The 134,055-nt window shown below is 43.2% G+C and overlaps 2 protein-coding genes and 1 long non-coding RNA gene across 10 annotated transcripts; 1 reads left to right on the plus strand and 2 right to left on the minus strand.

Moving 5' to 3' along the window:
- Window positions 1-3,273: 3,273 nt before the first annotated feature.
- On the plus strand, window positions 3,274-5,949 carry LOC118391083 (ATP-sensitive inward rectifier potassium channel 15-like). The gene is made up of 2 exons (XM_035782087.2): window positions 3,274-3,710; window positions 4,320-5,949. The coding sequence occupies exon 2, from the start codon at window positions 4,389-4,391 to the stop codon at window positions 5,406-5,408; it is 1,020 nt and encodes a 339-aa protein (XP_035637980.1). The 5' UTR covers window positions 3,274-3,710; window positions 4,320-4,388; the 3' UTR covers window positions 5,409-5,949.
- A 418-nt stretch (window positions 5,950-6,367) lies between these two features.
- LOC118383479 (transcriptional regulator Erg-like) lies at window positions 6,368-112,797 on the minus strand. 7 transcript variants are annotated; one of them, XM_052457818.1, is made up of 13 exons: window positions 112,638-112,795; window positions 100,059-100,207; window positions 71,900-71,986; window positions 35,933-36,150; window positions 19,401-19,555; window positions 13,360-13,563; window positions 10,572-10,652; window positions 10,032-10,106; window positions 9,491-9,553; window positions 9,156-9,212; window positions 9,013-9,060; window positions 8,675-8,737; window positions 6,368-8,508 (listed from the first exon to the last, which is right to left on the minus strand). In XM_052457818.1, exons 3-13 carry the CDS (start codon window positions 71,936-71,938, stop codon window positions 7,988-7,990), a joined length of 1,524 nt encoding a protein of 507 aa, XP_052313778.1. In that variant the 5' UTR covers window positions 71,939-71,986; window positions 100,059-100,207; window positions 112,638-112,795; the 3' UTR covers window positions 6,368-7,987. The 7 variants fall into 7 exon arrangements, with proteins under 7 accessions (XP_052313778.1, XP_052313777.1, XP_052313781.1 ...); XM_052457817.1 differs by lacking the exon at window positions 100,059-100,207 and having other exon boundaries at window positions 112,638-112,797; XM_052457821.1 differs by lacking the exons at window positions 10,572-10,652; window positions 100,059-100,207 and having other exon boundaries at window positions 112,638-112,797.
- A 1,825-nt stretch (window positions 112,798-114,622) lies between these two features.
- On the minus strand, window positions 114,623-119,231 carry LOC118391673 (uncharacterized). Of its 2 annotated transcripts, XR_004827191.2 has the most exons (4): window positions 119,107-119,231; window positions 118,910-119,015; window positions 115,612-115,644; window positions 114,623-115,132 (listed from the first exon to the last, which is right to left on the minus strand). It is a non-coding gene; the product is annotated as an uncharacterized LOC118391673 (long non-coding RNA). The 2 variants fall into 2 exon arrangements; XR_004827190.2 differs by lacking the exon at window positions 118,910-119,015.
- Between the last annotated feature and the right edge of the window lie 14,824 nt (window positions 119,232-134,055).

The raw sequence follows: 134,055 nt of genomic DNA on the forward strand, positions 1-134,055 counted from the left end.
GGTACAGGGACAAGGTGGAGTCATAATTCAGTGGTTCAGACACGAGATGTATATGGCAGGGTCTACAGGAAATCACAGCCTATTAAAACAAAAACAGCCACACCACGGACACCAACGTCATGTTTCCAGACAAACGTAACACTTTCTTTGGCCGCTTGAGGATAATACAGTGCCACCATCGCAGCTTGCTAACAAAGACTGCTCCCCACCTCTCCTTCTCCATGGCTGACTTGAGTAAAACATTTAACTTGTTAACCCCCGCAAGGCTGCTGGCCCGGACGGCATCCCTAGCCGCGTCCTCAGAGCATGTGCAGACCAGCTGGCTGGTGTGTTTGTTTATAGACATATTCAATCGCTACCTATCCCACTCAAGGCTCACTCCAGGGCCCTACCCGTCAGGCAGGAGACGAGGACACTCGCTCTCTCCTCCTCGGAGGGAGCTGGCCGAACGGTGACCAGGTAGAGCTCTAGTTGTACCCTGGAGTGGGCCGTTTCCTGGCTGTGTTCGATCATCCTCCGGAGGGCCGAGCAGCGGGTGAGAGGTTGTTCCATCTCCAGCAGGGGACGAGGAGCGCGCAGTGGCTGCGTCTAGGGAGACCGGAGGAGGAGGCTCCTCCTGTACCCATTGTGGCCTGAGAGGGCACACTTCCGGTCGGTGCTGGAGGAGTCCATCTGGGAGTAGAGAGGGCAGGCAGAACACTACTCGGTCACCCCATGTGAGTCAGCACCACACTCTCCCAGAGCTTCCTGTTGGTCACATGTTTTTGTTAATTTGTTTCCTGAAGTTTTTCCCCTCTCTCCAGCATAAGGCGCTAGTCGATTCAGGCGCAGCGGGGAATTTTATAGATCGCAGGCTCGCCCAGAGGATTCCATTAGTTAAGGTAGACCCCCCCCCCCTTCCCCGTGCACTCCTTAGATAGTCGACCATTAGGGTCAGGGCTGGTCAGGGAGGCCACGATTCCCCTGGAGATGATTACGCAGGGGAATCATAAGGAGCGGATTAGTCTGTTCCTTATCGATTCACCTGCGTTTCCGGTGGTGTTGGGGATTGGCTGGCTATTCACAATCCTAAAATTTCGTGGCGACAGGGAGCTCTCCAGGGGTGGTCTGATGAGTGTTCAGGTAGGTGTTTAGGAGTTTCCATCGGTGCGACAACGGTGGAAAGTCCAGACCAGGTTTCCACCGTGCGCATTCTTGCTGAGTATGCCGATTTGGCTATCGACTTCTGTAAGAAGAAGGCGACCCAGTTACCACCCCATCGACAGGGGGATTGCGTGATAAACCTCCAGGTAAACGCTGCACTACCCAGGAGCCACGTGTCTCCTTTGTCCCAGGAGGAGACGTTGGCTATGGAGACATATGTCACGGAAGCCCTGGGACAGGGGTACATTCGGCCCTCCATGTCACCCGTCTCCTCGAATGTATTTTTCGTGAAGAAAAAGGAGGGTGGTTTGCATCCGTATATTGATTATCGAGGTCTAAATTCCATCACTGTGGGTTTTAGTTACCCACTACCTCTCATCGCTACGGCGGTGGAATCGTACTGTCACGAATACCCCCGAAGGTGGCTCCCCGTCCTGTTCGGGTGGCGCTCGGCGGTCGTCGTCGCCGGTCTACTAGCTGCCACCGATCCCTTTTTCCTTTTCGTTTGTTTTTGTCTAATTGTTTTGGCTGTCCGGGTTTTGTAGGTTTTGGGTTTGTTTGCACCTGTGTTTATGGCTTCACCCCTGTTTGGACCTGTTACTTTGTAGAGGATATTAAAGCGTTTTTTCCCGTTTACTTTTGCTCTTTGCGTCTGACTCCACACCCATCACTCACCCACCATTACAGCAGGTCCTACAGACCATAGTTTTGTTGACTGTTCAGTTGTGTGGTCAGGTGCCACAAAGAGAGATTTTGCAATTGGCTCAGAACAGGGTAGCACGAAAGGCCCTTGGATGTACTTGATGTACATAGACAGCTAACATCAATAATATGCATGTCAATCTCTCCTGGCTCAATGTGGAGGAGAGATTGACTTCATCACTACTTGTATTTGTGAGAGGTATTGACATGTTGAATGCACCAAGCTGTCTGTTTGAACTACTGGCACACAGCTCGGACACCCATGCATACCCCACAAGACATGCCACACACAGACCCCAAGTCCAGAACAGACTATGGGAGGCGCACTGACTACATGGAACTCTATTCGACATCAAGTAACTCATGCAAGCAGTTTAAAAAACAGATACAAAAATGCAACTTATGGAACAGCGGGGACAGTGAAGCAACACAAACATAGGCACAGACACACGATAACATACGCACTACACACACGTACACATGGATTTTGTGCTGTAGATACATGGTAGTAGAGTAGGGTCCTGAGGGCACACACTTAACGTGTTGTGAAATCTGTTGTTAATGTGTTTTAATGATATTAGAATTGTATAACTGCCTTAATTTTGCTGGACCACAGGAAGAGTAGCTGCTGCCTTGGCATAATACATGTATTTATCCATAATAAATACAATTACAAATGGTTGATAAACACAGGAAACTGTTGAGCGTGAAAAACCCAGCAGCGTTGCATTTCTTAAAACAACCCGATGTGCCTAGCACCATCTATCATACTCCATTTAAAGGCACTTAAATATGTTGTCTTGCCCATTCACCCTCACAATGGAACACATACACAATCCATGTTTCAAGGCTTAAAAATCCTTATTTAACCTGTCTCCTCACCTTCATTTACATTGATTGAAGTATATTTAACATCAATAAGGTATTATAGCTTTCAGCTCGATTCACCTGGTCAGCCCATGTCATGGAAAGAGCAGTACACCGAGTGTATATTGTTAGCACCAGCCCTCAGATCAGTTAATGAATAACCCAAGGAGCTATTATCTGCACCTCTTGTATTGTAATCCAAGGTCACAGCGCAATGGTTACACAGAGGATTGCATTAAATCTGGAGAGAGACTTCTTGTGTTTACCGATTATACAGATTCCTTATTGGCTAGATATGGGTCATGGGACCCCACTTTCTAGTTCCCTACATACAGTACATGCACTTTGAAAAACAATCGTTGCATTTTTGATGTGGTGATTTTACATACGGTGTGATTTATGATTTGACTTGCCATTTTATTAATGGTAATACATGTCATTATATTGAACCCAACTTTTCCATTTGTCTTTAGCTTTCAACTGCATCATATCTTCCCTTTAATACAATACCATAGTCAAATAAAAAAGGCTGAGATCAGGGTCATTTCATTTTCTGTTCTGTTCAAGGATTTAGAATATCTGTCAGTACATTATTAAGCCTTGGAGATAGTAAATCAGGGTGTGTGTATAAAGAAACAACAATCATGCATGGAACTACAAAACAAACTATGAGTTCAGAGAATTTTTAAAACGTGTGAAAGGGAGCACTTGTTGCATCCCTGCCCCTGGTAGGGTGGGGTAGATAGGTGGAGTTTGTCCCACACTTGAAATAAAAGCTTACCTACAGGTAGCCAAGAACTCATTGAATAAGCTTTTTTCCTTCTCTCTCCTTTTTGTTCTCACAAACTGTCCTAAATATCATTGTGCCAAAGAGGACAAAGAGGAGAGGACATTGTGGAACTCTCAATAAGTTTTTTTTTTTTACAGCAGGTTCACATTGCAGATTATAACTACTGAGAGCAAATGAAGACACACCTGAGAAGGCATCAACACTGAATGTAAGTATTATACAACTTCCTTGCATTTTAAAAGTAACTTAGAGAAGTTAGGAACTTTGTAAGACGTTCTACAGAAAGTGTTACTGCATGCTACTGAGTTAATTTACAACTTTCCATAATTTCTTATTAACCATAGAAATAATAATCCCGAGCTTTCTGTCATGAGGAGCTCTATTTTTCTAGTTGCCGTGTCAACTGGCAAAATTAAGAATCTAGATTTACATAGATGTCATATATTCTAAAAGAAACCTTGTTTAAATGTAAAAATAGTGTGTTTCAGTGGGGAATACATATAACATAATATTTAGACATTACTTAGAGGAAATGTTTTTGGGTCAGTGATATACTGTACATATTTGAACATCAGAGGGAGGACATACAGTATCTAACAGGTTAAATATATGTGTTGTGAAATTAGGTGTGTGGAAATATCTTATCAATTGCCAAATTTCTGGATGAAACCAACCAGCCACAGTAGCTCTAGTGAGAATGTTTTTGTAACTGACATTTGTCCAAAGGGCTCATTTAATGCTTGAACTATTCCTGAACTGTGTTACCTACTGTGTCCTAGTTTGTTGCCATTGACTAACATTGCTTCTTCTTTTTCAGTCCCACTGCTTGCAATGCAAATAGGGTGACAACAAAGTGGAAACTACAGAGAACACACTTAAGACCAAGATGACCACCAAGAAGGCAGATGTCCAACGGAGGATCATCTCCAAGAATGGGCACAACCAAGTGCACATTGACAATGTGGAGGGCATGGTGAAGATCTACCTCCACGACATCTGGACCACGGTGGTGGACATGAAGTGGCGCTATAAGCTCACCCTCTTCTCCTCCACTTTCATAATGACCTGGTTCCTCTTTGGCGTCATCTTCTACTTTATTGGCATGGGCAACGGTGACTTCGAGGATGAGTTGCTGTCCAACCACACGCCCTGTGTCATGAACGTCGCGACCCTAACCGGTGCCTTCCTCTTTTCCCTGGAGTCGCAGACCACCATTGGCTACGGCTTCCGCTACATCACCGACGAGTGTCCGCTGGCCATCTTCATCCTGCTGGTCCAGCTGGTCACCACGGGCCTGGCTGAGATCTTTGTAACCGGGGCCTTTCTGGCCAAGCTGGCGCGACCCAAAAAGCGGGCCGAGACCATCAAGTTCAGCCAGTTGGCAGTGATCTGCCGCCACAATGGTAAACTATGTCTGATGGTGCGTGTGGCCAACTTGAGGAAGAGCCTGCTGATCCAGATCCAGCTGATGGGCAAGCTGCTCTCACCCAATGTGACTGAGGAGGGCGAAAAGACTCTGATCCGCCAGACGGCTGTGGACTTCTACATAGACTCGTGCGGGGAGTGCCCCTTCCTAATCCTGCCCCTCACATTCTACCACGTGCTGGATGAGAGTAGCCCCCTGGCGGGGCTGACTGCCGAGAGGTTGCGGACGCGTGACTTTGAGCTGCTGGTCACCCTTAATGCCACCATGGAGTCCACGGCAGCCACTTGTCAGAGCCGCACCTCGTACGTTCCCCAGGAGATCCTGTGGGACTACAAGTTCAAGCCTGTGCTCTTCAGCACCCCTGGTGGCCAGTACGTGGCCGACTTTAACTTCTTTGACAAGGTGCAGGTGAGCAGCGACCCGACACTCCCCAGCAACAACAAAGATAAGCTGAAACTAGAGGAGTACAAGAAGGAATAAGAGGTCCCTCAAACATGTTGGACACTGGTAATAAACATGACCCACAGTTACTGTCTGGAAACAATTTGTAAACACGCATTACGGAAATATATCTGTTTTTATTTCATATAACTGCTAAACCCAATACTCATGAGTGAATGATGACACTTTTAGGCAAATTCAAATGTTCAACATGATCAGTATTTATCTGGACAGAGTAAATTCAGGTGCAGTATATAACTAGCACATCGTTTGGATCCACAAGCCATATAATAGGAGAATATGGACATACAGGCAAAATAAGGACTGGGTCTCAGGTGCCAGTGTTTGAGTGGAACTGTAGCAGCAATTATTGCTGTACTAGAAATATTTAACCTGTACATAGGATTCCAGGAAAGAAGATTCAAGATGTTGTTTCTTTGTATCACTCAAGTTGGATATTTTAATATATTATACAAATTTCACACTAAGAGCAGATGGGGATAGAACAAAACTTTTTTAGTGTGTAGCGCTTAAGAGCTGTGTTTTTTCTGTCTATGAATAAACCATTGACTTTGAAGAAGAGATGTTTCATATTCCATTATGAGATTGAAGGGATGTTTTTATCCCCCTTCCCATTACCCCCATCCCACACTGGTCTACTCCCCATCTCTTAGGGTCGCGCCAATTAAGGGCTCTCCTCAATCCGTATCGCAAAAGTTCCAAGTTACAGCGTGATTGAATTTTAAAGGCAATGGAGACTGCATTCACGGCAAACGCTGCATTTGTCGGCTCAATCGGAAATTACCTTTACATTTCTATTGTGCAATCTGCAATGCTTCAGCGATACAGATTGAATCGAACTCGAGGTCTGTCGTTTGGTTTTTGGCACACACTGAACGTTTTGGGTCAAAACAATGGGAGCAACTTCTCTTTACTGTATGCAGACAGAGCACAATAACACACAATCTTTGACCTTCCAAGACAAGAGAGGACAGCACTTTGGTTGAAAATACTTTATTAGAAATTACACTGTAGAAAATCTATCAAAGTATATGATTTTTATCGTCCCTTTAGTCAACAATCTCAGTATCTCAGTCCTGTTTCTCAGTTTACAAGGCTGCCAGTTTATAGGTGTCCTACCCAAGCCTGCATCCCATAAAATAATACTGAACAGGTCTGAAATGCCTTGCCTGGCCAACACAATCCGTTTTAGATTAGTATATATAGTTTGTTGTAAACGGTTTACAGAGATTAAAGTTCAAAGGCAACAATAGTTTAAAAAAAATGTTTTTGTTTACTGCCCGCTTTGGTCCATTTCAATTACTTTTTTTGTCACTATATCTAATTTAAAAACGTTGTATGTGTCTTTGGCTGGCTGAGATCAACTCGTAGTGTATAAATGCATAAGTTATATATTTATCATATAAAAAGAAATATAACACTGACTTGTATACTTCAATCTAACAAACGCACAGCGTTCGTGACTCAGAAAAACAATAATACAAAATTGGCACTTCATAAAATCTCTTCAGCTGAACTGGGAGTTTCTGTGGTAAGGCACTGGTCAAGAAAAACCCTCCTTCCTTCTAAAAAGATTTGAGGTCACACATTACATTTTACGAATCTTATTTCCAGTTTTTCTCAATTTCCAAAACACTGATGAATTGTTTTCAAGAATAACAATCAAGTTTTAAAAAGTTCCTTTACGTTCAATAATGCCATATGGACTACCATATAGTATAATAATACTGATAAGAAATAAGGCTAATAATATCCAAAGGAATAATACTTACTTTTTCACATATTTCATTGTCTTTTGATGATCCGCCATCCTCTCTTGATGTTTCCCCACCCTTGGTCACAAACAGTCTGTGAGTCCATCCATGGTCATATGACATGACCATCTAGCACAAGTCTACCCAAGGTGTTTCCTGCTGGTGCTAATTTCACAGTTTACCACAGCCAAGTTTAGTACTCCTCCCTACTTCCTCTGTGTACTCTAAAGTACACACTCATTTGCAACACCACACCCCTCTCCTCACTTACATCTCACTTACCTTGCCTAATCTGTACAGTCTTTGATATGTTAACTTTTTTAAATAAGGTAGTTTAATAGTTTAAAAAAATAATATATAATAAGCAACTGTTCATGCAGATATGTTATTTTTGGGGTATATTTATCGCCCTTTATAAAAAGGACATGTTCATGTTAAATAGTCCACTGATAACTCCCTTTTACGTCTACTCAAAGACTTGTCTTTCAATGTTCTCAGTAACTACATGTCGCACAATGCCCTTGGTCATAGCAACATCCTCTATTGCCCTTTTTACAGTGTGCCCTCCTATATCGTCTTATAGCGAGCGACATGTCTGTAGTCCTCCTCTCAATCCTTTAAAAAACCTTGAGTTCCCTTACCTGCTCATGCTCTAGAATTACACAAGTAATTATAGGGCATGAAACCCTACCTCTACCTCATACACCCTACCTCTACATTATTCCTTCATTATTGATCCTGCCCGCTTTTCATTTGGTTCCTAAACTGCCCTTTGTGTTTGCCGGTTTATTCCCGTTTCTTCCCCCAGTTTTAGAGTTGTGAGACGACCTCCCCCTGGCAGGTCTAATAGTAAGTCCCCATGTGAGAGGGCATGTGAGTGGCTGGGTGCCGGGTGTTTGGGTAGATACCCCCGGTGGGGGAATTCCAATAGGGGTTGGGGGCAGCAAAGAAGCTGGAGGAGGTGACAGGTAGCGCTTGGGGGTGAGGTGTGACAAAGTTGACCTTCTGCTGGTGTGCATGATAGGTGCTCATGTAGGATAAGTCGGAGGGGTATTTGTACATGGAGGACTCTGGCGGGTGAGGCTGTAGGGCCTGGGCGATGCCGTGGAAGTCAAACTTGTAGGCATAGCGCTTGCCGTGCACCTTGGTCATGATGTTCTTGTCGTAGTAGTAGCGCAGGGCGCGGCTCAGCTTGTCGTAGTTCATGTTGGGCTTGCTCTTCCTCTCGCCCCAGCGCCTCGCCACCTCGTCAGGGTCGGTCATCTTGAACTCACCATTAGTGCCCTCCCAAGTGATGCAGCCAGAGTTGGCGCTGTCTGACAGGAGCTCCAGCAGGAACTGCCACAGCTGGATCTGTCCCGAGCCTGCAGGCAGAAAGGGTGTCAGCACAGTCACAATTACTAATACTGGCTGCGATTCAAACCGCACTACGCCGACATCACACTGCACTTCACTTTCAAAGGCAATTTCCTTGAAGATCACGATCGCATTCAGGGTAACGCTACGGATGTCAGCTCAAACGTAAATTACCTTTAAAGCTCAAGAGTAGTGCGATGTCGGCGGATTGCGGTTTGTTTGAGTCCCGGCCACAGTCTGGACAGAGACAGGAAGTCAACATGTAACAATTACTTATACAGTCTGGACAGAGTCAGGGAGTCAATATCGTAACAATTATAATACAGTCTGGAGATAGAAGAGGTGGTCATCACCATAACAACTACAAAAAGGCGTGCTACAGTCAACACCACAATAACTAATAGCAACAAACAACTATTTATATAAATGGTGATTTGTTGTAATATGAATATCTAAAATCTTTAATCTTGTCTAATGAAGTGATAATCACTTCCACCCACCCTAAAACTCACCGGGGTTTGCCAGCCTGCTGCTTGTAGGCCCCAGGATCTGGTAAGGATCTAAGAAGTGAAAAACATTCACATTAGTAGGATAAATGTATTTTTCCGGCTCAGTCAACATCTATTTCAGAGTACTGTTCAAGCTTATATTTTACCTAGCTGAGGCCTCTGCTCCTCTGTTTTGGTGACAATGGTTGGGGAGGGCTGGGAACCTTGAGGGATAAAGTTCCCAAAATATTAACAGGGGGTTTCCCTGAGTGTAAAGTTCCAAGTGTATACAGTGGAGAAATAGCTTCTTATCTTGAGGTATCCAAATTCCTGTTTTCTGCCTGACCTGTTTTGTTTATGTTTCGTCTACAGGCTTGTAAAGAGCTTTTAAATCTTTTAAATTCACTGTAATGTACTTATACACATTTCCCAATAGATGAAAACCAAAGGGAGTGCCATGTTTTGACAAAGGACCAATGTGCAGCACATTGTGACTCCTTACCTTTGGTGGAAGACACAGCTTGAGGAGCCCAGCCAGATCTTCTGGCTGCTTCATAAGCCAGGTCTGTAAAATATCATAAATGACAAATGAACCTGCTGCCTGCAGCTATGAACCTTAACCCTAGAGGGCGCTATGATAAAACAAAAACATGCTGATGGGTGAGTGCATTTCTGTGGTTCACCTCATCGGTCTGAGGCAAGAGTTGTGGATTGCCAGAAACTTCCCATAATACAAGAGGCCCAAACACAGAGACACAACTACTGCATTCTGGAGTATTATTTTAAGGGCAAGGGATGCTTGAGTTGAAATGTAAATAAAACCTCTAAAACATTTTTCGACAAACTTCTAAATATATCTTTGTTTATGTGTATTTGTACATGGGCATTGGGCAATTTGCAAAATGTAGTACTTTGTCTCCAAGGTAAGTGGTTCCTTGTTTCTCCTCCCTGTACCTTGCTCCTCTACAAGTGTAATTGGATGTGCTTACAGTGTGCTCTTATGCCTCATCTACATAAATTTATAGGAGTGATGAATCACCCACCTGGCCTAGTGGAGACTCTGGGGGAGTTGTCAGTGGGATAAACAGGAGTGTTGGGGAAAATAAAACTCGCACCTCCTGCAGAGAGTGAAAGAGAGGATCATTAATAAATTATGTAAATAATTATGTACCCGTAATGACAACTTCTCATGACACAATTCCTGAATGTTCCAATTTAATTGCTTTGACGAATATCCATATGGGGAGTGATTTTGTGCAGCACAAGGACAATTACAGCAGAATGCATCAATGTTAGACTTTAGCACATGCTGTCCTCTACGCTCTACAGTCACAATGCATTACTGCACCAGCATACAGTAACTTCTGCACCACATAACAAAAATACATTAGAAATAATAACAAAAGATACAATTTGATTACTTGATGCATAATCTGATACTCATATGAATACAAAAACAAATCAGTGTGAATGTATATAAAGAGTACACTGTATATACATAGGTGGGCACTGTGTGAGTGTGCGGATACTGTGGTGGCGGGAGCAAAGCCAGAGGTAGAGAAGGGGGGCAGGGGACTCCTTACCTGAGTTGCGAGCATGCATTAACCGCGGGGAGTTTTGTAAGGCTTTGTCAACATCATCGGAAGTCAAGTGAGGAAGTGGAGCTGAGAAATAAAACATTCTTTTGAAAAAGAGATGAACCAAAAAAATAGAACAGCTCAAACAACCTATGATGTGCAAGGAGTGATGCTTTGGGAGGGAGGGGGAGGGGGCAGCCATAACACAAACACAGACCATTAGAGGCAACATTCAACAGGCAAGGAGCGATACAGGGAGATAGAGTGGTGAGGAGATAGAGAGAGAGAGAGAGAGAGAGAGAGAGAGAGAGAGAGAGAGAGAGAGAGAGAGAGAGAGAGAGAGAGAGAGAGAGAGAGAGAGAGAGAGAGAGAGAGAGAGAGAGAGAGAGAGAGAGAGAGAGAGAGAGAGAGAGAGAGAGAGAGAGAGAGAGAGAGAGAGAACTTGTAAGTAAGACAATGGTAGGGAGGGCCAACCCAAATAAACAGTTAATCACTCGTGCCCACATTCGTCCGTGAGAATCCATCGCTTTCCCTCCTCCAAAGTAAATTCGGTGAGCGTGTGTACACATGAGGGGGAAAGAGAAGCAGCAGCCATTGCCAAAAACAAAAGGAGGAGAGGGGGATGAAAGGAAAGCTTGTGAGGGCTTTCTTCACCCCCATCACTAGTGTATTTTCCACTCAAAGCCAAATCCAGCAACTATTTTTAATATAGGGCCAGCAAAAAACAAGTCTTTGGAGTGACACTAAGTATGCCTATTGGCAATTCTCTCTGATCAATTTCAAACTGCCCACAGTATTTCAATGAGGGTGTGGGAACTGGTGATTACACTAAAAGTAATGTATAAGAAAAGGCCTTTCAAAACATTTTCGTGAGACTCATGCATATCAAGAGCGATTCAAGCACAGGATTGTGGAATAATGCAATGGGGGCGATATTTTGGGTATGTCATATGGTTCTGGCAATATCTACATAGAAACACCATCAGGAGGAAGGATGAGAGTGGCCAGTTTAGGCCCTTGCCTCCTAAAAGACCCTATGATCTGTGAACTGTACATGATACACACCATCTTGGTGTCATTATACTCCTTATAGCGTGCTCTAACATATGGAGTATTTCAAGATTATAAAAGAAAAATGTTAACATTAATTTATTCAACATATTAATATAAAGTGCCCTTTTTGATTTAGTTAATTTTAAGACAATGTTTGCAACAATATACTCTAAAATTACATCAAATTTCCATAGTGGGCTCTCTCCTAGTTTTGAAGTTATGATTAATTTAATGAGCACCACCAACACAGTGAATGGGTTTGATACTGGTGATTTGCTGAATGTGCAACCCTAAAGGTGGGCTGTGATTGGTAAATGACCTATAACGTCAATGTATAAAATTGGTCTTCATATTAATATATTTTATGTTGAATATATGAATGTGTAAATTTCAGAATCTAGACATACTCCATATTTGAGAGCACATTATAAGGAGTACAATGGCAAAAATATGTTATCTGTATCGTACGGTTCATGGATCGTTGGGTCTTACAGGAGCCAGTGGTCTAAAAAGGGCCTAAATCGGACACTTTCATTATACAAATGTAACAAGCATGTCAAACATCCTTCCTCCCAATGAAGTTTCTATGTCAGAATTCACAGAACAATCTGAGATACCCAAAATATTTTCGGGATGTCCTGACATGGAATCCCCCAATGTTATACTGTACCTATATTTAGTCTGAATGGGGACAGTTTTTGGCACATAATGATGACACACAAAAATGAACAACACCCATGTTCAGAAGGTGGTGGTACACATCACTCAACTCTGAACTCCTCAAGCTATCTGGCTTTCTCATTTCTCTGTCTGGCTGGCTCTATCTGTTTGGTTCTCCTCTTTCTCCCATCACTCACCTCCTCTGCACATCTGTGGGTGAACCCTACCGAAACCGACACTGATATCAAACAAACAAACCCACAAGCAGTCACTATGAGAAGAGTAATGGTTCACTGGAAAGTTCTCTGCACAATCAAATGGAACTTGGACTCAGAGAGACCAGAGAGAGAGTGTCAAAGATAAACATAATCTCAAGAGTCTGACAAACCTTCTCCAATGACTATAAACAGATATGCTTCTTACGATGGGTGCCAATGATGGCTTTATTGATGTAGTGTACCTATTCCTCTTTAAAACATATGATTAATTATTTTATTATTGTTACACTACTGCCACCATTACTCCTACTGCTACTACATAGCTACCACTGTAACATCTAATGTTAACAACTTAAAACCAGAATGTGTGTGTATGCATGTGAAGAAGCATGTGGAGGATCATGCACCAATGCATGTGTTGGAGAGAGGAGGTGAGGTGTCAGTGGACAGGAAAGCAGGTCTTGGAGCAGTGAGTCACTCAGCCAAAGCAGCAGAAGCAGTGACAACAGGGACTCCTTCACCAGGTTTCATTCTAATCTGCAGTCAAGCAAAGTAGCTGAGGCCCTCCAGAGAATGTCAGTGAGAGCTCAGTTGGATGCCGGCTATAAAGCCCCTTAAGCCTGCTTAACTTATAACCCACCAGGACAAGTTCTCTAACCTTACCCCTGGTATAGAGGTAGAAAAAGATGGACCACCAGACCACAGCAGCCCTTCAATAGTATCCCTTTGTAGCCTCTTTCTTTACTGCCTGCCATTGCATTGTGTTGGCCAGCTAGGGAAGGGGGGCAGAAGGCGGGAGCATGTAGAGGGAGGAGAGGAGAGAGGGATGATGATGAGGAGGAGAAGGAAGATACTAGACTCACTCTCTCTGAGGTAGTGCAGATGGGAGAGCAGGATGTCTGCGTTGTAGCTGAGCGTGAGCCTCTGGAAGTCCTCCTTGCACATCTTGCACAGGTCTTTGCCGTCCACGTTGTGGAAGAGAGCCATATCCACATCCAGCAGGCCATACTCCTTTACTGCCCACTCCAGCCACTGGCGCACATGCTCCGTGGACCACAGTGTGGGATCTGCCAGGCCATGGACACAACACAGGGAAAACTCTTACCTTCATTCTTACATTCTTACTTATTTTCTTACAGTTCATACTTACTCCCATTCTTTATATGATAACAGGTTTGAGTGTACATTTGTAATGAAATTGGTTTTATTAACCAACATTTTCTAAATTAATTTAACATTTTGAAATTAAAATTGTCCAATTAGATGACTGCTGAGAATGTGTTTAGAACCGTGACACTCTCTTTCCCAGAGATCATGCACCTGGTACCAAACATCCCACTCAGAGAGCAAGGAGCAAGAGGCAACGGTAACTCCGTGAGCATCCATCTCTACAGCACCATGAGGCAAGGGTCGTGGGTCGATCAGTGGGTCTGGCACTCGCAGTGTTTCCCCTTTATTCATTTAGCAACAGCGGGCCACTAATCCTTTTTGTGATGGTAAAACGTTTTCAGTGTAAACCTAAACGACTAACACCAGATATAAAGTATGTAGAGAAAATAATGAACCTATATATTTTTTAATAAGATCATCTTTGAGAACAGAAAAATCACCAGCATATTAACTAGACAGTCAGGGATAATCTAACATTCAAAAAATGTCATGGCATGGGGCCTCCATTGATTTTGTTATAATGTTTGGATCACTCAGATAGCATAAGAACATGGCATAAGCCTTGGCAAAATGTGTAGAATTTTTTGAACATTTGCTATAAAACAGCATTTTTTTCTCTCAGCCCCATGACAAAATATGGTAGAAATGCAGGAAATGTAACTAAAAGTTAAATGTTGTCTCTGCAGCCAAGAGGAGGGCCTCTAAAATGTTTGGTTGGAGACCACACCATTGGCCATATCCATTATAATGCCCCCACCACGCCCACCACCTATTCGCCATTTTGTTCCAGAAAAAAACCCTGGGGTGACATGTTACAACGTACAGTATATTTGTAGCAGCGGAGGCCCCTCAGAGGAGGAAGCGGAGGACCATCCTCTTCAGTGAATTTCATTACATTTTTATAGTAAAACATTTAAAAAGTTATACTTTTAAATAAAACTATACTAAATGTATTCACGTCACCAAACAATTTATTAAAACACACTGTTGCAATGAAGGTCTACAGTAGCCTCAACAGCACTCTGTAGGGTAGCACCATGGTGTAGCCAGAGGACAGCTACCTTCCGTCCTCCTCTGGGTACATTGACTTAATACAAAACCTAGGAGGCTCTTGGTTCTCACCCCGTTCCATAGACTTACACAGTAATTATGAGAACTTCTGGAGGATGTCCTCAAACCTATCAGAGCTCTTGCAGCATGAACATGTTGTCCACCCAGTGAAAGGATCAGAGATTGAATCTAGTACTGAATGCATAAGCTACAGCTAGCTAGCACTGCAGTGCATAAAATGTGGTGAGTAGTTGACTCAAAGAGAGAAAGAGGCAATAGTTAAACAGTTTTGAACAAATAACCCAGATAACACTGGGCCAATTGTGCGCTGCCCTTTGGGACTCCCGGTTACAGCTGGTTGTGATACAGCTTGGGATCGAACCCGGGTCTGTAGTGATGCCTCAGCACTGAGATGCAGTGCCTTAGACCGCTACACCACTCGGGAGGCCAGACTAAGGCGTTAGTTCTATTAGCTATGTTGACTATGACATTGCTTTAGCTAATATGGTGATAACGATGTAGGCTGTGTGTAGCGGCTATAATATGGTTAGGCTTGGAAAGGTTTTTTCACCTGGTCACATCTGATGTGTTGTGCATTGAAGTCCATCAGTGAAGAATCTCAAATATCAAATACATTTGATTGGTTTAAAACCTTTTTGCTTACTACATGATTCCATATGTGTTATTTCATAGTTTTCATGTCTTCACTATTATTCTACAATGTAGAAAATAAACTCAAATAAAGAAACGTCCTCTCACTGTCAACTGTGTTTATTTTCAGCAAACTTAACATGTGTAAATATTTGTATGAACAAAACCAGATTCAACAACTGAGACATAAACTGAACATGTTCCATAGACATGTGACTAACAGAAATGGAGCAATGTGTCCCTGAATAAAGGGGGGGGGGGGTCAAAATCAAAAATAACTGTCAGTATCTGGTGTGGCCACCAGCTGCATTAAGTACTGCAGTGCATCTCCTCCTTATGGACTGCACCAGATTTGCCAGTTCTTGCTGTGAGATGTTACCCCACTCTTCCACCAAGGCACCTGCAAGTTCCCGGACATATCTGGGGGGAATGAACCTAGCCCTCACCCTCCAATCCAACAGGTCCCAGAGGTGCTCAATGGGATTGAGATCCGGGCTCTTCGCTGGCCATGGCAGAACACTGACATTCCTGTCTTGCAGGAAATCACGCACAGAACGAGAGGTATGGCTGGGGACATTGTCATGCTGGAGGGTCATGTCAGGATGAGCCTGCAGGAAGGTTAACACATGAGGGAGGAGGAGGTATTCCCTGTAATGCACAGCATTGAGATTGCCTGCAATGACAACAAGCTCAGTCCGATAATGCTGTGATACACCTCCCCAGACCATTTTTTTATTTTTTATTTCACCTTTATTTAACCAGGTAGGCTAGTTGAGAACAAGTTCTCATTTGCAACTGCGACCTGGCCAAGATAAAGCATAGCAGTGTGAACAGACAACACAGAGTTACACATGGAGTAAACAATTAACAAGTCAATAACACAGTAGAAAAAAAGGGGAGTCTATATACAATGTGTGCAAAAGGCATGAGGAGGTAGGCGAATAATTACAATTTTGCAGATTAACACTGGAGTGATAAATGATCAGATGGTCATGTACAGGTAGAGATATTGGTGTGCAAAAGAGCAGAAAAGTAAATAAATAAAAACAGTGTGGAGGACCCTCCACCTCCAAATCGATCCCGCTCCAGAGTACAGGCCTCAGTGTAACTCTTATTCATTTGAAGATAAACGCGAATCCGACCATCACCCCTGGTGAGATAAAACCGCGACTCGTCAGTGAAGAGCACTTTTTGCCAGTACTGTCTGGTCCAGCAACAGTGGGTTTTTGCCCATAGGCGACGTTGTTGCCGGTGATGTCTGGTGAGGACCTGCCTTACAACAGGCCTACAAGCCCTCAGTCCAGCCTCTCTCAGCCTATTGCAAACAGACTGTGTGTTCCTGGTGTAACTCGGACAGTTGTTGTTGCCATCCTGTACCTGTCCCGCAGGTGTGATGTTCGGATGTACCGATCCTGTGCAGGTGTTGTTACACGTGGTCTGCCATTGCGAGGACGATCAGGTATCCGTCCTGTCTCCCTGTAGTGCTGTCTTAGCCATCTCACAGTACGAACATTGCAATTTATTGCCCTGGCCACATCTGCAGTCCTCATGCCTCCTTGCAGCATGCCTAAGGTAAGTTCACACAGATGAGCAGGGACCCTGGGCATCTTTCTTTTGGTGTTTTTCAGAGTCAGTAGAAAGGCCTCTTTAGTGTCCTGAGTTTTCATAACTGTGATCACAATTGCCTATTGTCTGTAAGCTGTTAGTGTCTTAACAACCGTTCCACAGGTGTATGTTTATTAATTGTTTATGGTTCATTGAACAAGCTTGGAAAACAGTGTTTAAACCCTTTACAATGAAGATCTGTGAAGTTATTTGGATTTTTACGAATTATCTTTGAAAGACAGGGTTTCGTAAAAATAAAGAAAAACCCTTGAAATAGTAGGTGTGTCCAAACTTTTCATTGGTACTGTATATGCAGGCAAGAGTGTGCAAGGCGGTATTGAATGTGTCACTGTCTGTCACCTTACATGTTTCATTGTAAACTTTAATTCATAGGCTAGGTTGTAGCAACTTCATGATGGGTATAGGGAAAATGTAAGTATCATGTAGCAGCCTAAGCCTATCGATGTTGCATTGAACTGGGTGAATGGGACATGAATGACACCCATCCAATAGGCTGTAATAGAAATAAAGCCATGGTCATGAGAATAATAAAAATAGTCCTTCCTGATCTTAAACAGGACTGACTGATTTGTAGCATTTGATGCATTGAGTCTTTTGGGGGTTTTCAATTAGGTAAATGCAGATGGGCAACCCCATGCTTTAGCCTATTATTTATAGCCGATGTGTTGCATCAGATTTGCCTGACAACTCAAACGGAATTCTTCCGCTGCTCTATCTTTTGCAACATACTTCAGTCTGAGACTGCCATCGTTGAAGTTGTTTGTGGTGAGGTCAAAATGTGGGGTATAGTACAAAACAAGTATGAAATCCAATGACAAACTTTCAAATAACCGCTTTACCCACAAGTGTTCTGACTCTGGCACAACACATCCATTTCTGGGACCAATCAGAACGGTTAGAATGTGTTTGCGTCCTAGAAATCGCCGGAGAGGTACTCAGATACAGACTCATTGCGGAGAAGAAACAAACGTACGCGGGCGTTTGGCTGGAGCAAGGAGTGTGGGTAGCAAGGCAAGCATAAGTTGGGCTACAGGTTATAATGTTTTAAAAGGGAAAATTATATTTCAGATGGTGTCAATATCATTTAGTTTTGGAGTATAATGCCTTTATAAAAAGTAACCAGAGTGATCTTCTCACAACACAATATTTTCTTATATGGCAGAGATTGTGGGTCGAGGACGGGGGGGCGGGGGTTGAGGCTTCTTAAAATGCCCTAAGGGATGCATTATGCATCATATAGGAACAGCTCTGTATGTATTTGAAGTTGAGATTATATCCCCAAGTCCCTATACCAAAATATCAGGAATGTGTTTCCTATATGTAGAGCAGAAAAGCCAGTTGAATGATGACCTCCCATTATATTCCATGAAGCAGTGTGTGCCTATTGTCCTCCTCTAACTAAACAGCAAAAACAGGATGTTCTTAACATGCCGTGTCATTGTCCTTGTCAGCTTCAGTTGAAGAGGAAGTTGCGCTACCCCAGAAAAACTGTGATGCACAACCCCCAGATAGAGAATACAGTGCTGCATGCCCTCAATGGACAGGTTTTTCTGTGGGGAAATTACTCTAAAAAAGTTACTCTATGGTGTTTTTCCATTGGAAACATTTCAGTGACAAAGGCTAACATGGAGAATGATCTAGTGTGATCTTTGGTTTGCGCTTCATGTAATTCATAAAAGTGTAGTCCTCAAAACCCTGATGCACATAGGCCAGGAATAGAAAATGTATACATCTAGTGACTATGCATTGTCGATCTTTAAATCAAAGAAAAACCTTAGTATGTCAATTTCATTCTGGAAAATATCTACATTCATCTCATTTCAAAGATTTTGGCTTTATTTGGCTGCTTTACAGTCATATGTGTGTTCCAGTCAGGATTCAGGTATTGTATTCTAGGTGTGTGAATGCGGAAATTATAATAATACCTTTCTCCAGTTTGGCAGGGACTCACAACCCCTCCTTCACCCTGATCCTTACTCCACCCCTTTGGACCAGAACCATAGGAAATGGTCTAGACAATGAACAGCACACTCGGCAACAAAATGCTAGAGCTTCTGTGCTGCAGATCACAGGAAGTCTCTCCTTGTGACAGATGAATGCACTGTACGTGAGAGACATGAGGTCCCCTTATCAAAGGCAGTGAGTGACCACATACTGGACCTGACTGACTGGGACTGGTATTGAAGGCTTCTTTAACCAGAGATGGCAACGTCCTGCTTCTCATTCCAAAGTGGGTCCTCTTAAGCTATGTTTACATGTGCATATTGATTATAATCTCAATTGAAGACAGGTGAGTCAACCCAATGTAATTGAGCAGATCCAACTAAGCGCTTCAGCTGTCTATAGAAAAGTGTTCTGGTGTTCAGATCACTGTGGTGTAATTTGGGGTGTTGACCTGTTCTGTTACCTGCGGGAACGATGACGCGGCGCTCGTTGGTGGTCATGTTGGGGGGAGCGATGAGCTTGTCCTCCAGGTAGCTGCTGTATGTGACGGGGGCAGCGCCCTCACCTCCGCTGGACAATTTTCTGTTCTTCCCCACACTGCAGTCATCAGGAGAGTTCCTGTCGGGACAGAACACAGAGTGATGAGGTCAGTCAAAAAGAGGCGGAGTCACCCATATATGGGCAGAGTCAATCCCAGAGGGGTGAAATCAACCACCCTTGCAATGTTCATCTAGAATTAGAATAACTTTATTTTTCCAGTGAAGGAACTTCTTGTTTGGAGTGGTTCAAAAAGACGAAAGTTACAACAAAAAACACAGACATATCAGGCATCGCAGTAGACCCACTAGGCACAAATCATAGTCTCACCAGACATTCTAGCCTGAGGACAAAGTTACACAAATAACAAACATCTAGGACAGTGCAATACAATATTGTGAACATTCATGCGTATTAGCCAGGTCTTCCGTTGGTTAGCGATCTCAGGCTACCAAAACCAAAGGGTTTTGATTGCTGATATTGTAGCAGTCTCAGATAATCAGACACGCCGTCCATTCATCACACTCACGGCAGCATTCTCTGAGACCTAGGCCCTAACTGATAACACTACATTGGAACATCTGTTTATCAACTGTTTGTTAACCATTAGTAAGTAAACTGTTTGTTGATGATTATTATCTGTTGTTCATGTATTTATAACATGCATTCATGTTTACACAAAAATCTCCCCATAACAATGCTAGCATGTGCCTCAATGCCCAAACAGAGGAGACAGTGTAATTGTGATTTCAACTCTCCTCCCAACACAGACTGCGAAACAAAGCAGTCTCAGATTTTTCATCTATACCAGCTAAGGCTGCAACCTATGCCCCGCAGCTCTCCTGAAGCCACATAAAAAGAGAGGGATCTCCACTAAAATAAAGTAGAGGGGAGGGAGTAGTGCCAGAGGCCCTGGACCCCATTCCAAATTACTCTTCTCCCCTTATTATAGCTGCTGATTCCCCCAGGGCGCAGTCAACAGATGGGACAGATTACCCATGGAATGTCACATAAATTCATATCAACCTCCCTTGGCCAAGATATTAACCATTTTGGGATCATTTATTGGAATCAAAGTCATGTGTCAACCAACTGTTGGCCTCTAACGACCCAGCCTTGATGGAGAGGCTGCCCTGCCACGGGTACAGGCCAGATGCATGTGATTTGGGAATAGCTGTTTCAAAGTTTTGAAAAAACACAAAAGTGATTTGTCAGATCTGTTGTTAGAGGGATTTTTTAATCCAGTCTTATTTCAATAGCGTGAACGCTAATGATTAATGTTAGTCCTAAAATTTACAGTAACTATTCTACGGCACTTTCATTGAGAGAGGTTTTATACTTATTCTCAGGATTTAACTGCCTGTAGTGCTGGTAGTCCCAAAGACTGTCCATTGACAACATGTTGGTGTCCATTTCTTTTGATCCAGTTTCCAGATTGGAATGTTAACATGAGACTTTCAACTGAAATTACCACATTGCTGCTGCAACATAGACCGCCTTAAATACCTTCTGTTTTTTTCACTTGGCAGAAATGCGGCCTCCCAGAGGGGGTCTCTCTTACATATGTCCATAAACGTTAGCAACTAGGCTGCAGACACTAGAGTCAATGGGGTTCAGAGGGTCAACATATAAAAAAATCAGGTGAATGCTTCACTACGAATATTTCAGGTGGAAGAAAATGTCACTTTCAGCCAAATAGCATAACCTGAGTGATTGCCTTCCCAGAATATGGAACTCTCATCATTAGGGAATCCATCATTAAGGCATATGTCACGACTTCCGCCGAGGTTGGCTCTCCTGCCCGTTCGGGCGGTGCTCGGCGGTCGTCGTCACCTTCCTACTAGCCACTACCGATCCCTTTTTGTGTATCTGTTGGTTTTGTCTGATTTGTTTCACCTGTGTGTTGTTTAGTTTATTAGCGTCTGTATATATAGTAGGTTGTCCCGCCCTTGTTTTGTGCGGGATTGTTTATTTTGTCATCTATGTCTGTCGGTGTATCTTGTGTTCTTATTCTCCGGTTCGTCTTTTATCCTGTGTTGGATTGTTCACCCTGTGTGTATTGGGTTGACCGTGTTTCTTGTTCACCGGAGAATAAACTTTCATATCGCTATCTGCTCTCTGCGCCTGATTCCACCCACCTTGATTAGACGTGACACCATAAGGATGTCATATCTGGATCTATGAGTTGAACAAGAGGTGAGAGATGTCCAAGGTGTGACTTGGGACTAAAAATTCCCTCGAAATTCACCTGATTGAAAAACATTTTAACAAAAACAAAATATAATATCATATTTGTTTAACAAAAACAAAATATAATATTGGGGAGTATTAGGAGTGAAGTTTCAAGCTGTTGCAAAAGAATGCCTGATACTAAACTCAGCCATAATAAAACTTCCCATACGAAAATGATGTTGGGGAGAATTCAGATGGCCCAAATTATTATAAAACGTACCCACGAAAAATATATTCTATCGCAGCCATGTTTTCACGATCAAATAAGCCTAAAACAATTTGTTTTATAGAACATTTGCACACAAATCATACTTCACATGCATTCCCAAAATGTAACGCACATAGCCCATACTTCAAGATTTCTAATCATATGTCATATCAGTCAATGCAGCATTTTTTCCAACTGGAGAGGTAGAAAACCAAATTATCTGTCTGTGATCAATTTACACTTGATTGAGTTTAACACTTTGGGCAGAAGATCATACTGCTGCAGCCTTCCCCTAATTCATTGTGAAAGTAGGCCTATCTGCAGTGGCATGTATTCATGAATGCCATGAGAAGCCAGGCTTCACCAAATATTTGACCAATAAAAAATAGAAAATGTCTGTGTTTTCGTCTGTTTTCATAATTTTACTTCAATTTGTAAATCATCCGACTGAGGGAAACAACGCCCTTGTCTCAGTGCGTGTCGCCCAAGTATCTGATGCAGTCTGGAACAAAAGAGTATGGCATGTTGCCGCTGTTAGCATTTGCTTGATTGATGCCAGCAAGTATTTGGCCTCTGGAGCAGCAAAACACCCCCCATGGGAGGCCAGTATGAAAATAGATTCACACCAACCAAATCACATCCTGAGCAAAACGTCATCATTGTCAGAAAAATGTGTTTCTTTCTGGTCTGCCTATGTTGATGATCTGCAGTAGCTAGGGTACTGAATTCTGTAGTATACTGTAAAATACTATACTAAACAATATAGTATCCCTCAATCAGGTGTAGTTCTTACTACAGAATGTTGTAGTATACTGTAGAATACTATGGTCCTTCTGTGGCTCAGTTGGTAGAGCATGGCGCTTGTAACGCCAGGGTAGTGGGTTCGATTCCCAGGACCACCCATACGTAGAATGTATGCACACATGACTGTAAGTCGCTTTGGATAAAAGCGTCAGCTAAATGGCATATATTATTATTTATATTACTATAGTAAATACTGCAGTATTATCCGCAAAAAAACTATGAAGTAAATACTACAGTAATGTCTGCAAAAACACCCTGCCCATTCCCCTCCCCATATCCCAATTTTTGCCACCCATAAGTAAGAAACTTACATTCCAAGTTTAGACCACACATTGTGTTCTGAACTATCCGTTCAGACCCCAGTCCTACCTACCTACAGGTTATGGAACATTTGCTCTTTTAATATTTCTCCAGTAGCTTTCCTCAAGGAGAAGCCTCCAATGCCATGTCAAAGATAATAAAACAAAAAGACTATAGTAAATACGACAAATAATGTTCTCAAAACCACCAGTAAATAGTACAGTATAATACAATCTGAAAAAAACCACTAAATTATAGCTATATAACTATAGTATTAAAATGGCGCTGAAGAGGATGGCTGACATTTTACATGCCCGTAACCAATTGTGCAATTTTTTGTTTTTGCGTTGTTTGTAACTTATTTTTTAAAACTTATTTTGTACATAATGTTGCTGCTACAGTCTCCTATGACCGAAAGTAACTTCTGGACATCAGAACTGGGATTACTCACCACAAACTGGAAGAAGGTTTTTGCTTTAATGATTCCGAAGAGAAAGATATACTGCTCTCCTGGGAACAGGCCCAGATCCCCATCATTTGCGTGAAGAAAAGATGGAGGAAAACAGGACACAGATCGGGCTGCCTTTTGAGAGTCTGTACGCGAGCGAGTAAACTCCCATTGCCATCAATTATACTTGCTAACATGCAATCATTGGAAGATAAAATTGATGACCTACAATTACGATTATCCTACCAACGGGACATGAAGAACTGTAATATATTACGCTTCACGAGTCGTGGCTGCATGACGACACGGACAATATAGAGCTGGAGGGATTTTCAATGCCCCCGGCAGAACAGAAAAGCTATATCTGGTAAGAAAAGGGGTGGGGGTGTGTGTCTTTGTGTAAATATGAGCTGGTGTGCGATGTCTAATATTAAAGAAGTCTCAAGGTATTGCTTGCCTGAGGTAGAGTACCTTATGATAAACTGTAGACCACACTATCTACCAAGAGAGTTCTCATCTATATTATTCGTAGCCATCTATTTATCACCACAGACTGATACTGGCACTAAGACCTCACTCAACCAACTCTATAAGGCCATAAGCAAATAAGAAAATGCTCACCCAGAAGTGGCGCTCCTGTAATGCAGGCACACTTAAATCAGTTTTACCAAATCTTTACCAGCATGTCACATGTGCAACCAGAGGGGAAAACAACTCTAGACCACCTTTACTCCACACACAGATGCATACAAAGCTCTCCCCACCCTCCAAACGACCTGCCCTCCAGGACACCTACACCACCCGATGTCACAGGAAGACCATAAAGATCATCAAGGACAACAACTACCCGAGCCACTGCCTGTTCACTCCGCTATCATCCAGAAGGCGAGGTCAGTACAGGTGCATCAAAGCAGGGACCGAGAGACTGAAAAACAGCTTCTATCTCAAGGCCATCCGACTGTTAAACAGCCACACTAACAGTGAGTGGCTGCTGCCAAACTACAGACTCAACTCCAGCCACTTTAATAATGGAGATTGATGGAAATTGATGTAAAAATGTATCACTAGCCACTTTAAACAATGCCACTTAATATAATGTTTACATACCCTACATTACTCATCTCATATGTATATGTATATACTGTACTCTATTTAGTCTACTGCATCTTGCCATCTTTATGTAATACATGTATCACTAGCCACTTTAAGTTTATATATCCTACATTACTCATCTCATATGTGTATCCTGTACTCTATACCATCTACTGCATCTTGCCTATGCCGTTCTGTACCATCACTCATTCATATATCTTTATGTACATATTCTTTATCCCTTTACACTTGTGTGTATGAGGTAGTAGTTGTGGAATTGTTAGGTTAGATTACTCGTTGGTTATTACTGCATTGTCGGAACTAGAAGCAGAAGCATTTCGCTAGACTCGCATTAACTTCTGCTAACCATGTGTATGTGACAAATACAATTTTATTTTATTTGAAATCTGACCATAATTCTATTCTCCTGATTCCTGCATACAAGTAAAAACTAAAGCAGGAAGTATCAGTGACTCGTTCAATACGGAAGAGGTCAGATGACACGGATGCTACGCTACAGGACTGTTTTGAAGGCACAGACTGGAATATGTTCCGGGATTCATCCAATGGCATTGAGGAGTATACCACCTCAGTCATCGGCTTCATCGATGACTTCATCCCCACAGCGACCGTACCTACATATCCCTACATATCCCAACCAGAAGGCAACATCCACATCGAGCTAAAGGCTCGAGCTGCAGCTTTCAAGGAGCGGGACACTAATCCAGACGCCAATAAGATATCCTGCTATACCCACAGACGAACCATCAAACAAGCAAAGCGTCAATACAGGATTTAATCTTACTACACCGGCTCTGATGCTCGTCAGAAGTGCCATGGTTTGAAAACTATTACGGACTACAAAAGGAAACCCAGACGCGAGCTGCCCAGTGGAGCGAGGCAAGCAACACTGAAGCATGCACAAGAGCACCAGCTGTTCTGGATGACTGTGTGATAACGCTCTCGGTAGCCGATGTGAGCAAGACCTTTAAAGAGGTCAACCTTCACAAAGCCGTGGGGCCAGATGGATGACCAGGATGTGCACACGGAGCAACTGGCAAGTGTCTTCACTGACATTTTCAACCTCTCCCTGACTGAGTCTGAAATACCTACATATTTCAAGCAGACCACCATAGTCCCTGTGCCCAAGGAAGCGAAGGTAACCTGCCTAAATTATTACCGCCCCGTAGCACTCATGTCGGTAGTCATTAAGTGCTTTGAAACGCTAGCCATGGCTCACATCAACATCATACTCTAGACCCACTCCAATTTGCATACCGCCCCACAGATGACGCAATCTCAATCACACTCCACACTGCCCTTTCCCACCTGGACAAAAGGAACATGCTGTTCATTGACGACAGCTCAGCGTTCAACACCATAGAGCCCACGAAGCTCATCACTAAGCTAAGGACCCTAGGACTAAACACCTCCCTCTGCAACTGGATTCTGGACTTCCTGACGGGCTGCCCCCAGGCGGTAAGGAGAGGCAGCAACACATATGCCACGCTGATCCTCAACACTGGGGCCCCTCAGGGGTGTGTACTTGGTCCCCTCCTGTACTCCCTGTTCACCCACGACTGCATGGCCAAACACGACTCCAACACCATCATTAAGTTTGCCGACGACACAACAGTGGTAGGCCTGATCACCGACAAGATGAGACACCCTATAGGGAGGAGGTCAGAGAACTGGCAGTGTGGTGCCAGGACAACAACCTCTCCCTCAATGTGAGCAAGACAAAGGAGCTGATCGTGGAATACAGGAAGAGGCGGGCCGAAAAGGCCCCCATTAACATCAACGGGGCTGTAGTGGAGCGGGTCGAGAGTTTTAAGTTCCTTGGTGTCCACCTCACCAATGATCTATCGTGGTCCGAACACACCAAGACAGTCATGAAGAGGGCATGACAAAACCTTTTCCTCCTCAGGAGACTGAAAAGATTTGGCATGGGTCCCCAGATCCTCAAAAAGTTATATAGCTGCACCATCGAGAGCATCCTGACCGGTTGCATCACCAGCTGGTATGGCAACTGCTCGGCATCTGACCATAAGGCGCTACAGAGGGTAGTGCGTACGGCCCAGTACATCACTGGGGACAAGCTTCCTGCAATCCAATATAATAGGTGGTGTCAGAGGAAAGCCCATAAAATTGTCAGAGACTCCAGTCACCCAAGTCATAGACTGTTTTCTTTGCTACCTCACGGCAAGCGGTACCAGAGCACCAAGTCTAGGACCAAAAGCCATAAGACTGCTGAACAATTAATCAAATGGCCACCGGACTATTACGTTGACCCCCCATTTGTTTTATACACTGTTGCTACTTGCTGTTTATTATCTATGCATACCTACCCACCTACTTGTACCAATTACCTCTAACCTGTACCCTGACACTGACTCGGTACCATAAAAATATATATAAATAAAAATACTAATATACCCCTGTATATGGCCTCGTTACTGTTATGTTATTGTGATACTTTTTATTATTTTTTACATTTACATTACATTTAAGTCATTTAGCAGACGCTCTTATCCAGAGCGACTTACAAATTGGTGCTTTAGTTTATTTGGTAAATATTTCCTTAACTCTTCTTGAACTGCACTGCTGGTTAAGGGCTTGTAAGTAAGCATTTCACGTTAAGGTCTACACTTGTTGTATTCGGCGCATGTGACAAATAAAGTTTTATTTGATTTGACTACCATTTTATTTTACTACAGTATTTTTATTTTTTTTAACCACTTTTTCTCCCCAATTTCGTGGTATCCAGTAGCTACTATCTTGTCTCATCGCTACAACTACCGTACAGGCTCGGGAGAGACGAAGGTTGAAAGTCATGCACGGTTGAAACACCAAGGACAAGGACATCCCTACCGGCCAAGCCCTCCCTAACCCGGACGACGCTAGGCCAATTGTGCGTCGTCCCACGGACCTTCCGGTCGTGGCCGGTTACGACAGAGCCTGGGCCATCAGAGTCTCTGATGGCACAGCTGGCGCTGCAGTACAGCGCCCTTAACCACTGCGCCACCCGGGAGGCTTTACTACAGTATTTATACTATAGTTAACTGTAAATACTACAATATACTACAGTAAATACTACAGTTTTCACTGTAGTGTTTTTTAGATTTTAGTCCGCAAAAACACTACTGTGAATATTACAGTATTTATACCATAGTATGTTTTCACGTAGGCAGCACACTTTCTCGATTGCCTCCCACCCAATATGAGTCACCATCAGAGGCGACTTTAAACTACTGTCCACAGGGCCCAGACACATGCTAAAACACATTTAACCCTCTCTATCACTTTATAGAGAGAGAGACAGAGAGAGATATAAGAAAGAGGGTGAGCTAGATAGAGTGTGTGAGAGAGAGCAAGAGAGATAAAGAAAAAGAACAAACAATCCAAGGCAAACCTAGTGTAGAAGAGTGCAGGCGTCCCATCGGCCCTGTCTTGAATATAACATTGTTCATTCTTCTACAGGTTTGGGTCGGCTAATTAATCTGCCAAGAGGTTGGGCTCCTGGGCCCACTTCACTTCCCATAAACCCTGCTGCTGCTCACTGAGGGTACTGGAGTGGGGGAGCAATGGAGGGGGTCATGGGAGTGGTGGTCCACACACCCATTAAATCCAGATAATGAGGGTTGTCTCAGGACCCCCGCTAGCCCCCACCTCAACATTCCCTGCAATAATTTTCATCGCTGAGGCTATCTGTCACCCAGCTGTACCCTTACACCTCCCATTTCGAAGCCATAACTCAGGCCGAAGAACCCCACTGCCATTGCATGTAACGGGATCTTTAAAATGATCCACTCTAGAAACTGGACCAAACTCCTGGCATGCTTTGGAACACTCCGGGTTGAGCTTTGGGTCCTCAGATGCACACACACACACGCACACCTTCACACAGACATATGGGTGTACACACACAAGTACCATGCACGCATGCGAGCACACACACACACAGCTCCCGGCGTGCAAACACCTGCAGTGTTCCTCCCTCCAAACACACACATGCTGTATCTTTATTTGGCGTTGCAGTAGGCCTCCTTCTAGTAACCTAGTGAATACAGGGGAGGATGGTGGTGTGTGCAGGAGAAGCAGTGCTGTCTAAGAGTTGATCTCTGCTGTAAATCTTCTTCTGATCCCTGACTCGTCATTAATTGGAACAATCTTTCCCGTGTCTCACCGCCAGATAAATAAGGCACTCTGCCGGGGTGTCTGTGGAGATTCCTGCTCCAAGGATTGGGGATGGCTGTGTAGGGATGGGAGGGCTGAATGGATGGATGGAGGGGGGGTTCTTGCGCGTGTGATACGTTATAAATATTACTGGCGGCACTTGTTTTGGAGGGGTACAGCTGTTTTGAGTTTGGGATTCAAACAGCAGCAACTCTGTCTTGGATTGGGACTCAGGCGGCTCTGCCTGTTGTATTTTTCCCTCTGCTTCCTTCCCTCCTCTGAAAACGTCATTCAAGTTCCTCGTCTGTTTGGCAAGTAGTTCGGCTGCTGACTGTCACTGTGTAGGCCAAGCAAGACTCTTTACTATTGAAGGGCGGCTTTGGGTTTAAACAACAGACGTTCCTTTAACTAACTCTACACCACCGCATTACATTTTCTGCCCCCGTAGTTCAAAATATTTACACTGTGAGTTTCGATTTCAGGCCGCATCGACCCGCCTGTTTAAAGAACATTCATAGAAATGCAGACAATAGACAGGAAATCAAGGCCACAGGCAGTGCGGCTGCAGCACAGTGCACAGTGGACCCCAGGGTGTAGCACTGTGACCCTTAGGAAGAGGTGGTTCTTTGTTACTACACCCCTTGTAATGCTAGTACTCTCCAGAGCACACAGGATATGGGCCAGACATATCCTACGGTATCATGTAGCTCAGTTGGATTACACTGTCCAGACAGATAAGTATATGTTAGGGTAGAACCTTAGGCAAGCCATCCTTCAAACTAAATTATATAGAATTTGCATGTAAGTGGGATCTTAGTTAGCAGATTGTAACAAGCTAATGTGATGCTCCATTAGCAGTTACAGGATAGGTACTGTTTGGCGTAGCACAGAGAATTTTTCACCAACATTAACTTGGATACTATCTTCATTCTTGATTTGGCAAAACATGTGTCTTCTAAAATGTCCATGTCCAGTTGCAGGTGGTTTGTTTTGAATTGAGAAAATGCTCCTGAAAAAAAAACAGTTTCCAGTGAGACCTAGTACCATGAAAAAACAGCTCGCTGGAGTTCATCTGAGTGGTCGGCCTGCTATTAACTTCTGCTCACTACAGTGTTGTCCGGTTAGAACACCATGTTGAGGCCCATTACTGTCTTAATTGTCACTACCACACACACATGCTGACACAGCTGCTTCCATTGAAGGCTTTTAAATAGATGTGGTTCTACAAAAGGCGGAGTGAACTATCATTAGGATCCATTCAGAGAAATACACAATAATATAGGCCTACACCATTGTAATAATATACAAAGTCTACATGCAAGTCAAGGAGATGTATAAACATAATGCATTATATTATACCTAAATCAAATCGAATCAAATGTATTTATATAGCCCTTCGTACATCAGCTGATATCTCAAAGTGCTGTACAGAAAATGACTGCTGTAATATAGCATGCAATACATGGATATGTGACCCGATTCAGGAAACTAGGCATATGTCACAAGTCATGACTTCACAGGAGAGCCGTTTGAACGCTAAAAAAATATTATTTTATCAAAATGCGGTTTTTGGCAGAAATGCCTTCTCGAACAGTTGAATTTTCATGTGACTTAATAACAAATGTGCATGCCATCTGTAAATATGAATAAAATTGTTAAATTTACGAGCCTTGTTCCTTGTTGGTTAAGCCACTGACAAAGCCAGCAACTTTCCCAATGAGTGAGCTGGACATGCCGAGAGATGATTTCAGATTGGTCTGCCATATAGAAGGCTTCTGTTAATTTGAGCTAGTCAGTTCGTGTTGGTAATCCTGCCGAACGCAGTTTACAGAAAATGTATTGTGTAGTGGAGCTGCATAAGTGTTGCCCTTCACTTTCTGGAGGATCAAGTTTTGAAATCAGTGGAATTAGAGTATGATAGCTAAAGAGATGGAGAAAACACCTGTCTCCAGATTACATCTTCAAACTAAGGGCAACCGGGTAGGCTAGTGGTTAGAGCGTTGGACTAGTAACCGGAAGGTTGCAAATTCAAACCCCCGAGCTGACATGGTACAAATCTGTCGTTCTGCCTCTGAACTGGCAGTTAACCCACTGTTCCTAGGCCGTCATTGAAAATAAGAATTTGTTCTTAACTGACTTGCATAGTTAAATAAAGGTAACATTTTTTAAAAGTATACAGGTAAGATGGTCTAATGTTAGCTAGCTACATTTTCAGATATTACACATTTCTAATTCTGACAGAAAGTGGTTTCATTTCAAGCTAAAGTTTACTGTTAGCTAGCTAATATTAGCTGGCTGGCTCCCTAGCTGATGTTATTATTTGTATCCCAGAGCCGTTTGCTTTTCTAGTTAGAGCCTAATGTTAGCTAGCTAACATTGAACCTAGTAGGTTAGCTCCCAGCACTGTGGCATTGTTGGCACTGTGTTCATTGTTGTTTATCTAGCTAACCTTACCTGGCTGGCTGGCTCGTTAGCTAACGTTACGTGACGTGTGTACAACACCCATTGAATATGGCCGGGGCAGTAAACGTCAGCAAAAAAAGCATATTGAAATTGTTGCCAGCTGAGCTGGTTAGGCTGTTTCATGTTATCCATAGATAAACAAATCATCGGCCAGAACGTCAAGTGTGCGCTCCGAGAGCAAAACGAGATGGGTGGAGCAAAAGCTTAAGAGGGTGTGAACGATGCTGAATGGGTGTAGACAAAATAAAGCTCTTCACTAGATACCAAAACAGATACCAAAAGTTTATCAACTTTCAAAGCAGAATTACTTTCCCATTGTTCCTCGAATGCAGTGTATGAAATACCATTTTGTAGCTCTGAGTCTCCACTTTTATCCAATATAAAAACCACCATTTCAAATGTTGCTACATAAGACCAAATCCAAGTGGCGAGTCACATATTTACACCACATAAGAAATAACCATGTGACAGAAAGAGAGAAATGGAAGACCTAAGGCCATTAAAGCATGGTTCGCTCTATGGCCTGGCTACAGATCTTATATAAGGCAATTAGTTACTGTGCATGTGCTGGCGCGTGAGAGCAGGATGGAAAGTTCCTTTTAATAACAGTAGCAAATAATGCTAAATAAATCATTGTGGTAGCATGTGATAAACACTTATAAAGGTCTTTAGCAACACTCAATAGGTAGAAATGCAATTGCCTACTGATAATATGGCAATACAAAGACATTAATGAATAACACTAGCATTAGCTACAAGATAACCTTAACAAACTTCACTCTCAAACACCCGAAACCTAGCAAATAGGCCTAGTCCTGCAACGGTCAGACATTACACACACCTATACATATTTCACAACACTTAGATGTTCGATGGATGCACAAAACCTCAAGATAGGAAAACAGCATGTTGGAGTCTGTCATTACACAATACTTGCTCTTTTCGAGATGGCAGGTGAACATGCTCTAACTTGAGGTGTGCGGGCGAAGCCAGAATGCGTCCAAGCATTAGCTGGATGAACAGAAGTGTGAAGGGTATTGACAGGGCTGCAGGCCAATCAGATGGAGGGGGCCGGCCTTTTGTACAGCCTCCCTTGGATCTCTTTGGAAATCCACAAAACTTAAAAGACCTCAGTGGGGGGCTTAGTCCTGAAAGGGCGTAGTCCTATCCTGCAGGACAGGCGGGGCAGAAGGGCAGAGCAGTGACTGGACCAGATAAGTGAGCATCTGGCTGAACTAGAAGGGCAGCTGATTGATACTGTCACTTTAGAGGACCATTTGGGGTGCCGGCAAAGGTACACGTAAGGGCTTAGGGGCCGCCCCGTGAGGGAGGTGCACAGAGGCTCAGAAACAGTTCTGGGCCCCCCCATGGACCCTCTAAGTCAGCAGTGCAGGAGGCTGGCCATAGCTATCAAATCAAATCAAATCAAATTTTATTTGTCACATACACATGGTTAGCAGATGTTAATGCGAGTGTAGCGAAATGCTTGTGCTTCTAGTTCCGACAATGCAGTGATAACCAACAAGTAATCTAACTAACAATTCCAAAACTACTGTCTTATACACAGTGTAAGGGGATAAGGAATATGTACATAAGGATATATGAATGAGTGATGGTACAGAGCAGCATACAGTAGATGGTATCGAGTACAGTATATACATATGAGATGAGTATGTAGACAAAGTAAACAAAGTGGCATAGTTAAAGTGGCTAGTGATACATGTATTACATAAGGATGCAGTCGATGATGTAGAGTACAGTATATATGTATGCATATTTTTTTTAAATTCTACCTTTATTTAACCAGGCAAGTCAGTTAAGAACATATTCTTATTTTCAATGACGGCCTGGGAACAGTGGGTTAACTGCCTGTTCAAGGGCAGAATGACAGATTTGTACCTTGTCAGCTCGGGGGTTTGAACTCGCAACCTTCCGGTTACTAGTCCAACGCTCTAACCACTAGGCTACGCTGAATAATGTAGGGTAAGTAACATTATATAAGGTAGCATTGTTAAAAGTGGCTAGTGATATATTTACATAATTTCCCATCAATTCCCATTATTAAAGTGGCTGGAGTTGGGTCAGTGTCAATGACAGTGTGTTGGCAGCAGCCACTCAATGTTAGTGGTGGCTGTTTAACAGTCTGATGGCCTTGAGATCGAAGCTGTTTTTCAGTCTCTCGGTCCCAGCTTTGATGCACCTGTACTGACCTCGCCTTCTGGATGATAGAGGGGTGAACAGGCAGTGGTTCGGGTGGTTGATGTCCTTGATGATCTTTATGGCCTTCCTGTAACATCGGGTGGTGTAGGTGTCCTGGAGGGCAGGTAGTTTTCCCCCGGTGATGCGTTGTTCAGACCTCACTACCCTCTGGAGAGCCTTACGGTTGAGGGCGGAGCAGTTGCCGTACCTGGCGGTGATACAGCCCGCCAGGATGCTCTCGATTGTGCATCTGTAGAAGTTTGTGAGTGCTTTTGGTGACAACCCGAATTTCTTCAGCCTCCTAAGGTTGAAGAGGCGCTGCTGCGCCTTCTTCACGACGCTGTCAGTGTGAGTGGACCAATTCAGTTTGTCTGTGATGTGTATGCCGAGGAACTTAAAACTTGCTACCCTCTCCACTACTGTTCCATCGATGTGGATGGGGGGGGTGTTCCCTCTGCTGTTTTCTGAAGTCCACAATCATCTCCTTGGTTTTGTTGACGTTGAGTGTGAGGTTATTTTCCTGACACCACACTCCAAGGGCCCTCACCTCCTCCCTGTAGGCCGTCTCGTCGTTGTTGATAATCAAGCCTACCACTGTTGTGTCGTTCGCAAACTTGATGATTGAGTTGGAGGCGTGCGTGGCCACGCAGTCGTGGGTGAACAGGGAGTACAGGAGAGGGCTCAGAACGCACCCTTGTGGGGCCCCCGTGTTGAGGATCAGCGGGGAGGAGATGTTGTTGCCTACCCTCACCACCTGGGGGCGGCCCGTCAGGAAGTCCAGTACCCAGTTGCACAGGGCGGGGTCGAGACCCAGGGTCTCGAGCTTGATGACGAGCTTGGAGGGTACTATGGTGTTGAATGCCGAGCTGTAGTCGATGAACAGCATTCTCACATAGGTATTCCTCTTGTCCAGGTGGGTTAGGGCAGTGTACAGTGTGGTTGAGATTGCATCGTCTGTGGACCTATTTGGGCGGTAAGCAAATTGGAGTGGGTCTAGGGTGTCAGGTAGGGTGGAGGTGATATGGTCCTTGACTAGTCTCTCAAAGCACTTCATGATGACGGAAGTGAGTGCTACGGGGCGGTAGTCGTTTAGCTCAGTTACCTTAGCTTTCTTGGGAACAGGAACAATGGTGGCCCTCTTGAAGCATGTGGGAACAGCAGACTGGTATAGGGATTGATTGATTATGTCCATAAACACACCGGCCAGCTGGTCTGCGCATGCTCTGAGGGCGCGGCTGGGGATGCCGTCTGGGCCTGCAGCCTTGCGAGGGTTAACACGTTTAAATGTCTTACTCACCTCGGCTGCAGTGAAGGAGAGACCGCATGTTTTCGTTGCAGGCCGTGTCAGTGGCACTGTATTGTCCTCAAAGCGGGCAAAAAAGTTATTTAGTCTGCCTGGGAGCAAGACATCCTGGTCCGTGACTGGGCTGGGTTTCTTCTTGTCGTCCGTGATTGACTGTAGAAGTTAGAATTTCCGGCGCCGACTGAGATGGCCGCCTCGCTTCGCGTTCCTAGCTAGAGGCGGTTGCTCAACTACTGCAGTGAAGGAATGCAAACCTTTCCTGAGCAGAGAACTTCTAGCCTAGCTCTAGTATAGGCGACTGGTTGCCGGATGAGGCTGGAGGCTGTGAACTGGCTAGGGGAAAGGACTGCACACCAAGAGAAGCAGATAACTCTGAGCCTAGCGAGACGGAAGACACAGGGCCAGGAGCTGGGGCAGGAGGTGTGGTGTGTAGCACTGGGGGAGCTGACTGTTTACTGACTGAGGCTGACTCTAATTTGAGATGTGCGGAGCGGAGCCCTGGAGTGCATCCAAGCACCCTGATTGGTTGGATGAACAGAGGTGTGAAGGGTGATTGACAGGGTTACAGGCCAATCGGATTGAGTCGGCCGGCCTTTTGTACAGCTCCATTCATAAAATGAATAAATTTCTTGCTCCATGAAGTAATCCAACATTGTGTTTACCGCCATCTTGTCAATTTAAAATCTATCACTGATCGAGACAGGTGAGTGCCATAATGACATAACTTTGGGGCAGACCCACCTGTCTCAATCAATGAGAGACGAAATAGACAAGATGGTAGTGTATACATTGTTGTATTACTTCATGGTAAATTGTATTTATTTATTTTAATACGGAGCATTAATTTAATTCAAAAGATCCACCTGCAACTGGACACAGACATTTTGTTTGGCCGAATCAAGAATGAAGACAGTATCTTCAAGTTAAGGTTAGCCAAAAATTCTCTGTGCTAAGCCAAAACAGTAACGGCTAATAGATCTGTCATGTAAAGCAGGTCCTTTTGTATTGGCTCACTGAGCAGATATTTCTGCAGTTGCTCAGCACTCCTGATATTTTACTGAAAAAACACATTCTTCAATGACTTGACCAAACAGACTCATAAGTACGTAGTTAGGCTTCAAACAAATTACATTTGAATACAATTTGAAATATCTATCCAAAGAAACTATTAGTTTGGCATTAAACCAACATGAAAGTCAATGTAGAAATAAAGTTAATGGTGGACTGCTGTACCTTTTGATATTGACCTGTCCACTGTTGCACTCCATCTTGATGGTGACGCGGGCAGGTGGCTGGGACAGCCAGTCCTGCTGGTGCACCCTGGGGCTCATCTTGGCCGTCTGGCTGTACTCGCTGGCCGACGCTGCCGTCATCTCCGCCTTGGCGTGGTGGGGAGTTCCGTAGGCACACTCAAACAGCGACTGGTCCTCACTCACCACTGACAATGCTTCCTGTACGTAGAAAGAAAAAACACAGACACATCCCTCTTAGATCTCCATTACAATCAAAGCTTCATTAACTTGGTTTACAATCAACTGGTTCAGATTCATTAAGTGTGTATTTTTGCCATTAACCAAGTACAATTGATTGATTTGGGATCCTAGGGGGCTCTGCAAACATTACAGGTAATGTGTGACCAGTCTGTGATTTAAACAGTAAGCTCTACACACATAATATGGTGGATATAATAGTAGATTGCAGTCTGATGAATACCTCCTTGTGCGCTCATTGTTTTGTTGATAAAATGGCAGACAGAATGACCCCTGGAAAGTGCACCTGAAAACTAGGCCCCATAATTATGGAGAGATTACCATGGCCAGTAAAAGTGTTCTAGTTTCACTCACATCTACCTGGGTTGAATTGGAGCACAGCACAGAAGTATACGTTATGATTAAACCAGCAGGGTGTCGACCAGTCCTTATAATACATAAAGTTCTCATTATAAATTAATAATATCCACAAATGATCGAGAACATGGGCAAAGAGCACCAATATTAACCAACCTGACCCTCTTAACTTAGCCTCCAAATGCTAACCCTAGTAACCACTAACATTTCAGAGGCATTATGTCCAACCTTTCGTCTTCCTCATAGGACAATAGCTACATCTTGGCATCACAAAGCTGAGGTAACATTCACCCAGAGCCAACCAGATGTGGATAGGCCTCCTTAAGAGTCTGGCTTCTTCCAAGGTAACTTCCTGTTCTTTCTTTTGAGGTGCCCCTGCTGGCCACTGTCGCCCAATGACTGCCTTAGGGGGTTTACACTTCTGACTTCACATTAAGTAGTCTGCACCAATGGCATTGAATTCAGTATGAATTTAATGAAACTTTTCAAGCTATCATAAATGTTCCGAATCTCCAAAGACTCTCCCCTGATTTAGCTATGAAAATAACTCAAGGCAAAGCAGGATAGTGTGGTAATGCACTGACACAGATGGAGAGAGAATCAGGTTTTGTGCCCAGGTATTTTTTAGGCTATTGGGTTTGGTAAGGAAATAGAGAGGATATTCTGTATTCATCTCATACACTTTGACTGGTACAACTGCAGAGGAGTTTCATTATACCGCTCCATGTTCTTACAGACTGACAGAGACAGCGAAAGCATGTCAGGAGTTTGTTGTGATGATAGGAGACCACAGTCCTGCTAATATGTGGTTATCTCATCACTGGGTATCCTCCCTGAAATCACAATGGTGTCAAGGCCTCACTCATGTCCCCATACATCCTTGGACGCATCTTGCTCCAAGAAAGATTGAATCACATACAGTCCAAAACACAAACCATTGGAAAAGGCCTGCCTAGAATATAACAACTATAAAACACAAACCATTGGAAAAGGCCTGCCTAGAATATAACAACTATAAAACACAAACCATTGGAAAAGGCCTGCCTAGAATATAACAACTATAAAACACAAACCATTGGAAAAGGCCTGCCTAGAATATAACAACTATAAAACACAAACCATTGGAAAAGGCCTGCCTAGAATATAAGAACTATGTTTACAGTGCACAGTAAATTTTTAGGATTTTTTTCCACATTCAAAGATTAAATGCACGTTCTATCTATCTATCATAAATGTTGATTTGTCTACTGTTTATATTTCAAAGTTCTTCCTGTTTCTTCCCGTCCATAACAAATCAATGGGACCCCACAGTTACCAAGTCCATTAAACACCTATGACTAACACAAGCATACACCTTTTCCCACAAATGCCATGACGTGGCAACCTGTCTCTAATTTTCCCAGTATTGTTGTTAAATTCCTTTTGCCAAAACACTGTATTTTGGTTACATATACCAGAATCCCACCGTTTCCTTAGTTCCTTCCTCTGTGCTCCTTAGCCCTCCTTAACCTGCCCTTCCTCTCTCTCTATTGCGGAAGAAGTGCCCCTTGAACATCTCGGCGTAAGTGACCCGCCCTGATCTGGTGACAGGTCTAGAACCTGGCCTCAAATCATTTAGGAGGAAAAGGAAGCCTTCTCGGAAAGCAGGTTATTCTAGTGGGGACTGGTCTTCCCTGATATGTCAGCTGCAAACCACATTACAGAGCAGAGCAGGCCAGGCACATTGACCCTCACCTGAGGGAGGAAGGAGAGAGGGGGGCAGAGAGAGAATGAGAGAGAGATGGAAAGGGATAGGAACATTGAAAGAGAGAAAGAAAAACAGAGAAAGAGGGTCCAGTGGTTAGAGATAGAGGACAGTAGAGCATGATATACACGAGGTGACCCCAGCCAGCATGAACAAGGGGCACACACACACACAGCTTTTGTTCATCCAACACAAATCCAACAAAACCAAATCCACTCACAGCTTACAGTATGTTCAGCCATTATCCTATGTAAAAGACTATAAAGCCAGGAACAAACCAAAAAGCAACCAACTGACTGGCTAACTGAGAGATCCATCATCAATCACAGCCGGGATTTTTGATAAACGTGTGGAATAAAACCAATTCATGGCATTTTAATGCAGTCAGTTTATATTGTGTCTGGGAAACAAGTTATGGAAAACACTGGAAAGTAGTTATTGGAAAATATTTGGCCGTCATCAAGACAAAAGGAATATGTAGTCCTTCTGTAGCACAGTTGGTAGAGCATGGCGCTTGTAACGCCAGGGTAGTGGGTTCGATTCCCGGGACCACCCATACGTAGAATGTATGCACACATGACTGTAAGTCGCTTTGGATAAAAGCGTCTGCTAAATGGCATATATTATTATTATTATTATTATTAAAACTAAACTAGTGGAGAGCACAACAGCACAAAAGTCTGTCTTGTCCAAAACTCAGTACAGTGCATTCCTCTATGGCCCATTATCCCTCTTCTGAGGAAAGTGAGAGATTGTTTCACAACCTTAGTGTCCCGGGCCAAAGAAAATGAACCCCGAATTAGCCAGGGAAGAAACAGTCTGCTCTAAGCCCAGTGTTCCAATTGAACATTGAATCCACCAGAAAATAATTTATATAATGTATACATTCAGGGAGGTCCTCTATGGTAGCATGTAGTGGAGTTCCACGGGCTGACACTCAAATGGGCAGCAACATGGCCTTCTGGGTAGGGAAATGAGCTGGTGACCAGAAGGCAGCTGGTTCAAATCAGAACTTGAGCCCCTCCAACGCATTTATAGTAGATTATCCTCCATAAATATTGCGCTTTATAAGTGGAAAATTGGTGTAGTACACTGTTAATTTCACTTCATATAATGCTGTGCAAATCACATTTAGTAACAGTCAAAATAATGTTAGCCTGAGCTGGTTTACAGTACTTTTTGGTGGCCATTTTGTCATAAAACATTCCTTCCAAAACCTGTCCCTTTAGCTCGTGTCTCCTGGGTAATTCTGACCATATAAAGTAACATACAGAGACATAGCCACAGTGTTTTAGTCCCTCAAGTCATGTCGTCCCTCTCAATGAGGCAATTGGACTCATTCATGCAGAATGTCCCAGGAAGCCTTCCCAATGAGATATGGTGTGGTGTGGCTGCTCACAGGAAGCTCCCCTTCTCCCAGCATTTCCTGCATTGAAAGTTCCTGATAGTGCAAGAGGGGTATCAGGAGGTGGGGAGTGCACAAGAGGAAGTGCTCGTCCATCAGCATTTTGATTGTGGCTGAAAGACTTGAAACACTAATGGAGTTGATGGGCGGATGAAGAGAGGGAGAAATAGAGAGAAAAGGGGAGGGAGTACCTCCTACCATTTTAACACAGCAGGACATTGGGCAGTCAACCTTGCCGTAACGTCAGTAGTGCAGGTTAAGGCCTCACACTTCCCCCTCCTGCCATCGGGCGCATCAGTGATGTAGTGGAGGGTATATGCCGTATACCCGCTTAGTTTTCAGTGGGCATTGGGTATACCCACTTCCTAATCCCCACGTTGCATATCAAAATAGTGTAGTGGAGGTATACGCTGTATAGATCACAATATTTAGCCTAACATTTGAACTATTATTTCCTTACATTTTAGGAGCATAAATGTGCACCCGGCAGTAGGCCTACACACAAATGTTCCAAAATAATGATGCTAATGATAGGCCTAACCTAGGGCTGTTGCGGTGACCGTATTACCGCCACACGGTGGTCACAAGTCATGAAGGCAGTCAAATTCAACGTGACCATTTAGTCAAGGTAATTAGGCTTCTCTGATGCTGCTGATAGTCATTAGTAGCCTACCAAACTTGCTAACTGCCTGGTACTTAGCACTCTACTGTCCCTCTAATCACTCTGACATCAATGCAAATGCAATGCCTCTATTGACCCCATCAGCTTTCCATAGGCTAGGCCTGCTATATTTATTTCTCAACTTTCATAATATTAAGCACAATGCTTATCTTTACAACAGAAGTATAGCCTACCTGACTGGCACAGGAAAAGTGTCCTCCATTTGCTGTTTAAGTGCATAGATGACATGTATTTTTTCCTCTTACCCTGTTTCAAGATGATAATGGTCCATTCTAAATCAAAATAAATTTCACACATATATTATTTTGTATTAAGAATAGTCTGATGGGTAACAATATATAGCCTATCACAATTATATATTATCACTTGTGAATGATGCCCAGAGTAAATCAATAATTTTTTTTTTTTTTTTGCTACTTTGTCTAATCATTGTTGCACACCTCATGTACGCCGCACTCTGGGCTAAGGGCACAATGGCTGCAAAGGGCATGGATTTCTTTGTGTGCATTACCGCCACATAAAGGGGATGCCGTCAGGAAATTCGAGGCATTAGCAAATGCTTGTCAAATTGAGAGACTAATGAAGTCTGCGCAAAAAAACAAAGCAGAGCTCATGCCTTTCAAGCACCTTTTTTTCAAATCATCATTAGAGTCGCATCAAGCAGCCTTACAACGTATTAAAAATCAAAACATATAGCCCAACATTTGTAGAACAACTAAAGTTACATGAATAACTCTAAATTAAGCATACATGAGTACCTATTTCTTTGTTAACCACTCAACACAGAATGGCCGCATGTTTGGAGAAAATATCATTTCTATTTCATCCAGCTTTGTTTAATTTTTTTCTTCATATTATAAAATAATATAAATTAATGCCACAGAATCCTAAGCAAATCTTGTCTGCTAAATGAGCTAGTGTAGCCCACAGCCATTTGGCATAGCCAGATAAGGACCTAACATAAAGAATATGTAATTCTGTTCTTCTGAAATAGACTACGTTTTCTTTACATCATGTTTATTTAGACCTGTCTAAAATAAATAATGTATTTATTGTGAAGATGTAGGCTATATTACATGGATTTATTAGACTTTTCAAAATGTAGACGTTCCAAAGGTCTGCATCAGTGACTTGTAGGCTATGTGTGGAAGCTAGGAGATGCTAAATGTGTTTATGTTAATAAACGGTCAATTACCGTGAGACCGACAGTTATTTGCTTGAAAATAACCACCTGACGAAATTTCGTGACCGCCAGAGCCCTAGCCTAACCATATTCTGTTAGATGGAAAGGCTTTCCCAAAAACCTAACTTAAAAGTTAACTAGCTTCAAAATTGCCTATGTTTCATGATTTTGATACTCTCTTGTGAAGTCTATGGTTTTTTACTAGATTTCCTGTAGTTGTTCATGTTGTCTGTCTGTAATTGTGTAATGACTTGGTGCTGCCTATCTTGGCCAGGACGCTCTTGAAAAAGATATTTCAAATCTCAAATCTCCCTGGATAAATAAAGGTTAAATAAAAAATGCATACCTGGCAGAATGATATCATGATTATTTGCGTCAATCAAGTAACAACACAATGTGAAATGCAGGTAGCCTAGTCAAATAATTAGCATCCAATTACATTAACCGTTACTCTCTCGCAGGAATTCCACAACGGTCTGTATGTAGCCAAACGTAGCTGCTGCTCATTCCGTTTGCTCGAAAATGGATAAATGGTCCAAAAACAAGTAAGGCCTGTGTCCATAGAGACACATACCAGTTCTACAGGTAGTACTGCTACCACTACAAGCAGTAGTGCACCTGTCGACGACACAAGTTGTTCTGCTTCCATGAGCACATCCAATGCTAGTATCAGTAATTTTACATTTGTTGTTAGCCCAGCTAGCATGGACACTGACAGTTGTGAATCTGATGCAGCCGAAGAGCAACTGTCACCTTACCCCGGAAAGCACTGAACAACAGACAGGGACTTTGGACCATCGAAGAGGCGCAAATATGATGAGAACTACATTGATTTGGGGTTCACTTATATTGGGAGTAGTGCTTTTCCTCAGCCACAGTGTGTTATATGTGATAAAGTACTATCTCACAACTTGATGAAACATTTAGAAACAAAACATGCCAATTTGAAAAAGCCCTAGGAGTTTTTGAGCGAGAATTAAGACGACTTTTGAGTAGTAAGACATGTATAAAAGCAACAGATACCTTTAATAAGAGGGGGCTAGAAGTGTCTTATATGGTGAGCTACCGAGTGGCTAGGACAGGCAAGCCCCATACTATTGTGGAGGACTTCATTCTTCCTGCTACCGCAGATATGGATGCGACAATGCTGGGGGAAAAGGCCAAAAAAGCTATACAGACAATTCCTTCATCAAACAACACTGTTTCATGATGCATCAGTGACATGCCAGGAGATTTTTTTAAACAATTATTGCTTTGCATACAAGACAGTGAATTATATGTTTTACAGCTGGATGAGTCAACAGACGTGGCGGGCCTTGCACAGCTCCTGGTATATGTGTGTTGCGTTTATTGGGGGTTAATTAAGGAAGACATCCTCTACTACAAACCACTGGAAACCAGGAAAACAGGAGAGGATATTTTTAAAGTACTGGACAGCTTTGTGACATCAAATTGACGTTGGTGTTCAAGATTTGTTGGTATCTGGACTGATGGCGCAAAAGCCATGACAGGGAGACATAGTGGAGTGGTAACGTGTGTGCAAGCAGTTGCTACCAAAGCCACTTGGGTACACTGCAGCATCCACCGAGAGGCTCTTGCTGCCAAGGGAATGCCTTGCAGCTTGATAAACGTTTTGGACACGAGAGCGAAAATGGTTAACTTTGTTAAAACTGTTTCAATAGTGATGCCCTTTGCAACAACGTACCTATGTGAGAGTGGATTCTCGGCCCTCACAAGCATGAAAACTAAATACAGGCACAGACCTGTGTGTGGACAGACCTTCTCATTAACCCGTGGTGAGTTATTCACAATCTTCAATTAACAAATAAGGTTTTATATGTAAGATGGTTAAATAAAGAGCAAAATTATTGATTTTATTACATTATTATTTGTGCCCAGGTCCTATAAGAGCTGTTTGTCACTTCCCACGGGCTGGGTTGTGACAAAAACTCACAATCATTCTTATGTTTAATAAATGTATCGTAGTCTGTGTGTGGCAGGCTTACACTGATGGTAGAAAACAACATTTGAGAGTGCGCTGACCCTGGTACGCAGCTGGAGGTTGAGTGTTTGAAGGTGTACGGGACTATAAAAAGTTTGGGGATCACTGCTCTACACTATACTTGCTTGTTTTCTCACATAAACTGAAATTATGCGAACTATTAGAATCTTAGCACCCAGGAAATGGCAGCGCAATTTCTGCATATTGTTATGGACTTAGAAGATCAAATGTTGTTTTTCTATAAAAAAAAAAAAGTGTGACTTTGAGGCCAAACCTATGAATTTCTGACTCTGTTGACAGCCTCATTTATCTCTTTCAATAGTAGGCATACTATTAGCTTACTTGCACAGTACAGCTTGGGTTGGCCTGACTATGAAAGACCAATACGGGAATGATCATTTTATGTAATTCAGAGGGTATGTCACTGTTTCTCATATCATTTTTTTAAAGGGCTCCTTTCCTTTGCCGGGTGGGCCCTTTAAAAAACAAATTAGAGTACACCCACATCTCCAGGCACCACTACACCACTGGGGGGCACCCATTCTGGATGTTGTTTTAGCAGCCCTCACCCTGATTCCACCAAAAATGGTGGATGAATGAAGATGTCCCAATCAGGCTGCTTACCATTGAAAAATAAATGTTAGTTCCGGTCTAATTAACAAGGTGACTCTCCCATAGGCACCAGTGCCTTAGCAGCTGTGTCTGGTCTGCTTAGTTCATTGACTGTACATGAACCCTACTATAACTTGTCAGAGACAAACCTTACTAGTCCAAAACACAAGATCCATTCTTCTTAAAACAGGAAGATCTCCTGTGTTACATTTCCACAAAAGCCATTTCCTTAGCATAGAAAAGCAGTATGGTCTGTACATTACTGCTGGAAAGAGTGTTTTGTTTCAGAACAGAATGAATGTTGTTGCATTGTTGATGTCCTATGATGAATCATTTTCAGAGGTCTTGATTTGGCAGTAACACATGTTATGGAGAAAGAGACGGAGCTGTTGCGTGTGGTACAGGCTACTTGTGATGTGTGAAACTATAATACAGTGTGAAACTTGGCTGTGGCCCACAATAAGCTTGGAAAGCTGCAGTTTGAAAAATTATGGGTGCATTTATTTTCATAGGTCAGTGACAAAGTTTGGCCACGGCCTCAGACACAAAGCCACAGTGCTACAGAGATTGGTTAGCCACAACTTCCTGTATTCCCCTCTGGTATGTGCATTACACACACACATACAAGTCATCTGCATTGTTTGTCTCAGTTCTGTCCACAGGCGGGCATGATAAGCTGTTTTGTTTGTGTCCTGATATCCTGATGTGGTTGACTCAATGAATCTTGTACAATGTATGAAGTTAGCTTATATTTATTTTTGTACATTTAGGACTAAAGAAGTGGTTATGGACTGACACATTTTTTTTTTTACCATTTTTTCTTTTTTTCTTTTCAAACAATAACAACCATGCAAAGTTAACAGGTAGGTCTACCATGAACATTTCTGATTGGTTCGGGATACGATCTGTTATCTGAATGATTAAAAAAATGTCCCTCCAAAAATGTTCCCTTATGTTCTGTGAACATTTCTTACTAGCTGTGTCCTACATACATACTAGAAGTCCCAACTCACTGGCCTCAGAAAAAGCACTGTTTAAGACTATAGACTGTCCATGAAGGTTGGGTGGTATACCGTATATGCTATATATACTGTATATACCGTATCCTGGGGTATTTCGAAATACCCTAGGTATGATTTTCCAATAGTGTCAATACGTTTTTAAAATGATTATATATATATATATATATATATATATATATATATATATATATATATATATATATATATATATATATATATATATATATCTTTTATACTTTTTAAATAAATATCTGCAGTTAAGTTGTGCACTAGATAATAGATCAAGCAGATCGCGTTCATTATTTTGCCTGTTAGATAACTAGATAACTATGAAGCTTGCCGGTACTAGTTTCCCAAAACAGCTGTTCAAGCCAGTCATGTGTGTTTGTTTACAAAGAAACACAACGAGCAAACTGGGAGCACTCCTGCAGCACAACTTAAGTGAGGTGATCAAAATCAAATCAAACTTGATTTGTCACATGCGCCGAATACAACAAGTGTAGACCTTACCGTGAAATGCTTACTTACAAGCCCTTAACCAACAGTGTAGTTCAAGAAGAGTTAAGAAAATATTTACCAACTAAAGTTTAAAAAAAATAATCATCCTCAACACGGGGGCCCCTCAGGGGTGCACGCTCAGTCCTCACTGGTACTCCCTGTTCACCCATGACTGCATGGCCAAGCACGACTCCAACACCATCATTAACTTTGCAGACGACACAACAGTCTGATCACAACAGCCTGATCACAGACAACGATGAGACAGCCTATAGGGAGGAGGTCAGAGACCTGGCAGTGTTCTTCCAGGATAACAACCTCTCCCTCAATGTGATCAAGACAAAGGAGATGATCGTGGACTACAGGAAAAGGAGGGCCGAGCACGCCCCCATTCTCATCGACTGTGGAGCAGGTTGAGAGCTTCAAGTTCCTTGGTGTCCACATCATCAACAAACTATCATTGTCCAAACACACCAAGACAGTCGTGAAGAGGGCATGACAATGCCTATTCCGCCTAAGGAGACTGAAACGATTTGGCATGGGTCCTCAGATCCTCAAAAAGTTCTACAGCTGCACCATTGAGAGCATCCTGACTGGTTGCATCACTGCCTGGTATGGCAACTGCTTGACCTCCGACCGCAAGGCACTACAGAGGGTAGTGCGTACGGATCAGTACATTCACTGGGACCAAGCTTCCTGCCATCCAGGACCTCTATACCAGGCGGTGTCAGAGGAAGGCCCTAAAAATTGCCAAAGACTCCAGCCACCCTAGTCATAGACTGTTCTCTCTGCTACCGCACGGCAAACGGTACCGGAGCGCCAAGTCTAGGTCCAAAAGGCTTCTTAACAGCTTCTACCCCCAAGCCATAAGACTCCTGAACAACTCATCAAATATCTACTCGGACTATTTACATTGACCCCCCCACCCCCCACCACCATTTTTAACACTGCTGCTACTTTCTGTTTATTATCTATGCATAGACACTTTACATACATGTACATATTACATGAATTACCTTGACTAACCTGTGCCCCCACACATTGACTCTGTACCGGTAACCCTGTATATAGCCCCGTTGCTGTTATTTTATTGTTGCTCTTTAATTATTTGCTATTTTTCTAGTTTCTACTTTTATTTTTATTTTTTCATTATCTTAACACTTATTTATCTTGAAACTGCATGGTGGGTTAAGGGCTTGTAAGTCAACTGTAAGGTGTACAACACCTGTTGTATTCGGCACATCTGACAAATACAATTTGATTCGATTGAAATCTTTTTTATTGCAATCCATAAAATATGATGTATCTCCATCAGTTACAAACCAGAAGAAGCGTTGATAACTGGAATGAATCCTGCCAAAGTTAACAGGGGGAGGTCGACGACAAAGCAGCCTGCTTTAGAACTGTTTTAACAATGTTTTAACATTTCTAAATCAGTTCCACACAAAGCCAGCCAAAGCACCAAGAAGGAGTTTATAAACACCAGTCACACTCCTTTCTCCCTGGAACCTCAACTGAACCGCAGAACCAGTGCCACAATATAACAGGTCACAAAGGAACAAGCTCCCTCTCCAAACATTTGGATTCTACTCCCAAACTGCAACTGTTTACATCCAATGCCAGCAAGACAGCTGATTATGTAATTCCTTCCCTGCTTTGGTTTTATTGTTCACACTGTGTTTAGGATCAGGTTGTCAACATCTTTGTGCTGACAATGGCAGATGCACTAGAGAGTGGAAAGCTTAGATGCCGTGTTTAATTAGGTTTCCAGGTGACTTAGACTCCCTAGCCAGTTTGTTCAGTATGTGGGCGAGACACCAATTGCTGCTTTCCTCCTCTGTCCATTGTCTTGTAGGTCTTCTTACAGTAACTCAACAAAGCTAGTTACTTGATAGACTAGAATAGCCATATCAAAGTATTAACTATTTACTACTGCAGTATTTACAACTATTTACAATTAATTTAGATTTTGGCATTAATGCAACAATAGCATGACAAAGTCTTCAAAAAATGTAAACCTCCAATCATTTTCAGTTTCTTCAGAACATGATTACATTTTTCAGTTCAAAGCATAATTTTCTTAGATGGTTCTTTTTACAAATACCACAGATTTTGAAAATATTTGTATGAAAATTTGCAAATCTCAGAAAACATAGAACATATCAAACTGCATGACTTCCCTGAAACAAAATAGAGAACAATACAAATTATTTGATTTTCTTTGGTAAAAATATCACAGAAAAAATATGTTAACATAAATAGTGGTGTCCCTCCAAATAATAATGGATACAAATGTATCATCTGCTTCATTTGTTTAAAAGACAAGCTCAAATCACTTTAGCATCCGAAAGAATGACATTGCAGATTTTGTCATTACCCCAAAGATTTGTTTAATCTGTGCAGGCCAGCCGAATAGGAAAAAGGACATTTGCAAAACAATCTTGTCGTACCACTATGGCAGAAGGGTGTTACCCCTGCCTGTTTGGTAAGTATTTCTGTACAGTGCCACACAAACTAAAGACAATACCCAAGCATTACAGAAAAGGACCAATAAAATCTCCAAAGTTTGCGAAAACGTTCTAAAATGGTTTTACCTTGATGGTGCTGGCCATATTTGTTCAGGACCTTTCAATCCTGGTAAAACACAATGATGTAAATTTGAATATAATTTTTTTCTGGACAGCAAGCTAGTTGAGGTTCCACTAAGCGCCGTTTGGAGCGGATGAGATTGTGCTAACGTTGGGAAGTGAAGTCAGCCAATAGCAGGAAGAGGTTTCTATTGGTTCTGGCCACCGCAACTCGAAGAAACAGGATATTTGGGAGTGAGGAGATAAGAAGTGTTTAAAAAAGTTGTTATTCTTGATGATGTGTGTTAGAAGTTTTATTTTTTAGTTAGGAGGGGTAAGGTTGTAGGGTGGAACTAGCCAAGAAGGCTGATCTGAAGGGGTCTCTACTGACACAGGCAGGTGCGAAGTGTGTGTCTGTGTGTGTCTCAGACAGACATAAACCCATGACAGGATGCAGATGTCTGATCCTACGGTCCATACTTGACACGCTTGCCTGCCATGGGCCTCTCTAGAGGCCTAACAGTTGAGGATAGCTACAGTGAGGACATCACTAACCTTGACACAGAGCACTCAACACTTTCGAGAAGCTCATTTCACCACTTTTGAACAAGGGACATTTCAACATTACTACACACTTTATTTTTTTAGCAGGTTTTTATATACTTTATCAGGTTTTTATATGCTTTATATAATCTACTTATATAAACTCAATTGAGTAGCATGTCAGGTCACATGTATGCCTCAATTTAGTACACTACCTACATAATAAACAGAACAACTGAACATCCTCACAATGAATTCAAATCGAATCAAATCAAATGTTTGTCACATGAATCAAATCACACAAATCAAATGTTTGTCACATGCTTCGTAAACAACAGGTGTAGACAACAGCGAAATTATTACATATGGGCCCTTCCCAACAATGCAGAGAGAAAGAAAATAGTGAAATAATAGAAAAGTAAAACACATAATAATAAAAGTAATAATAAATACTCAATACTTACCGATATACATGGGGTACCAGTACCGAGTCAATGTGCAGGGGTACAAGGTAACTAAGAATAAATGACAAATAATAAACAATAGCAGCAGTATATGTAATGAGTAAAAAAAAGGTTTGTGCAATTAAAGGCCCCGTGCAGTCAAAAACATTTTATATATATTTCCACACTATGAGGTTGGAATAATACTGTGAAATTATGAAAATTATGATAATGCCCTTTCAGTGTAGGAGCTGTTTGAAAAATACCTGTTTTGATGAAATGGAGTTTTGGCCTGACTGGGGACATCACCAGGTGGTAATTAATTAATAGATCGATGCAAAACAGAGTTACAAACCTTTCTGCCAATAACAGCTAGTTTCCAGTTTTTCCCCACTCCCAGAAAGTCTTAGCAAAATTCTTGCTTGAGAAATGGATCTTTGCTAAGAAGCTATATGTTTATTTTTGACAATTTTATTTCAAAACAGTCACAGTAAGGTTCTTAATTGTAACACAGAAATTATTTGATATTTTACCTTAATGGTAATTGAATAGAGAAAGGGATGTGAGCGGCTCAGCCCCTCCTTTCTTCAGGAGGGTCTGGTTGGGTCTGAAGACTAGAATTGAGAAAGCAGCAAAGCTGAGCAGCCCTGATAAGGAGGTGGAGTCAAGGAGCAAGTAAAGGAGAGGAAATCAGAGCGCAGCCTGACATCCTGCTGCCAACCTCTGTCAAAAAATTTCACGCCACACAAACAAAGAGGCGGGGGCATACCCAGCTGCACTGTGATCTCTGACCTGAGACCACTCTCAGGTGTGCGGTAGAACCATGGTTCAAACCTGCAAGCCCTCCTCTCAGTAGGACTCCATTCTACTGACTGCAGTGGTTCTGTGGTCCGAGACAGCATGACAAGAGTTCACATTGCATTGTAAACCGACTGTGGCTTTGCATCATATCAGTTACAAAGAGAGGAAGTGGCTGTGACAAGAACAGTGTTTTCTCAATTTTGAAAGAAATGTAGTAATTTAACACCTGATATGTGACCACTGTCTGCTATTGAATACAAGGCTGTTGTTTATGCAACAAATTGAGTTTGGGAGGGGGCAAAATACATTACATGCATTATTTTGTACCAAAACCAACAAACACATGATAGCATTTTTAACTTGTGATTTGAAGTATTATTGACATTTTGTAACACTTGCAAATGTTGCAAATATTTAGCATTGTCTTTCAACAGATGATCACAAGATGACATTACATCAAAGAAGAGCAGGAAGAGAAAAATCCAACAAAAGATCAGAAAATGTGCTAGTTATCAAAAGGTTTCTGCCTCTCTCTCTCTCCCTCAATCTCTCCTGTTGTCTGACTGGTTTAATGGCCTTCTGCAGGAAGTCTGTAGGATATAACCCCTGCTCCCCTCTCTCACTAATCCTGGGCCGCCCAACACTGCCGACACACACACACACACACACACACACACACACACACACACACACACACACACACACACACACACACACACACACACACACACACACACACACACACACACACACACACACACACACACACACACACGCACACACACACACAAAACGTTTGATTTCATCTAATTTTAACATTTTGTCATAAAGAACACATGTTCAACTTCATTAAAAATATATTTTTCCCATCTCAAATACTGTTGTTAGTGCCTATTAAGTGCCCAAATGTATCTTAAATCAGCCATAAATCCCCTGGGAAATGGAAGCTTGTTGTGTGCGTCTGTTCTTCCCATGTGGGGTCGCCTGATATGAAAATGGGATCGTGGGAGAATTTCCAAAATCTTGAAAAAGAAATATATATAAACTCAGCAAAAAATACAATGTCCTCTCACTGTCAACTGCGTTTATTTTCAGCAAACATAACATGTGTAAATATTTGTATAAACATAACAAGATTCAACAACTGAGACATAAACTGAACAAGTTCCAGAGACATGTCACTAACAGAAATTGAAATATGTGAATATCCCTGAACAAAGTGGGGTGGGTTCAAAATCAAAAGTAACAGTCAGTATCTGGTGTGGCCACCAGCTGTGTTAAGTACTGCAGTACATCTCCTCCTTATGGACTGCACCAGATTTGCCAGTTCTTGCTGTGAGATGTTACCCCACTCTTCCACCAAAGCACCTGCAAGTTCCCGGACATTTCTGGGGGGAATGGCCCTAGCCCTCACCCTCCGATACTACAGGTCCCAGTGCTCAATGGGATTGAGATCCGGGCTCTTCGCTGGCCATGGCAGAACACTGACATTCCTGTCTTGCAGGAAATCACACACAGAACGAGCAGTATGACTGGTGGCATTGTCATGCTGGAGGGTCATGTCAGGATGAGCATGCAGGAAGGGTACCACATGAGGGAGGAGGATGTCCTCCCTGTAATGCACAGCGTTGGGATTGCCTGCAATGACAACAAGCTCAGTCCGATGATGCTGTGACACACCGCCCCAGACATGACGGACCATCCACCACCTCCAGAGTACAGGCCCCGGTGTAACGCTTATCCATTCGACGATGAACGCAAATCCAACCTTCACCCCTGGTGAGACAAAACCGCGACTCGTCAGTGAAGAGCACTTTTTGCCACTCCTGTCTGGTCCAGTGACAGTGGGTTTTTGCCCATAGACGACGTTGTTGCCGGTGATGTCTGGTGAGGACCTGCCTTACAGCAGGCCTACAAGCCCTCAGTCCAGCCTCTCTCAGCCTATTATGGATAGTCTGAGTACTAATGGAGGGCATTGATTGGGCATTCCTGGTGTAACTCGGGCAGTTGTTGTTGCCATCCTGTACCTGTCCCGCAGGTGTGATGTTCGGATGTACCGATCCTGTGCAAGTGTTGTTACACGTGGTCTATCACTGCGAGGATGATCAGCTGTCCGCCCTGTCTCCCTGTAGCGCTGTCTTAGGCGTCTCACAGTACAGACATCGCAATGTATTGCCCTGGCCACATCTGCAGTCCTCATGCCTCCTTGCAGCATGCCTAAGGCACATTTACACAGATGAGCAGGGACCCTGGGTGTCTTTCTTTTGATGTTTTTCATAGTCAGTAGAAAGGCCTCTTTAGTGTCCTAAGTTTTCATAACTGTGACCTAATTGCCTACCGTCTGTAAGATGTTAGTGTGTTAACGATAATTCACAGGTGCATGTTCATTGGTTTATGGTTCATTGAACAAGCATGGGAAACAGTAACTCTTTACAATGAAGGTCTGTGAAGTTATTTGGATTTTTACGAATTATCTTTGAAAGACAGGGTCCTGAAAAAGGGACGTTTATTTTTTTGCTGAGTTTATATGCAAAAATATGTATTATAATATCATCTTTGTATCTCAAAATCATTGTAATGTGGTAAACCTTAAAAATCTAAATGAAAATTCAACCAGAGAGCGCCCTTAGATAATGGGATAAGGCGGCACTTGACCGTTGCACTTGAATCTTTCCTACAGTGAATGGCTAGGCCCGCTATCGAGGGGGTGGTTATTGAGGGGGAGTGTTTGAGAGAGGAACTGTTGTCAGAGGAAATGTGTCTCCGTGCCTATGTAAGACACATATTTGGGAAACTGAACAAACTGAACGCAAGTGTGCAGGGGAAATACAAAAACATTCTACAGGTGAGTGACAAAATCAGTGGATTCAGAGGAAATTATTATTATAGGAGAGAGTCTTTTAAAAGTGAACTGTGCCCCCTTCCCTTGGCTGTGCATGTTTCTAACAGAAAACAGCATCAGTAAGTGTTCCACACGAGTGATGAATGCTCACCTACAAGGCTTCGAAGAGCACTTTGGGACCTACTCCCCAATCCATTTTACTGTGATCCTGGCTCAGTTGACATGCCGGTAAGTGAAATCGAACAGCTGATTGAGCTGTCATGTGATCAAATGCATTCACGGGACACTGTGGACAAGTTTTGGTTCCTGACTCAAAGTGAATACCCTGCTGTCTCCCTCTGAGCATTAATGCCGCGTTCAAAACAACTGGGAACTTGGAAATCTGAGATTTCCAACTTCAGTGCATTCAAGACAACTGGGATCTCGGGGGGAAAAAATGTGGAACTCGGGAACTCTGTTCAACTTGGGAACTCTGGCCTCTTTCTAGAGCTCTGACTTTCCGGCCTAATGGTCACTGATATCATGATTTGACCTTGCATTCCCAGTTGTCTTGAAAGCACCATCAGTGCTCTTGTCTACATTAAACCCAAATATCGATTCAGGTTGGTTGTGACAGCAGAGATGAGGTGCGCACAGTCGACCACATCCCCTGACTTTGAGAAGCTCCGTCACGACATACAACAAACACACCCATTTCATTAGTGGTGGTGAGATAAGATATATTATGTCAGACTAATTTGCAATTGACTGTCATAGCCCCACATTAAAGTGCAAGTGAAAGTGCTAGTTAAGTGTTTTTATGTATTTAAAAAAAAAAACATTTGGGGGGCTCGAGGTGAGGAGGAGGATTATTCAAGCTACCTTTTGTATAGGTAGGGTTCCAGATGTTTTTGGAAGATGGGCAGGGGGAAACCATTGGGGCTCCAGGACAGAGAAGAGCATAGCCTGAAGGTAGGGAGAGGCAGTTCCTCTTGCTGTCCGTAGGTAAGCACCATGGTCTTGTAGTGGATGAGAACTTCGACTGGAAGCCCGTGGAGTGTGCAGAGGAGCAGGGTGACATGAGAGAACGTGGGAAGGTTGAAAATCAGGCGGGCTGCTTCGTTCTGGATAAGTTGCAGAGGTTTGATGGCACAAGCGGGGAGCCCAGCCAACAGGAAGTTGCAGTAGTCCAGAAGGGAGAGGATAAGTGCCTAGATTAGGACCTTAGATTAGCTTCCTGTGTGAGGTAGGGTCGTACTCTACGGATATTGTAGAGCATGTACCGGCAGAAGCGAGTCACTGCTATGATGTTTGCAGAGAAGGACAGGGTGTTGTCCAGGGTCACGCCAAGGTTCTTTGCACTCTGGGAGGGCGACACTGTGGAGTTGTCAACCATGATGGAGAGGACTATGAGCAGGCAGGCCTTTCCTGGGAGGAAGAATAGGACCGTCTTGTCGAGGTTGAGCTTGAAGTGGTGGGCCAACATCCAGGACAGTATGGGGAGCACTGAGATAATGTTAGATGATTGTCTGGCTGATTGGCTGTTACTGCCTGAGCAAAGATCAGATGATGACTTTAAGAAATGAAAAATAATAAAGTCATCAAATAAAAACAAAGTAATATACACAATATGCAATATTGTATTTAATGTATAGTAATTTCCTTTTTTTATATTGATATCTACCCAATGTGGACCTGACAAAGACAATTAAATGTTTTTAATGTTTTGGCAACTATTTCATTGAACGTTCACTATATCTGGCTTTGGCATTTCCATAAAAAAGCTCTAGAATATTTTATTTCTGTCATTATTTCATAATTATTTCACGAAAACCATGACCTCAAAAAGCACTAATTGCTCAGCACTAACGCACACACGCACACAAATACACACACACACTTTCACTTGGCCCGTTTATAAATACAGCAGCCCTGCTCCATGCAGCACATCCTCCACTTCAGGGACTCCAAAAGAGGAGGAAGCTCCACTATAGACTTGTGTGCGTAAAAAGCCATATTGATGCTCTTGGGCAAAATGCTTGGTGTCACAAGTGAATGTCTGGTTGTATGGGCTAGTGTATTTGGACCTGAACAATAGAGGAAGAGTGTGGAGGGCTTGGTCACATGCTGGGTACAGTATGTGTGGATTGTGGAGCACTTGGGCACACGGCTAATGCTAATGGAAATTGTCTGTTAATCCCAGTACAAGGGCAGGGCATTGGCAGATAACCTACTGCAGGTAAAAGTGGAAGTGTTCCTAAGATGTGTCTCAATGGTACGTGACTCTGAAAAGTCCTCCATGTAAATAGGTGAGGCAAAAGTGTTAACTGAATGAAAAATATTGACATAGCAGACCAAGTTAAGGCTCTAACGATCAATCTACCTTTCTCTCCCTCTCCCTCCATCAATGAATGACTCACACTCTGCGCTGTCTACATGGCTTGTTCGTGTTCAGCTCCTAGTGGAGTAAAGGGCCTCAACAGAGGTTCTCCATCGAACACCCTCTGACGTAAACTACTGTAAACAACCAAACGTTGCTCTCTATGTTCAGCCTAATGACCAGGTATGTGTGCCTCCTGTAGCACAGGGCTCATAAACTCCATTAACAGTTGGCTGATGGCTAGAGCTCCTCCATTACCGTCTGAGAGCAGAGAGTTGAACAGATCCCAGTCTGTGTGCTGGTGGTCTGCCTGTTGGTCTGCCTGTGGTAGCCCTGTGGGGAGGCAGGGTGGTCACAAGAGAGAGAGCAGGAAACCAGCATCCCTCTGCCATCCGACTTACACTATATGCCCGGCTGGCACAGACATTTATGGAGACTTACAGAGTGAGTAGTAGTATACCCATTCTGATGCTTTATAAGCATGTTTATGACCTATTGTTAACGTTAATAAGGCTCCAAAGTGGCATATCGTGCATAAAAGATTTGTAGGTTAGATTACAGTTCATGACGAGTATTATAATTCTGGGTCGGTTATATCATGTTAGCCTGCCTTCTCTGCATATCAAATCAGATCAAATTGTATTGGTCACATACACTTATTTAGCAGATGTTATTGCGGATGTAGCGAAATGCTTGTCTTCCTAGCTCCAACAGTGCAGTAGTATCTAACAGTTCATAACAATACACACTAATCTAAAAGTTAAATAATGGAATTAAGAAATGTATAAATATTAGATTGGGCAATGACCGAGTGCAATTGACTAAAATACAGTAGAATAGAATACAGTATGTGTGTGCATATGAGATGAGTAAAGCAGTATGTAAACATTATTTAAACATTATTAAAGTGACTAGTGTTCCATTATTAAAGTGGCCAGTGATTCCAAGTCTATGTATATAGGGCAGCAGCCTCTAAGGTGCAGGGTTACGTAACCAGGTGGAAGACGGCTAGTGAATGCTAATTAACAGTCTGATGGCCTGATGGCTGTTTTTCAGTCCCAGCTTTGATGCATCTGTACTGACCTCACCTTCTGGATGATAGTGGGGTGAACAGGCCGGATGGTTGATGTCCTTGATGATCTTTATGGCCTTCCTGTGACATCGGGTGCTGTACGTGTCCTGGAGGGCAGGTAGTTTGGCAGTGATGAGTTGGGCAGACCGCACCACCCTCTGGAGAGCCCTGCGGTTGCGGGCGGTGCAGTTGCCGTACCAGACGGTGATACAGCCCAACAGGATGCTCTCAATTGTGCATCTGTAAAGGTTGTGAGGGTTTTAGGGCCAAATTTCTTCAGCCTCCTGAGGTTGAAGAGGTGCTGTTGCGCCTTCTTCACCACACTGTCTGTGTGGTTATCAGCCTCTTATTTTTTATTATTCACTTCACCAGATTTTCTTTTTTTCTTCTTCTTTCTTCTTCTTCTTCTTCTTTCTTACCCCCTAATTCACCATGTTTTCCTTCTTCTTTGTGTAAATCTCCAATCATTTGTTGATCTCTCTTAGAATCTAATTATGTTATTTTTTTATGGTTTTGTTCTATAAACATTGAAAGGGGAAGGTGATTACAAGGAAGATCATGGTTTCTTACCTCTCCTGCTCATGTTATTTTTGTTGACCTTTTAAACATTAAATCATACATTTTTGGTGGTATTTTCTTGTGTGCAAATAAATAAATACAAATAAATAAAATAATTGGGTTTCTTATTCACTGTGAGTATTACTTCAGCAGTCCCATTAAAAAAATAAAGAATAAAAAGTTCCTGCCCACAATCCAGATAGACAACATTTCAAAGAATGTGCATTGGATTTAACAGCAGCTCATCTCTCTCGAAAGCCACTGCGTGAAAGCTTTGAGCTCAATGTATGAAAAGGACATTGTAAATAAAGTTAGCAATATTACTCGCTATTAGGTATAAAACAAAACTGATGGGCATGTATCGTTTCCATTACAGAACAGTAGTATATACAAATAAATTCTAACTTTTAGTTTCCCTCAGCCCAGCTCTATCTCGGTTCCTAAGCACTGTAAAACACTGCCTGAGCCTGTTGAGACTGAAGGAGTGAAGGGGGACATTTAAGGATCACTTACACCTAAACACAGCCTGGCAGTATCCTGCAGCAGCACTGCATGGATGCTCATTTAGCATTCCACAGCCTCCTGTAAGCATTGTTTTCATACAGGAAGAGGGAGGGAGGGAGAGAAGGAGATAGAGAGAGAGCGAGAGAGAGAACCCCATATTATTTGAATTAATCACTATGGCCAGACGGTTATATTAAAAATAACAAATGTTTTTGCCTTCGGTCATGATGGCTCGTCTGTTGCTTGCCAAAACACTGGCCTGAAGCTGACGTTATAAGGGGCTGTGGGCGCTCTCTGGGTCTTTCTGGCAAGCCACATGACCGTCATGTGTTTTCTATTTGACAGGAGCCATCCAATCTCGCTACACGACATCATCACAATGATATATGACAGGATTGGATGGCACAGGGCACCAGTCACAGCACAGGCTCTATGGAACCTGACCCTGAAGTGATGGGATACGGTTTTAGACACAACATCATGTCACTCATTCGTAATACAAAGAAGGTTTTGTCCACAGGGTGTGTGATCGACTCATAATACAACGAAGCACGTGTCTACACTGACTTCAATGGGAGATATTAAACCATATCAAAACAAGCACAGATCAGGCTTTACTGTGTTCCAAATTTGGCCTCGCAAGTTACAGTGTAGGCATGATGTGTGCAGTCGAGGAGTAATCTCACCCTAGATGTGTAGGGGCGAACCAGGAAGTGGTACACCACACGACCTGCCTCTGTACAGTCCGGGAGGAGAGGCGGTTGAAAGTTTGGAAAAGGTTAACTCAGAGAGGTCGTTTGGAGCCAAGCCCAGCATGTTCACTTCCTAGCTACAATCTATTTGTATTTATTCTACAGTGATGAGATTAAAGACAAGCAAACAAACTAGAAACTATCCTAAAAGAAAACCTTGGGTTAAAGTAGGGTATAACTGTTAGGATGAGAAAAGCCAAAGTTTTACAGATATACAGTACCAGTCAAAAGTTTGGACCCACCTACTCATTCAAGGGTTTTTCTTTATATTTACTATTTTCTACATTGTAGAATAATAGTGACGACATCAAAACTATGAAATAACACATATGGAATCATGTACAAACCAATAAAGTGTTAAACAAATCAAAATATATTTTATATTTGAGATTCTTCCAAGTAGCCACCCTTTGCTTTGATGACAGCTTGGCACACTCTTGGCATTCTCTCAACCAGCTTCACCTGGAATGCTTTTCCAACAGTCTTGAAAGAGTTCCCACATAAGCTGAGCACTTGTTGACTGCTTTCCATCACTCTGTGGGCCAACTCATCCCAAACCATCTCTATTGGGTTGAGGTCCGGTGATTGTGGATCTGATACAGCACTCCATCGCTTTCCTTCTTGGTCAAATAGCCCTTACACAGCCTGGAGGTGTGTTGGGTCATTGTCCTGTTGAAAAACAAATGATAGTCCCACTAAGTGCAAACCAGATGAGATGGCGAATCGCTTCAGAGTGCTGTGGTAGCCATGCTGGTTAAGTATGCCTTAAATTCTAAATATATCACAGATAGTGTCACCAGCAAAGCACCCCAACACCATCACGCCTCTTCCTCCATGCTTCACGGTGGGAACCACACATGCGGAGATCATCTGTTCAACTACTCTGCGTCTCACAAAGACAAAGACACGGTGGTTGGAACCAAAAATCTCAAATTTGGACTCCTTAGACCAAAGGACAGTTTCCACCGGTCTAATGTCTATTGATGTCCTTTAGTAGTAATTTCTTTTCAGCAATTTGACCATGAAGGCCTGATTCACGCAGTCTCCTCTGAACAGTTGATGTTGAGATGTGTCTCTTACTTGAACTTCGTGAAGCATTTATTTGGGCTGCAATTTCTGAGGCTGGTAACTCTAATGAACTTATCCTCTGCAGCAGAGGTAACTCTGGGTCTTCCTTTCCTGTGGCGGTCCTCATGAGAGCCAGTTTCTTCATACCGCTTGATGGTTTTTGCTTTTGCAACTGCACTTAAAAAAACTCAAAGTTCAAAGTTCTTGAAATTTTCCAGATTGACTGACCTTCATATCTTAAAGTAATAATGTACTGTCTTTTCTCTTTGCTTATTTTAGCTGTTATTGCCATAATATGGACTTGGTATTTTACCAAATAGGGCTATCTCCTGTATACCACTCCTACCTTGTCACAACACAACTGATTGGCTCAAATGCATTAAGAAGGAAAGAAATTCCACAAATGTACTTTTAACAAGGCACAGCTGTTAATTGAAATGCATTCCAGTTGACTACCTCATGAAGCTGGTTGAGAGAATGCCAAGAGTGTGCAAAGCTGTCATCAAGGCAAAAGGGTGGCTACTTTGAAGAATCTCAAATATAAAAAAAACACTTTTTTGGTTACTACATGATTCTATATATGTTATTTCATAGTTTTGATGTTTTCACTATTATTCTACAATGTAGAAAATTTAAGAAAAGTCCTTGAATGATTAGGGGTGTTCAAACTTTTGACTGGTACTCTACATTCCTCTCCAGCTAACCTCCTTTAAGTTGATTAAGGAAGAGTGCTGTTCTTCCTCCATAATTCATAATTCTCTATACACCAATGGAAGGTACCTTATTCTTGAAGGGGATCTGTTCTTCTCTTCTAGCTATCCAGGTTGAAGTAGCTACCTATAAGTCTACCTGTGTTATCACAAGGGCAGAGACCCAGGCAGACTGCCTGCCACTCTGACATATTTCATTCGGCTAGACCCAGACCACTGGCACGCCAGCCCTCCATGAGTCTCGCCACAAGACTGGCGGGGTGAAGCCACGAAGCAGGAAAGAATGTCCATGGCCAGGAGGGGAGAGGGACAGAATTCCTGCCTTCTCACATCACCTTGCCAATTTATACTGTATATTCAGCTAGGACCAAGTCAACAATAAACAACGGATGTAGTCCTCATGTATTGTTTTGTATTGTGCTGAGCAGGTTATGAAGTATGATATTATAAATGGGGCATGATGATGAAATCACCAATGGTCTATTGTCATGCTTCTTTTGAATTCACATCTCAAGAGATGCTTTTACATTCTTTGGCAACCTGCAGGTAACTGATGGAAACACTTGAGTAAATGACCGATACAAAGTATATTGAAAGCAGATGTTTCCACACAGTTGTGGTTCCTGAGAAATTAAGCAATTAACATCCCATCATGCTTAGGGGTCAGGCATAAAAATACTGGGCAGGCTATTATTTTGGCTACCATGGCTATTGGATGACAATGCCCCCCATCCACAGGGCACAAGTGGTCACTGAATTATGTAATAAGCATGAAAATTATGTAAACCATATACCATGGCCATCTCAGTCACCAGATCTCAACCCAATTGAACACTTATGGGGGATTCTGGAGTGGCGTCTGAGACAGCGTTTTCCTTCACCATCAACAAAACACCAAATTATGTAATTTATCAACAAAGTATGGTGTAGCATCCCTCCAATAGAGTTCCAGACACGTGTAGAATATATGTCAAGGTGCATTTAAATTGTTCAGGCTCGTGGTGGCCCATTAAGACACTTTATGTTGGTGTTTCCTTTATTTTGGCAGTTACCTATACGTATCTGCCAAATGTGAGAACAGACAGTAATGTCACCAATACCAAATGATCAATACATGATGGGTGCATGTCATACATCCTTCCTTTATAATTGTGATTTATTATGAAGAAAGTACTATTCATAAAGCATATGCATATTTATTAACTATTTCAAATCGAATCAAATCAAATTTTATTTGTCACATACACATTGTTAGCAGATGTTAATGTGAGTGTAGCGAAATGCTTGTGCTTCTAGTTCCGACAGTGCAGTAATATCTAACGAGTACTCTAACAATTCCCCAACCACTACCTAATACACACAAATCTAAAGGGGTGATGAGAATATGTACATGCAAGTATATGGATGAGCGATGGCCGAGCGGCACAGGCAAAGTGCAATAGATGCTAATCAGAGAGTGTAACCAAGATGTATTGATGGTATGATTTGACATTTTAAGAGCACACTGTGAAAAGCTTCAACACAGGGTCACGAGCCTACAAACAAACAATCCATGCTAGAGGAAAAACAGCAACATAGCATAACCCTTCTTCCCAACCCCAAACAAACCCAACCAGTGGAATTTCCCAGAATCTCCAGTCCAACCCTCTAGCTGTCTGTTCGGGTCACTCTACCAGACACTCCAATAGAGTCATTTGGCACCCTGCAAAGTGGTCCTTTTGAGAGCAACCTGCTGCAGGCTGGTTTCCAGGCAGGGCCTCTGCCTTTGTCCTTCGCTCCATGCCAGGAATGGAGGACTTAATGTTTTTAGCTGAGCAGGGCCGGCGGGGCCGGGGCCCTGAGACACTACACACAGTGTGCTGAAAACTTGGAGTCCTCAGTGGGATAGCATCAGTCATCCTGATGGTGGAAATAAACAGTCATTCCTGACTGCTGCTGTTGCTGCTTCTGGAGCTAAGATTGGCCCAGCCTGTGACAGAGCCTGGACACAGAGCCTGCACATTGAGCCTAGAGAGACTCTGAGGTTTATTTATGCTCCTCACATCCATGAACCCAGAGGCTTGTTCTGCCAATTAGGCAGAAAATGACTAGGAATTGCTATTGTATGGAGGATGGAATAGCTACACTCTTAGAAAAAAGGATTCCAAAAGGGTTCTTTGGCTGTCCCTATAGGAGAACCCTTTTTGCTTCCAGGTAGAACACAATGTATTCCATGTAGAACCCTCTAGGATTATACCTGGAACCAAAAGTGTTCTACCTGGAACCAAAAAGGGGTTTTCAAAGGGTTCTCCTATGGGGACAGTCAAATAAGCCTTTTAGGTTCTAGAAAGCACCTTTTTTCTAAGAGTCTACACCTGGTTATTTTTACATATAGGATTGCAGTTCATGTTCTAGTTATTCCACTGTAATTGGACAGGCCTATTGTGTAATGAAGCCTGAATTTTAACTTGAGGCTTACGAACACATACAGTGCATTCAGAAAGTATTAAGAACTCTCGACTTTCTCCACATTTTGTTACGTGACATAATTTATTTACATAAGTATTCAGATCCTTTGATATGAGACTCGAAATTGAGCTCAAGTACATCCTGTTTCCATTGATCATCCTTAAAATGTTTCTACAACTTGATTGGAGTTCACCTGTGGTAAATTCAATTGATTGGACATCATTTGGAAAGGCACACACCTGTCTATATAAGGTCCCACAGTTGACAGTGCATGTCAGAGCAAACACCAAGCCATAAGGTGGAAGGAATTGTCCGTAGAGCTCAGAGACAGTATTGTGTTAAGGCACAGATCTGGGGAAGGGTAACAAAACATTTCTACAGCATTAAAGGTCCCGAAGAACACAGTGCCCTCCATCATTCTTATATGGAAGAAGTTTGGAACCACCGAGACTCTTCCTAGAGCTGTCCGCCCAGCCAAACTGTGCAATTGGGGGAGAAGGGCCTTGGTCAGAGAGGTGTCCAAGAACTTAATCGTCACTCTGACAGAGCTCGAGATTTCCTTTGTGGAGATGGGAGAACCTTCCAGAAGGACAACCATTTCTGCAGCACTCCACCAATCAGGCTTTTATGGTAGAGTGACTAGACGGAAGCCACTCCTCAGTAAATGGCACATGACAGCCCGCTTGGAGATAAGTGCCAACAGGCACTTAAAGGAGTCTCAGACCATGAGAAACAAGATTGGAGAAACCTGGCAGTTTCCCTACGGTGAAGCATGGTGGTGGTAGCATCATGCTGAGAGGTTGTTTTTCAGCGGCAGTGACTGGGAGACTAGTCACGATCGAGGGATAGATGAACGGAGCAAATTACAGAGAGATCCTTGATGAAAACCTGCTCCAGGGCGCTCAGGACCTCAGTCTGGGGCAAAGGTTCACCTATCAACAGGATAACAACCCTAAGCACACAGACAAGTGTCGCTTCGGGACAAGTCTCTGGATGTCTTTGAGTGGCCCAGCCAGAGCCCGGACTTGAACCCGATCTAACATCTCTGGAGAGACCTGGAAATAGCTGTGCAGCGACTCTCCCCATCCAACCTGACAGAGCTAGAGAGGATCTGCAAAACTCCCCAAATACAGACGTGCCAAGCTTGTCGAGACATATCCAAGAAAGCACAAGGCTGTAAAACGGCCAAAGGTGCTTCAACAAAGTACTGAGTAAATGTTCTGAAAACGTATGTAAACATGATATTTCCGAATGCACTGTATAACCCAAACTTTCGCACACAACTATCTCACTGACACAAAAATGCATGCCTTTGTAGACTACATGATAAGATCTATTTCAGAGAAGAAAAAGCAATCGCCCACTGAAGAACTGCAGCATTAATTTGGGACTTTTTATATAGACTGCTGAAAATAGCACAGGAAGCCAGAGATTGCCTCCCAGACCCCCTCACTCACACAGGAACACATAAAACAACCTGTGGTCTCTAACCCAGAGCCTTACACAGGATACACAGACTGAGAACCTGAGAAGGCAAAGAGTCAGAGAAACAGAAACAGGGTGAGAGACAAAAGATGAGAGAATAATACTAAGAGAGAACAGAGAGGAGATGAGAGGCAGGAAAAGAGAGGAGATAGAGAAGAAAATACATGACAGAGGAAAGAAAGAGTGGGCACAAGAGAGTAAACTATGTCAACAGGAGAGTGTAGACACAACAGAGGAGAGATAGAATATAGGAGAGGAGGAGTGCGGGATGGATTACCTCTGTGTGCTGTGGAGCACTGTCTGTCTATATCTCTCTCTAGCTGCCACGCTTAGCAGCACATCTGGCCTGGCTGACTGACTGCCTGCAGCCGGGGCCATGTACAGATCTGAGCACATGTGTCAGCGTCTTGGTCACAACTTGGCAACAACTCCCACCCTGCGCCGAGGCTGCCGGGTAACAAATGACTGAAATATCTACCCAGGTTTGCTCCACATGCCGGGCCTGCACAGAATTGAATTGAAACGTGACCAGACCGCAAGTTTCTCTCCCTCTACCCCACACTCCCCCTCCTTGGTCTTAAAAAATACACATGACCGAAGAATCCAAAGAAAGAAAAAATAGAGAGAGAGAGAGAGAGAGAGAGAGAGAGAGAGAGAGAGAGAGAGAGAGAAGGGCTATGATCTGATCCCCGCGCAAATAAAATTCCTGAAGTGTCAGATTCTCAGTGTCTCAGATTTCTTGGAACGATGGGCGAGAAGTCTAACCTGCTCCTCTTTGTCAGACTTGGAATTGTGAGGAATTGACATGTGGGAATAGCATGTATAGACACGCTTATAGACCAGCAAAACACAGGATCAACCAGTCAGTGAGGATCTATGGATTCCACAAGGTAGCAGTCCATTCAACTCAATGGTGACTGCAGAGTCCCTGGAAATGTGTACAATGTTCCCATTTAGAATATAATTCCACAGAGGAAGCAGATCCCCTGAAGAGAAAAGAGAGGTGGATATAACACACAGATCACTGAGTCTCTGTCTCCACAGTCTCTCCCAGTCTGTCCCCTACTCCCACAACTCACCAGTCCTCCACTCATACACATACTTTGAGGTCTTTTACAGTGATATTAGATAGGGCTGGGCCCCACGATACAATATTACAACTCTACTTAGGTGCCGATACGATATGTATTGCGATTCTCACAATTCTATATGTATGAAGCTCATTCCTGACTGCTGATGTTGCTGCTTCTGGTACTAAGAATGGACCAGCTGAATGCATAAAACATTAGGAACACCTGCTCTTTCCATGACCAGGCGGTTCCAAGTGAAAGCTGTGATCCCTTATTGATGTCGCTTGTTAAATCCACTTCAATCAGTGTAGATGAAGTGGAGGTGACAAGTTAATGGAGGATTTTAAAGCCTTGAGTGAATTGAGACATGGATGTGTGCCATTCAGAGGGTGAATTGGCAATACAAAATATTTAAGTGCCTTTGAACGGGGTATGGTAGTAGGTGCTGGGTTTTTCACACTCAACAGTATCCCGTGTGTATCAAGAATGGTCCACCACCCAAAGGACATCCAGTCAACTTGACATAACTGTGGAAAGCATTGGAGTCAACATGGGCCAGCATCCCAGAATCCCATGCCCAATGAATTGAGGCTGTTCTGAAGGCAACTCAATATTAGGAAGGTGTTCCTAATGTTCTGTACACTCATAGTATGTCTGCTGCAGAGAGACGAGAGAGCATGATAAATAACCTACTTTTTATAACCTACTGTTACCCATCATTCAGCACCATTAGGAAGCACAGACCTATGGAGGACATCAAATCACACATAACTTATTAATGTCCTAACTGACTTATGTCATATGACACAGTCTCATGACTGTTGGCATTAAATTGTCACTTGTTACGACCAAATGCTGGGACATGCAGACTTGTTAATAGTATGTCAGATGCAGTACATGTAGACAACGACGTAGACTGCAATCTGCAGACTCCACGGTCCCGGGCCTGCAGCCAAACCAAATAGGAGTGATCACACACTGGAGCCATCCACAATGGCCCTATTGCTTCCCTCAAAAGACACAATCTCCCTATCATTCACTTGAGACAACCCAATGCATTCACAGATCTACTAACCTAAAACGTTAAAAGGTGAAATAATGCTACGATAACGTCACAATAGCGTTACACACAGGTGTGAGGCTAACAGGGAGCCCAGACCTGCAGACAATACCATAAGGGAAACGTAAACATCAGGTTTCATTGTCCAATACTGGACCATGAATAGCTACAATCCTGGACTATTTCCTTTTGGAAAAGTATTCTCCAGGCTGATATGAAACCCTATCCTGTGAATAGGATCCTTGGGGGACCCCCATCTGGTCATCTGTATTACTGAGGAGAGAAGGGGAATTTATGGAGATAAAAAGCGGCTCTGCAGCTAGTAAAATTAACGCCCAGCAGTCACACAGTACACTGTCATGGCTTTAAAATAAACTTTTTCTTACATAACATAACACTGCTGGAGAGAGTCAGTTGGCCCACTCTAATCCACTGGTATGGAGAGAAAGGAAGAGGATGGGAAAAGCAGTCCAGCTCAATCATTCCCAGAAGAGGCCATGGAGTTACTCACTCACACACATACCGGTCACTCACACACTTACGGCATGCATGTGCAGTGCGCACATGCACACAAGCACGCATGCACGCACACACAGTGTATACGGATTCCACACTCTACTTCTCTGCTTTGATACACTTGTGCATCTTCTCCATTCACAGTATCCAAATGGACTGAGGAGACTCTTTCAGTCACATAATATGTCCAACAGAGTACTCTCTCTGACTAACACTGCTGATTTGATTTGATTTGATTTAATAAGTGACAAGCAATTGACTAAAATTGAAAATGTTATCTACGTAATCCCCAAATGTAATTATTTATCATGAGGGCAATAAACAATAACTAGTAATGCTGCATACTCCAAGAAAGGTTAACTTCTCAGCTTTCAGTTAAAACTAATTAGACATTGCTGTGGTGTAGTCACTTCTAAGGACACAAGCTCAAGTACACAGTACAAAAATGATCAAAATATGAAAATATGAAATAATTTATATCTTTTTGTTGTGATTAAGATTTTGTCTAATCGCTGCAAATCCCCAACGGGCTTGGGAGAGGCGAATGTCAAGTCATGCGTCCTCTGAAACTCCCTTAACCCGGAAGCCAGCTGCATCAATGTGTCAGAGGAAACACATTTACATTTACATTTAAGTCATTTAGCAGACGCTCTTATCCAGAGCGACTTACAAATTGGTGCATTCACCTTATGAGAAGGATTACTTTATCCTATCCTAGGTATTCCTTAAAGAGGTGGGGTTTCAGGTGTCTCCGGAAGGTGGTGATTGACTCCGCTGTCCTGGCGTCGTGAGGGAGTGTGTTCCACCATTGGGGAGCCAGAGCAGCGAACAGTTTTGACTGGGCTGAGCGGGAACTGTACTTCCTCAGTGGTAGGGAGGCGAGCAAGCCAGAGGTGGATGAACGCAGCGCCCTTGTTTGGGTGTAGGGCCTGATCAGAGCCTGGAGGTACTGAGGTGCCGTTCCCCTCACAGCTCCGTAGGCAAGCACCATGGTCTTGTAGCGGATGCGAGCTTCAACTGGAAGCCAGTGGAGAGAGCGGAGGAGCGGGGTGACGTGAGAGAACTTGGGAAGGTTGAACACCAGACGGGCTGCGGCGTTCTGGATGAGTTGTAGGGGTTTAATGGCACAGGCAGGGAGCCCAGCCAACAGCGAGTTGCAGTAATCCAGACGGGAGATGACAAATGCCTGGATTAGGACCTGCGCCGCTTCCTGTGTGAGGCAGGGTCGTACTCTGCGGATGTTGTAGAGCATGAACCTACAGGAACGGGCCACCGCCTTGATGTTAGTTGAGAACGACAGGGTGTTGTCCAGGATCACGCCAAGGTTCTTAGCGCTCTGGGAGGAGGACACAATGGAGTTGTCAACCGTGATGGCGAGATCATGGAACGGGCAATCCTTCCCCGGGAGGAAGAGCAGCTCCGTCTTGCCGAGGTTCAGCTTGAGGTGGTGATCCGTCATCCACACTGATATGTCTGCCAGACATGCAGAGATGCGATTCGCCACCTGGTCATCAGAATCAAATCAAATCAAATCAAATCAAATTTATTTATATAGCCCTTCGTACATCAGCTGATATCTCAAAGTGCTGTACAGAAACCCAGCCTAAAACCCCAAACAGCAAACAATGCAGGTGTAAAAGCACGGTGGCTAGGAAAAACTCCCTAGAAAGGCCTAAACCTAGGAAGAAACCTAGAGAGGAACCGGGCTATGTGGGGTGGCCAGTCCTCTTCTGGCTGTGCCGGGTAGAGATTATAACAGAACATGACCAAGATGTTCAAATGTTCATAAATGACCAGCATGGTCGAATAATAATAAGGCAGAACAGTTGAAACTGGAGCAGCAGCACAGTCAGGTGGACTGGGGACAGCAAGGAGCCTTCATGTCAGGTAGTCCTGGGGCACGGTCCTAGGGCTCAGGTCAGTTGAAACTGGAGCAGGAGCATGGCCAGGTGGACTGGGGACAGCAAGGAGTCCTCATGTCAGGTAGTCCTGGGACATGGTCCTAGGGCTCAGGTCCTCCGAGAGAGAGAAAGAAAGAGAGAAGGAGAGAATTAGAGAACGCACACTTAGATTCACACAGGACACCGAATAGGACAGGAGAAGTACCAGATATAACAAACTGACCCTAGCCCCCTGACACATAAACTACTGCAGCATAAATACTGGAGGCTGAGACAGGAGGGGTCAGGAGACACTGTGGCCCCATCCGAGGACACCCCGGACAGGGCCAAACAGGAAGGATATAACCCCACCCACTTTGCCAAAGCACATCCCCCACACCACTAGAGGGATATCTTCAACCACCAACTTACCATCCTGAGACAAGGCCGGCCACGGTACAACCCAAGGGGGGCAGGACAGGCCGACCACAACAGTGAATCAACCCACCCAGGTGATGCACCCCCAGGGACGGCACGAGAGAGCCCCAGCAAGCCAGTGACTCAGCCCCGTAACAGGGTTAGAGGCAGAGAATCCCAGTGGAAAGAGGGGAACCGGCCAGGCAGAGACAGCAAGGGCGGTTCGTTGCTCCAGAGCCTTTCCGTTCACCTTCCCACTCCTGGGCCAGACTACACTCAATCATATGACCCACTGAAGAGATGAGTCTTCAGTAAAGACTTAAAGGTTGAGACCGAGTTTGCGTCTCTGACATGGGTAGGCAGACCGTTCCATAAAAATGGAGCTCTATAGGAGAAAGCCCTGCCTCCAGCTGTTTGCTTAGAAATTCTAGGGACAATTAGGAGGCCTGCGTCTTGTGACCGTAGCGTACGTGTAGGTATGTACGGCAGGACCAAATCAGAGAGGTAGGTAGGAGCAAGCCCATGTAATGCTTTGTAGGTTAGCAGTAAAACCTTGAAATCAGCCCTTGCTTTGACAGGAAGCCAGTGTAGAGGCTAGCACTGGAGTAATATGATCAAATTTTTTGGTTCTAGTCAGGATTCTAGCAGCCGTATTTAGCACTAACTGAAGTTTATTTAGTGCTTTATCCGGGTAGCCGGAAAATAGAGCATTGCAGTAGTCTAACCTAGAAGTGACAAAAGCATGGATTAATTTTTCTGCATCATTTTTGGACAGAAAGTTTCTGATTTTTGCAATGTTACGTAGATGGAAAAAAGCTGTCCTCGAAATGGTCTTAATATGTTCTTCAAAAGAGAGATCAGGGTCCAGAGTAACGCCGAGGTCCTTCACAGTTTTATTTGAGACGACTGTACAACCATTAAGATTAATTGTCAGATTCAACAGAAGATCTCTTTGTTTCTTGGGACCTAGAACAAGCATCTCTGTTTTGTCCGAGTTTAATAGTAGAAAGTTTGCAGCCATCCACTTCCTTATGTCTGAAACACATGCTTCTAGCGAGGGCAATTTTGGGGCTTCACCATGTTTCATTGAAATGTACAGCTGTGTGTCATCCGCATAGCAGTGAAAGTTTACATTATGTTTTCGAATAACATCCCCAAGAGGTAAAATATATAGTGAAAACAATAGTGGTCCTAAAACAGAACCTTGAGGAACACCGAAATGTACAGTTGATTTGTCAGAGGACAAACCATTCACAGAGACAAACTGATATCTTTCCGACAGATAAGATCTAAACCAGGCCAGAACTTGTCCGTGTAGACCAATTTGGGTTTCCAATCTCTCCAAAAGAATGTGGTGATCGATGGTATCAAAAGCAGCACTAAGGTCTAGGAGCACGAGGACAGATGCAGAGCCTCGGTCCGATGCCATTAAAATGTCATTTACCACCTTCACAAGTGCCGTCTCAGTGCTATGATGGGGTCTAAAACCAGACTGAAGCATTTCGTATACATTGTTTGTCAGAAGGGGGAAAGGAGAAGATTAATTGTGTGTCGTCTGCATAGCAATGATAGGAGAGACCATGTGAGGTTATGACAGAGCCAAGTGACTTGGTGTATAGCGAGAATAGGAGAGGGCCTAGAACAGAGCCCTGGGGGACACCAGTGGTGAGAGCGCGTGGTGAGGAGACAGATTCTCGCCACGCCACCTGGTAGGAGCGACCTGTCAGGTAGGACGCAATCCAAGCGTGGGCCGCGCCGGAGATGCCCAACTCGGAGAGGGTGGAGAGGAGGATCTGATGGTTCACAGTATCGAAGGCAGCCGATAGGTCTAGAAGGATGAGAGCAGAGGAGAGAGAGTTAGCTTTAGCAGTGCGGAGCGCCTCCGTGATACAGAGAAGAGCAGTCTCAGTTGAATGACTAGTCTTGAAACCTGACTGATTTGGATCAAGAAGGTCATTCTGAGAGAGATAGCGGGAGAGCTGGCCAAGGACGGCACGTTCAAGAGTTTTGGAGAGAAAAGAAAGAAGGGATACTGGTCTGTAGTTGTTGACATCGGAGGGATCGAGTGTAGGTTTTTTCAGAAGGGGTGCAACTCTCGCTCTCTTGAAGACGGAAGGGACGTAGCCAGCGGTCACACCATTTACACCATTTAACTGATGACCGTAGTCAGCCTTCAGGTGCCCGCTCGCCACAAGGAGCCAAGTAAAGCTCCCCTGCCAAACCCTCCTCTAACCTGGATAACACTGGGCCAATGGTGCACCGCCCTATGGGACTCCCCGTCACGGGCGGTTGTGACATAGCAACAGTAGTGACGCCACAACACTGTGATGCGCCTTAGACTGATGCACCACTCGGTAGGCTGCATGATGTATTTCCTATTCAACAAAACTGGATGAATAAGGCCTGAAATGACTTATATTTGTCTAAATATAATATAATCAATTTATAAAATGACACGATAAGTTTTCACCTTCCTTATAACTGTAAAATACATATTTGTATAATTAGTGTTAGAGGAAATGTGCATATTTTCTAAAGGTCTTAAATGATTAAAATGTCTGCCCTCATCGCTGTGAACATCTCGCAGAGCTCTAGCTTGGCTTCCTGAACTTGTTAAGAACTTGCCTTTCACTTCGTATTAATATTGTCTGTCTATGACGAACAGAAAAAGGGTTTTGTTTAAAATCTATTGATTTAGATTACTGGCTATAAATCAATCTCTGCATGTGATACTCTCCTGCTGCATTACCATGTAAGGATTCTAGGCATATACGTTGTTAGTGGCTGTGATGTAGGGTTCAGCCAGGAGTTGATGGACAGTCAGAAGAGCGAATGAAATGGTAGGAAGGACATCCTCCTACCATCACACAGGCAGAAGCGACATACTCACGTGCCGTGAGAATCAGGGCTACTGCTCAATGCAAGCCATTTCGATATATGGTGTCCACATGTCGATTTATAAGCGGAAATGTCGGTCGGAACCGGTACCAGAACAACGCAGGTCCCCAAAACAGGGGACTTTACGTCTGAGAGGTTTTAATGGTACAGCTGATCCAATGCAGTATGGACAAGGTTAAGTGTAGAGATGTTGTCTGGACCAGTGGACTTACTTTGGTGGGGCCTGCAGGATCTGCTCCAGTCTGAATCATGACCCCCGGCTGACATCAGAGACACGAGCAACACACACAGCCTTCTACCTGAGAGAGAGAGAGAGAGAGAGAGAGAGAGAGAGAGAGAGAGAGAGAGAGAGAGAGAGAGAGAGAGAGAGAGAGAGAGAGAGAGAGAGAAAGAGATGGGGATATTCAATATCATTAATATTGTGAAATCATTACTAATATATTTCTGTGTGTACTGTATTACTGTGTATTATAGGGACTGTTCTAATCATTTGGGTAATGACCTGTGTCCCCTAGCCACTGGGGGACACCCATCAGTTAACAAGGGCGTCCAGCCTTGGCAGGACCCACATAGACGACACAATGCTGACACCGTGGATGAGCACTAACCGCGCCATGGGGAAACGACTCTAGACAGAGACCTCCATTTAGCGTGACGGGGCAATCCCCCCAGTTCCATAAATAAACAGCTTGTACGGTCACGGACGACTGTCGCTGTGAATGTCAGGCACATAAAAGCTCCATTGGGTCATAATATGTGGCCCATTAGGGTTAACCAGTGGGGCTGGAGAGGTAGGCACGTCTCCCACTCGCCCTGGGCTCTCCTCGCCTCTCTTCCGTCCCACCAGCCACATCTGGGAGCCATCAGGGCACAGACAGCAAGCGGCCCCCCGGCCACTGGGAGCTAAGCCGGCTGTAATTACTTACGCATGATTACGCATGTTAATCATAGGCTGGGCCCAGACGCCACCGCCGCACTTGTTTATTATTTATACTTCGTTAAGCAACGGGACGCTCTGATTATCCCGTGTCATTGCTTCATTATCATTGTGTGTGTGTGTGTGTGTGTGTGTGTGTGTGTGTGTGTGTGTGTGTGTGTGTGTGTGTGTGTGTGTGTGTGTGTGTGTGTGTGTGTGTGTGTGTGTGTGTGTGTGTAGGAGAAGGAGGCATGCAGTCTAAGCAGCTCTTGAACAGCCCACACTAACCACGATGGGCCGTATGTACAAGCCACTGACCTCCAACAATTACACTCCATATTATTTATAGAAAAAAACATCTTGCCCAAAGAGTGTCTGCTTCCTTTTTCTTTCTCTGAGGGACACTGGTATCCAGCAGGTACCAGTGAAGCATGGATTCAAGTTAGGCATTGCTAAGGTGATGGCCAACAGGCCAGGTGACATCATACCCTGAGGATGACATAATGGGTGCCCTTTTGGCCCAACATAGTGGCCTCCCACTCACTCTGTCGCCCTACTGCCTGCAGTACTCTGATACCCTGTGGGGAACCAAAGGCAACCAGGAGGGCCAATTTATCATCACACACATACATGCCAGAGCACACACACTTATCATAACAGCACACACAGAGCAGGGAGCCACGACACACAGAGAACACAGAGAACATCCCAACATATTCCAGAACACCCACGGAGGCAAGCCACCACAGCAAACGGAGCACACATGCACACACACACAAAATATACCAGGGAAAGGTACTCCTGAAACTCAAATAAAGCAAGAAAAAGATACCACAGAATAATACCTCTTTGTGCAATATGCCACATTCATAATTGGTTGGTGTTGGCCTATAAGAAACATGATATTGGAATCTGCCAATAATCTCTTTCATGGCCAGTTAGACATAGTGTTAGTCACTCAGTCACTTAGATATCACATTCAAAAACTGCAAACATTTCTCTCCACCACATGAAATTAGTTATAAAATTGCTAAATCTCCTCTCCGCCCCATTGCAAAAATGTGTAGAATTGCAGGAAATTAACTTTCTCACCGCTGCCAAGATGGATGGCGCTAAAATGTTTTGCTCACAAACTGGGGGGGGCACTCCAACAAAATTTCACGTAGGGACCCCAAAAGGATATGAATGTGGGTACGCAGACCCGCGAGTCACTGCCGCCCCTCATGATGAATTCAGATTTTATTTTGGCCCCCAACCCCATCAAAGTTGCCCATCCCTGGTGTAGAGTGAGTGACAGGCATACCCAGCCAGGGATAGAGTTATGCTGCTGCTGCAGCAGCCAGTGGCATGTCATTTCAGCCAGAGCACTTATAATTATGCCCTGTTTTCTTTAAGAGAAATAAAACTTTCCAGAGAGTAAAAATGCTCCAGGCAAGGAAAAGAGTGGCGAGTGACATCACAGCCAAGTAATTTCTTTTAAAGTGGCTCAGATTAAGATTGAGATTAAGCACTAAATTGAAAAGGTATGGCGGTAAGAAAAAATTAACAAGAGTACACTTTGGGCTCTATTTTAACAAGCTTAATGCAATGGTAAATCTAAGCTCTGGCGGTAGCGCTATAGGTCCAGGGGGGGTGTCGCAAATGTTTTTGCTATTTTCACAGCCGTTATTATGAGCGCAATGGCTTGCGGTGGCGTGAAAGGGCTGGGTTTTGATGAATAAACAAGTTGTAGGCGTGACGAGGGCTTGGCCATTCACTGGCCAATCAAGACGTTCCATGTCGTAATACTGCATGCGTTTGTCTCAAATTCTGTAGGTTAATGACTGTCTTTGCGTTGTCATCAACTACAATGACGAAATATTCTCATTGTAGTCTATTGTGAATTGATACTACAGTTTATTAATTAGCATAAACTGCAGTAACAAGTGATAGCAACATCCATTGTTTGTTTTAATATGTTTGGAATGTTGACAGCCAACATTGTTGTAATTGGCTTCAACATGTATAGTCCTTTACGCATCGCACTTCTCCTCAAATAAAACATACTAGGCTTCCGTATATTGTATTGTACAGTGCATTCGAAAATAATTCAGACCGGTAGACTTTTTACACATTTTGTTACGTTACAGTCTTATTCTAAAATATATTAAATAGTTTTTTCCCCCTCATCAATCTACACACAATAACCCCATAACGACAAAGCAAAAACAGTTTTTTAGAAATGTTTGCACATTTATTAATAATAAAAAACTGAAATATAAGTATTCAGACCCTTTACTCAGTACTTTGTTGAAGAAACTTTGGCAGCAGTTAAAGCCTTCGAGTCTTCTTGGGTATGACGCTACAAGCTTGGCACACCTATATTAGGGGAGTTTCTCCCATTATTTTCCGCAGATCCTCTCAAGCTCTGTCAGGTTGTATGGGGGAGCGTCGCTGCACAGCTATTTTCAGGTCTCTCCAGAGATGTTCGATCTGGTTCAAGTCCAGGCTCTGGCTGGACCACTCAAGGACGGTGAACCTTTGCCCCAGCCTGAGGTCCTAAGAACTCTGAAGTAGGTTTTCATCAAGAATCTCTCTGTACTTTGCTCCATTCATCTTTTCCTCTATCCTGACTAGTTTCCCAGTCCCTGCCGCTGAAAAACATCCCCACGGCATTATGCTGCAACCACCATGCTTCTCCAGACGTGACGCATGGCACTCAGGCCAAAGAGTTCAATCTTGGTTTCATCAGACCAGAGAATCTTGTTTCTCATGGTCTGAAAGTCCTTTTGGTGCCTTTTGGCAAACTCCAAGCGGGCTGTCATGCCTTTTACTGAGGAGTGGCTTCCGTCTGGCCACTCTACCAAAAAGGCCTGATTGGTGGAGTGCAGAGATGGTTGTCCTTCTGGAAGGTTCTCCCATCTCCACAGTGGAACTCTAGAGCTCTGTCCGAGTGATCATTGGGTTCTTGGTCACCTCCCTGACCAAGGCCCTTTTCCCCCGAGCGGACAGCTCTTGGAAGAGTCTTGGTGGTCGCAAACCTCTTCCATTTAAGAATGATGGAGGCCACTGTGTTCTTGGGGACCTTCAATGCTGCAGAAATGTTTTGGCACCCTTCCCCAGATCTGTGCTTCGACCCAATCCTGTCTCTGAGCTCTATAGACAATTCTTTTGACCTCATGGCTTGGTTTTTGCTCTAACATGCACTGTCAACTGTAGGACCTTATATAGACAGTTGATGATTTATGGAAACAGGGTGCACCTGAGCTAAATTTAGAGTCTCAGCAAAGGGTCTGAATATTTATATAAATAAGGTATTTCTGTTTTTTGTTTTTTTATAAATATGAAAAGGTTTCTAAAAAACTGTTTTGACTTTGTCATTATGGGGTATTGTGTATAGAGGAAAATATACGAGGAAAATATTTTATTTAATCCATTTGAACTGTAACAAGAAAATATGCAAAAACTGAAGGGGTCTGAATACACTATATGTGTGAGGCATGTTCTCAATACGCACATGGTGGTTTTTTTAGGCACATCCAAAATAATAACAGGATCTGGTTAAAATAATGTAATAGCCTACATAGTCATAGAGGGATGTTTGCTTACTGTTTTGCTGCAGCCAAACTTGATCTTTCAATAAAGCTTTGATGAGTAAGATATATTTTGAAGCCGTCTCATGAGCCAAAACCTTTATCGATTGTCTTAATTACTTGGCTAATGTATTGGGAATGACCAAAAAACAGCCCTCATTGAGAGGAGGCTACGCTTGGTTTTTAGGAAGAAAAAATCAATAAATATATATATATATATGTTTCTAAATGCGAGGTTTACAGACACAAAAAGCACATCTCTCTTGATCCATGTGCATACGGGCACTGTGCGTCACAGCTGGATAGGCCGTGCTTCCGTTGTCAAAATCCATGCCAGATTTCAGTTGGTCTTAAATATCTCCACCAGCGCATAATGAAATTGGCACTCTGGCACACGTTTTTATGGACACACCTCAGATATTGCCACTCCTCCCACCCCAGCGCAAGTGAGCTCATATAAGACAGGTAAATTGACTATTCTTGCGCTATGGTTTGAAAATAGAATTATGTCGGCTTTAATAGGTCGAAATTTCAAACAAGCGAGAGTTTGACATTTGCGCTGGCTTAATGCCAGACGAAAATAGAGCTCAATATCCTACTGATACTATATGTGAAGACGGGATACGTCTTGGTCAACAAATTGACTTGGTTACTATGGCCTAATTTCTTCCATTTAGTTAAATGATAGGCCGGACTATTCTGACTACTCTGCCAAGTCCATATCTATGTCCACAATTTAGTATGACAACAGCTTTGATAGCTCATTTGTCCTTGATGTTGACAGACACGATAGATCAGCAATGTGGATCAAAATATTCCCAAATGGCCCGAAATGGAGTCCCACTGGGCACAGACGTAAATTCAATGTCTATTCCACGTTGGTTCAATGAAAGTTCATGGAAACAACATTGATTCAACCAGTGTTTGTCACATCATATTTTGAATAGCTGTGGTGCTGCTGATGACAGTGTGTGTTGTAAATGTAAACTCAGAACCAGCCTGTTATATTAACAACCAAAGCCAATGGGCATTGTGTGCTGGTCATACTGACATCACTGGCCCCAGTCAATCTCAGTGGTGCCATCATTAGGTTACAGAGACCACAAACTCCACCATTTAATGTCACATTAGTTGGAAAACAACTAAATGTGCCCGATCACCTCTCCCAGACTCCCACGCAACCTATCTTTAGCTATTTAAAAAAAACATTTAAAGGCATTTAGCGAGTCCTACTTAGAGGAAGCCACCCACATTCACATAAAATGCAATTTGCACAGCCCTCTTTATTATTTATACGTCCTTTAAAAGAAAGTAAAAAAGCACACAGGCATGGATCAGCGATCTTGAGCGTTTTCAGTCATCTGTATCTCATTCATATTTTATCTAATTGTATTTCTCTAAAATTGCCCCATGATCTCAGTTTGGGGCTGTGCTGCATGGCTGACTGATGGTGTTGTTTTACAGTGACACACACAAGATAATTAATTTAGAAAAAACACTGGTAGATCTTGGAGAGTGTATTGGGAAGTTGTAGGGTGAACTACTATGTCTTTGTGGGGTGAACTGTGTCTTTGATAGAGTAGTCAGCATACGCAAGTTCCAGCCTTGCTCTAATAGTCCTTAAAGAATTACACTACTTAGCATACAGAACTTTCAGCAAATTAGGCACATTTGGTTGTGGAGAAAGGTTGGCCTGCACACACACTGACGCAGACAGACACAGACACAGAGACACACACAGGCACACTTTGGTCTCGTGATTCTGCAGTCAGAAATGTTGGCGTGTTCCTCACTGTTGTGGTGTTGCATTGTTTTTGCCATATGATGAAGGTGCTCTGTAAGTGCAAGGCTTCAACAGATTATTCTTCACAAATGCTATATGATTACTGTTTAGGAAAATACACCATTCTACATTTTTGCTGCCAAAATGCTACTATGATATTCTTTAGAAAGATACAGTATATTATACAATATATTATGGATAAAATACCATCTCAAATTATTGTCCATGTTAAATTATCTTAACTGTTCAGATTTCCAAGACTGTGCACAGAACAATCTCATTGAACAATCTCATTGAAAAAACCCATAGCAAGGTTACTACAACAATATTTCATAAAAAAATACAAGTATATTAAGTATATTTTCATTTAAATCAGTTATCTCATTCCTGTAACGCGTGGCATGTTCATAACCTGTTTTTTTATATTTATTTATGTTAATTAATATAAAAAGTACACAAATGACCCATTTTATGCGCAGCTTAAATATTTTTAATTGTGTCATATTATTCAAGGAATATTTGATCATTGATGACACATTTCAGTAATGAGATCCATGTTACGGTAGAGACCGCATTATGGTAATGATCAAATGAGCAAACGGTAGGTACTTCATCAAGAGCAAAAAAATATCATTTTTAACCATATTAACTAATTCCCCACCGCCACCCAGCACAGCTACCTGCCGCCCGAAATCAGCATGCTGTTTGTGCAACGGCATTTTCTGAATCAGATAGCCTATTCTAAAATGTTTGCCTAAATGCTATTCGAATGTGATTAAACACCGACCAACACTTTAGTTCCTACGCTGTCATAACTCCTAATTGGCTTTTGAATTTTTTGTCATGCCAAATAACACCAACCATAGCATTAGAATAATCCTTCTATTTCTATGATTCCAACAGTTCATCCAAGTGTTTTGATCTATATTGCAAGTCAAATAATAATCTTTGGTATAAAAATTGCAAGTAGATTATTTACCCATATTGTGCAGCCATACTAACAACCTGGTAACTTTACTAGTATATGCAACCATTTTTTGGCACAGAAAGAAAGGAAAATGTGTATCTTCTTCAGGGGAAGTGCTTAAAAAGTAAGTAGGATTCACATAGGCCTAATGTAGGCTACATCTCAATCAATTTAAAAATCTAATATTATGTTGTGCTCCTAACTTTTCTACCAATGAAAACCACTGTTACCAATGAAAATTTGTAATTTAGAGCCCTGGTTACAACACAGGTGTATAAAGGCAATGTAATGTGCATTGTTACCAAACCTTTTTGTAAGGGTGGCAGGTAGCTTAGTGGTTAGAGCGTGGGACCAGTAACTGAAAGGTTGCTAGATCGAATCCCCGAGCTGACAGGGTAAAAATCTGTCGTTCTGCCCCTGAACATGGCAGTTAACCCACTGTTCCTAGGATGTCATTGTAAGTAAGAATTTGTTCTTAACCGACTTGCCTAGTTAAATAAAAGGTCTCAAAAGCAGCCCTCTTCTTTCCTTATCTGCCAATCTTAATAACACCAAGTTTAGATTAATCCAATTGTTCTGTTTATTAGACTACCTCATTATTACACAATCCCTAAAGTGGCATTACACCCATATGTTATGTTTGTTAGATCTTTTATACCTCAAAAGTAGTCTTATGGGCATAGGTCACCCGAATTACAAAATTACATTGGTACAGTACATTGGTTTCCTTACCCTGTAAGCAGTTGATGGACAAGGTAAGACAGCAATCCATGCTTAGTTTTCTTTTAGAATTTAAAGCACAAAACGAATGCAAGTGGATATCTCCGATATAAGCATTTCCACATTCCATCTCCAAATCATCCCAAAGTTTCAAAAATGTATTGCATAGCTCCTTTAAGATGATGTGTAAATGAAATGAGAAAAATATTCACCTACATTGGTTTCGTGCTATAAATGCAAAAAAGTTGGAGACAGTGACAAGCTAAAGAAAACCCAAGCATGAATTGCTGTCTTAACTCATTCATGGACTGTGTACAGGGTAAGGAAGCCAATATGTATTTTCTTAATTTGTGGGAAATACCCCTTTAAGTCCACATCCCAGGCCATTCATTGTGTAGATAAACATGTGCAAAAAAAAATACAAATAAATGAAAACGATAAGCACCGAATAAGATCTGGAAATGATATGGTGTTCATCTTTTCCTGTTGGTGTTGAGGCATACATCTGGCTCTACACAATCAATGGCATGGGGTGTGTATTTATCTTGTGAAAAGCATGATCTGGCACACACACTAAAAGTTAGTACAGGTGCTGACTAACAGCTAGTAAGCTGTAGGTTATCAAAAATAAAAAGAGTCGCACACTCTATATACAGTATAACTCCCAGTAATCTAGTGTGTAAACCACCAAAGGTTTGGCATCATCTTGTATTCATCTTGACAATTAATCTTTGAATTGTTTTGTGTAATGCCCCTTTAACACAATTTATATCAATGTTTCTAGTGTAAAGTAGTGTAATGTCAAGAAGAGTCCACTATGCATGCCAACAATGAAAACATCATGCTTTATGCCTCAACCTCTAGTGATTCATAATTTTTGGGGGGGACATTAGCTGTTGATGAAGCAGCAGCTATTCTTCCTGAGCGCCACACAAAACATGGAACATAACAAAATACAGCACACTAATGGACAGGATCTGCAACACAAACCTAAACTAAGAACACTACGACTAAAGAACAATACAAATAGTTTTAACATTTATAAGAAAGAGAATAGAAAGAAGAGGAAAGAAATTAATAATACTAAGAATAATGTGTGAGTCTGTGTAGAGTATGTGTGTCAGTGTGTACGGGTGTGTGTGTGTGTTTATTTTATTTCACCTTTATTTAACCAGGTAGGCCAGTTGAGAACAAGTTCTCATTTACAACTACGACCTGTCCAAAATAAAGCAAAGCAGTGCGACACAAACAACACCGAGTTACACATGGAATAAACAAACGTACAGTCAGTAACACAATATAAAGGTATATATACAGTGTGTGCAAATGAAGTAAGACTAGGGAGGTAAGGCAATAAATAGGCCATAGTGGCGAAACAATTACAACTCAGCAATTAAACACTGGAGTGATAGATGAGCAGAAGACGAATGTGCAAGTAGAGATATTGGGGTACAAAGGAACAAAAAAAAAAATAACAATATGGGGATGAGGTAGTTGGGTGGGCTATTTACAGATGGCTATGTACAGGTGCAATGATCTGTATGCTGCTCTGACAGCTGATGCTTAAAGTTAGTGACGGAAATATGAGTCTCCAGTGTCAGTGATATTTGCAATTTGTTCCAGTCATTGGCAGCAGAGAACTGGAAGGAAATGCAGCCAAAGAGGAGTTGGCTTTGGGGGCGACCAGTGAGATATACCTGCTGGAGCGCATGCTACGGTTGGGTGCTGCTATGGTGACCAGTGAGAATATGAAGTGAGGGCCAACCAACGAGAGCATACAGGACGCAGTGGTGGTAGTATATGGTGCTTTGGTTACAAAACGGAGACTACATCCAATTTGCTGAGTAGAGTGTGGAAGGCTATTTTGTAAACTACATTGCCGAAGTCGATGATCGGTAGGATAGTCCGTTTTACGAGGGTATGTTTGGCAGCATGAGTGAAGGATGCTTTGTTGCCAAATAGGAAGCCGATTCTAGATTTAATTTTAGAATGGAGATGCTTGATGTGAGTCTGGAGAGTATACAGTCTAACCAAACACCTAGGTATTTGTAGTTGTCCACATATTCTCAGAACCGTACAGAGTAGTGATAGGTGCGGGCGTGCAGGTGCGGGCAGCGATCGGTTGAAGAGCATGCATTTAGTTTTACTTGCATTTAAGAGCAGTTGGAGGCCACGGAAGGGGAGTTGTATAGCATTGAAGCTCGTCTGGAGGTTAGTTAACACAGTGTCCAAAGAAGGGCCAGTAGTATACAGAATGGTGTCGTCTGCGTAGAGTTGGATCAGAGAATCCCCAGCAGCAAGAGTGACATCATTGATGTATACATAGAAAAGAGTCGGCCCGAGAATTGAACCCTGTGGCACCCCCATAGAGACTGCCAGGGGTCCGGGCAACAGGCCCTCCGATTTGACCCACTGAACTCTCAGTCATTTGAGAAACACAGGCTGTTGAGTCTGTGTTGAGTCTGTGTGTGTGTGTGTCTCTTCACAGTCTGCATTGTTCCATGAGGTTATGTTTTATCTGTTTTTTTTACTGATTGTATTGCTTGCCTGAGTTACCTGAGATGGAAGAGATTTCCATGTAGTCATTGCTTTATACAGTACTCTGCATCTACCAGCCTCTGTTCTGGACTTGGGGACTGTGAAGAGAACCCTGATTACGTGTCTTGTGGGTATGTGTAGGTTTTGAGCTGTGTGTTAACTGGTTGAACAGACAACTTCAACATCAAGACTTCTTACAAAGACAAGCATTGATGCAATCAATCTCTCCTCAACTTTGACCCAGGAGAAATTAACCTGCATGTTATTGACATTGGCCCTCTATGTACATTTGAGGGCCAGACGTGCTTCTCTGTTCTGGGCCAGATGCAGCTTTTCTAGATCCTTTTTTGCCGCACCTGACCATACAACTGTGCAATGGTCAAGATGCAACAAAACCAAAGCTTGCAGGACTTGTTTGGTTGCATGTAAGGTTAAAAAAGCAGAGCATCTATTTATCACATACAAACCTATCCCCATCTTTAATACAATAGAATAAATATGTTTTGACCATGACTGTTTACAATCTAATATATCATCAAGAAGTTTAGTCTTTACCATTAATTTTGGATTGCATACAGCTGAATCTACATTTTACATTTACATTTGAGTGATTTAGCAGATGCTCTTATCCAGAGCGACTTACAGTTAGTGAATTCATCTTAAGAGCTAGGTTGGACAACCACATATCACAGGCGTAGAAAGTAGGGGTGGGTGGGCCAAGAGACCTGAGGTGGCATTGGGGGGTAGGGTTTGATCATAACCTGAAGGTAGGGAGGGGCAGTTCCTCTTGCTGTTCCGTGGGTAAGCACCATGGTCGTGTAGTGGATGCGAGCTTAGACTAGAAGCCAGTGGAGTGTGTTGAGGAGTGACAAGAGAACTTGGGAAGGTTGAAAACTAGGAGGGTTGTAGCATTCTGGATAATGGATTGCAGGGGTTTGATGCCACAAGCGGGGAGCCCAACCAACAGCGAGTTGCAGTCGTCCGACGGGAGAGGACAAGTGCCTAGATTAGGACCCTGCGCCGCTTCCTGTGTGAGGTAGGGTTGTACTCGACGGATGTTGTTGAGCATGAACCTGCAGGAGCGGGTCACTGCTTTGATGTTTACAGAGAATGACAGGGTGTTGTACAAGGTTACACCAAGGTTCTGCATTCTGGGAGGGCGACACTGTGGAGTTGTCAACCATGATGGAGAGGACTTTGAGCGGACAGGCCTTCCCTGGGAGGAAGAACAGTTCTGTCTTGTCGAGGTTGAGCTTGAGGTGGTGGGCCAACATCCAAGTTGAGATTTCAGCCAGGCACGCAGAGATGCGTGTCGCCACCGGGGTGTCAGAAGGGGGAAAGAGAAAAGTAGTTGAGTGTCATCCGCATAGCAATGATAGGAGAGACCATGTGAGGATATGATGGAGCCAAGTGACTTGGTGTATAGAAAGAAGGTCCTAGAACTGAGCCCTGGGGGAAACCAGTAGTGAGAGTACATGGTGCAGACACAGATCCTCTCCACATCACCTGGTAGGAGCAGCCTGCCAGGTAGGATGCAATCCAAGAGTGTGCAGTGCCTGAGATGTCCAGCCCTGAGAGGGTGGAGAGGAGGATCTGATGATTCACAGTGTCGAAGGCAGTGGATAGATCTAGGAGGATGAAAACAGAGGAGAGAGAGTGTCAGCTTTGGCAGTGCGGAGAGCCTCCGTGACACAGAGAAGAGCAGTCTCAGTTGAGTGACCCATCTTAAAGCCTGACTGGTTAGGGTCAAGAAGATCGTACCGAGAGAGATAACGAGATAGTTAATCAGAGACAGCAAGCTTAAGTGTTTTAGAAAGAAAAGAAAGAAGGGATACAGGTCTGTAGTTTTTGACGTCAGATGAGTCGAGTATTGGTTTCTTTAGTAGGGAAGCAACTCGGCCATTTTGAAGTCAGAGGGGACAGTAAGGAATGGGAGAATGTCTCCAGAGATGGTCTGGAGAAGGGAGGAGGGGAAGGGGTCGAGTGGGCAGGTTGTGGGGCGGCCGACCTCACTAGTCACCTGGAGGCGTAGGGTAGTTCTGTGTGAATGAGACTAGTGGACTCAATAGGCTGAGTGAATGAGTAGCAAAACAGATGGTCTAGGATAGGGACATTTGTTAACAGAAGACCACTTTGAGTTCTGACAACATCATACAACTTTAGATTTGAAGTGTAATGTGCCTTTTAAAAGTCTCTAAATTATAAATGATAACTCAGTGTTTCCCCCAGATTTGATTTTAGCAGTGGTGAAATGCGAAAGTGTCGTGAAAGGTGCAGGGTTGGTAAAAACATATATATTCAGGTTTTTGCTAGCAAAATCACACTTTTCAAATAGTAAAACAAAAGGAATGCATGTGCTAACAATGCTTAAATCACACCAGGAGACAATGTTTTAGGTCTGGGAAAAATCAACAATAAAAAAAATGGTGTAGTTACCCTTTAATAAAATTGTGCATGCACATAGAACTGCTGTTTGGTTAGCGTGTATCTGTTGCACACATAATGAGAAACGGTCATGAGAAATGGGCATTACGGTAATGAGAAGCCCTTCGCAAATTTTGCTAACAATGGCAGAAGCAATTATGACTCAGCAACAAAAAAATGACATCATCAACTCATACTCTTTCTAATCTATTATACTGTAAATAGTTAAATAAATATAATAATATAATAATAATAATAATAATAATATAATAATATAATAAATAAATAACTTTGCTCAAACATCAAGTATTACACAGTTATGGTAATGACAATATAAAATGGGTAAATGGGGTGTACGAGAGCAATTATCAAATGTAAATTGTAGACATATTTGATCTTCTCTTCTTGGAAATGTATTATGGGTCGAAAAAAATGTATAACAAAAAAACACTGTACTTGTACAGGAACTTGAAGAAATTCTACAGTAATGAGAACCATGGCTTGTTTCTAAAATATGACTAGTTTGTAATGTGAATACCCAGAAATGATAACTGTCTTTGAATATGTACTGTACCACTTAAAACAATATTTAATTGGTTTTAATTTAATATGTTAGTTCTTTTTATAAATTAAATGCATGTGAAGTCCTACAAAATTGACCTGGACACATTACAGTAATGAGATTTGAGGAAACATTTTATTTAAAAAACACTAAAATAAGATTTAAGCCCAAAACAAGTTAAAGAGCCAGAAATCAAATATAGTGAGCCTTAATATGATAGTAAATTGTTTACGCTTTTTAGAGACTATATAGCTGAATTCATCACAAACATGGTTTCAGTTGGTTTCATGAGAATCACCCACACTGACTTAAAAAAGGGGCCCACTGGGGTTGTGTCCTCAGTCCTCTGCTGTACTCCCTGTTCACCTATGACTGCCTGGCTTTGCACGACACCAACTCCATCATCAACATTGCTGACAACACCACAGTTGTAGGCCTGATAACCAACAACAACGAGTCAGTCTATAATGGAGGTAAGTAAACTGACATTGTGCTGCCATGACAACAACCTTTCCCTCTACGTCAGCAAAACAAAGGAGTTGACTGTTCACTTCAGCAAGCAGAGGAGGGAACGCCCCGATCCACATTAACATTTGAGGGATCCACATCAATGTTATTTTCTCCCATCCAGGACATCTACTTGAAACGGTGCCTAAAGAAATCCCACAGCATCATGAAGGACCACACACACCCCAGCCATGATCTGTTCACTCCCTTACCGTCGGGCAGATGGTATCGGAGCATGAGGTTTAATAGAAACAGTCTCTGAGCCTGCTTGTATCTACAAGCCATCAGACTAACACTTGAACTGGACTGACCTCCTCCACTGAATCACCACACCTTAGCACACATGCCCTTTCCTGATGCATGTGTAAATATTGTACTATAAATGATGCCTTCCTGTATTATACTGATGCTAAAATATTTATTCAATTCTACTGAGCCATTTACTTTGTTTGTATTCCTCTCTTTTATTATTTCTTATTGTTGTTATTTCTTATTGTTGAATTGTTGAGAAGGAACATGCAAGGAAGCATTTTGTTGGAAGGTGTACCATGTGTAAACTGTACATACAACTAATAAAACTGGCAACTTAAAACTATGCTTATCTGGTAAACACAAGATCTAAACAAATGTATAATGAGCACCAATAACTTTGGGTTATTTTGGCTTTTCACAGTGCGTCATCTCATCTGGCTGCCTGGAGTCATAAAGCATAGCATTCTAACCCCATACATGCCTGTGGCCCTCATGGTCTATAGTCCTCTCCACATATAGGCTAAAAACAGACAGGGAATCCAGCCTTCTCACTCCCTGTGAACCACTAACATTATGACAAATTTCACTTAACAAATAATCTCTTTTTTCTCTCTCAACTATAGGAAGAGGACTGCCAGGTAGAATTTGTCATGGTGGAAATGATTGATTTTGTATGCAATCTAATAAAGCTCACCATAAATCCATTCAACCATCAGGCCAGCTGGCTGGCTCTCTGTGTGTCTGTGAGTCTGTCAATCTCTGTCTGTCTGTATGTCTGGCTGGCTGGCTGTCTATCTGGCTTCCTGTTTGCCTGTCTGTCTATGTGTATGTGCATAGCTTCACAGAAATTAAATCAATACATGGACAATCTGATCATGTGCAGAGAAGCTCTATCACTTCCCTGAGTTTAGCAGGGATGGTTGAATTTAAGCCTGGGGCAAATAAATGCATTTAAAGCTTAATGGAAAGCTGTAACAATACCATTGCTTTGACTCCACCTACGCATGCATTAGATATTTCTAGAGCAGTGCGCCAAATTATTCAGCCTTTCCAGCTAACCACAAACGTCTTTCATTTGAAATGTAACAGTGTCAGTTTTCTGAGAGGGAAAAACAAGAATACAACTTAATGACTTAATACAGCTAAAAGGGAATCAGATGTCATACGAGGAAAAGCTTGAACACTGTGACACTTTACATTGACAAATGGGCTTTGGAAAAACAAAAGTTATCTGAAGGGCTGATCACATGTAAGATCAAATCTGTGTTTATAATATAAGAGTCAAAGAGGCTTATGCAAAAGAAATTAAGCCAAATAAATATAGCCTACACACTAAACCACAATACAATGACTCAGTCAAATTGAAGTAAATAGAGAAACATATGCATGAGCCATACTATAGTCAGTGTATATTTATTTCTATGGGACAATCAAACAAATGGTACAGCACCAATACATTGACTGACTGGATATTCTCTGACATTATCTGACATACAGTCAAATCAAATCAAATCAAATCAAATGTTATTTGTCACATACACATGGTTAGCAGATGTTAATGTGAGTGTAGCGAAATGCTTGTGCTTCTAGTTCCGACAATGCAGTGATAACCAACAAGTAATCTAACTAACAATTCCAAAACGACTGTCTTATACACAGTGTAAGGGGATAAAGAATATGTACATAAGGATATATGAATGAGTGATGGTACAGGGCAGCATACAGTAGATGGTATCGAGTACAGTATATACATATGAGATGAGTATGTAGACAAAGTAAACAAAGTGGCATTGTTAAAGTGGCTAGTGATACATGTATTACATAAGGATGCAGTCGATGATATAGAGTACAGTATATACGTATGCATATGAGATGAATAATGTAGGGTAAGTAACATTATATAAGGTAGCATTGTTTAAAGTGGCTAGTGATATATTTACATCATTTCCCATCAATTCCCATTATTAAAGTGGCTGGAGTTGGGTCAGTGTCAATGACAGTGTGTTGGCCTTGAGATAGAAGCTGTTTTTCAGTCTCTCAGTCCCAGCTTTGATGCACCTGTACTGACCTCGCCTTCTGGATGATAGCGGGGTGAACAGGCAGTGGCTCGGGTGGTTGATGTCCTTGATGATCTTTATGGCCTTCCTGTAACATCGGGTGGTGTAGGTGTCCTGGAGGGCAGGTAGTTTGCCCCCGGTGATGCGTTGTGCAGACCTCACTACCCTCTGGAGAGCCTTACGGTTGAGGGCGGAGCAGTTTCCCGTACCAGGCGGTGATACAGCCCGCCAGGATGCTCTCAATTGTGCATCTGTAGAAGTTTGTGAGTGCTTTTGGTGACAAGCCAAATTTCTTCAGCCTCCTGAGGTTGAAGAGGCGCTGCTGCGCCTTCTTCACGACGCTGTCAGTGTGAGTGGACCAATTCAGTTTGTCTGTGATGTGTATGCCGAGGAACTTAAAACTTGCTACCCTCTCCACTACTGTTCCATCGATGTGGATAGGGGGTGTTCCCTCTGCTGTTTCCTGAAGTCCACAATCATCTCCTTAGTTTTGTTGACGTTGAGTGTGAGGTTATTTTCCTGACACCACACTCCGAGGGCCCTCACCTCCTACCTGTAGGCCGTCTCGTCGTTGTTGGTAATCAAGCCTACCACTGTTGTGTCGTCCGCAAACTTGATGATTGAGTTGGAGCGTGCGTGGCCACGCAGTCGTGGGTGAACAGGGAGTACAGGAGAGGGCTCAGAACGCACCCTTGTGGGGCCCCCGTGTTGAGGATCAGCGGGGAGGAGATGTTGTTGCCTACCCTCACCACCTGGGGGCGGCCCGTCAGGAAGTCCAGTACCCAGTTGCACAGGGCAGGGTCGAGACCCAGGGTCTCAAGCTTGATGACGAGCTTGGAGGGTACTATGGTGTTGAATGCCGAGCTGTAGTCGATGAACAGCATTCTCACATAGGTATTCCTCTTGTCCAGGTGGGTTAGGGCAGTGTGCAGTGTGGTTGAGATTGCATCGTCCATTCGGAAAGTATTCAGACATCTTGACTTTTTCCCCCTCATCAATCTACACACAATACCCCATAATGACAAAGCAAAAACAGTTTTTTAGAAATGAAAAAAAAAAAAAAACGAAACTGAAATATTACATTTACATAAGTTTTCAGACCCTTGACTCAGTACTTTTTGTTGAAGCACCTTTAGCAGCGTTTACACCCTTGAGTCTTCTTTGGTATGATGCTGCAAGCTTGGCACACCTGTATGCAGATCCTGTAACTCGCGTGCAAAACAAACACTCAACTTTGGCGCCATATGTCAAAGTATTGTTGGCAAACGACATGCGCTCCATGACAGCGTCTGAATAATTTTCAAATGCACTGTAGCTGGTATCATTTGCCTAAATAAATGTAGTTCTCAGGTAGTAACCCGAGGACTGTTGACAGGCGGCATGTCTTTGAACTTGACTACCAATCTAATAGAACATGTCCAGCAAAACACTAAACACTGATGTTAGCCAACAAGGTGCATCAATCCACCATAGAGGAGAAAGAGAATGACCTGTTGCTACCAGAAAAGGGCAACTAGTGAAGAACAAACACCATTGTAAATACAACTCATATTTATGTTCCCTTTTGTACTTAGCTATTTGCAAATTGTTACAACACTGTAGTCACTACTGTAGACATAATATGACATTTGAAATGTCTCTACTTTTCTGGAACTTTTGAGGTAATATTTACTATTCACTTTTAATTGTTAATTTCACTTTTATTTATCCATTTCACTTGCTTTGGCAATGTAAACATATGTTTCCCAAGCCAATAAAGCTCCTTGAATTGGAGAGAGAGAGAGAGAGAGAGACAGAGAGAGACAGAGAAAGAGAGAGAGAGCGCCAAGGACTGTTCACCTCAATCCACAAAAGTGGAGACAAATTGGTTAAAATTAGCAAAAAACAGACATATTTTCTTCCACAGGACCTTGGGGTGAGACAGGGATGCAGTTTAAGCCCCCCTTCAACATACAGTTGAAGTCGGAAGTTTACATACACTTAGGTTGGAGTCATTAAAACTCGTTTTTCAACCACTCCACAAATTCATTGTTAACAAACTATAGCTTTGGCAAGTCGGTTACTTTGTGCACGACACAAGTAATTTTTCCAACAATTGTTTACAGACAGATTATTTCACTTATAATTCACTGTATCACAATTCCAGTGGGTCAGAAGTTTACATACACTAAGGTGACTGTGCCTTTAAACAGCTTGGAAAATTCCAGAAAATGATGTCATGGCTTTATAAGCTTCTGATAGGCCAATTGACATAATTTGAGTCAATTGGAGGTGTACGTGTGGATTTATTTCAAGGCCTCCCTTCAAACTCAGTGCCAAGTCCCCAGAAAAAATTGTAGACCTTCACAAGTCTGGTTCATCCTTGAGAGCAATTTCCAAACACCTGAAGGTACCACGTTCATCTGTACAAACAACAGTACGCAAGTATAAACACCATGGGACCACGCAGCCATCATGCCGCTCAGAAAGGAGACGCGTTCTGTCTCCAAGAGATGAACGTACTTTGGTGCGAAAAGTGCAAATCAATCCCAGAACAAAATCAAAGGACCTTGTGACGATGCTGGAGGAAACAGGTACAAAAGTACCTATATCCACAGTAAAACGAGTCAGTCAAAACTGTGATTAAAAAAGCCTGACTACAGTTTGCAACTGCACATGGGGACAAAGATCGTACTATTTGGAGAAATGTCCTCTGCTCTGATGAAACAAAAATAGAACTGTTTGGTCATAATGACCATCGTTATGTTCGGAGGAAAATGGGGGAAGCTTGCAAGCCGAAGAACACCATCCCAAAAGTGAAGCACAGGGGTGGCAGCATCATGTTGTGTGGGTGCTTTGCTGCAGGAGGGACTGGTGCACTTCACAAAATATATGGCATCATGAGAAGGAAAATTATGTGGATATATTGAAGCAACATCTCAAGACATCAGTCAGGAAGTTAAGGCTTGGTCGCAAATTGGTCTTCCAAATGAACAATGACCCCAAGCATACTTCCAAAGTTGTGGCAAAATGGCTTAAGGACAACAAAATCAAGGTATTGGAGTGGCCATCACAAAGCCCTGACCTCAATCCTATAGAAAATTTGTGGGCAGAACTTAAAAAGCTAGGGCGAGCAAGAAGGCCTACAAACCTGACTCATTTACACAAGCTCTGTCAGGAGGAATGGGCCAAAATTCACCCAACTTGTGGAAGGCTACCCAAAACGTTTGACCCAAGTTAAACAATTGAAAGACAATGCTACCAAATACTAATTGAGTGTATGTAAACGTCTGACCCGCTGGAAATGTTATTAAAGAAATAAAAGCAGAAATAAATCATTCTCTCAACTATTATTCTGACATTTCACATTCTTAAAATAAAGTGGTGATCCTAACTGACCTAAAACAGGTCATTGTTACGAGGATTAAATGTCAGGAATTGTGAAAAACTGAGTTTCAATGTATTTGGCTAAGGTGTATGTAAACTTCCGACTTCAACTATATATATCAATGAATTGGTGAGGGCACTAGAACAGTCTGCAGCACCCGGCCTCAGCCTACTAGAATCAGAAGTCAAATGTCTACTGTCGCCAACTGTAACGGCCGTCGTCGGTGGAAGAAGGTGAGGACCAAGGTGCAGCGTGGTAAGTGTTGATGATTTTTAATATAATCAAAACTGAACACTAAACAAAATAACAACTTGGAAGAACGAACAAACTAAACAGTCCTGTCTAGTGATGGCACACAAAACAGAAAAGAAACACCCACGAAACACAGGTGGAAAAAGGCTAAAAAGTATGATTCTCTTTTTTTTTTTACCCCTTTTTCTCCCCAATTTTGTGGTATCCAATTGTTTTAGTAGCTACTTTCTTGTCTCATCGCTGCAACTCCCGTACATGCTCGGGAGAGACGAAGGTTGAAAGTCATGCGTCCTCCGATACACAACCCAACCAAGCCGCACTGCTTCTTAACACAGCGCGCATCCAACCCGGAAGCCAGCCGCACCAATGTGTCAGCGGAAAAACACAGTGCACCTGGCAACCTTGGTTAGCGTGCACTGCGTCCAGCCCGCCACAGGAGTCGCTGGTGCGCATGATACAAGGATATCCTTACCGGCCAAACCCTCCCTAGCCCGGAGGACGCTATGCCAATTGTGCGCCGCCCCACGGACCTCCCGGTCGCGGCCGGTTACGACAGAGCCTGGGCGCAAACCCAGGGTCTCTGGTGGCACAGCTGGCGCTGCAGTACAGCGCCCTTAGCCACTGCGCCACCCGGGAGGCCATTAAGTATGATTCTCAATCAGAGACAACTAACGACACCTGCCTCTGATTGAGAACCATACCAGGCCAACCTCAAAAACCAACCTAGAAAAACAAACATAGACTGCCCACCCCAACTCACGCCCTGACCATACTAAAACAAAGACAAAACAAAGGAACCAAGGTCAGAACGTGACACCAACCAAGGAGGGCCTACAGCGTCAGACCTGGGCCCTGACAGTAAATCTCAATAAGACAAAAATAATGGTGTTTCAAAAAAGGTCCAGTCACCAGGACCAAAAATACAAATTTCATCTAGACACCTTTGCCCTAGAGCACACAAAAAAACTAAACATCCTAAACATCAGCGCAACAGGTAACTCTCACAAAGCTGTGAACGAGCTGAGAGACAAGGCAAGAAGGGCCTTCTATGCCATCAAAAGAAACATAAAATTCAACATACCAATTAGGATCTGGCAAAAAATACTTAAATCCGTTAACCCATTGCCCTTTATGGTTGTGAGGTCTGGGAACTGTTCACCAACCAAGAACTCACAAAATGGGACAAACACCAAACTGCATGCAGAATTATGCAGAAATATCCTCAGTGTGCAACGTAAAACACCAAATAATGCATGCAGAGCAGAACTAGGTCGATACCCGGTAATTATATAAATCCAGAAAAGAGCCGTTAAATTCTAGAACAATTTAAAAGGAAGCAATTCCCAAACCTTCCATAACAAAGCCTTAACCTACAGAGAGATTAACCTGGAGAAGAGTCCCTTAAGCAAGCTGGTCCTGGGGCTATGTTCACAAACAGACCCCACAGAGCCCCAGGACAGCAACACAATTAGACCCAACCAAATCATGAGAAAAATACAAAATAATTACTTGACACATTGGAAAGAATTAACAAAAAAACTGAGCAAACTAGAATACTATTTGGCCATAAACAGAGAGTACACAGTGGCAGAATACCTGACCACTGTGACTGACCCAAAATTAAGGAAAGCTTTGACTATGTACAGTCTCAGTGAGCATAGCCTTGCTATTGAGAAAGGCTGCTGTAGGCAGACCTGGCTCTCAATAGAAGACAGGCTATGCACACACTGCCCACAAAATGAGGTGGAAACTGAGCCGTGCTTCCTAACCTCCTGCCAAATGTATGACCATATTAGAGACACATATTTTCCTCAGATTACACAGACCCACAAAGAATTTCAATAAAACTAAAACAATTTTGATAAACTTCCATATCTACTGGGTGAAATACCACGTGCCATCACAGCAGCAAGATTTGTGACCTGTTGCCACAAGAAAAGGGCAACCAGTGAAGAACAAACACCATTGCAAATACAACCCATATTTATTTATTTTCCCTTTTGTACTTTAACTATTTGCATATCGTTACAACACTGTACATAGACATATTATGATATTTGAAATATCTTTATTCTTTTGGAACTTTTGTGAGTGTAATGTTTACTATTACTTTTTATTGTTTATTTCACTTTTGTTTATTATCTACTTCACTTGCTTTGGCAATGTTAACATATGTTTCCCATGCCAGTAAAGCCCTTAATTTAATTAAATTGAGAGAGATAGAGACCCCGAGCTGTGAAAAGAGGTGATTACTTGCAGGTTGGGTGAGCTCTCTCTGACTCACTCACTCTAGTCCAGCAAAGTAGAATACTCATATCTGATTGGACTTTCATTCACTTCTACATTATATCATCTTTGTGCATTTTCCATCAGAGTGGAAACCAAATTGATCTCTATGTTGTGTAATACTACAGTATACTGTATGAATGTATCTGAATAGCCCTGAGTAGCTTGAATAGTCTACATCATTACAAGAAATTCGTAATTTTAACTGTGGTCCCAGCATTGATATACACTGCTCAAAAAAATAAAGGGAACACTTAAACAACACAATGTAACTCCAAGTCAATCACACTTCTGTGAAATCAAACTGTCCACTTAGGAAGCAACACTGATTGACAATACATTTCACATGCTGTTGTGCAAATGGAATAGACAACAGGTGGAAATTATAGGCAATTAGCAAGACACCCCCAATAAAGGAGTGGTTCTGCAGGTGGGGACCACAGATCACTTCTCAGTTCCTATGCTTCCTGGCTGATGTTTTGGTCACTTTCGAATGCTGGCGGTGCATTCACTCTAGTGGTAGCATGAGACGGAGTCTACAACCCACACAAGTGGCTCAGGTAGTGCAGCTCATCCAGGATGGTTTATCAATGCGAGCTGTGGCAAGAAGGTTTGCTGTGTCTGTCAGTGTAGTGTCCAGAGCATGGAGGTGCTACCAGGAGACAGGCCAGTACATCAGGAGATGTGGAGGAGGCCGTAGGAGGGCAACAACCCAGCAGCAGGACCGCTACCTCCGCCTTTGTGCAAGGAGGAGCACTGCCAGAGCCCTGCAAAATGACCTCCAGCAGGCCACAAATGTGCATGTGTCTGCTCAAATGGTCAGAAACAGACTCCATGAGGGTGGTATGAGGGCCCGACGTCCACAGGTGGGGGTTGGGCTGTAAGCACAACCCCCACCTGTTTGGCATTTGCCAGAGAACACGAAGATTGGCAAATTCGCCACTGGCGCCCTGTGCTCTTCACAGATGAAAGCAGGTTCACACTGAGCACGTGACAAACGTGACAGAGTCTGGAGACGCCTGCAACATCCTCCAGCATGACCGGTTTGGCGGTGGGTCAGTCGTGGTGTGGGGTGGCATCTCTTTGGGGGGCCACACAGCCCTCCATGTGCACGCCAGAGGTAGCCTGACTGCCATTAGGTACTGAGATGAGATCCTCAGACCCCTTGTGAGACCATATGCTGGTGCGGTTGGCCCTGGGTTCCTCCTAATGCAAGACAATGCTAGACCTCATGTGGCTGGAGTATGTCAGCAGTTCCTGCAAGAGGAAGGCATTGATGCTATGGACTGGCCCGCCCGTTCCCCAGACCTGAATCCAATTGAGCACATCTGGGACATCATGTCTCACTCCATCCACCAACGCCACGTTGCACCACAGACTGTCCAGGAGTTGGCTGATGCTTTAGTCCAGGTCTGGGAGGAGATCCCTCAGGAGACCATCCGCCACCTCATCAACAGCATGCCCAGGCGTTGTATGGAGGTCATACCTGAGCCTCATTTTGACTTGTTTTAAGGACATTACATCAAACTTGGATCAGCCTGAAGTGTGGTTTTCCACTTTAATTTTGAGTGTGACTCCATATCCAGACTTCCATGGATTGATACATTTGATTTCCATTGATAATTTTTGTGTGATTTTGTTTGTCAGCACATTCAACTATGTAAAGAAAGCAGTGTATTTTGCTTCTTCGTCTCATGGAGACTAGATACTTCCGCTATGAGAAGGGTGATTATGCTAACCAAGTTTTTCAAATTACAAACTCCTCAGGTTAACACCTTACCATTGGTGAAGAACAGGACCAAAGTAACAATACCTTCACAGCAGCTGATTCAGGATAAGTCAATGGGTTGGTTTTGGGTTGTAAACTATTGACATCAACCACTCTTGTCATTAAAGTGACAGTAAGTACTGTCATTAGTGTGACCCTCTCATCATTAACGGGACCTTCTTTGCTGTTACTGTTCCTGTGGTTATTGAGTTGAGCAGTAGGCTCTAGTGTACAGTAGTGTGGACCAGCAGAGAGCAGGTTTACCACGTGATAAAAGGCCTTTAATGGGCGAGAGGCAGCCCGTAAAGCCCGTCTTTACCAAGGTTTACCATGGCCCCTGTGCACGCCACACTATAGCCACTGCCCCTCGTAACCCCTTGGGCCCCCTCCTGCAAGTGTGCTAGCAATCAGACGCAACGCAGTGCTGAGCAGGAAATCTAAAATTAAGTTTTACTACCTATAATGGAATATTTACGGGATGGTTTAATTAGCAGTCACAGGGCGAAGAAACTGCAGCTCGCCGACAAAAACAAAGATGCTGGACCTGGTTCATGGGGATGGTAAAGCTGGGGTAGAGGGGTAGGTGACGTTGGTGTGGCTAAGACACTGGTGGACATATCGCCATGAGCGCAGACAGACTCATACTTGTGCGATGTCTCACTCGCACTTATACACATATACTTTAACAGGCTCACACTGCACTTACACTCACACACACACGCACAAATATATACACACACACGTTTTCAATTAGCCAGCCAGCCAGGCCTCTGCTGTGTATGTGCAGGGCCAAGTGTGGGGTTTACCACCTCATTCCTTCCCCCTGGTTCAGCCAGGCCTGGCCTTTATGGCCGTCTACAGCCCCATTCCTCGGCTTTTATATGGTAGCTGCATGCATTCTATTGTGTCACAGTGGCCGACAGCGACACTGCTGCGCTTCACTTCACACATAAAAGTAGACGCACATGTGCACATGCACACAGCTACCCTGATACACAGACAGGTATTCACACTGTACTACCCTATGGCTGTGAATCTGAAGATTCTATTGCACTTTTTCTGTGACATTGCTGTGCCTCCGTTCACTCTCTCTTGCATGCACAGTCGCACACACACACACACACACACACACACACACACACACACACACACACACACACACACACACACACACACACACACACACACACACACACACACACACACACACACACACACACACACACACACACACACACACACACACACACACAGTAATACAGTGTATGGTGGCTGTGAGGATTAAAATGCATCAGACTGCCTTTACTCTACTCTGCATTTCCAGCATTCAAAGATGTGTTGAAGACCCAGCTCCCATCACCTCAGCAGAAGAGGACACTTGAACCCATAATTGTAAGAAATACAGTTTCCATATCTCAATATTGACAAAAAAAATGTTTGCAGTAAACCAGTCATTACAGTATTTGCTTTGGTCTTTGTAATTGACCGTTGTCTGGCTAAGTCAGTCTGTCATATTTCCCAATTGTCCATCTATACCTGAGATGGAAGAGGAAGAGAGGAAGATAAAATATAATCTGTCGGCTACTTGGGGAAATGACAGAAAGTGGGTCTCTCTTTCTCTCTTGATTTTCTCTATCTCTCTTTCTCTGACACTGAACCAACAACCCTGACAAAAAATGCATTCTCATGGACAGCCTCAATACTTGTATACACACTATCATTACTGTATTTCTACTGTATGAGGACCTTCCTGAGCCACTCTCATGTCCTCTGCACCCTCCCTTTCCCCATACATGCCACAGCTTGTGTGTGCCCAGACAGGGCTGTGGCTGAGGCGAGGACAGAGCTGGGCTAGACTGGTTGATAGATTGGGTGTTGGGGTGCAATATGACTTGTATAAATCTATACAGCCCCATAGGCAACTACGAATAAACATTGCGACACCACACCTCTCAGCAATCCCATCACATCTTTCTCACCATCACCAGTCCAACCATACATTTTTTACATTTTAGTCATTTTAGCAGATGCTCTTATCCAGAGTGAATTACAGTAAGTGGATACATTTTCACACTTTTCATACATACTTTTTCGCACTCATTCAGTAAGTGTTGCTCAATATCGAGGCATCTGTGGCGGCTGGGGCATAAGCAGAGGTTGAATTGTATAAGCTGTCTGCCAGGTGCTCCGACAGTGGTGAGTTTTTCGAGTGATTTTTCCCTAATTCCACCCCTGGGCGGTACCAATGATGTGTATAAATTCTGGATGAATGACATGACTGTATTGAAGCCCCTGTGCAGCTATCTTGGTACTCAAGCATTTTGTAAGCTATAGAAATGCATTTATTCATGTCTTCATTCGTTTTTGACACGTTTATTCTATTACATACACATGCAATAGGAAAGTACATTACAGCCTTATTCTAAAATGGATTAAATAGTTTTTTCCCCCTCATTCATCTAGACACCACACCCCATAATGACAAAGCAGAAACAGGTTTTTTAAAATTTTACTAATTTATGAGAAAATATCAACTGAAACGTTACATTTACATAAGTATTCAGACCTTTTACTCAGTACTTTGTTGAAGCACCTTATGCAGCAATTACAGCCTTGAGTCTTCTTGGGTATGATGCTACAAGCTTGGCCCACCTGTATTTGGGGAGTTTCTCCCATTTTTCATTGTAGATCCTCTCAAGCTCTGTCAGGTCGAATGGGGAGCGTCGCTGCACAGCTATTTTCAGGTCTCTCCAGAGATTTTCGATCGCGTTCCGGTCAGGGCTCTGGATGGGCCACTCAAGGACATTCTGAGACTTGTACCGAAGCCACTCTTGTGTTGTCTTGGCTGTGTGCTTAGGGTCCTTGTCCTGTTGGAAGGTGAACCTTTGCCCCAGTCTGAGGTCCTGAGATCCCTGAAGCAGGTTTTCATCAAGAATCTCCCTTGTTCTTTGCTCCGTTCATCTTTCCCTTGTTCCTGACTATTATCCCAGTCTTTGCCGCTGAAAAACATCCCCACAGCATGAAGCTGTCACCACCATGCTTCACTGTAGGGATGGTGCCAGGTTTCCTCCAGACGTGACGCTTGGCATTCAGGCCAAAGAGAAAAGTCTTGTTTCTATTTGTCTGAGAGTCCTTCAGTTGCCTTTTGTCAAACTCCAAGTGGGCTGTCATGAGCCTTTTACTGAGGAGTGGCTTATGTCTGGCCACTATCATAAAGGCTTGATTGGTGGAGTGATGCAGAGATTGTTGTCCTTCTGGAAGGTTATCCCATCTCCACATACTCTAGGAAGAGTCTTGGTGATTCCAAATGTATTCAATTTAAGAATGATGGAGGCCACTGTGTTCTTGGGGGTCTTCAATGCCGCAGAAATGTTTTGGTACCCTTCCCCAGATCTGTGGCTCGACACAATCCTGTCTCGGAGCTCTATGGACAATTCCTCCAACCTCATGGCTTGGTTTTTGCTCTGACATGCACTGTCAACTGTGGGACCTTATATGGACAGGTGTGTGTCTTTCCAAATCATCTCCAATCAATTGAATTTACCACAGGTGGACTCCAATCAAGTTGTAGAAACATTTCAAGGATGATCAATGGAAACAGGATGCACCTGAGCTCAATTTCGAGTCTCATAGCAAAGGGTCTGAATACTTATGTAAATAATATAATTATGGAGTATTATGTGCAGATTGCTGAGAATAAATGAATATTTAATACATTTTAGAATAAGGCTGTAATGTAACAAAATGTGGAAAAAGTCAAGGGGTCTGAATACTTTCCGAATGTACTGTACATATATATATTTAAAAAAATGTTCTACTGTAGGTAACGTTAGCCATCTTTAGCCAGCTGTACCTGTGCCAAAACAGCAGAATTTGTATCATATAGCTTGCTGTCCAACTTGTTTTAAAATAGTGAGCCAACATGTTTTCAGCACTTTTATTTCAATGACTGATCAAAACATTCTTATACTCTCTCTCATCTCTCTTCAGCAGACATATAGTGAGCAATAAGTTTGGAACATCAAATCGGAATAGAATCGCAGTGTCGAATCGCAATACATTGTGAGAATCAGGTGATTTGTGAGAATCACAATACATATTGTATCGGCACCTAAGTATTATGATAATATTGTGAGGTCTGTGGCAATAAGCCCCCTCTCTTTCCGTTTACTGTAACCAGCATCTTCACCCACTGAGCCCCCGACTGACACCACCATCACACTAAGATGGCGCCAGAGCAGAAGGCAGACGTTTTATGTGTCCCCAACCGATTGTGTTTTTTGTTTGTTTATCTGCATTGTTTGTAACTTATTTTGTTACATTTTTTGAATATAATGTTGCCGCTACCGTCTCTTATGACCGAAAAATAACTTCTAGACATCAGGACTGTGATTACTCACCACGGACTAGCAGAATCCTTTTTCTTCTTTCAAAAATCTGACGAGCCCGAGGTGGAAGATATACGGCTCCCTTGGGAACATTGGCCCCGTCCCCAGTGATCTGCGTGAAGAGGAGGTGGAGAAAGAGAGGCTGGAGGGCGGGCTGCCATCTGAGGAGTCGGAGGCGATCGAATAAATCCCCACTCTCAATTCTGCTAGCAAACATGCCATCTTTGGACAATAAAATGGACAAGTTATTATGTCCAACGGGACATTAAAAACTGTAACATCTTATGCTTTGTGGAGACATGGCTGAACGACAACAATATCAACATACAGCTGGCTGGCTATACGATACAACAGCGGCATCTGGTAAGACAAGGTCTATGTATTTTTTAAAACAACAGCTGGTGCACGATATCTAAGGAAGGCTCGAGCTATTGCTCACCTGAGGTAGAGTTTCTCATGATAAGCTGCAGACCACATTACCTACAGAGAGAGTTTTCACCTATAATCTTTGTAGCTGTTTACATACCACCACAGTCCGAGGCTTGCACTAAGATAGCATTGAATGAGCTGTATTCCGCGATAAGCAAGTGAGAAAAAGCTCACCCAGAGGGGGCGCTCCTAGTAGCCGGTGACTTTAATGCAGGGAAACTTAAATCAGTTTTACCAAATTTCTATCAGCATGTTAAATGTGCAACCAGAGGGAAAATAACTCTGGACCACCTATACTCCACACACAGAAATGAATACAAAGCTCTCCCTTGCTCTCCATTTGGCAAATCTGACCATAATTCCATCCTCCTGATTCCTGCTTACAAGCCAAAATTAAGCAGGAAGCACCAGTGACTAGATCAATAAAAAAGTGGTCAGATGAAGCAGATGCTAAGATACAGGACTGTTTTGCTAGCACAGACTGGAATATGTTCCCGGGATTCCTCCAATGGCATTGAGGAGTACAGCACTTCTGTCATTGGCTTAATCAATAAGTGCATTGATGACTCCGTCCCCATAGTGACCATATGTACATAACCCAAGCAGAAGCCATGGATTACAGGCAGCATCCGCACTGAGCTAAAGGCTAGAGCTGCTACTTTCAAGGAGCGGAACTCTAAGCCAGAAGCTAATAAGAAATACTGCCCTCTGACAAACCATCAAACAAGCGAAGCGTCAATACAGGACTGATATCGATTCGTACTACACCGGCTCTGACGCACATCGGATGTGGCAGGGCCTGCAAACCATTACAGACTACAAAGGTAAGCACAGCCGAGAGCTGCCCAGTGACACGAGCTGCTTCGAGGCAAATAACACTGAAACATGCATGAGAGCACCAGCTGTACCAGAAGACTATGTGATCACGCTCTCGCCGCCGATGTGAGTAAGACCTTTAGACAGGTAAACATTCACAAGGCCGTAGTAGCCAGACGGATTACCAGGACGTGTACTGTAAGTGTCTTCACTGAAATTTTCAACCTCTCCCTGTCCGAGTTTGTAATACCAACATATTTTAGCAGACCACCATAGTGCCTGTGCCTAAGAACACTAAGGTAACCTGCCTAAATGACTACCGCCCCGTAGCACTCATGTCTGTAGCCATGAAGTGCTTTGAAAGGCTGGTCATGGCTCACATCAACACCATCATTCCAGAAACCTTGGATCCTCTCCAATTTGCATACCGCCCCAACAGATCCACAGATAATGCAGTCACGCTGCCCTTTCCCACCTGGACAAAAGGAACACCTATGTGAGAATGCTATTCATAGACTAGAGCTCAGCGTTCAACATCATAGCGCCCTCAAAGCACATCAATAAGCTAAGGACCCTGGGACTAAACACCTCCCTCTACAACTGGATCCTGGACTTCCTGACGGGCCGCCCCCAGTGGTAAGGGTAGGTAACAACACACCCGCCACGCTGATCCTCAACACAGGTGCCCCTCAGGGGTGTGTGCTCAGCCCCCTCCTTTACTCCCTGTTCACTCATGACTGCACAGCCAGGCACGACTCCAACACCATCATTAAATTTGCCGATGACACACCAGTGATAGGCCTGATCACCGAAAACAACGAGACAGCCTATAGGGAGGAGGTCAGAGAGCTGGCCATGTGGTGCCAGGACAACAACCTCTCCCTCAACGTGATCAAGACAAAGGAGATGATTGTGGACTACAGGAAAAATAGGACCGAGCACTCCCCCATTCTCATCGACGGGACTGCAGTGGAGCAGGTTGAGCGCTCCAAGTTCCTTGATGTCCACCTCACCAACAAACTAACATGGTTCGAGCACACCAAGACAGTTGTGAAGCGAGCACAACAAAACCTATTCTCCCCCCAGACTGAAAAGATTTGGCATGGGTCCTGAGATCCTCATAACGTTCTACAGCTGCACCATCGAGAGCATCCTAACTGGTTGCATCACTGCCTGGTATGGCAACTGCTTGGCCTCCAACCGCAAGGCACTACGGAGGGTAGTGCGAACGGCCCAGTACATCACTGTGGCCAAGTTGCCTGCCATCCAGGACCTCTATACCAGGAGGTGTCAGAGGAAGGCCCTAAAAATTGTCAAAGACTTCAGCCACTCTAGTCATAGACTGTTCTCTCTGCTACCAATATAATAATAATAATATATGCCATTTAGCAGACGCTTTTATCCAAAGCGACTTACAGTCATGTGTGCATACATTCTACGTATGGGTGGTCCCGGGGATCGAACCCACTACCCTGGCATTACAAGCGCCATGCTCTACCAACTGAGCTACAGAAGGACCACTAACCCTACCACATGGCAAGCGGTACCATATAGCGCCAAGTCTAGGTCCAAGAGGCTTCTAAACAGCTTCTACCCCCAAGCCATAAGACTCCTGAACATCTAGTCAAATGGCTACGCAGACAATATGCATTGCCCCCCTCCACACCACTGCCACTATCTGTTGTCATCTATGCATAGTCACTTTAATTAACTCTACCTACATGTACATACTACCTCAACTAGAGGTCGACCGATTATGATTTTTCAACGCCAATACCGATACGATTATTGGATGACCAAAAAAATCTGATTTAAAAAAATGTATTTGTAATAATGACAATTACAACAATACTGAATGAACACTTATTTTAACTTAATATAATACATCAATAAAAATCCATTTAGCCTCAAATAAATAATGAAATATGTTCAATTTGGTTTAAATAATGCAAAAACAAAGTGCAATATGTAAAAGTAAAAGTGCAATATGTGCCATGTAAAAAAGCTAACGTTTGAGTTCCTTGCTCAGAACATGAGAACATATGAAAGTTGGTGGTTCCTTTTAACATGAGACTTCAATATTCCAAGGTAAAAGGTTTTAGGTTGTAGTTAATATAGTATTTATAGGACTATTTCTCTCTATACCATTTGTATTTCATGTACCTTTGACTATTGGATGTTCTTATAGGCACTATAGTATTGCAAGTGTAACAGTATAGCTTCCGTCCCTCTCCTCGCCCCTACCTGGGCTCGAACCAGGAACACATCGACAACAGCCAAGGGGAATAACTACTCAAAGTCTCAGAGCGAGTGACGTTTGAAACGCTATTAGCGCGCACCCCGCTCATCAGCTAGCCATTTCACATCGGTTACACCAGCCATTGGGCTGATAGGCTTGAAGTCGTAAACAGCGCTGTACTTGTGAAAAGCTGCTGGAAAAACGCACAAAAGTGCTGTTTGAATGAATGCTTACGAGCCTGCTGCTGCCTACCGTCGCTCAGTCAGACTGCTCTATCAAATCATAGATTTAATTCTAACATAATAACACACAGAAATACGAGCCTTTGTTCATTAATATGGTCAAATCCGGAAACTATCATTTCAAAAACAAAACTTTTATTATTTCAGTGAAATACGGAACAGTTGGATGTTTTATCTAATGGGTGGCATCCCTAAGTCTAAATATTCTTGTTACATTGCACAACCTTCGATGTTATGTCATAATTACATAAAATTCTGGCAAATTAGTTCGCAATGAGCCAGGCTGCCCAAATTGTTGCATATACCCTGACTCTGCGTGCAATGAATACAAGAGAAGTGACACAATTTCACCTGGTTAATATTGCCTGCTAACCTGAATTTCTTTTAGCTAAATATGCAGGTTTCAAAATATACAGTGCCATGCAAAAGTATTCGCCCCCCTTGAACATTGCAACCTTTTGCCACATTTCAGGCTTCAAACATAAAGATATAAAACTGTATTTTTTTGTGAAGAATCAACAACAAGTGGGACACAATCATGAAGTGGAACGACATTTATTGGATATTTCAAACTTTTTTAACAAATCAAAAACTGAAAAAATTGGGCGTGCAAAATTATTCAGCCCCTTTACTTTCAGTGCAGCAAACTCTCTCCAGAAGTTCAGTGAGGATCTCTGAATGATCCAATGTTGACCTAAATGACTAATGATGATAAATACAATCCACCTGTGTGTAATCAAGTCTCCGTATAAATGCACCTGCACTGTGATAGTCTCAGAGGTCCGTTAAAAGCGCTGAGAGCATCATGAAGAACAAGGAACACACCAGGCAGGTCCGAGATACTGTTGTGAAGAAGTTTAAAGCCGGATTTGGATACAAAAAGATTTCCCAAGCTTTAAACATCCCAAGGAGCACTGTGCAAGCGATAATATTGAAATGGAAGGCGTATCAGACCACTGCAAATCTACCAAGACCTGGCCATCCCTCTAAACTTTCAGCTCATACAAGGAGAAGACTGATCAGAGATGCAGCCAAGAGGCCCATGATCACCCTGGATGGACTGCAGAGATCTACAGCTGAGGTGGGAGACTGTCCATAGGACAACAATCAGTCGTATATTGCACAAATCTGGCCTTTATGGAAGAGTGGCAAGAAGAAAGCAATTTCTTAAAGATATCCATAAAAAGTGTTGTTTAAAGTTTGCCACAAGCCTCCTGGGAGACACACCAAACATGTGGAAGAAGGTGCTCTGGTCAGATGAAACCAAAATTGAACTTTTTGGCAACAATGCAAAACGTTATGTTTGGCGTAAAAGCAACACAGCTCATCACCCTGAACACACCATCCCCACTGTCAAACATGGTGGTGGCAGCATCATGGTTTGGGCCTGCTTTTCTTCAGCAGGGACAGGGAAGATGGTTAAAATTGATGGGAAGATGGATGGAGCCAAATACAGGACCATTCTGGAAGAAAACCTGATGGAGTCTGCAAAAGACCTGAGACTGGGACGGAGATTTGTCTTCCAACAAGACAATGATCCAAAACATAAAGCAAAATCTACAATGGAATGGTTAAAAAATAAACATATCCAGGTGTTAGAATGGCCAAGTCAAAGTCCAGACCTGAATCCAATCGAGAATCTGTGGAAAGAACTGAAAACTTCTGTTCACAAATGCTCTCCATCCAACCTCACTGATCTCGAGCTGTTTTGCAAGGAGGAATGGAAAAAAATTTCAGTCTCTCGATGTGCAAAACTGATAGAGACATACCCCAAGCGACTTACAGCTGTAATCGCAGCAAAAGGTGGCGCTACAAAGTATTACCTTAAGGGGGCTGAATAATTTTGCACGCCCAATTTTTCAGTTTTTGATTTGTTAAAAAAGTTTGAAATATCCAATAAATGTCGTTCCACTTCATGATTGTGTCCCACTTGTTGTTGATTCTTCACAAAAAAATACAGTTTTATATCTTTATGTTTGAAGCATGAAATGTGGCAAAAGGTCGCAAAGTTCAAGGGGGCCAAATACGTTCGCAAGGCACTGTATACTTCTGTGTATTGATTTTAAGAGAGGCATTGGTGTTTATGGTTAGGTACAGTCGTCCAACGATTGTGCTTTTTTCACAAATGCGCTTTTGTTAAATCATCCCCCAGCGTTGCATCAATTATATGCAACGCAGGACACACTAGATAAACTAGTAATATCCTCAACCATGTGTAGTTATAACTAGTGATTATGATTGCTTGATTGTTTAATGCTAGCTAGCAACTTACCTTGGCTTCCACTGCATTCGCGTAACAGGCAGGCTCTGTCACGCCTTGGTCTTAGTTTTTGTGTTTTCTTTATTATTTGATTCAGGCCAGGGTGTGACATGGGTTTATGTTATATTGTATGTTCGTATTGGGGTTTGTAGTATGTGGGATCGCGGCTGATTAGGGGTGTTGTATAGGCTTGGCTGCCTGAGGCGGTTCTCAATCAGAGTCAGGTGATTCTCGTTGTCTCTGATTGGGAACCGTATTTAGGTAGCCTGGTTTCGCTGTGTATTTCGTGGGTGATTGTTCCTGTCTCTGTGTAGTTTTACCAGATAGGCTGTAATTAGGTTTCACGTTCCGTTTGTTGTTTTGTTATTTTGTATCGTTATTTCATGTGTCACTTTTTCTATTAAAGTCATGAGTAACCACTACGCTGCATTTCGGTCCGACTCTCTTTCGACAAACGAAGAACGACGTTACAGGCTCCTCATGGAGTACAATGCGAGGCAGGTGGTTAGAGCGTTGGACTAGTTAACTGCAAGATTGGTTCCCCGAGCTGACAAGGCAGTTAACCCACCGTTCCTAGGCCGTCATTGAAAATAAAAATGTGTTCTTAACTGACTTGCCTAGTTAAATAAAGGTATATCAAAATATATATATATATAATAAATACATTTAAAAAATCGGCAGAATCAGCGCCCAAAAATACCGATTTCCGATTTTTATGAAAACTTGAAATCGCCCCTAATTAATCGGCCAGATTAATCGGTTGACCTCTAACCTCAACTAACCGGTGCCCCCGCACATTGACTCTGTACTGGCACCCCCCTGTATATATTGTTATTTTTTACTGTTGCTCTTTAATTACTTGTTACTTTTATCTGTTATTCTTATCTGTATTTTTTGAAACTGCACTGTCGGTTAGGGACTCGTAAGTAAGCATTTCACTGTAATGTCTACACCTGTTGTATTCGGCGCACGTGACTAATACAATTTTGATTTGATTTGATATCCATGGATGTTGAAAAGTAGTTGAAATTTGGAACGTCCACCCTGGTCTTGATGTTAATGTCCACAGACAGACCAGACTGGACCAAATCTGAACCTATTATAGACGTATGTTTCACAAGTTTGGATAGCACAGTACAGTACACTAGTTAGAGCACAGTACAGTGAGTAGAGTACATTATAGTACAGTACAATACAGTACAACACAGTACAGTACTGAGTACAGTTGGGCGATGTCAACCTTTGTCCTATCTTGACTAAGTACCCATAAAACATTGTGATATATAATGGTATCGCCCTCTATTGACCAAATCATAAAGAGCCTGGCTGCAGAGTACACAACTCTGCTGTCCCCAGAATTATTCAATAATTAGCATTTTTGCCTAATCTTCCTCTATTATTAGGCCTAAGACTTCTATACGTTGTAGGTAGGTTGTACCCACATTCCTAATATTAGGCTATGGAAATAAGCCTCTACAGATCGTTTCTTTCATAAGCTTTGCTCAGCTGTAATTTTTCTTTTGACTTCTTATAGAATTATGATACCTAAGTTAGCGTCTGCACAGTTCTTCCACTAAATTTGTTTTTGTAAAATTTTTGATATAAATTATTAAAATAAGTCTGTGTGTATAGAGTTGTATGGTTTGTTAAACTTTGAAATCAATGTTTTTTGTTTGCCATACATTTATAGTAAAAAAACTGAGTCAAACGTAATTCCGTTAATGTGGAATTACCCATAAGTAACCAATTTTGGAATTACGAGTAAATAAAAAAACTAAATCGAAGTCATAATTTTTGAACATGCACTTTGTTGAATTATTGGATCAGTTATTTCACTCAGAAACAAAGAGCCTACTGGGTAAATGTTCCGCCAAAATCTAATTCAGAAGACGTGACACATGGGCCGGAAAAGACCTGGCAACCCAATGTTAAATGTTGCCTTTGGAATGGTGATCTACATTTTTATACGATAAAGGAGTAAACCAGATGTTGCAGAAGCGATCCCCACCACATAAATCACCAAGACATAAGCTTACAAAACAGCCGTAAATGATTTAATTATGCAGAATGGTCTGGGGTGTTAGTGGCTGTGTGTGTTACGTGTATGTGTATGTGGGATAAATGGGCCTTAACTACTAGCCTTGAGAAGAAAAAGTTGATTGGAGGAAATTTTAAGACATGATATTGTGGAAATATCTTATATAGTTTATACTGGTTCAAAAGTAGTTTAAAAAAATGTATTAATGTATATATCTATACATTATTGTGTTATAAATGGCTTATAAACAGTTGATCATCTCTATAAATGTAGGTTTGGCCATAATTTATGTGCTCTCTGTCACCTGGAGCAGCAATGCAAATGGTCCAGGAACACAAGGAAAGCACAAAGGACAATGCCCAAGGACTATTCACCATTGTGTATCTCTCTTTTACAGTATCTAGAGGACTGACTAATGTGACTGAATAATGATATAGTATCCATGTTTGATATCGCCCTGAAACGTGTCCACTGAGGATAACTGTGATGCTATTTATATGGACGTATTATCTCTATGGTTACTTGTATCTGTACAGGGTGGACTCTGAATGACTGTATTATGCAAAGGTTTTCATTGTCTTCTCAGGAATTCTGTCTTATTTACATTAGTCTGATCTCCCACACAAGCCTTTAAATGCTGTGACATCCTGTGGAGATCGGGCCTGGCAGTGTTTAGGTTATTGTAAAATTGGTATCATTTGATTGGTCAGTGGTGGTTGGTTTTGGGTTTGAAAGGTTGCACCTTCAGATGTTATAAATGGAATGAAATACCTTCGTTCGCTCGCTTATCCTGGTTCCAGTCCATGGAGGAAGGTTGTATGACCATCCTCATTTCCTAGGCTTCTAGGCCTCTGGCCTAATAGGCATCTCTTTGTTCATGCTTTGTCTTCTAAGTTAACCTTAGGATCTACACTACCGTTCAAAAGTTTGGGGTCACTTAGAAATGTCATTGTTTTTGAAAGAAAAGCACATTTTTTGTCCATTAAAATAACTTCAAATTTATCACAAATACAGTGTAGACACTGTTAATGTTGTGAATGACTATTGTAGCTGGAAACGGCAGATTTTTAATGGAATATCTACATAGGTGTACAGGGGCCCATTATCAGCAACAATCACTCCTGCGTTCCAATGGCACATTGTGTTAGCTAATCCAAGTTTATCGTTTTAAAAGGCTAATTGATCATTAGAAAACCTTTTGTAATTATGTTAGCACAGCTGAAAACTGTTGTACTGATTAAAGAAGCAATAAAACTTACCTTCTTTAGACTAGTTGAACATCTGGAGCATCAGCATTTGTGAGTTCAATTACAGGCTCAAACTGGCCAGAAACAAGGAACTTTCTTCTGAAACTCGTCAGTCTATTCTTGTTCTGAGAAATGAAGGCTATTCCATGAGAGAAATTGCCAAGAAACTGAAGATCTCATACAACACTGTATACTGCTCCCTTCACAGAACAGCGCAAACTGTCTCTAACCAAAATAAAATGGAATGGGAGGCCCCGGTGCAAAACTGAGCAAGAGGACAAGTATATTAGAGTGTCTAGTTTGAGAAACAGACGCCTCACAAGTCCTCAACTGACAGCTTCATTAAATAGTACCCGCAAAACACCAGTCTCAATATCAACAGTGAAGAGGTGACTCCGGGATGCTGGACTTCTAGGCAGAGTTCCTCTGTCCAGTGTCTGTGTTTTTTTGCCCATCTTAATCTTTTCTTTTTATTGGCCAGTCTGAGATATGGTTTTAACTTTGCAACTCTTCCTAGAAGGCCAGCATCCCGGAGTCGCCCCTTCACTGTTGACATTGAGACTGGTGTTTTGCGGGTATAATTTAATAAAGCTGCCAGTTGAGGACTTGTGAGGCGTCTGTTTCTCAAACTAGACACTCTAATGTACTTGTCCTTTTGCTCAGTTGTGCACAGGGGGCCACCAACTCCCTTTTCTATTCTGGTTAGAGCCAGTGCTGATTCTCCAGATACTCAACTATTCTAAAGAAGGCTAGTTTTATTGCTTCTTTAATCAGTACAACAGTTTTCAACTGTGCTAACATAATTGAAAAGGGTTTTCTAATGATCAATTAGCCTTTTAAAATTATAAACTTGGATTAGCTAACACAACGTGCCATTGGAACACAGGAGTGATGGTTGCTGTTATTATTTAATGGGCCTCTGTACACCTATGTAGATATTCCATAAAAATATCTGCCGTTTCCAGCTACAATCGTCATTTACAACATTATCAATGTCTACACTGTATTTCCGATCAATTTGATGTTATTTTAATGGATAAAAATGTGCTTTTCTTTCAAAAACAATGACATTTCTAAGTGACCCCAAACTTTTGAACGGTAGTGTATATGCCTAGAAGTATGCTTTGTAATGCTTGTTAATGCTTGTAACTTTAGGTTTATGCCTTGTATAATGTTATCATTCATTGGATAATGTTAATTAAATATCTGCCTTTGATATAGACAATTCTCAGACCAATTCCTGCTAGTCAGCATCAACTCATTGCCTAATGCTTGCTTGTACTGTATATTTTAATTATCTTTATGGAGTCAGATAAACATTTTAATAGGCTAATTGCTTAGTCTCATTACGAGTCGAATGTGATGTTTTTAAAATATACTGTATGTCGAACTTCACTGCCCACTATATAAATCACTGTGTAGATTTAATTATAAATAGATATAATAACTTGTGATTCTGCACTGAAAGCTAAGTTTTAAAAATTATGACAGTACTGTACTGTTCTCATTATAAAAGCAGCTGATGGACTGATAACTCGTTATTTAACTGATAAATGAAAGACATAGGCTATGTATATTTCCTTATGGTGGATTCTCTTCATCCTCAGATTTGCAACTTCTCTGTTTACACTAGCCTTGTATTTTGCATCTAAATCTTTTATTTGCTGCTTCATGTGTGAATGCAGCTATTAGCGTACCGTAAATACCATAGTATATAGACAAAACAAAATAATGATAGCAAATCAAACTATACAGGAGCTTCTCATCTTAACCATATTGCACATAATGTTGCACACTTGATTAATGCAATTATTCACAAATGTGTGGGTATTTTAAAAGCCTTCAATTTGGCTAACAGAGCAAAAATGCTGTCTTGCAGGGACATGTGGTGTGGGAGAGCCGTTGTCTTTACTGTACGACTCAGAGGGGAGTATGTGGTGTTGATGTCTCCCACACTACCTCCGGAGGTAGCGTGGGAGACATCTCATAGCCCTGTCCTGTGGTCAATGACCAAAAGCACCATCTATAGTCTCATGGGTGGAATGTTATTCATATTTTTCATAATATCATACTTAATAAATAATGCTTTATAAAAAACAGATGAAAATCCGGTGTTTTGATGTTAAACAGTTTTGATATATTTCAATCTTCTGTGATGTATATAAAGTAGAATATTTGGATGCAACCTCAAAATGGAATACATTTTAACTCTATGCCTGACATGGTACAGGCGTCTTCTTTTTTTAAGCCAATAACCATGTGTTTGAGGTGTATACTTTTGTTTCAAAGTAGATTTGTTTAAGTCTACCAAGAATCCCTCTGTGTGAACCTGTGAACCTGATTTAGCAGTCAGTGGTGAACAAGTATTCACATTGTTGATATTATTATACAGGGAGACAATTTCAGTTGTAAGTTGTGTTAGTTTGTTGCAGTCTCGTATTGATCATAACTAGAGCTATCGTATACTAATCATTATGATTAGTAAATGAGTAAATTGGCCTTGGCTGCTCAATATTCCAGGAATATTGAAGAATAGTCTATGAAAATCCCCATAAATCTGTTGTTGCATTAAGCTTAGTTTTTAAAAAATCCAAACATCATATAGGCCTAATTGTCAGATTGTTGTTATGTTCTATGAAATGTTAGACTCAAACCCCACTGAAGATAATACTAAAAATAGCCCACAATTACCACATATCCACAGCAACTTTTGTCAGTATTGCATCAATAATAGTAGGCTACGTGACAAATCCATAGCATACTCAATTGAAATTCAACCTTCTCATGTGAAAGGTTTTGATACAGGATGGTAGACTTTTTAAGAGAACAATAACACATTGTATTTGAAGTCATTCTAACCTATTTAGTCTACTTATTTGATCTCCTTTAGGACTTTCTTTATTCTTAAAAATGCTTCAGAAATTGGAAACTTGTAATGTTATGAACTAATGACAATTCATCATTTAAAATTATAGTTTCTAATTGACCTTTGGTTTCTTTGCAATTGTTTCACTAAAAGGTCTGATATAAATGTAGCTAGCCTACTCATCAGGGAGCGAACAAACTATCTGACCTGTCAACTGTCACTCGCGGACCATCACTTCGGGGCATAATGCATCATCATTGAACATGCTCAATGCCCTCCCTTCCTAAAATTCACTACAAACTTTTCCATTGAAAAAGTTTGATAGAAACTTTATAATGTAATACACTATAATTGAGATAAAGCTGCTCGGTCCAGATCAGCTACGGCGAAACAGGCACAAACCGATACATCAACTTTTAGTTGTAAAAGTTTTGATAATAACGCTTCGACTTACAGTTTGGTCGTGAAACGTTGAATCGTTTTCGGTGAAGGAAACAGAAGGTGCCACACCGAGGGAAAAAATAAAGAACGAGGTTTTAGTTTTTTTGTTGTCTCAATGAACTAACTGCTGGTTCAATGCGGCCAAACGGCATCTACTACTATGATATTGGAGAATGGAGGCAAGTCATACACAACACACCACTGTGCGCACGTGAGAGAGAGAAAGCGTGAGCGAGAGAGAGACAGAGAGCGCACAATAACTTTTTGTTTGTTATCTCTGAATGTTATTTATCACGACTACCTCTTTTGAAAAAACAGATTTTTAATCTAAATCTGTTTTAGTGAGCATGCTTTTCTAGTATGTGTAAATGTATACTGCATTTGTAGTATAAAGTAGCCTATATGTTAAAAGCCTATAGTTTAAAAATGATGGCATGTGACTACTTCATTCATATCACATAGTAAAAACTATTTTGATTCAACCTGTGAAAGTGGAATTTAATGTATTGACAGGTAGGTAGGGTGTGGATGGGAATGTGTAGGCTACAGTGAACCCCTTCAGAACCTTGAAGAATGCCAGCTCTTGTGCCTAGACCACCAATGTTCTTTGGTGGAGTTGGAGACAAAGATTGGTTTGTGCTTGACCAGTTTCTGGAAAGAGCTAATTGACTTGAATGATAACATAATTGTGTCAAATTGCCAACTCTCCAGGCTTAAAGAGTTCCCCCACAGTGTGAGGTCAAGCATCAGGTCCTGGTGAGAGAGGTCTCCTTCCCTATTAAAACAATAAGGTCCATTAGAGCAGAGATGTAGTAGAAGTGATAACCAACAGCAATAAGCAAGATATATTCTAAGGCCCAATGATAGGACATGACCACAAAATTATTTGTAATACTTTATGTTAATGACATTGACTTACATTTTAAATAAAATGTTAAATATGTAACTTTTTTGGTGACCGGACTAAATTCACATAAAAATGTGAGTTATAGATCTGTCATTTTCATTGAAAGCAAGTCTAAGATGCAGTAGATATGTTCTATGTGTGCTATTTGTATGCTTCCCATTCTTAAGTTTCATTTTTACATCTATTATTTTTGGTTTTGTACAACAGCTTATATTTTTGGTTATGGAAAAGATATTTCACAGCAGTTTAGATGGTACAGTGTTTCTCTACATTATACTTGCTTATTTTTGTTGCATAAACTGAAATTAGGCAAACAATTAGAATTTCTGCAACCAGGAAATGGTGGAGCAATTTCTGCATCGTGCATCTTTAATGTTAAAAGTGTCCAAATATTAATGCATATTAACATGCAAGTTTTTTGTCTTTGAAATAACCACAATTATTGATACAAATAATTATTTGTCAAACATTGAAAAACAGAAAAGGTCATGGTAATAATCACAAATCTTTTATTACTCAAGAGCACACTTTAGTAATGATTATTTTAGTAATATCTACTTCAGCACTCTGTTTTCAAGGTTTAAGGTTCCAAAAGGAAAATACTTGTTGTGTTTTTATTTGTAAAACAATACCCTTCTGCAGAACAAACTGGCCTTTGGTGACCGTTTTGGACAGGGTGTAAAACACAGAAGTCTGTTTGTGACGGAGGGGTGTTTTCAATGAAAGCAAAGTTATTTTAGCTCCAGACATGTTTACATTTCTGTGGTTTAGTCTAACTTTCCCTCTTTCCCTTTTTTCCCCCCTCTCTCATTTCAGAATGCTGCACCACGAGCAAAGGCTCAATCCCCTCAGCACCCAGACATTCTTTCAGTGACATAAAATGCAGAGAAGGAGGATTTTAAAAATAATATAAAGAAACACACACACATGGACCCCCAAGTCTGGGTCAGGGGAGACGCAAAAGGCACGAAGGGCCCCGTCCTCCCTTCTCCATTGTCCTCCCCCTCTTCCCCTCGCCCCACCTCTGTTTGAACACCCTCAATCATTCTGATCCCTACCTTCTCCAAAACACAGAGAACAGTTATACTTACTGCTTGTGCCCCAAAAACTTTAATCAATTGTACATATTTTTTTAGATGCTCTATAATCATTTGCACCATTGTCAACATGAGAGACACCAGAGGAATATAATGAGCACTTTCACACTGAAAAGATCCACCCACCAGTAATGTCTCGGTAGATGGATAGTTCAATTGTGAATCACATAGTATATTGTAATCTGACATTAGGGCATTACTGCACCTTAGTTAAATACAGTACTTGTAATTACTTGTGGTGCACTTGATTAAGCTTGACCGGAGTGCAAGCTAGTCAGAGGTGGAGTTTTCAAGTTTGGGACTGTTCTTTGGTTCCATTGTGCTGGCCAAGCTAGGTCAAGTGCATCAGACATATTAAAAAGCATTTTGCATACATTTGTCCCAGGCCTGCAATGCTTCCAGGTAAGGTGTGCTTGAAATACTGCAATGACCTTCCTCCCAGTATCTCTTGTCCCAGTGAGTCAGTAAACAGAATCTTGGCAGACTGCGACACGGTTTCCTTTCCTGTGACAGACAGTCAAGCAGAGGACGTTCCACTTTAGTCAAATCATGGAAACAAACATCAAACCATATGTACACAAAGAATGCAGACGTAGAAGATCATTCTTCGCTCTGAACAAACAAAAGTTAAATATTTAGGGAATTGAAATCCTCCTGTATGTAGCTTGAGGCACAGTGAGGCTGAAGCAGAATTGACAACTACCAGATGGCATGAATGAACACTGGCTCAAGCAATATGAAGAAGTACCCAGATGGCTCAAAGACACTGTGCTGTCTGAGATAGTTTTGTTGTACCTGTGTATAACACTTAGTTCGCAGAGCTAGCCTACCAAAATGTGTAGCATTGCCTGACATTTGCATAGTGAAGTTAGTCCCCAGAGCTAATATCTAGGCTTTAGCTCGGACAGCTAACAGTCTTGATTTGCAATGGCGACCTATGTACAATATCTTATTGCGTATACCAGCAGGACCCTTGAACTGACCTCTTTTGGGTTAAATGAAGACAATCAAATGATCTGTTGAAGGAAACAAAAACAGTTGATCTGTTGTCCTTAATCACCATATTTGCCTTGTCTCCACATTAAAAATATATGCTCAATTAAATTTTCACAATGCATGAATGTTGCTGACGTTGCACTTTTGGGCATTTTTCAGTAGCTATGTCATCTGTAGTCAAGGGGTTAGTGTTGAGTGATGGGGACCTGGGCTAGACTGTTCAGATGGGTGAAGAGGTGGGTCTGTGTGACCCCACACTGGCCCCCAGGACAAGTCACTCTTGCCTCTCCTAGATGGCATGTGTTGTGTGAGAGGAGGGAGAGAGCTACAACACTTTCACATTTGGCCCTGCCACAATGTGTCTCAGATCACTCTCTCCCTACAAATAGAGAGAGGGAGAGAGAGAAGAAGATGTGGGGGGGTGGGGGCAGAGAACCGAATCTCCTGGCTTCTTGACATTTTGTGTAAATAGTCTGTTTTTTCAACCTGGAGATAGAAAGGAGGGATGAGGGAGGGAGGGAGGGGAAGAGGGGAAGAGGGGGAGAGGAGAGGGAGGGGGTAGAGAAAAGAGCAACGTCAAGTCTAGACAGAGGAGGTTAGGATGGAAATCTGGAAGCCATTGACTCCAGCTCAGAGCTCGGGGTTGCCTCTCTCTCTCTGCACTGAGGGATCACATTTCACTGCCTAATTACAAATGAAAAGGGTCACAATTTTTTCACTCTGCTTTTTTTCGCCTTCTCAACATAAAAAAACTGGGTGGGCATGCTGGCTCTCTGAATAAGCTGTTGTTGTACCCAGAGAATGTTTTGGAATATCTCAACTGACCTGCAATATGCTGTATGGATGTATTGTGTACTCATATGGTTTTCCCTGGATACATTTATTCTAAATGTTTCATGTACACTGTCAGTCCATTATCAGTCTGAAAATGTCATTCTGGCCTGTTTTGCAAAAGGTAAAATGTCAGTAGTTGATGTTTATCTCAATACATTGCAGTCAATGGGAAAATATGAGTGTCACGGGGTTGATCTTTATGTCAATATATTTCAGTCAAAGTGGAAAGATTAGGGTCACAACATTGATGCTTACTTCGAATACATTGAAGTCAATAGGAAAAGATAAGCGTCAACCAATCTAATCTTTTGTAAATAAATTGCAGTCAATGGGAAAATATGAGTGTCACAGGTTTAATTCTTATGTCAATACATAGCATTCAATTGGGAAAGAGTAATATCACAATATGGACTCATAAAGGCATCACATACATTAAACCCTCCTCTCTCTCTCTCTCTCTCCATCCCTCTCTCCACTTTCCCACCACCACAGATAGGATCTTGAAGCATAGATATACATCAAGGGTATTGGCGCATAAGTCAATACATTGCATTCAGGGCAAAGAAGTTAGAGATAGCGCTGCAATGGGTACATTTGTAAAAGACTCAGACAGACAGATGGACATATCCATTCACAGACAGAATGACAGAGACAGGCAGATGGCAGGCAGACAGACAAACTCACAGACAGACAGGCAGGCAGGGAGAAACTCTAAACACCCCTAAACCTAACCCTAACCTTAGCTTCATGTCCACATCTCGGCTCAACCTGAGCCATAACACTAACCCTAACCCTAGCCCTGCAAATCTTGACTCAGCTCTTGGAGTTAGGGTTGAGCCGGAATGTGGACAAGAAGCTAGAGTTAGGGTTACTGTTTCGGTTAGGGTTGAGCTGGAAGTGGACATTCAGCTAGGGTTAAGGATAGGCCTCAACCCTAGACATAACCATAAACTTAATCAAATTAACAATTCATTAATTTGCCTCTCCCCCCATTACATGACAGAAAGGTAGGCCTCACTTGAAGTCTAACCTAGAGTTAATGTGCTTTTGAGTGACACCGGCAGAAGGGTTTAGCCAAGATGTGGAGATGAAGTGAGGGTTAAGGTTAGGTTTAGAGCCTTAATCCTAGACATAACCCTAACCTTATTCAAATGAACAATTAATACTTTTGCCCCTCCACGCATTACATGGCAGAAAGTTAAGCCTTACTTGAAGACTGACCAAGGGTTAATGTGCTTTTGAGTGACATCAGTGTTCAACAGACACTCCCGATGAATGCAAGCCTACATCTAACCATGTGAAACTAACTCTTCACAGTGAAAAGTTGGGTCCTACAGAAAACGAGGCTTTTCTTCCATATAAAAGCATTACCCACAGCAATTACATAACCATGATGCTCCTCGTTAATTGCTATTGAGCTAGCTAACCGTCCTTGCATACAACTAATCGAGACCTTATAGGAATGCACTGTGTTGAGGTTCAGCTTCCTGTGGCAACAGGAAGTGTCATAATTCATCCTCAACATAGTCCTTCATTCTCTGCCTACAGTTACACAAAAACACTGTCTTCCATCCTCTTTAGAATGGTAAATTCTTAAGGTAAAGACGTGAAACTCAGGGCAACGTTAGGGTGTGTTCCCAGCAGGCCGTACATTGAATTCCAGCTTCCTGCGATTACAGGAAGTCACATAATTGGGTGTCATAGGGGGGTTTCGAAGGGTTAAAAAGGTTTAATCTTACCAAATTGTACATATTTGTGACCTCTATTTTTGAAACTATCAGCCTTGTTATGAATTCTTGAAGGAAATCTGAAGAGATTACTGTTCTATTTTTTATTTTATTTTTTAGATTGAAACTCAAAACTGTCTGTCAGCCTGACTGTAGGAGAGAGGAGAGAAAGAGAGGAGGGAAAGGAAGCAACAAATGAGAGAAAGGGGAGACAGGGAAAGAAGGATGGAGTGAGAATGGAGGGGGAGGAGAGAGAAAATGGGGAGAGTGAGGGAGTGGGAAAGGGGGAGAGAGAGAGGGAGAGGGTGAAGGAGGGAGGGTAGAGGGGAGAGAGAGACTACAGACAGACAGAGGCCTGAGAGAGAGTGATGAGGGAGGAATGGAAAGAAGGAGGGAGAGGGAATTGAGGGGGAAGAGGGAGAGAAAGAGAAAGGGGAGGGATGGGGAGAGAGGCGGAGAGGGTGAGAGAGGGTGGAGGGGCTGCAAAAGAGAGAGAGAGAGAGAGAGAAGAGAAGAGAATGAAGGTGGTATCAAGAGAAGGTAGAGAGTGAGAGAGACATGAGATAAACAAGAAAAATCAACACTGTGATACTCATCTTTTCCCATTGACTTCAAAGCATTGAGAAAAATATCAACCCTGTGAAACTCTTCTTTTCCCATTGACTGCGATGTACTGAGAAAAGCAATAGCTACTGTGACATTTGACCTTTTCTCAAAAACATACCAAGATTATGTTTTCCTATGATATCATGTTGAAAACTCTAGTCCACATGTGTCAAACTCATTCTACAGAGGGCCGAGTGTCTGCGGATTTTCGCTTCACCCTTGACCTTGATTGATGTAGTAAGGTCACTAATTAGTAAAGAACTCGCCTCACCGAGTTGTCATGGTCTTAATTGAAAGGAAAAACCAAAAACTTACAGAGAGTCGGCCCTCCATGGAATGAGTTTCACACCCCTGCTCTAGTGCAGCTAAACTCATCTCTGGACCTCGAAGCCAGTTCCAATGCATTTTTTCATTGTTGCCCTCTAATCAGGGACTGATTTAGACCTTGGACACCAGGTGGGTGCAATTAATTATCAGGGGTGCACATTTTGTTTTTTGTCCTAACACTACACAGCTGATTCAAATAATCAAAGCTTGATGATTAACTGATTATTTGAAACAGCTGTGTAGTGTAGCTGTGTAGTGCTGTGTAGTGCAAAAACCAAAACTTGGTGTCCCGAGGACCGAGTTTGTGAAATCCTGTCGATGGGTAAGAGTTGAATATCCCCGCTTAGTGTGTCAAATCATGTGAGCCCCTTGACAAGGACTCCTTAAACCGAAATGTGGTATTTTTCAGACTTGATCAGACTTGATAAGACTTGATCAGTAGTGTTATTTCATCAAAATATTGAATAAATATATGAGAATAAATATGTGAAACGGTGTGTACATCTTAGCCATAAAATGAAGCGCAGTCATTTTGGGGGGCAAACGTTTGCAGTCTATTTTCATTTCATTTCGCCAGCAGAGGGAAGTATAGCCAAGCAAATCAACCCCAGACAATCAAAACAAATGGCTGCATGTTCTTTTCACAGAGCTGTCAGCTGAGTGGAGATGTAGAAATCGATCACAGACCGATGATGTCAGTAATAATATGGACAGATGAGTAGCTAGATTTAGTGTCCAGTTTTAAATGTGTTTGGTACTCTACCTTTACAATGGCCTTTGGGCTTACGTTAGGTGCACAGATTGACCCCTTATTTGGTCTCTGGTGAGGCTATGTGATTCTGTGGAGAACTAGACTAGTGCTCATCAGGGGAGATATTCAGTAAGTAGAGGAACATCTGAGTCCAACCTACTGTAGCTAATTTATGATCAGATGTGATACACAATGGTTTTAATGGTACACAATGGCACCAGTCTTTCCAGGAGCCATTATGGTAACAGTGACTGCCTCTTAAGTGTGAAACGCCTCAGCAAAACATCAAGAAAAGGGGAACCATTACTATACAATGAGTATCAGCTTCAACATCTGCCGTTCTGCACGGAAAAGCCATCATGCATTCAGGACTGAAAAAGAAGCCAGGGGAAAATAAAAAAATATGCAAACTCCTTCTATTTCAGTACGCTACACAGCCGTCGGCTTTCTGTTGAAGCAGCAGGTCGAGTCTGAGAGATGATTTTATGGAGGATTTTCTCACGGTGGGTTCTCTCCAGAAGGGCCTGACGGTGGGCCAGGGGTTTGTCCTTCCAGGTGCCTGAGCACATTTCACTGCTGTGTGCGCATTGCACTCAGCTTTTATTTCTGTTGAACTTGGACGCTCCATCGTTCAGGCCTTTGCGAATACTCCTAGAACAGAAAAGGTCAAAAAACTTGAAGAGTCATGCAAAAGCAAAAGGTGAGGCCAAAGAAAAGCTTTTTTTTAACCTTTATTTAACTAGGCAAGTCAGTTAAGAACAAATTCTTATTTTCAATGACAGCCTAGGAACAGTGGGTTAAGTGCCTTGTTCAATGGCAGAACAACAGATTTTTACCTTGTCAGCTCGGGGATTCAATCTTGCAACCTTTCAGGTACTAGTCCAACACTCTAACCACTAGGCTACCCTGCCGCCCCAGTTAAAAATACATCAACGCTAAAAACAGCTAGCATCACTCTGGGTGTGATGTGTTAGTCATGTTATAACGTGTCGTGATTTGGTAGTATAAGCTTATCTGGGAAACACAGAATTTCTTAGGAGGAGTAGTTTGAGAGGTCTCTGTATAGGGACATTAAATACATTTCCCTCTACTTAGACACTATGTGTACCAATCCATAAAGATGAGGGATTGGTCGTGATGGTTGATCAGGAGTCTGAGAAACGTTTTACTTCCACTGTTTACCTAGTCTCTCCCAACATCCATAACTGAGCAGGTCAGAGGCCAGCGTTCACAATATAACTAGTTTCCACATGCTACACTTTTTTTATTTTGATATAGCCACAATCACAATCTCTCCCACTCCCTCTTTCCAACATGTCTCTCCTTAATCTTTCTCTTTGTCTTCCCCCTTCCCTCTTATCCCCTTCTCTCTCTCTCTCCCTCATCGCTCTCTTTCTCTCACCCTCCCTTTTCACATTGAGCAATGAAACAGACAGAGAAGGCAGGTTGTGAGTTGCTTAGTAACAGTGGTTGCAATGAATGCAATGAACAGACAAATCACATTTTGCAGACCAACTTGCCCTGCCACCCAAAAACGGTTTCAGTTGTCCAGATTTATATTTTCCTCAGTTGAACGATGTTACATAAAAATTTGTGTTTTACATACGTTCTCACAATCATCTGACCTCTCATGGTCATTTCAATACAGGGCTGCTCTCCATTGAAGTGAACAAATAGTCATTGGGATCGTCATCCTCATACAGTATGTATGAATCAACAAGTTGGTTTCAATAGCAGAATAGGGGGAAATTGAGCATGGAGTCCTTGAGTGAGGATTTATGTAAAATTGGGGCTTTGTCTACAATATCAAGGTAAAACTTATAATGGTTAGCACTGTGCTCCACATCTTTTGTGGATCTGCACTTAATTCCAAGGCTATGTGCCAGCAGTCTGAAATGGTTTCCTTTTATTCTGATCTTTCCTGGTGTTTTATGTAAGTGTGACTTTTAAAGGAGGTCACTGCAGGATTACAGATCTCATCATAGGAAGAAATACCTCATACTCACTAAGACACAAGTGGCAACACTTTATTTCAGCCCTCTGTTATAAGTCCAATAAACGATTCACCATTTAGGCCACCCAAATCAGGCCCTCTACTATTCTACACACAAAAAAAAGTCTAAATAGTACCAGATGGGTTCTTTGGCTTGTAACCATAGTGTAACCCTTTTTGGTGATATAAAGAACCCTTTTTTGAACGTTCAATAAAGAACCATTCTCATACGGTTCTAAACGGAACCTGTATGGTGCTATAAAGAACCCTTTCCTACGGTTATATAAATAAAAATTAAACAAGGTTCTATATAGCACAAAAAAGGGTTATGCTATGGTTACAACCCTTTTTGTGGCTACAGAGAACCCTTATGGAGAATGGTTCTATAAATAACCTTTTTCGATCTGAAAGGTTCTTTGCAGATTATTTTGAAGAACCATACAGGCTTTTAAATTCTAGTCAGCTATATTATATTGTAAAGATTCCATAAGTGGACCCAAGCCAGCTGTAGTATCCATCGTGGATGATGAATGGGCCGGTCCCTCAGGCAGCCTCACGATCTGATGGGTGGGAGCTCTGAGGATCTGAACCTGAGGTAGAAGCCACTGTCATGACTCTCCTGTGAGGATCCAAAGATTAGGTTACAATGGATCAATGTCTACCAGATCCCTCTCACCCGCAGAGGGGAGGAGGGATTGATGTGGGGGTTTTGTGACACCTCATGCCCGGTCGTAAATTATATGCAGCAGAGGACTCCTTTTGGTCTTTAATAGTGGTGATTGGAATGTGTCTTTGTTACAGAGACATTTTGCTGCCCAAAAACTCTAACGTCCACAAGTGAACACTGGGACAATATTTCTAACATCTGGATGTGGAGAATGGTGAGAGATGGTCTATGGAAAACTAATGTTGATTTTGTGAAGTCATTAACATTTTTATATCAATGTTAAAACAGAAATATTGTAACTTCAACAATATACACACTGTATATGTCAGGTTTTCATCCTTTACGTTGTGTAAGACATTTCAAAGATGATAATTATATTTTTGTTAAGATATGAATGTGATTTTAGTTTTCGAACAAGATTATAGTTTTGATGAGACTTTGCCCAGTAAGTAGCCAACCCGAGGGAGCTCAGAGAGAATGTCAGCATGACGGGAATGTCCCTTTATACCAGAGTGTATAAAGGATGAGTTGAGAATTAACATATCAGACCAGAAGGACTCAAGCTGCAGCTTAGGTCTCCATTGGTTACGACCCTGAAAATCAACATGAGGTGAAGACGACAAAGTAGCCTCTCTAACAATCAAGGTTATGGCTGAGTAGCTGTTCTAAGTAGTGTATCGAAGAAAGTTAATTTAAGTAAGACCATCCTGTTACACTCTTCAAATCATCGTCAACTACACTACTCACATCACCCCACTGGGGATAACCGACACAGCTGGTTAGCTGTCTTCAGAGGACCCCTCTAACCCTTTTCATGTAGGCCTTGGTCAAACAGCGATAAATGATGAAGGAACACGTAAATGCATTCATTGCTTCTTACCCCAAACAGGCGGCGGTTCGGGGCAAAGTATTATGATTACTGTGAGCGTAGTTCCAAGTGTTTGTCTCTCTTTCTCCCTTTGTTCCTCTCTAATCCTCCCTCTTTTGATAAACAAGCAGTCATGTTGTCGTTAGTCTGCTAAGGACCTGTTTCCATCGTATTAAGTTTCTAATCAATAACCTATGCCGCGTGTGTGTATCCTTTGTTATCAATTAGTTAGTAAATACATAATTTAATCAATTTCTGTGGTACGGAATGTTCAGTAAAGCTGGGGTTTGTGCAGATGCAAGGAATATGCGACGTTCAGAATTTTGAGACTAATATGAGTTAATGATTAATAAATGACTGTTACCGATATGTATCTGATATATCATCTAGCGTTTAATTCGGGAGATGGTAACTTGTTAACCTGTTACTCCTACCCGCTACTTTTTCGAACATTCTGTTAAAAATCGCGCAACATTTCAGCGCCCTGCTGCTCATGCCAGGAATATAGTATATGCATACGATTAGTATGTGTGGATAGAAAACAGTAATTAATTTTTTTAAATGACGTTACGTTATAAGACGCTATTTTTTTCGTTTATCACACAGTCTTCATAGATCGATATCTAGGCTATATATGTGTCACGAGTCCGACCGAGGGTGTTTCCCCTTCCCGGGCGGTTGGCGCTCGGCGGTCGTCGTCACCGGCCTATTAGCTGCCACTGATTGTTTTTCCTCTCCCTCCTTGTATGTTTAGTGGTAGCACCTGTTCATGATTAAATCAGCTAATTAGTTTGTCTTTATTAGACAGCCGGCCCGCCTGGTTGTTGTGCGGGATTATTGCAGTGTAACCTTCGGCTCTGTTGTTAGAAGTACGTGTTAGTGCCTGGTCGTTACGTTTTCTGTTGTACATTCTCATTCCCTGTGTTTGGGGCCGTTACTATTGTGAGCACCCTGGGATGCGTTGGCGCTATTAAAGACGCACAGCTTTGCACTCACTGTCTCCTGCGTTTGACTCCACACACCTACGACACCTGAAGTGTTACAGAATCCCGCACCTAAATCAAATCGAATGGAGTCAGCAGGAGCAGCAGCCAACCCTCTCCCATCGATGGAGGAACGGGTTCTCCACCACACCACCATTCTCCATCGGATCGGATCCGCGATGGATCAAGTGATGGAGAGAATGGACCGATGGGAGAGGAGTGGTCTCCTCTCTCCACCTTCGGCACCCCGACTCCGGTCTCCCCATCACTCGACTCCAGCACCCTTCGTCTGACGCTACCGAGGGCTTATGATGGAGCGGCGGGTTGCCAGGGGTTTCTGCTTCAGCTGGAGCTATACCTGGCCACCGTTAGACCCCCTCCCTCAGGAGCGGAGAGGGTGAGTGTCCTCATCTCCTGCCTCACGGGTCGTGCTCTGGAGTGGGCGAACGCAGTCTGGAATGGCCCAGACTCAGCGCGGGAGCACTACCCAGAGTTTTCCTGCCGCTTCCGTGCCGTATTTGATCACCCTATAGACGGCCGAGCGGTGGGAGAACGACTTTTTCATCTCAGGCAGGAGAGGAGGAGCGCCCAGGATTACGCGCTGGAGTTCCGGACCTTGGCAGCCGGATCTGGGTGGAACGACAGGGCCCTTATGGACCACTACAGGTGTGGTCTCCGAGAGGACGTCCGCCGGGAGTTAGCGTGTCGGGACACCACTCTGTCACTGGATCAGCTGATTGACATGTCCATTCGACTGGACAATCTGCTGGCTGCCCGCGGGCGTTCAGAGAGGGTCCTGTGCGTTCCACCACCCGGCCCCTCCGCTCCCATTCCGATGGAGTTGGGAGGGGCTGCGCCGAGGGTACCGGAGGAGGAGGCCTTCCCTGCACCAACTGTGGTCGGAGAGGACACACGTCTGATCGGTGCTGGGGGTCCGTCTGGGAGTAGAGATGGCAGGCGGAACGCTTCTCGGTCACCCCAGGTGAGTCAGCATCAGACTCACCCAGAATCCCTTGTTGGCCATATGTTTGTCTTAATCTCTTTCCTTCACTTTTTTCCCTCTTCCCAGCATAGGGCGCTAGTCGATTCAGGCGCAGCTGGGAACTTTATGGATCGCGGACTCGCCCTTAAGTTAGGGGTTCCGCTGGTGCCGATAGATTCTCCTTTCCCCGTGCACTCCCTAGATAGCCGGCCATTAGGGTCAGGGATGGTCGGGAGACCACGGTCCCACTGGACATGGTGACGCAGGGAAATCATAGGGAGCGTATCAGTTTTTATTATTGATTCGCCTGCGTTTCCAGTGGTGCTGGGGACTCCCTGGCTGGCCCGGCACAATCCTAAAATTTCGTGGAGACAAGGGGTTCTCCAGGGGTGGTCAGAGGAGTGTTCTGGAAGGTGTTTGGGAGTTTCCATCGGTGCCACGTCGGTGGAGAGTCCAGACCAGGGTTCCACGGTGTGCATTCCCCCGAGTATGCCGATTTGGCAATCGCTTTCAGTAAAGTGAAAGCGACTAAATTACCACCTTATCGACCGGGAAGGGATTGTACGATAGATCTCCAGGTAGACGCTGCGCTTCCCAAGAGTCATGTGTACCCGCTGTCCCAGGAGGAGACGTTGGCAATGGAGACATATGTCACGGAGTCGCTGGGACAGGGGTTTCGGCCCTCCATTTCACCCGTCTCCTCGAGTTTCTTTTTTGTGAGGAAAAAGGAGGGAGGTTTGCGTCCGTGTATCGATTATAGAGGTCTAAACGCCATCACAGTGGGGTATAGTTACCCTCTACCTCTCATCGCTACGGCGGTGGAATCGTTCCACGGAGCGCAGTTCTTCACAAAACTGGATCTCAGGAGCGCGTATAGTCTGGTGCGTATTCGGAAGGGAGACGAGTGGAAAACCGCATTTAGTACTACATCCGGCCACTATGAGTACCTCGTCATGCCGTATGGGTTAAAGAATGCTCCAGCCGTTTTCCAATCCTTTGTAGACGAGATTCTCAGGGACCTGTGCGGTCAGGGGTGGTTGTTTATATCGATGACATTCTGATCTACTCGGCCACTCACACCGCGCATGTGTCTCTGGTGCGCAAAGTGCTTGGAAGACTGCTGGAGCATGACCTATACGTCAAGGCTGAGAAATGCGTGTTCTCTAAACGAGCCGTCTCTTTTCTGGGATATCGCATTTCCACCTCGGGGTGGTGATGGAGGGTGAACGCATTAGGGCCGTGCGTAATTGGCCGACTCCAACCACGGTAAAGGAGGTGCAGCGGTTTTGGGTTTTGCCAACTACTACCGGAGGTTTATCCGGGGTTTTGGCCAGATAGCGGCTCCCATTACCTCACTGCTGGGGGCCCGGTGCGATTGCAGTGGTCAGCACAGGCGGACAGGGCATTCAACAAGTTGAAGGCGCTGTTCACTGAGGCGCCCGTGTTGGCGCATCCGGATCCCTCTCTAGCATTCATAGTGGAGGTGGACGCGTCCGAGGCTGGGGTGGGTGCCGTGCTATCACAGCGCTCGGGTACGCCACCAAAACTCCGCCCCTGCGCTTTCTTCTCAAGGAAGCTCAGCCCAGCGGAGCGTAACTATGATGTGGGGGACCGGGAGTTGCTAGCGGTGGTTAGAGCTCTGAAGGTGTGGAGACACTGGCTTGAGGGGGCTAAGCACCCTTTTCTCATCTGGACCGACCACCAGAATCTGGAGTATATTCGGGCTGCAAGGAGACTTAACCCACGTCAGGCAAGGTGGGCCATATTCTTCACCCGGTTCCGGTTTACTTTGTCTTATAGACCGGGCTCCCAGAACGTGAGGGCTGACGCACTGTCCCGCCTTTACGACACCGAGGATGGGTCCACCGAACCTACTCCCATCCTTCCCGCCTCTAAGCTGGTAGCCCCAGTGGTATGGGAGGTGGACTCGGACATCGAGCGGGCGTTACGGGCTGAACCCGCGCCTCCTCAGTGTCCAGCGGGGCGAAGGTACGTGCCGCTTGATGTTCGGGACAAGCTGATTCGGTGGGCTCACGTCCTACCCTCCTCGGGTCACCCTGGGGTGACGAGGACAGTGGGGAGCCTTCAGGGGAGGTATTGGTGGCCTACGTTGGTTAAGGACGTTAAGGGTTATGTCTCCTCTTGCTCAGTGTGCGCTCAGAGTAAGGCTCCTAGGCACCTTCCTAGAGGGAAGCTACAACCCCTCCCCGTTCCACAGCGGCCATGGTCACATCTGTCCATAGATTTCCTGACCGATCTTCCGCCGTCTCAGGGGAACACCGTGGTTCTAGTGATTGTGGATCGGTTTTCTAAGTCCTGCCGTCTCCTCCCGTTGCCCGGTATCCCTACAGCCCTGCAGACTGCGGAGGCATTATTTACCCATGTCTTTCGGCACTACGGGGTGCCGGAGGACATCGTTTCTGATCGGGGCCCCCAATTCACGTCTCGGGTATGGAGAGCGTTCATGGAACGCTTGGGGGTCTCTGTCAGCCTGACCTCCGGTTATCACCCCGAGAGTAATGGGCAGGTGGAGAGATTGAACCAGGAGGTGGGTAGGTTTCTGCGGTCGTATTGCCAGGATCGGCCAGGGAGTGGGCACGATACATTCCCTGGGCTGAAATGGCTCAGAACTCACTACGCCACTCCTCTACTAACGTGTCCCCTTTTCAGTGTGTGTTGGGATACCAGCCGGTCCTGGCACCATGGCATCCGAGCCAGACCGAGGCTCCTGCGGTGGAGGAATGGGTACAGCGCTCCAAGGAGACCTGGAGGGCCGTCCAGGAGTCTCTACGACAAGCGAGTGGACGGCAGAAGAGGAGTGCTGACCGCCACCGCAGTGAGGCCCCGTGTTTGTACCGGGGACAGGGTCTGGCTCTCGACCCCGAAACCTACCTCTCCGCTTGCCCTGCCGGAAGCTGGGTCCGCAGTGTGTAGGGCCCTTTAAAGTCCTGAGGAGAATAAACGAGGTGTGTTATCGATTACAACTCCCTTCCTATTATCGAATTAACCCCTCGTTTCATGTGTCTCTCCTCAGGCCGGTGGTAGCTGGTCCCCTGCAGGACAGTGAGGTACCGGAGGTCCCTCCCCCTCTGGACATCGAGGGGACCCCGGCGTACACGATCCGGGCCATTCTGGACTCAAGACGCCGGGTGAGGGGCCTGCAGTACCTCGTGGACTGGGAGGGGTACGGTCCGGAGGAGAGGTGCTGGGTACCGGTGAGGGACATCTTGGATCCATCCATGTTGAGGGATTTCCATCGCCTCCATCCGGATCGCCCTGCACCTCGTCCTCCGGGGCGACCTCGAGGCCGGTGTCGGCGCGCTGCGGGAGCCGCGCGTCAGGAGGGGGGTACTGTCACGAGTCCGACCGAGGGTGTTTCCCCTTCCCGGGCGGTTGGCGCTCGGCGGTCGTCGTCACCGGCCTATTAGCTGCCACTGATTGTTTTTCCTCTCCCTCCTTGTATGTTTAGTGGTAGCACCTGTTCATGATTAAATCAGCTAATTAGTTTGTCTTTATTAGACAGCCGGCCCGCCTGGTTGTTGTGCGGGATTATTGCAGTGTAACCTTCGGCTCTGTTGTTAGAAGTACGTGTTAGTGCCTGGTCGTTACGTTTTCTGTTGTACATTCTCATTCCCTGTGTTTGGGGCCGTTACTATTGTGAGCACCCTGGGATGCGTTGGCGCTATTAAAGACGCACAGCTTTGCACTCACTGTCTCCTGCGTTTGACTCCACACACCTACGACACCTGAAGTGTTACAATATGGACCGATTTAATCGGAAAAAAGACCCAATAGTGATTATGGGACATCTAGGAGGGCCAACAAAGAAGATCAAAGGCCAACAAAGGTCAAAGGTAATGAATGTTTTATATTTTATTTGTGCGGTTTGTGTAGCGCCGACTATGCTAATTATTTTGTTTACGTCCCCTGCGGGTCTTTTGGGGTGTTACATGCTATCAGATAATAGCTTCTCATGCTTTCTCCGAAAAGCATTTTAAAAATCTGACTTGTTGCCTGGATTCACAACGAGTGTAGCTTTAATTCAATACCCTGCATGTGTATTTTAATGAACGTTTGAGTTTTAACTAGTACTATTAGCATTTAGCGTAGCGCATTTGCATTTCCAGATGTCTAGATGGGACGCCTGCGTGTCAGGTAGGAGCAAGAGGTTAAACAACTTCTTCGGTGGTGCCCCAAATCTTAATGAGTTAATTGTTACATGATTAATTTAATCGTGTAACAATTAAGCCTGGCTAGTTAATTCGATACATAACAGTCATCAGATTAATGTTTAGTCACGTCACGACACAATCAGAGAGAGAGACAGAACAGAGGACGAAGGTGCAAGTAACTTCGGATCTGATCTTGAGTCGGAAGCCCCTAAGGAGGAAGGCGCCAGAACCTCTGTATCCAGGGTGGCAAAGCCATTTCTGGTCTGGGTCCGGGCTTAACATCTCCAAGGAGACCCCCGTTGCCAGAGGAAACATTCTTCAACTTCCATGGTGACTGACATATCTCCATGGCTGGTTGCAGAGCCCCACCTGTTTAACCACCTGTTGTGCCTCTTTTACATGTCATTTGGCATTAATACGTGTCACATATCAGTTTGCAAACAACGTACAAATAAATACAATTACACTGAGTTAATAAAGCCGCATACAAACTTGGTCTCTTTTTTGCTTTCTTGAGTAAGGTAGCTCCAAAATGGAGATGTTTCACCCTAGCTCACTGCTTTCTGTGGTGGTGGGGCAGCCAGTGGAAAATACGGAGCGTAGGGGTTGTTGGTAATGTTCTCTAGTTGCGCTTTGATTGACTCAGTATTCTGTCACTCATGGGGACACCACGTCATTGCAAAATCTAAATTGAAAATTCTAGACCCTTGGGTGTCATAGCTCTGCTTCTAGCGCCTAAGAAACTTTGCAGTATTTAGTGGATTTTGTGTGTTATTTCTTACATTGTGCTGGTGTTATTACATACAGCTGGAAATAACTTTTGGATATCAGAGCATTAACCATATGACCAGGAATATGACTTCCCAAATTGGATCCTGAGGGTGCTCCAAAACACCGACAGCGGAGAAGAGGTATTAAGAGGTATTAAGAGAGGACTTCTCGCCCGACTCAGGAGGCCACATTTTTTTTTTTTTTTTTTTAACCTTTATTTAACCAGGCAAGTCAGTTAAGAACACATTCTTATTTTCAATGACAGCCTGGGAACAGTGGGTTAACTGCCTGTTCAGGGGCAGAACAACAGATTTGTACCTTGTCAGCTCGGGGGTTTGAACTCACAACCTTCTGGTTACTAGTCCAACGTTCTAACCACTAGGCTACGCTGCCGCCCCACTAGGCTACGCTGCCGCATTCATTGTAGCTAGGGATTTTAACAAAGCAAATTTGAGGAAAACGATACAGAAGTTCTACCAACACATTGACTGTAGTACTCACCCTGGAAAAACATTGGGCCACTGCTACCAAACTTTTCGAAATGCCTACACGGCCCTCTCCGCCCTCCCTTCAGCAAATCTGATCACGACTCCATTTTGCACCTCCCTTCCTATAGGCAGAAACTCAAACAGGAAATCGGAATACATGCTTCAAGATTGTTTTGATCACACGGACTGCGATATGTTCTGGGTAGCCTCTGAAAATAACATTGACGAATACATGGATATGGTGACTGAGTTCATCAGGAAGTGTATTGTTGTGATGTTGTACCCACTGTGACTATTAAAACCTACCCAAACCAGAAACCGTGGATAGATAGCAGCATTCAGGCAAAACTGAAAGCGCAAACCACGACATACAACCATGGCAAGGTGACTGGGAATATGGTCGAATACAAACAGCGTAGTTATTCCCTCAGTAAGGCAATCAAACAGGCAAAACGTTAGTTCAGAGACAAAGTGGAGTCGCAATTCAACGGCTCAGACATGAGACTTATGTGGCAAGGTCTACAGACAATCACGGACTACAAAGGGAAAACCAGCCACGTCGCGAACACCAACGTCTTGCTTCCGGACAAGCTAAACACCTTCACCCGCTTTGAGGATAACACAGTGACACAGACGCAGCCCGCTATCAAGGGCTGTGGGCTCTCCTTCTCCATGGCTGACATTAGTAACACATTTAAGTGTGTTAACCCTCGCAAGGCTGCTGGCCCAGACAGCATCTCTAGCAATGTCCTCAGTGCATGCGCAGACCAGCTGGCTGGAGTGTTTACGGACATATTCAATCTCTCCCTATCCCAGTCTGCTTTCCCCACTTGCTTCAAGATATCCTCCATTGTTCCTGTACCCAAGAAAGCAAAGTAACACCATAGTACCCTCCACGCTCATCATTAAGCTCGGGGCCTTGGTGCTGAACCCCGCCCTGTGCAACTGGGTCCTGGACTTCCTGACGGGCCGCCCCCAGGTGGTGAAAGTAGGAAACAACACCTCCACTTTGCTCATCCTTAACACTGGGGGCCACAAGGGTGTATGCTCAGCCCCCTCCTGTACTCCCTGTGCCACACATGACTGCATTGCCATGTACGCCTCCAACTCAATCATCAAGTTTGCAGACGACACAACAGTAGTAGGCTTAATTACCAACAATGACAAGACAGCCTATAGGGAGGAGGTGAGGCCCTGGGAGAGTGGTGCCAGGAAATTAACCTCTCAATCAATCTAAAAAAAACAAAGGAGCTAATCGTGGACTTCAGGAAATAGCAGAGGGAGCACGGCCCTATCCACATCGACGGGACCGGAGTGGAGAAGGTGATCAGCTTGAAGTTTCACAGACGATCTGAAATTATCCACCCATGCAGGCAGCATGGTGAAGAAGGCGCAACAATGCATTTTCAACCTCAGGAGGCTGACCCCAAAAACTTTCAGAAACTTTTACAGATACACAATTGAGAGCATCCTGTCAGGCTGTATGACCACCTGGTACGGCAACTGCACCGCTCGCAACCGCAGGGTTCTCCAGAGGGTAGTGAGGTCTGCACAACGCATCACCGGGGGCAAACTACCAGACCACCAGGACACCTACAGCACCCGATGTCACAAGAAGGCCAAAAAGATCATCAAGGACATCAACCAGCCGAGCCACGACCTGTTCACCCTGCTATCATCCAGAAGGCAAGGTCAGTACAGGTGCATCAAAGCTGGGAACAAGAGACTGATCGACTACGTCATAGTGAGACATCTGACACTAATGACGTTCTGCTGACATGTGCCATGAGGGGTGCAGAATGCTGGAGAGATCACCGTATGATACTGGCTAAACTCTAGTTGAGAATACGTCCCCCCAACACCTAGAGAAGTCCAGTAAGAGGCGTCTGCACTGTATCCGGCTCGAAAGGCTAAGGGAGGCTGAGGCTCTTCTGAGCGCAGAAGACCCCATGGACCAGAAATGAGAATCTATTAGTTCAGTGCTCCATCAGGCAGCAGCCCACTCCATTGGCTACAGACGTAGGAAACATCAGGACTGGTTCGATGAGAACTCTGACACCATCACAACCTTACTGGACAATATGCACAAAGCGCATAGGGCTGCTCTTAACAGCCCCACATCTGCTACCATACCCAAGCAATGGTGTGCATCGTGCAAGGATATGCAAACAACCTTGCGTTCTCTGTAGAACGAATGGTGGCCGAATAAGGCACAGGAAATCCACATTTATGCCGACAAAAAGACATTAACAATTTCTACAATTCAATTAAAGCTATGGCCCTAGAAGTCACTCCATCACCCCAATGAAAACAGCTAATGGTCTGACTCTCTTGAACGACTAAAACCAGATCCTAATGAGGTGGGCTGACCACTTTAAAGCATTACTCAATCAGCACTCTCCTACAGACCACTCCATCCTGGAAGAACTGCCTTATCCGTCCACCCATTCAAGACCTCAACCGTTCGCCAACCTTACAAGAGGTGTTATCAGCTATCTGTTCCCTCAAGAACAACTAGACTCCTGGTGCTGAGAGCATCCCAGGAGAGCTACTTAAAAAGGGAGGTTACTTCTGCACCCGTACATCACTGAGGTTTGGGACCGGGAGATCGTCCTCCAACAGTGGCGGGATGCAAACGTTGTCACCATCTATAAGAACAAGGATGACGGCTACAGCCGGGGGATATCCCTTCTGGGATGTCCCAAGGTCCTGGCCAAGGTAAGGCTAGGTGATGCTAGACACAGAGGCTACTGGCTACTAGGCTACTGGCTACTGGTTGAGAGGGATGAGGCAAAAGATATGGCAAATAAGTCTGGCAGCCCAACTGATTGGCAAATTTATTGCAAATAAATAAATCATGTGACTAAGCTAAATAAAAATTAAAATAAACTATACTATGAAACAAAGATAAATTATATAAAGAATGATACTAAAAAGCTTTGGAGCATCTTAAATGACATTTTGGGGGGAAAAGCCAACTCGGCGCCATCATTAATTGAATCAGATGGCTCATTTATCACAAAACCCACCGACATTACTACTTTCATTACTTTTTCATTGGCAAGAAAACAAACTTAGGGAAGACATGCCAGCAACAAATGCTGACACTACAAATCCAAGTACTGTATATCTGACCAAATTATGAAAGACAGGAATTGTACTTTTGTATTCCGTGTGGAAGAGGTGAAAAAAGTATTGTTGTCTATCAACAATGACAAGCCACCGGGGTCTGACAATCTGAATGGAAAATTACTGAGGATAA

This window comes from Oncorhynchus keta, chromosome 12 (assembly GCF_023373465.1).
Source record: "Oncorhynchus keta strain PuntledgeMale-10-30-2019 chromosome 12, Oket_V2, whole genome shotgun sequence".
NCBI lineage: Eukaryota > Metazoa > Chordata > Actinopteri > Salmoniformes > Salmonidae > Oncorhynchus > Oncorhynchus keta.

Coding starts and splice junctions, on each gene's coding strand:
- LOC118391083 (XM_035782087.2), top strand. CDS start 4,389: ATGACCACCAAGAAGGCAGATGTCCAACGGAGGATCATCTCCAAGAAT.
- LOC118383479 (XM_052457817.1), bottom strand. CDS start 71,938: ATGATTCAGACTGGAGCAGATCCTGCAGGCCCCACCAAA. Junction 10,107..10,571: donor AATGCATGCTCGCAACTCAG/GTAAGGAGTCCC, acceptor CACTCTCTGCAG/GAGGTGCGAGTTTTATTTTC. Junction 9,061..9,155: donor GGAGCAGAGGCCTCAGCTAG/GTAAAATATAAG, acceptor TTCACTTCTTAG/ATCCTTACCAGATCCTGGGG.